Below are 144,179 nucleotides of genomic sequence, written 5' to 3'. Positions count from 1 at the left end.
AGGTGCGTGTGTGCTCATGGATAGGCATGTCCGTGTGTGTAATTGTGTGTATGATGAGTGTTTTTTGTGATTATAGTATGAAATGTTGTGAGTTGTGATACTGTGTTATAGATATGAGAGGGAGTGGGTATGAAGTTTTGAGTATGTTGGATTAGGTGAGGCTCACCAGAAGGAAGGGAACAAGAGAGAAAAAAAAAAGGAGTGGGGTGGGAGTGGAGCTTGGTACGAGGGGTATTTGTCTATGGGAATTGAGGAGCAAGGTGAAAGAGCCAGTTATTTCCTCTGACTGCTCCGGCCCCCAGCATGGCCGAGGAGCAAGCTGACCCAGGGGGTGGGGGCACAGGGCTTCCGAGGGGGGAGGAGTGGGAGTGCGTCCAAGGGCGCATCGTGCCAGAACCACCCCACTCCCCACTTTGTGCTCTCTTTTCAAATGGACCACTCCACACTGCATTGCTAACTACAGTATTAAAGTAGTAAATCTGTATTACATAAATACATTAAATTAGTGTTGAAAATTGGCTGTAAATTAACAACAATTGCTTACAGTTTGACTTTTGACCCAACAAAAGTACAAAAGTAAAAGTAACAATAAACACAGGTGCAGCTGATAAAGGGCAGGTATACTCCACATCAGTGGTGCAATGTAACTAAGTACATTTACTCCAGTACTGTACGTCAGTCCAAATGTTGAGGTACTTGTACTTTCCCTGAGTCTTTTCTCTTCATGCCACTTTCTACTTCTACTCCGCTACATTTCAGAGAGAAATATTGTACTTTTTACTCCACTACATTCATCTGTTACAGCTTTAGTTACTAGTTACTTTACACATTAAGATTTCTGCACACGGGTGCCTGGATAGCCCCGTTGGTAGAGCGGGCGCCCATACAGAGGTTTACTCCTCGACGCAGCAGGCCCGGGTTCGACTCCGTCCTGTGGCCCTTACCTGCATGTCATTCCCCCCTTTCTCTCCCCTTTCATTTCTTCAGCTGTCCTGTCAATAAAGGCCTAAAAATGCCCAAAGAATAATATTTAAAAAAAAAGATTTCTGCACACAAAACACATGCAGTTTATAAAATCTGATGTTTTATTATATGATTATAATAATTAGACAATTAAAACACACAACTGTTTGGATCATTTACACTTTCTACAATGGGAGGGGAGACAGATAGAGACAGAAAGAAAAATAGAAAGAAAGGAGAGACAAAAAGAAAGGAAAGAGACGGAAAGAAAGGCAGAAAGGAAAGAAAGAGACACAACTGTTTGGATCGTTTCCAGTTTCTAAAATGGGAGGATTTTTCTTTACCTTTAACACTTTAACTACATTTTCCTGACGGTACTTCCAGACTTTTACTGAAGTAACATTTTCAATGCAGGACTTGTACTTATAACAGAGTATTTTTACAGTGTGGTATTAGTACAGTTTGTTACTGTGTTGATAGATTTCTCTGTAAATGAGAATAAAGAGTTGCTTTTTCTCCCTGTTCCTCCTGTGTGGACCAGTTAGGATAAAACAGTAATATAACAGTACAGGTCAGAATAAACAGAGGCATTGCCAGATAGTACCATCAAACAAGTCCTAATATGTCCTGAGCATAGTTAATGTGTTTAGATGGAAGATTTTTACATTGCATTATATTATTTAGCAGAGGCTGTTATCCAAAGCGACTTCCAATGAAGTGCTTTCAACCTTGAAGGTGCAAACTCCAGACAACAAGTAGTAAGTGCAAGATTTGTTATGTCTGTATTAGTCCTATACACGGCTCAGTGAACAATGAGCACACTTCAACTGTAATTACTGCCCTTCATGTAACAGCCGGCTCTCAAGCTTGGATAGGGACTAAATTAATTTATTGGTTCACCAACTCCACAAAATGTAGTCAAAATCAATTTAGTGCTCAGAAATTGCAATTGATCAATACAAAATATAACATTTAGCAACTCAGATCCCCATGAAGCTTTGATACTGTACCATTTGTTCCGATTCATGGGAGATACTGTTTAATGCCAACAAAATAATGATCATTTTAAAATGTTGAGGTTTTAAAATGTTACCAGTGTTGTATAAAGTACTAGAAAGCAATACTTGAGTAAAAGTACAAGTATTGTACTAGAACAAGACTTTGGTAAAAGTGAAAGTTACCTTTTAGAATATTACTTAAGTAAAAGTCTTAAAGTGCCCATATTATGAAAAAAACACTTTTTCTGGTATTTGGGGTGTTCTTTTGTGTCTCTGGTGCTTCCACACACATACAAACTTTGAAAAAAATCCATCCATGCTGTTTTGAGTGAGATACGGCTTCTGAATGTGTCCTGCCTTCAGTCTCCTGGTGAGCTGTTCAAAATCGGCTCGGACTGTGACGTCACAATCCGAAATGAGCTGGCTAACCGCAACCGTTAGCTCGTAGCGTTAGCATTAGCATGCTAACGCTAATGCTAACACTAGCATGGTACCTCGTTCTCAATAGCAAAGCACTGCTACAACACACACAAATTCACCATAATCTACAAAAGAACTACTTACATGTGCGCCCTCATTTAGAAGTCTCCCAGCTAATCCTGCCTTGTAACTGACTGAAGTTGGAGCCTGTCTTTTACTTCTATGGAGCTAGCTAGCTGACATGATCTACATCTGAGCTACTGAGCATGTGCGAGTGCAATCAAAGATAGTACAGAAGAAGAAGAAGAAAAGAGGTCTCACTCTGTAGCTAAAACAGAAACCAGGTGAAAAGAGGATCTGCAGCAGTGAGAGAGAGCTGTGCAGTACAACAAAAATATGGTGTTTTTTGAAAATTAAACCATGTAAACCTATTCTGGTACAACCTTAAAATACAATTATGAACCTGAAAATGAGTATAATATGGGCGCTTTAAAGTATCTGATATATACTGTTCTTAAGTATCAAAAGTAATTTTCTGATATTTAATGTACTTAAGTATTTGAAGTAAAAGTAAAAGTTTTTTTTTTTTAAAAGCAAGCAGTTAGAACTTTTATTGTGACTTTCTTATAGTAAAGCATAAAGCATATTCAGGGTTCCCATATCTTCTTAATCTCACTCATCAAATCAAAATCACATTCTTTTCTAGGACTTTTCAGGCACAATTATCTTAAGTTCAAAGAACAAACAGCATATTTTTAGAGCTGACATCAATGTACAGAAACATTTCTTGCAACACGGGTGTATGACGTTATCTTCACCACTACCCTGTTCAGCGAGTTCACCACTATTGTCGGGGTGGTCGCAGGGCTCAACATAAAAAAAAATCCCCACTGGCCAGTAGATCAGAGTTTTGCTGGCCCCTTCTACATTTTTACTGGCCCTGAAAGAAATATCATAGGTGTGATTGGAAAAGGACAAAAAAGCAGGAAAATATACGCCGCACCTATGCTTTAGAAAATGGTTCTAACCCAGCTAGCCACTGCCACTGGATGTTGTGCCATTAGCAGCAAAGCTAGACCAGGGGTCATCAACTACATTTTTCCAAGGGCCAGAATTTTTTTAAGCAGACACTCCAGGGGCCGGACTTTCAAATAAAGAAAATAAAATTATACCTAATACGCATCATCTTGTTTGATATTTTCACTTTCTTACTAAATTAATGCTACATTTTTTACATTAGTAAGCAAACCCCTAAAAACATGGAAATCCATAATGATAACTAGATAGGCTACTTAACTAGAAAATGATCTCAGATTAGTCCTGTATGCCTAATTTGAAATAAGACAATTCTGTTGCTAAATAATACAACCGGCAACATCGTTGCCAACTTTATGCTTAGCACAGGAAAAAATGGCAAAAACATCAATAAAAGTGACAAAAACTTCAGGAAAAGTGACAAAAACATGGGAAAAGCTTAAAAAAAAGGTAAAAAAAGTGCAGAAAAATATTGACAGAAACTTCGAAAAAAAACTGACAAAAGTGTCGAAAAAGACGACCAAAACGTTGGATTTTTTTACATTTTGACCCATAAAAACTAAAAGGTTTCATGGTCAATGGGGAAGACAACACAAGGGTCATTATGTGAATGGACATGTTTGTATTTTCTAATACTTTACTATGTTTCCACCATCAGGGGGATTCTTGATTCCATATTTCATCATGCTAATACTGGAGGGAATCCCCTTATTCTACTTGGAGCTTGCCATTGGTCAGAAGATGAGGCTTGGCAGCATCGGGGCGTGGACTGCCATCAGCCCTTATCTGGGAGGAGTCGGTAAGTGCTGGCTAAATTAACTGACGGTAATAATAATAATGATACCTTTTATTCATGGACTCCTTTCATATCACTCAATGACACCTTACAGTTAAAACTAGCAAAAACACAGTTAAAAAGGAAAATATAATTAAAACAAACACATTTAAAAATTAAGATAGAAAAAGCAATATATCCATTAATTCGATGGAGAGTGGAGTTATGTGGGATTGGCCTTTCGGAATAGGTGAGTTTGGAGGGTGGTTTTAAAGGTCCCAATGCATGAAAATTTCACTTTATGAGGTTTTTTAACATTAATATGCGTTCCCCCGGCCTGCCTATGGTCCCCCAGTGGTTAGAAATGAAATGAAAGCTCAGATGGGCCGATCTGGAATCTTCTCCTTATGAGGTCATAAGGAGCAAGGTTACCTCCCCTTTCTCTGCTTTGCCCACCCAGAGAATTTGGCCCACCCATGAGAGAGAGACATCATGGCAAAATGGCACATACTAAGGAAAGCTCAGTGTGGGACTGGCTCTAGTGGCTGTAATTCTGCACCAAGGCTGAATTTAGTTAAAGAAACAGTATTAGGGGACCACTAAGGTCTATATATAAGAGACTTCAGATACAGTATTAGGGGACCACTACGGTCTATATAAAAGAGACTTCAGATACAGTATTAGGGGACCACTAAGGTCTATATAAAAGAGACTTCAGATACAGTATTAGGGGACCACTAAGGTCTATATAAAAGAGACTTCAGATACAGTATTAGGGGACCACTAAGGCCTATATAAAAGAGACTTCAGATACAGTATTAGGGGACCACTAAGGTCTATATAAAAGAGACTTCAGATACAGTATTAGGGGACCACTAAGGTCTATATAAAAGAGACTTCAGATACAGTATTAGGGGACCACTAAGGTCTATATAAAAGAGACTTCAGATACAGTATTAAGGGACCACTAAGGTCTATATAAAAGAGACTTCAGATAGAGTATTAGGGGACCACTAAGGTCTATATAAAAGAGACTTCAGATACAGTATTAGGGGACCACTAAGGCCTATATAAAAGAGACTTCAGATACAGTATTAGGGGACCACTATGGCCTATATAAAAGAGACTTCAGATACAGTATTAGGGGACCACTAAGGTCTATATAAAAGAGACTTCAGATACAGTATTAGGGGACCACTAAGGCCTATATAAAAGAGAACTTCAGATACAGTATTAGGGGACCACTAAGGTCTATATAAAAGAGACTTCAGATACAGTATTAGGGGACCACTAAGGCCTATATAAAAGAGACTTCAGATACAGTATTAGGGGACCACTAAGGTCTATATAAAAGAGACTTCAGATACAGTATTAGGGGACCACTAAGGTCTATATAAAAGAGACTTCAGCTACAGTATTAGGGAACCACTAAGGCCTATATAAAAGAGACTTCAGATACAGTATTAGGGGACCACTAAGGCCTATATAAAAGAGACTTCAGATACAGTATTAGGGGACCACTAAGGTCTATATAAAAGCATCCAAAGAGCACCATGTCATGGGACCTTTAAAGGTACGGATGGATAGTGGGAGAGAGTCTTAAAGGCGAGGAGCAGAATGGCTGAAGGCTCTAAACTAAATTATGTCTCGATGCAGAAAGGTCAATAATCGGAAATTTAGAAAACATTTGAGAGACGTATTGCTTTTGAACGTTGTTGAGCAAACCAAAACTCTGGCGACTCTTGACCTTTTTAGGCCCAGCTCATGGGACGTGGTTTCTACGTCACAGAGCTTTGACTCCATTCATGACTCACATGGATAGAATAGAATAGAATGCCTTTTATTGTCATTGCACACAACAACGAAATTCAATTGATATTCCCCTGGTGGTGACACATAGTATGACAAGACAACATAGTAAAACATTAATTAAGACTAAGCAATTAAACCTAAGCAATATGAACACAGTAATAAATAAATAAGTAAATACATTATAATAATTGATAAGTAGCTAAAAGAAGACATAGTCCATAAAGTGCAGTGCAGTCCATATGGGTCATGAGTTGAGTGTTTTATGGCACTATGGATAAAAACTATTCAAAAGTCTGGAAGTGCGACCCTGGAAAGATCTGTAACGCCTTCCAGGTGGCAGCAGAGTGAAGAGGTTGTGGCCTGGGTGGGAACAGTCCTTAATTATGGTTTTTGCCCGCTGCAGGCGTGATATACAGTACGTCAGTGAGTGAGGGGAGCTGTGTGTGAATTATGTTTTGTGCTGATTTCCTGACTCTGTACAGCACCTTTTGGACAAACTGGCCTTAAAGAAGTATGGGTTAATGGGTGGTTGTTGAATTTGTAAAATGGGAAACACATTGTCCCTTGATTTTTATGTATAATTCTCTCGTTTTAGGTCTTGCTAGTGTCGTGACATCTCTGTATCTGTGTCTCTATTACAACGTCATCAATGCCTGGAGTTTCTGGTACCTCTTTCATTCATTTCAAGTGAGCTGCTAATTAACAAACTGCTGTCGTTTTTTTTCAGTAGCCGATACTATACAGTGTACATACAAAATGTTGGATGTCGTTCGGACACTAAGGTAACACGCCTCTACTGTTCTGCGTTCCCTCCCGTGGCAGTCAGTGCTGCCCTGGGCAGACTGCCCCATCAACTCCAACAGGACAGGATTCTTAGAGGAGTGTGAAACGGCGACATCGACCCAGTACTTCTTCTACAGGCAAACACTGGACATCTCTTCTTCTATTGAAGAGAATGGAGGCATTCATACAGGACAGGCACTGTGCCTCCTGCTCGCCTGGGGGATCACCTACATGTTCATTGTCCGAGGAGTAAAGTCAACTGGAAAGGTAAGAGAGCTCCGAGTCCCTCAAACTGCAAATATTGGGAGCATACGCACTGTCAGGTATTCCTCTCTGTACATGTCGGGTCTAGTCTGCCAATCACAGCTGACAACTTTTAAGAGACACTTAAAAAAAATGGAAAAATACTCTAATGTTGAACAGGAATAAATCGAAACAACAATCACGGTCAATTTTTGTGTATTTATTTTATTTTGTCTTATTTGTATTGAAAACCGTACATATATTCTTTGTATCAAACTTAAATTTATGCAGTTTATTTTTGCCCCTCACACAGCCATCCTAAGGATTTATGTGGGATTCTGCATTAGAGTAATAATTATACTAAGACATTTAGTTTATAGAAATGATTTTGATCTTCTGTTTGATTTAGTAAATGGAAGAGTAGGCATGTTCATGTTGGCAGTATCAACTGATACATTACATTAATGTTAGCTAACCACAGTCAACAGGTAGTTTAGTAAAAAGCACCTACTGTATGAGCACTTTTATCTAAAATGATGAAATCTCAACTTTCTCTAATTCGCTTCAATGATAATAACATCATTGACAGAAGGATACTTAAAATTACTGTTAGAACTAGAATAAAACTATATACACACTTATACACATTGCTTGTTTGTAATTGCCTGTGCACACTCTTGACGAAGGGCGTTCTGTGGCGATAAAAATATCAAATTGGAGTGCTTTCCTACACTGGAAACACAGATGAGAATAATTGAAGTTTCTCTGTCATGTTTTGTTAAAAACCATATTCAATTCAAAATCACATTAGTTGTTTGTAATAATCAGCTTAAGTATGCAGTGCACAGATCATATTAAGCATATATAAATTGTTATGCACTGAAGCTTGGGGGGGGGGGGGTCCTCATGCCAAGAGGAATTTGGTTATGCATATTGGAAATCTGTAATGTCTCCTTAGTGAGATTTTCCATGCAGAATATAATATGGAAATTACAATCTGTGTATTGTCTGTTTTATTGGAACAAATGTGTTCTCACTCTCAATAATGTGTTTATTGTTCTTAAAAGCAAACTGTCATAAAAGAAAAAAATATTTAAATGAACAAGTTCTTTCTTTAGTATTGATAAGTAGAGCCTAATGTTTTTATATTTTTTTATATTTTGACATGACTCCAAAAAAATCTGTAATAATAACTGTAAACTGCATCAATTTACCGCTCTGTGTTAAAGGAGAACTCCGGGCAATTTTTACGTTAATCTTGATCGCTATATGTATATGAGTACTGTCGATAGCAAAAAAAACGAGCCGAATCGGTGCTAGCAACACGGAGCTGCTGCAGCTAATGCCGAGAGCTCCCACTCAGCTAAAACGGCAGTTATGGGGGCATAAGATAAAGAGTGTCTTTGTGCCTCCTAACAGACACAAAATGCAATTAAAATGTCTGTGCAACATGAACAGGGCCCTTACATGACAACAAGATGCATTTAGCAACTTAGCCATTTAAATTCACCTACCCTCTTAGCTGCTAGTTGCCGTCTGGGATGAGTGAGTGTGTTCAGCCAGGCCGAATTGCGTGGTAGTTTCCTTAGCCAGGCTAGCAGCCCCGACCGGGCATCCTTCTACTTCCTCCCCGCCTCCCTCGCCTGCCGCTGCCCACAACAATCCACAGGCGCCCGCTGGTCTGGTGGATGTCCTCCAGAGGACAGTTCATGCTTTCACGGCGAAATATTGAAGTTTATTCCCCCCTCAAAAATAGGTAATCGACAGTACTCATATACATATAGCGATCAAGATTAACGTAAAAATTGCCCGGAGTTCTCCTTTAAGTTTCACCTTGTGGAAAAACTTAAACGGTTTAAGGCAACGGGTTTCCACGCACATTTCTAGCAAAGTCAACTAATTCAGCATAACAGTGTAGTAACTTCATTACACATTTGTTAGCCGTATGAAAGGTCTTTTGTCATGCAATCACAGGAACTAACAGTTTACATATTTTCGTAGTCCTGCAGTCCCATCACGCTCACTTTTTTTTTTTGGCCAGACTTGGAGGGGTGATAATGGGGATCTGAAAAAGTTGTCCAACATGCCGCCCCCTGACATGCCTGAACTCAGATCCTAGTCTATATCCACAATCTTCCACATCCGGGGATAGCTCCATTGCTGCTGGAAGTTGCCGCATATCGCTTCTTTTCGGCCAGATGTCCGTCACCTTCCGCTTTCTTTGTGTTGGCGTTCTAAACTCCGGTGGATTTCTGAGGACTATGGTTAACTGCTCCTCAGATCTCTGCAGGGTAAATCCAGACAGCTAGCTAGACTATCTGTCCAATCAGAGTTTTCTGTTGCACGACTAAAACTACTTTTGAACGTACACATGTTCCACCAAAACAAGTTCCTTCCTGAGGCTATTTTGCAGAGGCACCGTGGCTCTGTCCGGCGCTTAGCACCGCCCAAGACGATTGTGATTGGTTTAAAAAAATGCCAATAAACCAGAGCACGTTTTTCTCCCATCCAGGAATGCTAGGTGGACTAGCTAGACCTTCCTCTGCAGCACTGGAGCTAGGTCTGGCATAGCGAGACTACTTTGACCCTAACTTTGTGTTTGGCTCCATCTGTAGGTGGTGTACTTCACATCCACATTTCCATATGTAGTGCTCTTCATCTACCTGATCCGGGGCGTCACTCTTCACGGTGCCATCAATGGAGTCATATACATGTTCACACCCAAGGTACGGTTGTGTTGGAATTGGGGCAATAGGCTTACAGACATACTGTACATGGATGCTTTGCATTACAGCCGAAACGCTACGAAACAAACTGCTGGCACACTGCATGTGTGTGTGTGTGTGTGTGTGCGTGTGTGTGTGTGTGTGTGTGTGTGTGTGTGTGTGTGTGTGTGTGTGTGTGTGTGTGTGTGTGTGTGTGTGTGTGTGTGTGTGTGTGTGTGTGCCTGCGTTTGTCTGCTTCCAGATGGAACAGCTTGCCAACCCCACTACCTGGATCAATGCAGCCACTCAGATCTTTTTCTCTCTGGGTTTGGGTTTCGGGACACTCATAGCTTTTGCCAGCTACAACCAGTACAACAACAACTTTGAGCGCCAGGCCATCGTTGTTTCCCTCATCAACAGTGGAACCTCCATCTTTGCCAGCATCGTCACCTTTGCTATCTATGGGTTCAAGGCCACTGTCAACTACGAGAACTGCCTGGAGAGGTGTGTGTTTTCTGCTATATATAAATATATACAGTACAGGCCAAAAGTTTGGACACACCTTCTCATTCAATGTGTTTCTTTATTTTCATGACTATTTACATTGTATATTCTCACTGAAGGCATCAAAACTATGAATGAACACATATGGAATTATGTACTTAACAAAAAAGTGTGAAATAACTGAAAACATGTCTTATATTTTAGATTCTTCAAAGTAGCCACCCTTTGCTTTTTTATTAATAAGGGAAAAAATTCGAAATAGTTTGGCATGTGTATGCTTAATTGTCTGTGTATGTGGTATCTATGGATATATATGTGTGGTGTGTGTGTGTGTGTGTGTGTGTGTGTGTGTGTGTGTGTGTGTGTGTGTGTGTGTGTGTGTGTGTGTGTGTGTGTGTGTGTGTGTGTGTGTGTGTGTGTGTGTGTGTGAGGTTGGTTTAAAAAAAAAAACACACTACGCTAAAAAAACAAGTGTTCCTGCAACAGGACAGACCTCTCTTACCTCACTGGACTGCCCTCAGACCTTGTTTCTGCATTATTATTATTTTCTTATGTAGATCACTTGCATGAAGTAATTGCTAGCTGCAGGTGGATGTCAGATGGAAATTATGGCAGAAGGTGTTTTTACAAAAACAGGATTAATAGGGTGTCATAGGAACACAAAGGAAGGAGATTGAGACAATGAAAGAGATCAGCAAATATATTGTATATCACAACATAGATTATTAAGGCGGCCACTGGTGTAGCAAACTAAAAAGGGAGGTAGATGCAATAAAAATCAGACATAAGGAAGGAAAAGAATGGGTTAGGGTTAGTGTATGTATGTGTGTGGGTTGAAAGTGCAAGTGAAGAGTATAGGGATCTGTAGGAGCATGTTAGGCATAACAGATTAAGATTGAAGGAAGTTTATGAGTGGCGACCATGTTTTATCAAAGTTTTTCTGTAGTTCTGTACTGTTGTGTGGATGTAGTTGTTCTTGAGGAGAAACTCTGTCATCCGTCGAGCCAGGACACTGAAGAAGACTTTTCCCTCCTCGCTGAGCACAGGATGAGTCTGAACTTCTCCAGGTTAATCAAGTTCTCCTGCTTGGGAATCCAGATGTCCCCAGTGTGTCTTCACAGTTCCCCCTGTACCAAATGACCCGCAACATATTCCAGAGCTTAAAGGAGCTTCAGGCAGCCCTAGTACACCTTGTGGAGTCCTCCGCTGGGTCCTTGGGCAGTCCTGGGGCTCTGGCTGCACTGACTCCTGGACTTCCTTCCAGTTGCGCTTACTCACACAACCTCCATTGTGAGAGGTGGTGGCTCTGTAAGGGCTCTGTGGGGCCCCAGCTTTTGTTCTCTTGCCCGATCACTCAGGATGATGCAGAGGAAGTGGTCAATCTCTTCTTTTGAGCATGCGAGGCGGCCGCTGTGTTCCTGTCCTAAAAGTCGTTGAACAGGTTAGCTATAAAGACTGCTGCTTCCTGTCTCTCTCTCCCGTCTCCTGTTCCATTCTGCTCTGCACATGGTCATGAAGGTGTTCCGGAGTTCTGTCAGCGGTGGTCTTTCCTCCTCTGTTGCTGCCTTGAACTGCCATGCGAGGGTCAGAAGGTCACAATCAGGCCCCCAGGAAGTGTACCCAGCCTTGAAGCTAATTGAAAATAGCGGCTAAACAGTGGAATTGCAACCGCCGTGTCCATCACGTGATGCCATAGGGCACAAAAAGACTTTTTCCCATAGACCAACATGGCGGAACAGACGTTTGTAAATCAGTGGATCATTTTTTTTTCTCGAGCATCCCACTCCCTCGCAAAATGACTCGTTTCACTATCAGAATTTGATCCATTCAGTCCAATAACATTTAGAAAGTCTAGAAGAGCTGCACAATTAAATAATTTAATCCCCATTAAATCCCCATTCCCCAGCCGGCGGAGGTCTCTAGTGTGCCTGCTCTATGGGCTGCACAGTGAGGAAGCAGCGCCGATCATCCGAGTCATTTTAAAGAAAGGAAGGTGAACTTTTTTGGCTTCATGCGCCACTGAGCAACTCTCATAAGAATGAACAAGGCTCTGCCTCCAACGCTGGATCCAGGTCTGATTATACATCCGTGGTCACGATGCTTACTGAGATCTGGTGGTCTTCACCTCTCCAACACCAAACTTCTCTCAGCGTAACTCACAATGATTGTAGACACTGTCTGAAGCCATCTGTCAGCGTCTCCTTTGTCTGATGCTTCGATAATTCTGCTTGCATCCTCATCAAACATTCTCTCTGATGGCTGGCTGGAGGCCACTTGATCCGGCACTGTTGAACTACTTTGTTTGGACTTTCTGGTGCTTGAAGGTTCTGGGACTGTGGGGTGACTCGGACCTGGCTCCTTCTGCGTCTCACCAGGAGTGGATCCTGTGTGCTGCTTCTGGCCTGTTGGATTTTAAAACTTTGTCGTCCTTAGGTCCATCCTTTTGGGGTACTCCTTCTCCCCCTCTCTCAGGTTTGTCTGTAGCTTCCTTGGGTTCTTCTCCACAGAAGATGCAGGTTGGGCTGCTACCCCTTCCTGTTCCGGTTGCTGTCTTTCCGAGCTGTCAACTATCTCTCCGGCAGTCACTAGTCTTTTCTAAGTGGTCACCACCCAACTCAACAGTTGCATGATTCAAAGATACATCCTAAGATAATAAATATAGCCAAAAAGCGTACTGTATTTCAATCTATCCAAAGACACTGAGACTTGTGCATAATATTTTTGAATTACGAAGAACTCTAGATTTACAATTGCTGACATTTTAGGGTTCATTTATTTAGACCAAATAAACTTGTATGTTTAACTTTTTTTATTTTCAACACAGTCTGTTAGTATGTTTAAATCCTCTCCAGAACAAAATAAATACTTGTCGGCTTAAAGCTAGCAGGTACACATTGAGTTAAGAAATTTTTGGCATATTGTTTACTTCTAAATGTGCACTACTAGCCAAGGATGATATATAGGCATCATTGGTAGGGTTGATGTGATGCGGAACTATACTGTGCTGGTGCTTAAAGGTGCAGTAGGTAAGACTTATAAAACTAACTTTCTGTCATATTTGCTGAAACTGACCCTATGTTCCAGTAGAACTACATGAAGCAGGTAATAAAAAAAAAATCTGGCTCCTCCTACAGCCTGTAGTGCGATTTGCAAAAATCCACCGCTCCTTGTTCAGATGCACCAATCAGGGCCAGGGGGGGGTGTCTAACTGCGTGTCAATCACTGCTCATACACACGCATTAATTCTCCCTTGTGGGGGGAGGGGCTTAGGAGACCGTTTTGGGCTTTAGCAGAAAGGGGGGAGGGACTGAGAAGTTGTCGATGTTCCAATGTTTTGGCTTAAGATCTTTGCAATCCTACCTACTGCACCTTTAATTATCTGGGTTAAGACAGTGTAGTCCTCATGTAACGTTCCTGTTTTTCCCTCTTCCAGGACACGATTACTGCTGCTGAACACCTTTAGTCTAGCAGAGGACAGCATCACCGTGGACAGTCTCTCTGGCTGGATTGACAGGCTGAACACAACGTACCCAGAGCAGTTTGCTGAACTCGCCAACAAACTGGAAGACTGTAACCTGGAAACAGAACTAGACACTGTATGTTCCACATCATTACAGTCTAATATGTATAATTTTTCATAGAATGAGAATGTGAGAAAATACAATTGCTTCACATGGGTTTTTGGGAGACACAAAACATAAAAAAAAAAAAAAATAGATATGAACAGTACATTAAATAATTCTAAAGTGCATCCTGTTTATTGGAGAAAATTCAGTACCTCCGCTGGGCTTTTAGTTGGGATTCGAAGACAGAGAGTTACAAACAGATATGGCCTTAGACATAGTACACCTAATCAAAACTGGGCAGTGCAACCCACCCCAAAAACCTATTATATTTCCTTTACATAAATAAAGACATCTGCGCCATAACTTGATGCAGAAATGGCACAAATTGTTGCAGAAAAAAATCACCAGAATGCAGAAAATGATGTATTTGACGTAAAGAAATTCAATTTTGCTCAAAAGTGGAGATCTCAACCTCCCGCAATGTTGAACCCAAAGTTACGCCCTTGGACTTAGATGAAGAAGCATCTCGGTAAACTAGACAAGACTAAACCTAAACAATAACTTTGCAATCAAGCCCCTAGCCATAGAATTTTGTTGCAATCTGCTAAAAAAGGCTTGGTAATAAATGTATTTAATACACTTACAAATTACCTGTTAAAACCAGTACCTGTTCTCTGAAGCCCAACTGGGACAAAGCCCAAAGCAAGCACAGTCCACTCCGGTCATTAACAGTTTGCCTCTCTCTGTGGTCTGTGTCAGGCGGTGGAGGGGACGGGCCTGGCCTTCATCGTGTACAGCGAAGCCATAAAGAACATGCCACTGTCCCAGCTGTGGTCAGTGCTCTACTTCTTCATGCTCCTGCTGTTGGGAATGGGCAGCATGCTGGGGAACGTCACGGCCATCATCACCCCGCTGCGAGACTTCAAGCTGGTGTCCAACATGAGCAACGAGCTGCTCAACGGTGAGATCCAGGCCCATGTCGAGGGATAAGGTTGCTGCCATCAGCCTGTGTTGCTGGTTATATAGTTCCAATAAGCTAATGTTATATGGGTGCCGTTCAGTGGTGTAGAAGTACTTGGATCATTTACTAAAGTTAATATACTAATTCCACAGTGTAGAAATACTCTGTTACAAGTAAAACAAATCCTGCAATCAAAATGCTAATTACTGTAAGTAAAAGCACAAAAGTACCAACATCAAAATAAACTTAAAGGTGCCCTGCCACACGTATTTCATTACTTTGTGGTAATGTCTGAAGTTCTACCATGGACATGGAAAAAATGCCTTGGTTACCTTATTTCAAGCCATTCTAGCGTGGTATAGAAAGCCTACAGGAAGACTCAGCTCGATTTCTGCCAGTTCTCATTAATATTCAACAACATACTTTCCACCGCTGGTGCTGTTCATGCTGATAAAGTGTGCTGTTTACCCACTGCAGTAAAGAGAAGCAGGAGACCTATCTCTCCACAGTACAGTATAGTCTGCTGAGCTCCCAGTTTAACCAGCACTGGTTTAAAGCAATCTGACATTTTGGAGAGAAAAAAAAGTCTACATCATATAACCAGGGCACAGTAATATCAACAAATAGCTACATTTGTGTCTGGGCTGTGGTGGATGCAGAGTGAGAGCACAATGTTCAAAAAAACTTAAAAGACGTGAGGAAAAAAGAATGTGAAACAATGAATGTGTGTGTGTGTGTGTGTGTGTGTGTGTGTGTGTGTGTGTGTGTGTGTGTGTGTGTGTGTGTGTGTGTGTGTGTGTGTGTGTGTGTGTGTGTGTGTGTTGTGTTTCCCCCTCAGGGAATTACTGGTTCACCATGTTCAACGACTACGGCGCCAATTTCTCCCTGCTGTTCATCGTCCTCATCGAGGTCATATCTGTCAGTTACATCTACGGAATCAAAAGGTTGGTGGACGTGTGTGTGTGTGGGTCCGCCTTCAGTTCAGCTTTGCTCAACTAGTGGTGCCACATGTGGGGAGCGCAAAATAATCCAAATACATGAAAAAATGCAAAATAAAACCTAATCTACTCTTTTTAGGTTTGAAAAAGACATAGAAGACATGCTGGGTTATCGTCCCAACTGGTACTGGAAGATCACATGGGTCTTGATCAGTCCTCTTCTCCTCATCACCCTCTTCATCGTCTACATTGTCAACTACATCCAGGGAGGGACGCCCACCTACCAGGCATGGAACAAAGAGCTGGTGAGCTGTGGCTTTCTTTTTCTCCATCACGGACAGTGGTGTAGTCTAATGTATTGTAGTGGGTATACTGTGCTGTATATATATATATATATATATATATATATATATATATATATAATATTGGCCAGAATCTTCCTTTTTATTGGGGGGGGAGGGGGTGGGTGTCCTCCCCCAGGGAAGTTTTGAGCATCAACGACTTCATTTCCTGTATTCGGATACGCTTTTATGCACCAATTTACGGTGGAAATACCTTCATTTAGCCTACTTGAAGAAGAAAAACACAGATGACAATTCAAAATATATAAAAAATATAATGGAAAATATGTTGTTGTGTCATTGGGCATTTTTAAGTGGGTATATGGAAATCCTGGAGCTTTCTTAGTGGGTATACTGTGTATACCTGCGTATCACGTAGACTACACCACTGATTATCTATTATCTGTAGGTCTTATACATTCAGGCTGGTGCAAATGTGTGCACAGGGTTCAAAATGATCTACTAGCCAAATGCTGGTTCACTAGCAAGGGCCACACCATCAACCAGATACAGTATGTTTTGAACAATTTCATAATGAAAGATGATTGGAATGCAAGACGTAAAGTCGCTTGTAGTCATCGGTTGACGTTGACTGCGTTGTGGGGAGGCTTCGGTAAGGAATCTGCCGTATCACCGGGTACGATGGATCCCTTTAGGACCTAAAGAGGAGGAGAAAAAAGAGGAACAGAAAGAGGGTGGAAGGAAGGGGTGCAGAATGCGAGAGCGAATGAGAGGAGAGGGCTAAGTGGGTATTTATAGGAATACCGGAAGAGGCCTGTTTGAGGTGTGGCCCTGCTCCTGAAACTATGCTAGGTAGCGTCAATAAAATATGCAAGTGGCTATTAGATGTGCTTTACTCACCACCAGCCAAAAAAACAATAGTAAGCTATACTCAATAGATTACTATTGTTTTTTTTGGCTGAGTTTGACTCAGGCTGGTCAAATTTGAACATTCAGGGTGCCCGGATAGCCCAGTTGGCAGAGCGGGCGCCCATATATAGAGATTTACTCCTCGACGCAGCGGGCTTGGGTTTGACTCCGACCTGCTACCCTTTGCTGCATGTCATTCTCTCCTTTCATGTTTTTGGCTGTCCTGTCGAATAAAGGCCAAAAAATGCCCCAAAGAATAATCCCCCCCCCCCCAGGGTTTAGGATCACTGCTGTGTTTAGATTGCAGTTTAGGCAGTCCAAGGAGGACCATATTGGCTCGGATACAAAGTATAATGCTAATGTTGTCTTTTTAACCTTTGGCTTTGTTAGCCTTTTCTAGGAACATGATATGATAACACCAAAATGTCTAAGTGGGAACCAAAAGCAGAAGATGTTTTACTCCGACTATAACCTATTCAATAAGCCAAAGCTACTTTATGTGAGTAACAATATGCATGAGAAATATGCTTGTTTGCATCAGCTGACTGTGACTGGCGAGAGGCTGTGGTCAGACAAGACTCTTTCTTAACACGGACCATAAGAGCATTAGGTCAGTGTTACGTAACGTTACACAACCCAAAGTCCCCCCAGGCTGTATTATTTGTGTGAGCTAACCTAGCTGAAGGTAAAAGAGGACAATGTTGAATTTGGAAATGGACAAGAGAATGCCCATAAGAGGCACTGTAAGAAAAACATCATCTGCTGTTTGTTTAAAAGACATATACAGTAACTTGGTAAAGGACTAAGTTAGTGAGTTGAGTCAGTAGCCGTGTGTGTGTGTGTGTGTGTGTGTGTGTGTGTGTGTGTGTGTGTGTGTGTGTGTGTGTGTGTGTGTGTGTGTGTGTGTGTGTGCGCGTGTGTGTGTGTGTGTGTGTGTGTGTGTGTGTTCTTGTTTAACTATATTCGTGGGGTCCAAAAACTGGGAGTCCAGTATACTTGTGGGGTCCCGACAGCTTTGTGGGGCCAAAACACTGGACCCCACAAGTTTAAAGGGCTGTTTGAGGGTTAAGACTTGGTTTTAGGATTAGGGATAGAATTAGGTTATGGTTAGGGTGGGGGTTAAGGTTAGGCATTTAGTTGTGATGGTTAAGGTTGGGGCTAGGGAATGCATTATGTCAATGACGGCTCCCCACAAAGATTGTGTGTGTGTGTGTGTGTGTGTGTGTGTGTGTGTGTGTGTGTGTGTGTGTGTGTGTGTGTGTGTGTGTGTGTGTGTGTGTGTGTGTGTGTGTGTGTGTCTTCACTAACAGGTGGTCTGCACTGCAGTGGCTTTGCGGATGAATGTTTGATATACTGCTTACATATGAGAGTGTTTAGACATACAGGAGCAGGGGCCATTTACATCACTGGCAAAATTCAAGCTGAAACCGATGAATGTTTGCTATTCGGCCAACATGCCTGAAGACGTGATAACTGTCCCTGTTGTCTCCTCAGGGTAGGTCAGTGGTGACGGAGTATCCTGTCTTTGCTCAAGTGTTCATCGGGCTGCTGCTGGTGTCGTCGGTCAGCTGTGTTCCCCTCACAGCTCTGTATGTCTACTGCAGGCAGAGGAAAGATGGAGGGCTTCACAGGAGCCAGCCGACTGTCAGCACACTTTCTACTCAGTGACCGGACGGCCATGCAGCTTCCTGCCTACAGACCTCCACATCTCTGTCAGCAGCTGAACACAGCAACACCGCATCAGTTATTTGTGGCTGGTAATTACAGGTGAATGTATCACTGCACAACGTCTCTCAGTATTAAAGTCAGACTTCCCATTAAAACCCTGAACACTGAGAGAGATTCAAGTAGTTTAAAGTTAACCGTGCAACCGCAGATAGTTTGTTTAGTTGCTAAACATTAAGAGCAAATGTAATTCAGTACTTTAGATTCTAGTTGACTAAATTGTCATAATAATAATCAATCAATTTGTATTTGTCACATGGAATATGTTGAATGTATGAAAATATGCAGCTTATGTAGTGTTTGAGTATGTATATATATCTGTTTTTCCTATGAAGTCATTTTAAGAACTAGTTTCATATCTGTCGTGAAAGGGCTGCCCTCTGCTGTGAGACCTTATCTGTAAGAGATGTATGTTACACAGAGAGCACAGGGAAGTCACATGTATTAACCAGTAATAGTTATGCTGTGGCATATATCAATATAATATTTTTAAATATTTTGCTTTACACACCCTCAAATATGTAAAACGTGTACATACTGTAGATACTTCTGACATCTAATGATCTAATGATGGAATACTGGTGAATTATGTGATTGGCTGAATGAGATGTTAGTAACTACCACAGACAAAGAGCTGACATTAAAACTAGTTGATGTAAATTAAAACCAATTAAAAAGTGCCAAAGGATCAAAAGTGTCAATAACATGTAACATCTCATTAGTAGTATTCTAATCATGTTCTTATCTTCTACCCTTTTATTTTATTTTCATGCTGAATATCAGATAAATAAATCTTTTATTAAAGCAAAAAATGTGCTGATTATTACTGTAATAATGGAGTGCGTGTGTGTGTGTGCACGTGCGTGTGTGTGTGTGCACGTGCGTGTGTGTGTATGTGTGTGTTTATTTAATCAGGTAAGAACCATTGAGATCAAGATCTCAAATTTTCAGAGACCTGAGTACCTAAAAGGATAAAACAACAGTTTAAAATGTACAATATCAATTGTGATAATAACAATAATATGATCAATAATTTAAAAGTTTAAAACGCTCACAGCTAAAATCAATCAGGACTTTGATAGGATCCTAAAATGACTCAGAGTATCCAAATAGTGAGTGAAGAATGAACAGTAGCCGGGTCCGTGTGCGTGTAGGCTGAGTCCTTGGCAGCGGGCCGGGTTTAAGTCCCACCCGCTGCCCCTTGCTGCATGTCGCCCTCCCCTCTATCTCCACTTTACTATCTTCAGCTGTCCTGTCAATACATAAACCCATAAAAGCCCAAAGAAATAATCTAAAAAAAAAAAAGAAAAAATGAATAGTAGCCACCTTTTAGTTTAAATGCTTACTCTCACAGACTTCTTGAAATGTCTAACCCTTGTATGAAGACTAGTGCTGTCAAACGATTAAAATATTTAATCGCGATTAATCGCATTAATGTCATAGTTAACTCGCAATTAATCGCACATTTTTTCATTTCATTTTAAGGCTCTTATCAACATGGAAAAGTGGATCGGCTTGCTTTGTGCTTTTGTTGCCTGGCTTTGACAAGGGGGGGCGGAGAATTGGCATCAGCAGTGCGCTTGTCCATCAAGTGGTATTTCAGACTGGACGTGCTGCGATGATAGCTCAGTTCACAACAACAAAACCCACAGATCACTTTGGTCTTATCAATGGAACCATTTGGCAACTTTTTAAAAGTAAACTTTCCATTTAGAATCTTATTGACATCCATTTCGGCGTCTCACGCTCGCCATCCACTCAAAACCTAACGTTAGCCCTACTACTCTTTGGCCGGCTCGCGAGCCCAAACAAGTGTGTGCGGCGTGCCTGTTGTTTAGTTTCCGGTCTAGCTAGATCCGGTGTGGTGTTGTAGTTTTTCTAACGTTAACTAGTTGTTGCAACAGCATGTGAAAAAAAGGACAAAGTTTGCTAGGCCAAAAAGAACGTTAATCTCGCGATAAATTTTTTTTAAATGGGTTTGCATTAACGCCGTTAATAACGCGTTTAACTGGCCGCACTAATGAAGACATTTGGACACAGTATTTGATTGTGAATGTTGTGAAATTCCTGGCTGCTGTAGCTCAGCAGCAGCTCTCTCTCTCCCTGCTCTCTGAGGATAATCTGAGCTGGCATTTTAAGCTCCACATTGTTTGTTTCCACATCATCTGACCCCCATCCCATTTAATAAGACAGAAACTAAATCACAGTAGAAACAATAATAAAATATTTTACGCGATTAAGCAAATTACCACCACAGTGGATTAATAGCACACTAAATGACATGCATTCAAAGGTTTATGTAATTTTAAGTACATGAGTATTCCCAGGGCGTTCAGGGTGTAGTTACCCTTTAACCCTTCTGTTGTCCTCGGGTCAAATTAGTCCCATTTTCAAAAGGTTTCTTTATGTCAGAAAAACTAAACTAAAACGCACAACTAAAATCGACAAAACATCGGAAAAAAATACAAAAGAAATGGAAAAAAGCTTTAAAACCACAGAGAAACGAGACAAAAAACGTTGAAAAAAGTGACAAAAACATTGGGAAAAAATCAACAATAGTGTTGAAAAAGTTGACCATTAGTGTTGGAAAAATAGTTTTAATTTTAAATTTCGACCCAGAAAAACAAAAAAGTTGCACAGTCAACAGGAAGACAACACAAGGGTTAAGATGGTGATTCTCAGAGACAGGTTGAGTTATCACTTTTTTGATGCGGCTAGGCTAACAGGTTGCCTTTACAATCTGATCACCAGTCCTCACAACTCAGCTGGGGGGGGTTTACATGCACATCATGTAATAGGTTAATGATAAACTGTGTTTTTATAGCACTTTTTTAATAATGTCACAAAGTCTATAAGAAAATGAAATCACAACAGACCCATAAAACAATATAACTAATAAAGCAGTGAATACAGATAGAAAGGAAAAACAGGCTCCCTGCAGTACCTGTCACACAGTCCTGCCAGAAATCCACACTGCTTTTATAGACACTGCATCACAAAGATACAATCTGTTCAATTGCGTGGAAACCATTGGCGATTTTAGACCCTTTTTAAGCGGGGCTCAAGCCCCCGTAAATTTCATCTCTGCCCCCCTAAAAATGATAATAATAAAAAACTAAACATTTCCATTTTTCTTTTCTAAACCAATTGTAGTGCTTCAAGTTAGAGTTTGCAAACTTGTCTGTTAGTGACCAAGGACAAAGAATTACAGGTTCAAAGGGCTTGAAACAGGTTTACTATCTGGTGTGGCTGTCTCCGATGCTATGCACCTGTAACCCAGTAGTAGTAGTATGTTCCCTGTATACAGCAGTAGTAGTAGTATGTTCCCTGTATACAGCAGTAGTAGTAGTAGTATGTTCCCTGTGTACAGTAGTAAATGGACTGTTTTATATAGCGCTTTTCTAGTCTTAACGACTACTCAAAGCACTTTAACATAGTACAGGAACCATTCACCATTCACCATTCACACAAGGTGCCACCTGCTCATCAGATAAACATTCACACACATTTACACTCCGATAGCACAGCATCAGAGGCAACTCGGGGTTCAGTGTCTTGTCCAAGGACACTTCGGCGTGGAACTGCAGGGCCAGGGATCGAACCACCAACCTTCCGATTGGCAGGCGACATCTCTAATCGTAGTAGTTACTACTCTGGTAGTAACCCAGTCAAGGAAAGAGTTAACAGAAACGTAGTGTTGGCCAATCGGAGGTGGTTGTGCCAGACCTTTGGCTGAGTCTCTATCTGATCTGTCAGAGGGAGAGCAGGAGTTCAGTTGTGAAGTTTAACGTTGGTAGTCCCCAGAGAACAAGTTGGTCATTTCTGGGCGCAGATTAGAACCCAAATTGTAACATAAGCAACTAAAATTGCTGCATGTCAGAACATTTTGTCAAATTGACCGTTATCACTGTGACTTATAAAATGTCAGGTTTAGTTCCATCCAACGCTGTCTCACGGCAGTTCGTGAAATGGTCACGCTTTTTTTAAATGTATTGATTTGTGTACCGGACACGATTATGTCGTTTTTTTTTCGTGAAATGGTCACGATTTTACGCTTTTTTTAATCATTGATTCATGTACCGGACATGATTATGCCGTTTTTTTTAGAACGGGGAAAAGACACGTCACACGCCGGGACATGACCCGCGGTCTCTGGGTGCTCAGCACAGAATGGGAAGAATGTATACGGAGGTTGGGTTTAGGAAAAGAAGAACGGAGAAAGGACATGCCACACACCAACACGACCCACGGTCTCTGGGGGACACGCAACAACAACGGGACGGTTGTGTTTAGGGAAAGAAGAACGGGGAAAGGAACCGTCAACCGTCAACAACGGGGTATTGAAAAGCCACACGCGGGACGCGATCCCCGGTCTCCAGGGGTGAAAGTCTTGTGTTGTTTGACCCGTCCACCACCCCGACCAACCTCCCTACGCGGCTTTTCGGCTTTTCATACTACTCCCTACCGTAGTCGTGCTGTGATCACGAAATATGCTTCCCATTTAAATACATTACATTAAAATTCGTGCTCACCACACGAAAAAAACAACATAACCGTGTCCTGTTCACGAATCAATAGATTAAATAACGTGACCATTTCACGAACTGCCGTGAGACTGGGTTGTTCCATCATAGTGTCAAAAAACGTCAGCTGACGTTGTTGTTCAGTAGATAAATCAGGAATTGTAGGTTAATGGAATTACCAATTTGGCAGTGGGGGTTTTGCATGACACTGTATCCCTGTCACGTTCTCCTGAGGGGCTGAGCCCCCCTAAAGGTCTGATCCTAGAATCGCCCCTGGTGGAAACACTTGATGTAGTTCTGTCTGTGAGCTTCAACCGAGCTTTAATAAAGCACCATACAGCTGTGTTTCTGTTTGAGCGCAAATCGTATTCCCGTTACATTAGTGAAGAAACAAACGGCACATTCCAATCCTGTCTTAAGTTCCTTTGTTTCAGCGCTGACATTGTAAAGGCTCTGTGGTCGAGTGACCAGCTCACTGATGAAGCTACTGGAGCTGTGCATTTTGGTGGAAAGAAGTGGAAGGAAGCATTTGTTGGTAACTCTTAAGATTACAGTACATACACTGTAACAAACTGCTGTAATGTCTACAGTAACAGCAACTTCTTGTTCTGTCCTTTTACAAAGTTTAACCTCAGTCCCCTGGTCCTTTTATTCTGAAGAAAACACACAGATGCACCCAATGGTTCATTTGAATACCCCCACATTATAAAGGAACAGTTTGGTAATAAGCTCATTTTGAAATAAAATCACATTGGATTGATTAAGTGATGCAGAAGTCTTCTCATCACTCCATCTTCCCTGAAACCTCCAGGTGGTTTTTGCTCAGACTGTACTCTGTAATAATAGAAAAGCTCCCCAGTAGTTCAGTAATAACTACAGTATAAAAGATCCTGAACTGTTCCCCCCTTATTCCATAACTTCCCATCCTGTTCCCCAGTATAGAAGTATCAGTACATACTTTACTGGAACACAGAAAACTGTATTATAAACTGTATAAACTGTATTGTAAGAAATATTTTTGACTTTGAGCAGTCAGTGGAAACAGACTGACTTCTGTTGAACTAACTGGACAGCCTGCAGGGAAAGAGCAGACTGTGTTGTCCTCTTGTGGAGGCAAAGAAAGGGACATTGTGTCCACACACACACACACACACACACACACACACACACACACAGAGAACTGAACATGTACTGAACTACATGAATATAAAATGTGTAAACTTCATTATGGAAGCCATTAGGCATCGCATATCTGCCTGAAACATGATGAACAGCAAAACCAACCTGGACATAATGGAACTTTATAGATCATTACTGAGTTGATAAGTTTATTCATGAAATCAATCTTTATTATTATTATTATTATTAAAGGTGCAGTAGATAAGACTTATAAAACTAACTTTCTGTCATATTTGCTGAAACTGACCCTATGTTATGTATGTAGTGCGATTTTCAAAATCCACAGCTCCCTGTTCAGATGGACCAATCAAGGCCGGGGGGTGTGTCAATCACTGCTCATGCACACACATTCATTCTCCCTTGTGGGGGGAGGGGCTTAGGAGACCGTTTTGGGCTTTAGCAGAAAGGGGTGAGGGACTGAGAAGTTGTTGATGTAAAAAATATGTGGCTAAGTCCTGGATCTTCGCTATCCTACCTACAGCACACAAAATGAACGTTTCACCGTTTTTTTTAGTTTTTTTAAAGATTAGTTTAATTATTGACATTATTGACAGGACATCTGAAGAAATGAAACGGGGGAGAGAGGAGGGGAATGACATGCAGCAAATGGCTGCAGGTCAGAGTTGAACCCTGGCCCGCCACGTCGAAGAATAAACCTCTATATATAGGCGCCCGCTCTACCAACTGAGCTATCCGGGCGCACAATGTTTGACAGTTTTTAATGGAAACAGAATACAAACTTAGTAACAATTTTAGTAACTGCAGCAACACCTCCATAAATGAACTCAACATAATCTTACTTTTTCATTTACAGTTACATTTATTATTGACTTAGTAGGGCTGTGAATCTTCACTGGCCTCACGATTCAATTGGATTACGATTATCCTGTCAGGTTTTCGATACGATTCGATATTCCCATGCATCACGATGCACCACCTCCTCAAATGTATTATATATTGCTACACATGGTTTTCATCAACAAATTCAAGCAGTCAGATATATATGAACTCCCCTTTTTATTGGATCTGATCTTACAAAAAAAAGACACTTCCTGAATGTGGCGGAGTCTGAACTCAGCAGACAGCAGACTGAAAATCAATAAGAAACATCAGTAGACAATAATCGATTATGGTCTGTCACTGCATCGATGCAGAATCGTCCACGTTGGTACCACGATGCAATGATACATTTCAACACCCCTATGACTTAGTCCATCTCAGTGTTTCCTAAACGGGTTGCATTAAGGTCTATTGGCTAAAAAGATGAATGTGATATTTCTGTTCACCATTCTCAAGTTTCATCAAAGTTTAGACGGACTAGACTCTAAATGCCCAGACTGGTCTCTCAAAACATAAAAACTAAACATCTGAATAATGATCATAATAGTGAATGATTTGACTAAATTGGTGCATGATGGAGTAACAACAATTTCAATTTCAACTTTCAGTATCAATTCATAACAAGAGTTATCTCAAGACACTTTACAGATAGAGTAGGTCTAGACCACACTCTATAATTTACAAAGACCCAACAATTCCAGTGATTCCCACATCAGGAGCCACAGCAGTGATGCATTTCTCAGATTCCCTGCACTGTAAGAAAACAAATCCGTAGAAAAACGGATGATGTCCTGGCAGAAAATGACCGGTACCTTTTCCGTTAAGTTTACAGACATTCCTGTTAATCCAAAAACAGAAAATTCTGTCAATTTACAGCACATCCTCTGTAGCTTTAACGGACATTTCTGTTGATACAAAATTCTGAAAAACCCCTGTGAAAAATGAGAATTCCTTCATATTAACACAGTACATTAGTCCGTATTCTACGGACTTTTCTAACAGTGTGGATGGACAGTCTGTCCGACAGACACAATGGGCTTTCTGTGAACAATATTTAACTTCTTATCTATCACAAACTGCTGACAGGTGTAACTACTGATTAAACATCTGGAGCAAACAATAGGTGAGAGAAAACAAAAGTTTAGAGTTGAAAACGATCCGGCTGTGAAGAAAATATGGATTTTGTCTCCATCTTGTGGCGTTTTCTGGAAGTGAAATGTGTCCATGCAATCCCACAGTGATACATTACTGTACACATATTCTGTTCAAATCTACTCAAAATAAAACACAAAAGTAAAAGCAGGAGCTACTATCTTTATATAATAAATGGATCAAATTAAAACAATGATTAACAACATTGTTTCTGTAATCATCTCAAACAAATACAATCACTTCTCTTTTTTATCGCACTAAAATCATCTCAACATAGACAATCATTTCTCTTTTTTTATTGCACTATTTGCATTAACGCTGTACATTTCATATTTATATATTATTACTGTATATTGTTTTTATTATATATGTTTAAAGTATTGATAATATATGTTTTTTATTGTTTGTATACCTGAAGTGGTAACGAAAATAATTTCCCCCTGGGATTATTAAAGTATTTGTGATTCTGATTCTGATTCTGATTTACAGTAAATTGCATAAAAGCCACTTTGCATAATTCATTTCAGACAGTAGAGACGGCACAAGCAAGAACAAAAGAACAAAAGAACAAATAATCAATCAGCTCTTTAAATTAAAGGTGCACTATGAGTTCCTGCATGGTTTCAGCGCAATTTCATTTTTTGTCTCAAATCTTAACATCTCTCCTTGATCCGCTATAGCTGCCTGCCCCCTGAACACACCATGAAAAAGCCCGGTCTCGGGAGACAACACAGGGGCCGTAAACGTCAAACAAACACTAGGGGCACAGGCTGTGCACCAAAACACAACAAACCACGGTTCCAGCCAATCACCGACAAGATGGTTGGGGGAGGGGATGCTTTTAGAGCAGAAGCCTTAATTTCAGTGAAAAAGACGCACTAACCCCCACCCCCTCCCCCAACCATCTTGTTATTGGCTGGAACGTGGATTGTTGTGTTTTGGTGCACAGCCTGTGCCCCTAGTGTTTGTTTGACGTTTACAGCCCCTGTGTTGTCTCCTGAGACCAGGCTTTTTCACGGTGTGTTCAGGGGGCAGGTAGCTAGCGGATCAAGGAGCGATGCCTACGATTTTGAGACAAAAATGAAATCACGCTGAAACCATGCAGGAACTCATAGTGCACCTTTAAAACATCATCAAACTGAAATGAGTCAGCAGAAGATCCAGAAATCTGATGCTGTCTGATGATGATAAAGTTAACAAAGTGTTATATGTTATATTGAGGTCTGATTAAACACACGATGCTGATAACCCGGAGAATATGTTGAACATTTGAAACTGATTTGTACCTGTATGAATCATCACCTGATGATGTCATGCAGTGTCAGTGTTGGGTGCATATTATATTTTCTGGGTGAACCCAACTTTGTCTACACCTTTAAACCTTACAGATATCACCCGTTTCTACGATAATTCAGGAAATGGTGCTCTTGAGTGTCTAATTAATTTCATCATTCTGTATTCCAAATTATATATTCACAAGCAGACATTTTCTAATTGATCTCCTAATTTTGCAGCTTTTCTCATAGAATTTAAATCTCACTTAGTCAGTCACTTAGAACGTTGGATAACAAAAAAAAGTATTAAAATTGTGGCAACTGTAGAGCTTTTTTTCCCTGAAACCTCTGACTAATTGGTAAATTTATGTTTTCACGTACCTCTTTTTATTTATTTTTTTCTCTATGTAATGATTATCGTTTGTATTGCTTCGTATGTTTTTTTATTTTTATCTTCACAAATTTGTACACTTGACGTTCATGTGCTACTGTTTACCTGATTCTCTGTATACTGCATTTTGTCAATAATTAAAAAAAATAATATATATATATATTTTCTGGGTGAACTGTCTCGATTATCCCGATGCGTTTGAAACAGACAGTGAAGTCTGAACTAACGTGAACATGTCTGAACATCACACAGAAATCTCACTTTGACAGATTTTGATGTCGTCAGTTTGGGCATCGCCAGCCGGTCCGATGCTGAGATATGGGAAGAGTTTCTCAGTGAAAGTGTCTCTGTGAGTGTAGATGTGAGTCATGTCTTTAGAGTCGTAGAAGGACACCTCCCCCCCCTCATAGTCCAGCTGGACTCTGATCCTCTGGAGTCTCTTCTTCAATGGAACAGTCTTACCAACTCCGTTAGTGTATTTCCCATCACCGTGCCTTAAACACCAGATTCCATATTCTGGTGAAGCAAATCGCTCTCCCTTCCTGTCAGCTGACTCTTTAGCTAAACCCAAGATCCAGAGAGGATAATCTCCCACCTCCAGCTCCCAGCTGTGTTTCCCTGAGCCGAAGCCCTCAGAGCCCAGGACAGAGACATAGTTGCTGTTTCTCTCTGGATTGTCCGGAAGCTTCTGGATTGTGTCTCCACATCTCACACTGGTCAGATCATCAGACAGATAGAGGCTGCCGTTTGCAGTGTTTGGGTCCAGTATGACGGGACTGAAGTGGACCCTGTCCCTCATCTTCTCCCAGACTCTGAAGGACAGGTTGCCCAGATGTTTGGCCACATCTGTCAGGGCACCTGGGACCAGCCGTGGATCTGACGCCGAGCACTGGACTCTTTCGGCACGCTGTCTTTCTGCAGGTCTGCTTCCACAGCGGCGATGCTGTCTGTCAGAGAGGAGATCTGCTCCTGAATCCTCTTCATCTCTCTGCTCACATACTTCCCCCTCTGCCCCTCTTCCTCCCTCAGAGCTGCCAGTCTGGCCTCCTCTTCCTCTTTCAGGAACCGGTGCAGCTTGTTGAACTCGGCTCTGATCTACCTCTCTGTGGACAGCAGCTGCTTCTTGGCGAGTTGAATCACTTCGTCGTAGGCGTCCTCCACGCGTCTGTGTTTGTCCCTCCTGTCCTGCAGAGACTCTAAGTCGGATCGCAGCTGCCCCTTCAGATCTCTGACTGCTTCTTCCAAAGGAACCAGCCTGTGGCCGACACGGTGGGGAAAGTCACAGACAGGACACACCGCTCTATCTTCATCCTTACAGAACAATTGAGGCTCTTCCGGATGTTTACTATACACGCCACCACCTCCGCCTTCTTCTCTCCTTTTTCTGCCTCAGATGGTCCAGATGTCTGTCTCCCAGAAAAGGAGTCAGCCAGCTCCTTCAGCGTATAGTTCACCGGAGGATGTTCTTTTGAGGATTTTCTTTTATAGATGGGACAGTTTTTGTTTTGAGCTTGTTCCCAGAATGTGTGCAGGCAGCTTGAACAGAAGCTGTGGCTGCAGCCCAGAGACACCGGATCTCTGAAGGTCTCTGAACACACATGGCAGTTCAGGAAGCTTTCAACGAGAGCTCTCTCCGCCATTTGTCTTCGTATCGAAATCGTCGTTCAAAAGCAAGGCTCACTTAGTTACTGTCACTTCTCCTTCTAATCTTCCAGCCGTGTGTTTTCCAGCAGAGATCTCACACCCTGTAATGGCGTCTCAGCTCTTTAGATGCACATATTCTACTTTTACCCTTATTCTGAAATAGACGATATTCTGACTAAGCTGTTTCCATGGCTAATGAAAGTGAATACTCCACTAATATTCCCGTTTACATGTAGTCGTGCAAAACAGGATTTTTTTCAAAGTTTTCCAGCGGTGGAGGACTTGATGGAGTGTGTGAACTCAGCCTCCCTCTTTCATTCCTTCAGCCGGCTTCTAGAAAAAGGTTGGCTCATATCCCAAAACCTGTTGATATCCGAGTCTTTGATAATGTTTAAAAGTAGCCGTGTTTCTCCTTCTTATCGGGTCTGCAGCCCTGCAAACTGTTGGCTGGTTGGTTTGTGTACAGTAACCATAGCAACACACAGAGCTGACCATAAGCCGTAAAGAGACAAGAGGCCATAAACTGCGGTAAAAACCCTTGTAACCCTTGAGACACATATTGTGAATGTGCTGTATATGTATACATGTCCAAAGAATGCCTCTAAAACCTGAATACCAGATTATCCCACGTGACTTAATCAGAAAATGCTATAGTCGGAAAAAAGGCCTTATTCTGAATATGCTGCTTACATCCCTGCTGTGTTTTTTTTCTTTTTCTTTTGTATATGTATATGTTCAGTTCATGGAAAAAAGTGGTTCTATACATAGCTGGAACTGAAATGTATGTATTGAATACCAGAACCCCAATAACAATGCTATTGTCTATGGTTTACATGACCTGTATCAAATTCATAAACGCATAGAATCGTACTCAGTGTCTAGATCTACGTTATTTTCCACTCACCTCTGTCACCAGGTGAGTTAACAGCAGGATATGTTGCAATGTTATCTAGTCACCAGCAGATGGTGTCAACATTCAACAGGCTGACTGACACTAAACCAGTCTAACAGCATTTTTACTGTTCAGCCAACAGGATCATGTTGTAACGCATGTGCCAAATTCAAGGCCCGCGGGCCAAATCCAGCCCCTAACAAGACTTTGATCCAGCCCGCATATCAATTTAGGATCCCAATAAATGTTGGCCCACCTAGTTTTTGTCGCTTTTTCAACATTTTGCCGCTTAAAAAAAAGTGTCACTTTTGCCCACATTTTTTTCTGATGCTTTTGGCTCTTCTTAACGTTTTTGTTGCTTTGTTTGAACTTTTTCAGCGTTTTTTTAATGATGGCTAAGGAACTTCTTTGCTGACTTTTTTAGGAATTTATGTTGACCAAACTGTAATTCAGAATACTGTATAAGACAGGAAATAATACAGTCAAAGATATTTGACTTTTCTCCTAAATAAAAGTGCCTAAAAGCATGTCAATAAACTCTACATGTCTGGCCCTTGACGTGATTTTTAGTTTCCAGTGTGGCCCGTAGTGAAATTTAGTTTGACGCCCCGATCTAACACATCAATATGACATGATCATTTCATCCAGTTGGACTGGAGCACCTTGGCAGTGCCCAGGAGGTGAGCACCTCTCCAGCTGCCAGTCCACACTCCGTACTTTGGTCCGTAAAAATGTACATTTTATTTGTTTTACTTCCGCCACAAAACTGCCAAATAATAAATGATTAAACTAACCCTGGTTAAGATAATATTTGGTATCATTATGAATGTATAATGATGACTGGATACTGTAGTTTTCCTATAAAACAATGATAACTTTCTTAGTAAAGCCAGGCTTGTCTGTACGGTGCAACATTAGATTTTCTGTCATTGAAAATATAATATCATCAACCAGGACTGGAACTTCACCATTTTAGGATCAAAACCACTTGGCCTTTGGTGTTGTCAATGTTTTTAGGACACAAAGACCAAATGCAGCAAGATCATCTGATGAGTTAAGTCCACAGAGACAATCATGAGGATTTTATGTAAATACATAGTAGAACGGTTTAGGGGTGAGGGGCTGTTCATTTTACAAAATAATGCATTCATATTTATATATTTGTACACACTCTCCTCAGAGTTCACTCAGTCACAGCTTTGTGGACATTTGAGCATCATCTCCCAGTTTATTAATAATAATAATAATAACAATATTAATAAGTGAGATGTTACCATGATGATGGCTTACAGAAACCTGATGAATCAGTGGTGTGGGTGTTATAAATATCCACAGCTGTGTGTAATGTCAGCTGTTCTGGCATAGCTGGAGAATATGGAGAGGCATTTCATTCAAAGCCCCGCCCCCAGACCGCACACCACCTATCAGGTAGCCCCCCACCCCCACCAGTGCTGACGATGAAGAGCCTGAGGCAGAGCTCAGAGAGAGAACTTCAACTACCAGTCGTGTAGCAAAATCTGCCAAGAAAAATCATAAAAGCAAACATCAAACTGGCGGACTAGGATGAAAGGGTGAACAGAATATTGATCTAGCAGTGACTTTGTCTTATTAAATATTTTATTAGTTTCAGAATCATAATTCATTCAGATTAAGGCATTCCAGTTGTGAAGAGAAAGGAGCCGTGGTCAGGACTCGTCACTTCTTCTGTACCAAAGGGAGAATTCTTAACAGTCAAATGGTGAATGCCCCACATTCTCTTAAATCACTCAAACGCTCCACGGGGTTCCTGCAGGAGGCCCATCCACAAAGAAGCAGAAATCTACAGAGATGCATTCAGGTGCACCTCATCAAGCTGCTGCAGGATAACTGCCAATTACACCACTTAACACAGCAGAACAGAAAACAATAATGTTAACATTTTACATATATTATTATATTATACACATTAGGAATGTCAGCGATACCACAACATTAACAGGCAGAATCTGAAATGTATTATCCATGCATCTCCGTCTGAAATCAAACCCAGTTCTTGTTTAGATCTGATTGTACAGTTGACTGATGTCTGTTACTGACCAGTATGCTGAAACTACATCCAAGGTGAAAAACTTGGCCTGTACTGTATGTATGTGTGCATATATATATATATATATATATATATATATATATATATATATATATATATATATATATAAGTACAGGCCAAAAGTTTGGACACACCTTCTCATTCAATGAGTTTCCTTTATTTTCATGACTATTTACATTGTAGATTCTCACTGAAGGCATCAAAACTATGAATGAACACATATGGAATTATGTACCTAACAAAAAAGTGTGAAATAACTGAAAACATGTCTTATATTTTAGATTCCTCAAAATAGCCACCCTTTGCTTTTTTGATAGCGCTGCAAACCCTTGGTGTTCTCTGAATGAGCTTCATGAGTTAGTCACCTGAAATATTAGTGGAATATTTTCCCTTATTAATGGGGTTGGGACCATCAGTTGTGTTGTGCAGAAGTGAGGTTGATACACAGCAGACAGCCCTATTGGATAACTGTTAGAATTCATATTATGGCAAGAACCAATCAGCTAAGTAAAGAGAAACGAGTGGCCATCATTACTTTAACAAATGAAGGTCAGTCAGTCTGGAAAATTGCAAAAACTTTGAATGTGTCCCCAAGTGCAGTCGCAAAAACCATCAAGCTCTACAACGAAACTGGCTCACATGAGGACCGCCCCAGGAAAGGAAGACCAAGAGTCACCTCCGCTGCTGAGGATAAGTTCATCCGAGTCACCAGCGTCAGAAATCGCAAGTTAACAGCAGCTCAGATTAGAGACCAGATGAATGCCACACAGAGTTCTAGCAGCAGACACATCTCTAGAACAACTGTTAAGAGGAGACTGCGCGAATCAGGCCTCCATGGTCAAGTAGCTGCTAGGAAACCACTGCTAAGGAGAGGCAACAAGCATAAGAGATTTGTTTGGGCCAAGAAACACAAAGAATGGACATTAGACCAGTGGAAATCTGTGCTTTGGTCTGATGAGTCCAAATTTGAGCTCTTTGGTTCCAACCGCCGTGTCTTTGTGCGATGCAGAAAAGGTGAACGGATGGATTCTACATGCCTGGTTCCCACCGTGAAGCATGGAGGAGGAGGTGTGATGGTGCTTTGCTGGTGACACTGTTGGAGATTTATTCAAAATTGAAGGTATACTGCAACCAGCATGGCTACAACAGCATCCTGCAGCGACATGCCATCCCATCCGGTTTGTGTTTAGTTGGACCATCATTTATTTTTCAACAGGACAATGACCCCAAACACACCTCCAGGCTGTGTAAGGGCTATTTGACCAAGAAGGAGAGTGATGGAGTGCTGCGCCAGATGACCTGGCCTCCACAGTCACCGGACCTGAACCCAATCGAGATGGTTTGGGGTGAGCTGGACCGCAGAGTGAAGGCAAAAGGGCCAACAAGTGCTAAGCATCTCTGGGAACTCCTTCAAGACTGTTGGAAAACCATTTCAGGTGACTACCTCTTGAAGCTCATCAAGAGAATGCCAAGAGTGTGCAAAGCAGTAATCAGAGCAAAGGGTGGCTACTTTGAGGAATCTAAAATATGACATGTTTTCAGTTATTTCACACTCTTTTGTTAAGTACATAATTCCATATGTGTTCATTCATAGTTTTGATGCCTTCAGTGAGAATCTACAATGTAAATAGCCATGAAAATAAAGGAAACGCATTGAATGAGAAGGTGTGTCCAAACTTTTGGTCTGTACTAATATATATATATATATATATATATATATATATATATATATATATATATATATATATATATATATATATATATATATATATGAGCCCTAAGGACTCACAGACATAATTGATCTCAGGTACTAAGTGAGTGAGGCCACATGGGCTCAGATAGGTAGAAATGGGATCGGGACAGCACTCCACCAGATCACATGTTACCTTGGCGACGTTTAATAACAAAGATGTTGCTGACACTTGCCGGTTTGGGAATTTTCATTTTAAGTTTGTTGCTTTCCACACGGCCAAGGCCCAGGAGACGGCTACCTGATTCCAAACTCCTGTTTTACAAGCTGGACAACAGGTTGGTCCGTTCCGTGGTTGTGTGTCGTGCTGTTGTTTACCTTCGTAATTTCCGGTATTCCCTATCGTCTACGCGGTAAACATCACAACGCTTTCAACTGTGGGTAATTCCCCTTGGTGAAGTCTGCATCGATGCAGACTCACGGAAAGGGCTCGGTAAGTGTGTACTCAAACCCTCACGCCCTTTGAAATTCCACATTGGGACAACACTAAGCCCTTACGAATTTCGCAAGAACACGCACCAAAGTCCTTGAGTCTGTGAGTCCGGATTTAGGGATTGGGCCATAGTGTCTTTGACATCCCATAACGTGTAAATATGTTAACAATACTGTTTAATGTTATGTTTGTTCCCGCTCACGGATGACTCATTTGAGAGCAGGAATGAAGCGAGTATAGAGACTGTTCATGGGAAATAAAAACGTTGGAATGACTCCTACATTACCAGTGGTAATGACACACAGCGGCCACACGTAGTGCTGAACACTAACAGGAACAAAGCTGCCGTCTACAGTCTTATTAACATTCTGCTGTGACATTTGATCCGATCAAGCTCACGGGATGATTAGGGACTGATGACACTGATGGTGATCACAACCACGTGTTAACCCTTGTGTTGTCCTTCGGGTCCCAGTGACCCGAAGGACAACACAAGGGTTATGTACTTCCGTTTACTTTGTTGAGAATTGCTCTCTAAACAAGGGTTAATACAGCACCTTAGTTCTTGTTTGTACAGCATTTTGGTCAGCTTAAACTGTTTAAATGTGTTCTAGAAATAAACTTTACTTACTTACTTTACAAGAAACAGGGTTTAGAGAGCAATTCTCAACAAAGTAAAGGGAAGTACATCATCCTTGTGTTGTCCTTCGGGTCACTGGGACCCGAAGGACCACACAAGGGTTAAATATATACCTGACTTTATGAAGTAATAAAGAGCGCTTAAATGCTCCATTCAGACTACAGCTGCCAAGATTCATCCATAAGATATCAACTATTAAAGGTCCCATGACATGCTGCTCTTTGGATGCTTTTATATAGACCTTAGTGGTCCCCTAATACTGTATCTGAAGTCTCTTTTATATAGAATCAGCACTTTTGAGAGTTTTTAATGACATATTTTTAGCTACTGACTCTGGTGACTGTGTTATCCTTGTGCTTTTAGATTTAACTGCTGAATTTGACACAGTGGATCATGAAATATTGATCTCACGTTTGAAGCAGTGGGTGGGCATCAGTGGCATAGCACTGGAGTGGTTCAGGTCCTACTTGGCTGATCGAACGTTCTGTGTCAGCCTTGGTGACTTGTGTATCCTCCACTGCTCCTCTCTCGTGTGGGGTCCCACAGGGCTCAGTTCTTGGCCCCCTCCTTTTCTCTCTCCATTTACTCCCACTTGGCTCCATACTTAGGAAGCACGGCATTTCATTCCATTGTTATGCAGATGACAGTTAGATTTATGTGCCTCTTAAAAAGAAAGATGCATACTCTGTCAGTTTGCTACTCAAGTGTCTTGACGACATAAAGGCCTGGATGGCTCTGAACTTTTTAAATTTTAATGATGATAAGACTGAGGTGATGGTTTTTGGTGCCACCACTGGGACCCCCCCTGTAGATCTGGGTTCCTTGGGACGGTATATTAAACCTAGCATCAAAAACCTAGGGGTTAAAATGGACTCAGAGCTTAAGTTGAGCAGTCAGATCAAGGCTGTTTTCAAATCAAGCTTTTTTCAACTTGAGGCAGCTAGCCAAAGGAAAGCCAATACTGTCAAGAAAAGATTTTGAGACGGTAATCCACGCCTTTGTTACCACTCGGCTGGATTACTGTAATGCACTTTAAGGGGGGGTAAGTGGGTCCTCAATCACCCGTCTACAGATGGTACAGAATGCTGCTGCACGTCTTTTAACTGGCACACGTAAACATGAGCACATTTCCCCCATCTTAGCCTCACTCCACTGGCTGCCTATTCAATTTAGGATCCATTTTAAAATTCTTTTATTCGCTTTTAAAGCCTTCAATGGTCTTGCCCTGCCCTACCTCTCGGAGCTTCTATGCCCTTATATCCCCACTCGCTCGCTCAGGTCAGAGGATGTGCTGCTCCTGAGTGTGCCTCAAACTAAGCGGAAGCTCAGAGGAGACCGTGCCTTTGCTGTGGCGGCTCCTAAATTATGGAATGATCTGCCTCTGCACGTTAAACAGGCCTGTTCTGTGTCTGTTTTTAAATCCCGTCTTAAAACCCATCTCTTCTCTGTGGCCTTTGACACCTAGTATGATGTTGACTTGTTGGGCTTTTTTTTTTTATTTGGATTGCTTGTTTTTCATTGCGTAACTAATATTTTGTATTCATGTTATATTGTTATGTATTTTATTTATGATGTTTGATTTATTTTTCTGTACAGCACTTTGTTCAACTTTGGTTGTTTTAAAGCACTTAAAGTGATGGTTCAGAGTAATTTCACCCTAGGGTCCTTTGCACCATGAGCTCGAGCCAAACACCCCCCCAGAAGCTTTTTTCGCCTGGGTCGAACCTTGGGAGAGTTAGCGTAGAGTAGCGTTATCAGCTGAATAGCTTAGCGCATGGGCTAATGGATCCAGTGATGTATCTCGTAAATGACCCCACTAATAATGCCCGAAATGATACCAAACTTCTACACTAGTACAAATAGGATATGTACTCATAAAACGATGGATTGGAAAGTTTGTAAGTACACCAGAAGTTTATGAACACTTGCCTGCTCTCTTCTGCTCTCTGCTGCTGCTGCTGCTACCTGCAGTTAGACGAGTGCTTAGGGCCGTCTACAAATCACAACACCGAAAAGAGATGCAACAAAAATATTTATTAATTTAATGATTAAATAAGGTAATGTCTCCAAACTTACCTCAATTATAACTTGTCTCCTGCTAGTTATACTACAGCACTTACTTAAAAAAAAAATTAAATTAATAAATATTTTTGTTGCATCTCTTTTAGATGTTGTAATTTGTAGACGTGCCCTAAGCGCGACAGGCTATGCAGGCAGCAGCAACAGCAACACTAGCAGAAGAGAGCAGGCAAGTGTTCATAAACTTCTGGTGCTACTAACACTTCCAATCCATCGTCCTATGAGTGCATAACCTGTTTGTACTAGTTTAGAAGTTTGGTATCATTTTGGGCATTATAGTGGGGTCATTTTAAGATACGTCACTGAATCCGTTAGCGCCGCTAAGCTATAAACCGCATTACTTCCTCCAGCCCTCTCCCAATGTTCGACCCAGGTGAAAAAAGCTTCTGGGGGGGGGGGTGTTTGGCTCGAGGTCATGGTGCAAAGGACCCTAGGGTGAAATTACTCCGAACCATCACTTTAACAAATAAAGTTGGATTGGATTTATATAGACCTTAGTGGTCCACTAATAATGTATCTGAAGTCTCTTTTATATAGACCTTAGTGGTCCCCTAATACTGTATCTGAAGTCTCTTTCATATAGGCCTTAGTGGTCCCCTAATACTGTATCTGAAGTCTCTTTCCCAAAATTCAGCCTTGGTGCAGAATTACAGCCACTAGAGCCAGTCCCACAATGAGCTTTCCTTAGGATGTGACATTTCTGTGTCTGTAGCTTTAAATGCTATTGAGGAGGAGATAGGGGGGGCAAGGTGGAGGTTAGGGGTGTGCCCTTGACCAACTGCCACTTTGCTTGTTTGAAAGCCATGATGTCTATCTCTCTCTCATGGGTGGGCCAACTTCTCTGGGCGGGCAAAGCAGAGAAAGGTCACCATTTCTAGCCACTGGGGGACCATAGGCAGGCTGGGGGAACTCATATTAATGTTAAAAAAAAAACTCATAAAAGTGAAATGTTCATGCCATGGGACCTTTAAATGAATCTCCAACTATTTTGATAATCCATTAATCAGTCATATTTATGAGAAAAACAGTCAAAACGTGTGTGATGTCAGCTTGTTAAATGTGTATATGTTCTAGTTTCTTGTCTCCTCTGTGACAGGAAACTGAACATCTTTGAATTGTGGACAAAACGAGACGCCAATGACACGCTGGCTGTGTGATGTACGGACCGCCTGATTGGCCGTCACGGCAGTCTCTCAGGCAGTGTTTCCCCCCAGGACAGAGCAGCTGGACAAGGATGAACACAAATCAGCAAAACGATAAGAGACAAAAAGGCAAATTAACGGTACATACAATAATGAACACACAGCTGTGCTGTGACATCACAGCAGATGTTGTGAATGGGATCCCGATGCAGCGGGACAAACGGCGTTCCTCTGACATCAGGAAGCATCACATCCAGTGAGAACAAACTCCAGAGGTCCAGTGGACAGACAGTCCTGTCCACATGCCAGAAGCTGCAGTGTGGACAGCAGCAGGCCCGTGCACTCCCAGTCTCTGTCTTTCCACCGCCGTGGTGCACGAGGCCGGCCCTGCTCCCCCCCCTACCCCACCCCCCCTCCACTCCACCCTGTGCTAGTAAAGGCTCCAGGCCCCCCCCTGCCGCCGCTGCTGCTGCTGCCGGGGGGAGAGTGATGAAGAGCCAGAGGATGAGGCGGTGAGCTCGCCGGGGCCGAGCTGCTTTCCACACACACACATTCAGTCCAGCTTCTCCTTCTGCACCAGCCGCGGGGCGTCCACAAAGTCCAGTCCGTTGAAGAGGATGAGGCCGCCCGTCACCACGCTGGCTGATCCCCAGAAGAGAACGTAGGCCAGAGTCTCAGTCCACGTGTCACCTGTGTGGGGACAAAGCAGGTCAAACCGAGGCACTGAAGACATAATAAAACTCTTTTTGCATCCTTCGTCAACATATTGGAGGCAAGTAGTCTCGCATTGCCAGACCTACCTCCACTGTGCTGCGGAGGAAGGACGCAATAGGACGTGATAACGGTGCCGCTGCAAAATAGCCTCGGGAAGGAACTTGTTTTGGTGGAACATGTGTACGTTCAAAACAAGTTTTAGTCGTGCAACAGAAAACTCATATTGGACAGATAGTCTAGCTAGCTGTCTGGATCTGAGGAGCAGTTAACCATAGTCCTCAGAAATCCACCGGAGTTTAGAACGCCAACACAAAGAAAGAGGAAGGGGACGGACATCCGGCCGAAAAAGAGGGACATCCGGCGGAACTGGAGCAATCCTCTAACTGAATTGTCGTCAATATAGACTATGGGGGAACTAACAAACACGGTAAATAGTGCATACATTTTTTTTTTCACAATACATAATATATAATACCAACTAAAGGTCCCGTGGCATGAACATCTCACGTTATGAGGTTTTTTAACATTAATATGAGTTCCCCCAGCCTGCCTATGGTCCCCCAGTGGCTAGAAATGGTGATAGGTGTAAACCGAGCCCTGGGTATCCTGCTCTGCCTTTGAGAAAATGAAAGCTCAGATGGACCAATCTGGAATCTTCTCCTTATGAGGTCACAAGAAGAAAGGTTACCTCCCCTTTCTCTGCTTTGCCCTCCTAGAGAAAGAGAGAGACATCATGGCTTGCAAAGTGGCAGTTGGTCAAGGCCACACCCCCACCCTCCACCTTGCCCCCCTCTCTCCTCAATAGCATTTAAAGTTACAGACACAGAAATGGCACATCTTAAGGAAAGCTCATTGTGGGACTGGCTCTAGTGGCTGTAATTCTGCATCGAGGCTGATTTTCGGGAAAGAGACTTCAGATACAGTATTAGGGGACCACTAAGGTCTATATAAAAGAGACTTCAGATAAAGTATTAGGGGACCACTAAGGTCTATATAAAAGAGACTTCAGATACAGTATTAGGGGACCACTAAGGTCTATATAAAAGAGACTTCAGATACAGTATTAGGGGACCACTAAGGTCTATATAAAAGAGACTTCAGATACAGTATTAGGGGACCACTAAGGCCTATGTAAAAGAGACTTCAGATACAGTATTAGGGGACCACTAAGGTCTATATAAAAGAGACTTCAGATACAGTATTAGGGGACCACTAAGGTCTATATAAAAGAGACTTCAGATACAGTATTAGGGGACCACTAAGGCCTATATAAAAGAGACTTCAGATACAGTATTAGGGGACCACTAAGGCCTATATAAAAGAGACTTCAGATACAGTATTAGGGGACCACTAAGGCCTATATAAAAGCATCCAAAAAGCAGCATGACGTAGGACCTTTAAGATAAATCGCCACTGTTCATCATATCCCCAACCGGCACCGTCAGACACCGCCTACCAAGAGCCTGGGTCTGTCCAAGGTTTCTTCCCAAGAGGGAGTTTTTCCTCGCCACTGTCGCACTGCTTGCTCGAATTACTGTAATTGTTGGGGCTTTGTAAATTATAGAGTGTGGTCTAGACCTACTCCATCTGTAAAATGTCTCGAGATAACTCGTGTTATGATTTGATACTATAAATAAAACTGAATTGAATTAAATAAACCCCGACGTTGTGGGTGTGCAGGTATGAAAATGGAGTGTATTGCAGTTTGTCTTACCAGCCATGAGCAGGCAGATGATGCACATGGAGAATGCTACCACCATGACGATAGGCAACTGGGGAAGGAAAAGAGTCCGATTAGAGACACCGGACACAGAAAGACCTATCAATGGATCGTCCTGAGCCCTTCTTACCGTCAGAAACTTCCAGTCTTTGGGATCACGCAGTGGGGTGGTCCAAACAGCTTCGTCCACAGCGTAGTTGCCCAGGAACAGATCGATGGAGTCCTGCAGTAAACACACACCAACTGGTTCCTACTGGTTCAACGCTCACTCTTCTCTAAACCTAACCCTGACATGAACTATTACTGGGTTCAGCCTGTTTAGTTGCGTAAAGCTTCAGGTTATCTTCAAATGTATTTCATTCATTAATATCTTTATCTTTTTTTGTGTCAGAACTCATTATACCTCTTGGACACCTGGACAATTCTCCTAAATATTACACTGTAACTGAAGATGCCCCTCAAACTTTATATTCTCATTCTATTAGTACACCTGTGAATAAGAGTGTAAGGATACACTGATCTGGATCGATATCGATTAAATGATCAACAATCCAATAACATTGATTCAAACAGAAAATATCGATACATATTATCTTCAAGATGCTTCTTTATTTTTAAATTCCAACTTTATATTTGTTCTTTTTTTTATTGAAAAGACATACGTCATTAAATGTCTGAAGAGCTCAATAATAAAAATATTAAATCATATTTTAGTTGCTTTTTCTGAGTTGATAAAATTTAAACTAATTGTGTTAAATGTGCATTAATGATATTGTCTCTTATCGATCTCAGGCCCCTGAATCAAATCCAAATAGTATCGTGGCAGACTTTAAAATATCGATACATATCATCCGTTTTAGGATGTGCCTTTATTTTGAAATCCCCACTTTATATTTATTCTTTTTATTGAAAAGAATAGTTTGTTTTTCCCCTGGAAGAGCTCAGAAATGACACGAGTTGATATAAATGAAACTAATTGTGTTAAATAAACAATGTTATTGTCTCATATCGATCAAAGGCCCCTGAATTGAATCCAACTTGTATCGTGGCAGACTTGAAGAAATCAGAAAATATTGTATCGCTGTCCAAATAATCATTATAATAATGTTTTGTGATGAAAACTTGTGATTTACAGCCCTCAGTGTGAAACCCTAATCACTACTCCACAGTGGGGGACCCACCTGTCTGAAGCCATCAGAGAAGTTGTTCTTGTAATATCGGATCATGGAGTTCCAGCCGTCCATCAGCAGCCCCCACTGAGTCCTCTTCCCCGTCCTGAGAGAGCACCATAAAGCATCATATCATAAAGAGGATGAGCTGTCCTCTGACATCACCATCTACACCATCTGATCGGATAGTCCTTTTTTCCCGGCAGACATGTTGACATGTCATAGTAGGAAAAGCACAGGTGCATTCAGAACCATTGATGATGGCTGCATTCCACTTAGGAGAGGTCCTGGTATTGGGCATGCTGACTCACTGAAGCCCCGTTTACACGAAGGGAAGACGCAGATATTTTCCTGCAGTTTGGCCTCTCATTTACACAAAAATCCAGTTTTTATCACAGAAAACGATTATTTCTAAAAACTCCAGCCAAAGTGAAGATTTTGGAAAACTTGTTTGCACGTTTGCATGTAAACTGAGACAAACGGAGGTTTAGGCAGCCGAGAGAGAGAAAGAGGACGCGATTGGTTGCTGTTGTTGCTATTGTCGGGATTCTGATTGGCTAACGTGGGCTTGAGCTTCTCGTTGCACTGCCACCTACAGGTTTGGCATGCTCTCGATGGCATTGATGGCATATATGCACGGGTACATATAAAGGAACACTTTTCTGAAAACGGAGAGGTTGAAGTTTACGTTTATGAAAATAGCCGGCCACGTGTAAACGTAGCATTAAATAGCTTACTGGGACACTTGATGGAATTGAGCCATCGTTGAGGTTATCAATTTCAGCTGTGCTTTTCCTACTATGACAAGTCAACATGTCTGCTGTGAAAAAGGTCCATAGAGCCTCTCCACCTGGGACAGCTTTCTTTCTTTTAGAATGCTCATAATGTGAGACAGAAATCACCTGGGTTAGAAACACTGACTAGTGATCTCTGTAAACCTGCTTTAATTGTAACTCTAACACATAGTACAGTCCAAACCAAGAACGATAACTATAACCATAACTTTAATGATGTGACCATCCACACTGCTGAACCATAAACAGTGGCGTCATGCTCGCACTGCACGCTCCAGCTGATAATAGTACATACACTAATACAGCAGACTTTGCAACTTAAAATTACAGGAATGCCTTTCTTCATCTTGTTGTCACGTAAGGGCCCTGTTCATTCGTGACATTTTAATTGCATTTTGTGTCTGTTAAGAGGCACAAAGGCACTCTTTAGAACATGCCCCCACAACTGGCAATTTAGCTAACTGGGAGCTCTGGCCATTGGCTGCAGCAACTCCAGTTTGCTAGCACCGATTTTGGTCATTTTCTTTTTTCCTATCGACAGTAAACATAGAAACATCTAGCGGAAAAGATTCAGGTAGAAATCGGCCGAAATTCTCCTTTAAGCTGGTTTCTGTTTCAGGTGAAAATCCCTCAGGGTCAGATTAAATGGCAGTGTAGATGTGAGACAGAACACTGGACTGCTAATGAAACAGACATCTAATGTGACAGAACAAATCAACATTAGCTTTGGACAGGTCAGGGTTTATCAGGATCCATATTATATACTATATTCATATCGTAGCTCATTTTATAGAAACAAGGAAATGTTTTGTTAAAATGCATTGCTGTGGATCAAGTGTTGTGGGGAAGGACAGATGGAACGAATGGACAAACATCTCCTCCTTGCTCTGATCCTTGTCATCAGCATGTGTTCAGCTGGATGTTCAGGCGTCTGCTGTGTGGACACTGACCTGGTGAAGTCCGTCTTCAAGGCCCCAGTGCCAGCATACTGCTTGGCGCAGGCGTCAGCGTTGTCTGCCCAGGCTGCATGGGAGCAAACACATCACAGTGACACCTACGAGTGGAAAACGTAGGCGGGCCAGGTGATTAGTTCAAAAGGAAAGCACTGAGGGTGAGCCTACCGTTCTTGTACATCTTCACAAAGTCGGTCTGCTCCTCAATCTGCTGGCCCGTGTGGAGGACTCCCATTCTCTGCAGGAACACACACACACTTGAAAAAAAATTCACTTTTGAAATCATGCGTCAAAGGCTAAACTTCTGTTTTAATCTGCTGTTTATGCAAACTCAGCACTTCCTCCGCATTGACCTGTTGTAGTGATACATTCAGTGTAATGTCATCCTCACCCTCTTTTGGTCTGAATCGCTTTTTTAACAAGAGGATACCGTCACTCATTGTTTCCAATCCGTTTATTTTTACGTGGAGTTAAAGTACTTTGACAACTCCTGAGAAGCAGGGCACAGTCCCTCCCTTTGCTCGAAAGCTTTTAAAGGGTACCTTCAGTTTTATTCAACCCGTTTTTGTGTCTCAGTGACTGATGGAAACAATACCACCTGAAGAAGAAGGGGAAACTACATGTTTTTCACTCTGTTGTTATTTTTTTTATTACACACAGGCCCCAAATGCACATACATGCACAAACAGGACCTATTACTAGGGTTGGGCATCGTTTGGATTTTAACGATTCTGATTCCAATTCTGATTCTTCCTTTCGATTCCGGTTCTTATCGATTCTCGATTCCGATTCTTTAAGGGGTGGAGTTGAAACGGGTCACATGCCTATTTTCACAAATAAGTTTTATTTTGATTCAGTGGTGGGTTGTAGTTTTACAGTGCTTTATCAATGTAAAATAAAGCCACGCTTGAGCACTGCTTACTGTGCTCCAAGGCTGCAACACAACAGGCGCCTGGCCGCTTCGGAAACCAAAACTTTGGCATGTTAAATTTGGAACGCGTGATCAGATTTCAAACCAAATCCTCCAGACGACTCATATTCTGACTAGAAGCTGAGTATGACGACGTCAGGCTATGAACTGGCAGCTCTCAGTCCACTCTACTGCCACCCCCGCACATTCTGGTAAAACTACAAGGATCTTACTCTTTAACAAAAAGCTCTACCTCTGTAGGGATCCTTTCCATAATGTTAACACTTAGAATAATAACCCGAGTCTGTCAGCGGCAAAAACAGAACTTTTAGTGGATGCTAACTGACGACGCACATTTAACCATTAATGTTACATAGCAGCTTGTTTCGTCTTGCTTAATACTACTATTTCAAAGATTGTTGTTCCAATCAGTCACTTACACAAAAACACGGGAACATCGGGTCCAGGTTGAAGGAAACCGAAGTTACCCTTTAAAAAGAATAACAAGTGGTCAAATGTTGCGATCGTTATATCTAGTAAGTGCATAACGGTCGTGCACGATTTGAGACAACACTAGCCTGTCCAAATGTACGCACAACACAAGTGAGTACATAGTGTACTACATTATTCTCATTTTCATTGAAAAATATATATATATATATATATATATATATATATATATATATATATAAAAATTATTGAAGTGTGATTTTTTTGCGAGGATCTGTACCAAACAAAGATTTTTTTTCTTTAGCCTGTAGGATATGATGTTTTAGGCCTGGACGTCTCTGCAGCACCACAACACTTTATTTTAGAATGGTTTGACACACGTTTTGCCTTTAACAAATATTAGGCCCCCCCCCCTGTGATTTGGCTATTGCACTAGTTCATATTGCGATTTCGGTACAATTGCGATAAATTGTGCAGCCCTAAGTGTAACCCACAGAAATTCAAGCTGCACATCTCTATGTTCAGTTGTTCTGATTATTGCGTCCACCCTCTGTTTGACGGTGGGGTCGTACCCGTAGCTGGGACTGCAGCGAGCGCTGGGCCAGCATGCTCTGGATGACATTGGTCCGGTCCAGGCAGTCCATGCAGTTGCTACGGAACACCCCCTCCTGGTTCAGCAGCACCTTCCCGTCCGCATCCACCAGGAAGTATCTGAACACACACACACACACAAACACACACACACAGACACATACACACACCCCATTACTTCTGATGCACAGCACACAGGTAGCCACCTACTGTACTGTATAACAGGGAGAAGCTCACTGACCCAAACTCATCCTGCATTTCAGCGACCATGTCCAGTAAGATCTGCAGCCGGTGCCACCTCATCCGACTGCACTCCTTATGGAAGTCAAAGGCTATGTACCTGCAGAAGAGCATCACCAAGGAATAGAATGACCTGTGTACGGCTGCAACTAACCATTATATTAGCGTCATGGTGGATTCATTTGTGGATTATTTTCTGGATGAATGGATTAGTTGTTTGGTCTCTAAAATGTGGATCAGTGTTTCCCAAAGCCCAAAGATGACGTCCTCAAATGTCTTGTTTAGTCCACAACTCAAAGATATTTGGTTTAGTGTCCCAGAGGAGAGAAGAAACTACAACATATTCACATTTAACAAGCTGACATCACAAGTTTGTCTGTTTTTTCATTAAAAAAAAAAATTATTCAAAACCGCTCTGCGCCGGCCGTTCCACAGATTTCGTACGGGGGAGCGCTGCACTCAAAGTGCTCGATGGTGTTTTAAGCCCCCAACGTCGACTTCAAGGCAGCGCTGCCACCGTCGACTTCAAGGCACCTAACCATTGCCTAATCCTAGTGCCTTCCAGGCAGCGCTGCCTGGAAGATGACGTCGGGGGCTTAAAACCCCAAACACCGCTCAAAGTTCAAATTATTTAAACTTTGACCTAGTTGCCACTGACCTTTCGAAAGCGCAACTAATGAGATAACAGCATGTCGTTACCTAGCAACAGGGAAATAGTTTCCTTTGCCACCCTTGATGACGTTTACCTGCTCTCTGCGCTTTGCCCTGCGCCCTACCTTGCGGTGCTCACAGAGCAAACCGCGTATCATGTGTAGGCGGCTTAACCGATTACTCAATTAACGAATAGCTGCCGATTGATTTAATAGTTGACAACTAATCCATTCATCTTTGCAGCTCTAGACCTGTGTTGTAAATATGAAGAACCCAGCCACGTGTGAGTGTAGAACAATTTGGTGGAAATCTTACTTGATCATGCCATTACCCAGGTTGGTCACCATCTTGTCAAACGCCAGCTCCAGTGGCTTCTCGGAGCCCTTCTGGTTGATCTGTGGGGAAAACATGACAGGAACCTCAGAGTTTCTATCAAACAAGCATGCAAACAAACATAAAAGGAGTATTTGTCACTGTCGTGGTATTATTTCCTTTGACTGTCATATCATGGATTTAAAAATAAAATCAACATGTAGCTGGCACGTTGACTTCATAAAGTGAAAGTAATACAGGTGATGGGATCAACAGATCTCACCAAGTTCAAAATGACTTGTCTTCCGTAGAGAATAATCTGCGAGTCAAAGTGTCTCTGGAACCCGTCCAGCTGGAGAGACAGACAGAGAGAAGACGAACGGATGAGAGATGAACTGAACACAGTGGGCCTTGCTCGGTCTGATGCTAATGTAAAGACATCTTACGTGGTTCACGGTTTTGTTGATCTGGGGTTTGGGCTTGTACTTGAGATTGGGCCTTTGGGACCAGTAGAAGGGGATGGAGCCTCGAGTCTACGAGGACAAATGACATCATGCATAAACACGCCATCACCCTGCTTTCTCCTGTCAGACAGCTGCCAGAGTCACACGCTCATGTCAACGTGGACATGAGCACTGGGGACTCAACTGTGGGCAGGGTTAATTCAATGTCAAAGTAGTTTTAGAGGAATATAAACACAAACTGAAGACATGTTTCAATTGTTGTAACAGTAATAGTGAGGGTTGATGTCGTGCAGGATTTACAGTTCATGGCGACATGAAAGGAGAAATCCGGCGCAAAATGACCTAGGGGTTAATGTGTACCTAGTCGACCGTTCTCTGGGAATTGTTTTCATGCTAATCGAATGTGAATGTGAATGTGAATTGAATGCCGTGCTTGAGCTATGTTAGTGGTTACTGGTTGCACAGCGTTCGACGTTCGACTGGTCATGCCTGTTTCCCCAAGATGGCGCCCACCTGTATACGTGAACGGTACGGGCTTTCTAAACTATCTTTTTATAAACAGTCTGTACACTTACAAAGTTCTCAATGCTTCGGTTTACATGTAGGGGCCCTCATTCTGCTACCGTGAAAGTGTGGTGCTATTTTGAGCCTTGTTACTGGTGTAGAAATGGAGATTTCTTTTTACTTTACCCTCTGCCCCGATGACTAGCGCTATAAGCTAATTAGCGGTTTGCGCTAAAACTGGTCACAATCGATTAGCATGAAAACCTATCCCAGAGAACGGTCGAACTCGGTATCCATGCGTTATTAACCCCTAGGTTCATTTTGCCTCGGATTTCTCCTTTAACAAAATATTGACGTGCTTTGAGGTGGAGAAAAATGTTTGCTTGTTTGTATGAATGCACCAATCACCAAGGCAAAGTCCATGTAGTTCCACTACTGTGGCAATAAACTCCCTTCTGATTCTGATTGAATGATCATTCAATCCTTCTTATGGCAGACGTCACTGTATCTCTGCTGTAGCATTATCAGAATCAGAAAGGAGTTTATTGCCACAGTAGTTACCCTACGTTGAATTTGCCTTGGTGATTGGGGCAGACATACACAAACAAAAAATAAACAATCAATACAGAAACAGATCTATACCAAATATCTGTTTAAGTAGTAATACTGCTTTGGCTCACCTGAACAAAGGAAGCCTTGGCACTGTTGAACTGAACGATCTGCTCCGTTTCCACGTAGTTAGCAGGATGGCCTTCTGAATCAATGCCTGCACGCAAACACGCAGAGCGCTGCTTTAGACGATTCTCTTTTAGTTAATGTCCACTGGGTGGCTGCACAGCTGATTTGAGCTGGAGCAGGTAATATGAAAATCACTTGAATGAAACGTATATGTAACGATGAATTTCGTTAGCAACTGATGCTGTCTTTCTGTACATACAGTAGAACTTAGTTTGTCTTGCCATAAATGAGCTGCAGATGTGTTTCAATATGTCTGTAAAACGCAGAACAATTACACTATGTTGGAAATGTGTGTGCTGAGGAGGGCTGGGTACCAGACCTCCATACTTTTTAGGCACCGACTGAATTGCCTACATAGTATCAAGTATGTAAAAAGACCTCGTCGTTCAATACCAAAGTTCAATTTCCCACGAAGTCGCTAAAATGATTTACGTAGGCAGGTAGACGGCGTTACAGTCACACATTCTGACAGGTCACAGATTTTGGTGTAACGCCTGTTAGTGTATCCAGCCGGGTAAAAGGTAGCAGGAGATTTCTTTATGTAGGCCTATTTGTATTTTAATTTCATTTTAAGAGTTATCTGTGTAGGTATGGCTGATACTGGGGCAGATTATGTTGGCTGCTACAATATTTTCTGCATTCTGGTGAAAGTTTCTGCAACAATTTGTGCCTTTTCTGCATCAATTTATGGTGCAAATGTTTTTATTTATGCAAGGGGAATTATAAGAGCGGGCAGTAGCGTTACCTCGGACATAGTAGCGGACGCCGGCTCTGAAACAGCTCCTCCTGGAGATAATGGTCCACTCAAACACCTTTCCATTGATGCAGCTGGACTTCATGGTGATGACTAGTCAACAGATGTGTTAAGGAACTGACATGGAATAGTAAGGAGGCGGTGCATATGCGTACTCAAAAACAACTCATATACACAAGCATACCTGAGGGCTGCTGATTTAAATTGGCCATGATGTGTTTTTGTTGGATCTTCATTACTATATATAGTCACCCTGATCTAGCAACACATTTAACAGCAGGAAGCCAGGGAGACAATTCAGAAATCATAAATCTAAAGATAATAAAGTGGACACACCTCAGATAGCACGGCGAGATGGGCCCAACATGAAAGATCATTCACTAAAACAGAACTGTGGCAGTGAGACAACGAGAGGAAAGGATACAGCCATGGACAACAGGAAACACAAACCTGTGTAACTGGAAGGAGAGAGCCATGTTAGATCAAATGCTGCCATTTATTAATTATTCTGGGCACAATTTGTGTGGAATTAAACTTACCCATGTAACCACTGAATAGAAGATGTACTCACAGAATCAGGGTTACACATATACGGTCCATACAAACATGAAGCTCTCTTTCACAGCATTATTTTATTGTCTCACTATCAGTTCTGGGGGCTGACAAGGGTGGCCAGTGCCCCCGTAATATTAATATGGCAAATATTTTCATACATTTTTAACCCCACCTTTGTACCCAAAGAAGGCCTATTGTTTACAGTATGTGCAGTGATAAATAAAGGTTAACACTGAATGAGTATTCTTGTGTTTTTTGTTATATGTATATTATTGTGTATTATTAGTATTTTGTATAACCAAACCTATGGAGGGTTGGTGGGATGTAGAACTTTTGCTTAACATATTTGTTAACCCTAAAATCACATGTGGCCCCAGCCTGGCCCCTTCATTGGAAATGGTCTAGAGCCGCCACTGCTCACTATGGGTACAGATGCTGTACTGGACATGTGAAAGTTGCAACTGTACATTTCAGTTGTTACTACAATACACACACAATAACAGAAAATATTTTTTTTTCCTTTCGATATGTTTATTTGTATATCTATATCCGGTCACAGGTGGTCACTCGAGACCCATGGGGAGACCCATTCTGCTGCCAGGTGTGAACAGACATACACCTGGGATCGGATCACCACTGAAACCATGTTAACGCCATGTCTGATCTCAGGCTTTTCAATTCAATTCAATTCAGTTTTATTTATAATGTCAAATCCTAACAGGAGTTATCTCAAGAGACTTTACAGATAGAGTAGGTCTAGACCACACTCTATCACTAACAAAGACCCAACAATTCCCTCCCCCAAGAGCCAGCATTTGGTGCGACAGTTGCGAGGAAAAAACGTGTTTTTACACAGCAGAAAGCTCAGACAGAACCGGACTCTTGGTGGGCGGCCATCTGTTGCTTTCTTTTTTAACAGTTTTATTAGGCATCGTTTGTCAAAATGTTCCCAACAGGACTAATAAAAAAAAATATTTCCAGAACCTCTGCTGAAAGAAATATAAAACATCTTTATATCTATGATAATGACAGCAGAGAGAGATTCTACAATAGAATGGTAGAAAACTCTTTGTACATGGGCAGCACAGACTTCTGTTGTTTAGTTGGGTGTTAATGAGTTGCCTAAAATAATGGAAACTAGGTTTCAAAGGCCCAATCTTTGCTCCACTTCTAACCAGAAGGAAACTAAATAAACGCTGTGAAAGAGAACATTGGATGTGTCTTACCTCCGGCTGTGCAATGAATTCCCTCAACAGGTGGCCATTCCAGACGAAACGCTGATCTGCCTGCAACAGGGACAGGTAGCACATGTTAATACGACGCCAAACACTCCTGGAGACGAGGCTGACTGCTAAATAAAAACAGAATACAAGGGGGTTTGACTTACACGTACAATCCTGGAATTGCTTGTGTGTCATTTGATGGATAACAACATTTCTGATTGGGTTTTGATTCACACAAAGAGACTGGCCTGCATGTGGTGTATCAGGAACTAGAGCCCGACCAATAAAGGATTTTTATGTGTAACAAAACATAAACAGATTTCCCTAACATTAGTTATTTGTAGTTATTTATGAGTCCTCACTAAAATAATATGATAATGCAGTTTAAAAATAAACAGAACAGAGGAACATCAAAATATATTATAAGTTCTGATGAATAAAATGTATAAAAATACAAACTTAAGATATGAAACTTAAAGTCCTTTAAACAAAAAGACAATAACAACAACAAAAATCAAAGAGTGTAGCCAACAGGGAGGTTGTAGAGCGCCCTCTGGTGGACAGACTATGCAACGCCAACACTCATAACATGGTTGAAGGGTGTTTCGTCCGTTTTATTTTTTTAAATATTCATATATCGGCCATTATAAATGCCGATACGATAGTTTGGAAAATGCCTAATATCGGCCGGCCGATATATCGGTCGGGCTCTATCAGGAATATCTTACCCTCTCCAGGAGGCTCATCTCCTGGAACTCGGGGCTGGTGTTGGCCAGGCGCTGTAGGGTGTGGGTCAGGTCGTAGTCTGTTGCAAAGTAGAAGCCGTCTGTGTGAAGCACATTGTTGATCATGGACAGGAAGGTCTTGTTGTCTTGCATCTGAAACGAGACACAAATCCGGCAGCAGAGGTGAGAGATCCAGGCTCGATGGTGTTTTAAGCCCCCAACGTCTCCTTCCAGGCAGCGCTGTGACCGTTGACTCCAAGGCACCTAACCATAACCATAACAATTGCCTAATCCTTGTGCCTTCCAGGCAGCCTCTCTTCAATTGTTATTGTATATTTCTTGTAAATTTGTAAATTCTATTGTATTGTTATACTGTATACTTAAAGCGTAACTCTCGCCAAAATGCAACCTAGGGTCTTTTTGTGAATGTACCCGAGTCAAACTTTCGTTTAAAAGCATATTTAGGACGGAAGCGCCACTTTTAAGATTTACCGTATTTTCGTTTTTCAGTCAAATGTCCTTTTGAATGGGAGTGCTAGGGGCACTTTTATGCTAGCCTCAAAAGAGCTATTTTTAAAACACTAAGAAGGCTCGACACAACATGAAACTTTGCCCGAAGTATCACCAGGGGCTCTACACCTTAATGAAAGCGTTGACAACATTGTTTGTATACCCAGAGTTTACTAAAAAGAAAGGTTTTGAACAACTGTCCATCTAAATTTACAGGGTAGATGGACAATGGGCCCTGGACCACACCTACCAAAAATTATACATTTTTTTGCCTTTAACTCCCACATTATACATTGCACATTAAAAAACCTTATATCCCCGTGTTACTTGAATCAAGCTGAATCACATGATGTAGGCCACGCCCATTTTGGCTTAAAATATTTTTCGCAATATCGCACAATGCACAAAACCAACTTTTTCGAACTCCTCCTAGGCCGTGTGACGGATCAGCACGAAACCTGGTAGGTAGCATCTCCAGATGGACCTGACCAAAAGTTACTCAAAGAATTTTGCTATGTTAAAGTATGCTAGCTACCACACACATATAACATATCTCGGCCAAATTAAATGTTATCAGCAATGAACTTGAGATCATTGTTCAACATCCCACTACGATGCTCTGTACCAAATTTGGTCAAGATTGGCCTTTAGGGGGCGCTATAAGTTTATTTGTTTTGGCCAATAACTCAATGCATTTAAATGGGAAATTTGCAATTGCAATATCTCTGCCACAGTAAAATCAATCAACACGAAACTTGTGATGCTCGTTTTGCATGCCGCTCTGTACCAAATTTGGCGAAGATCGGCCATTAGGGGGGCGCTATAATCAATGTAGACGTGTTTTGGCTCCTTTAACTCAATCACTGTTAATGGCATATTTGCAATGGGAATGTACCACAGACCTTACAGCTCACACTTCTCAATATTTACTGATATTTACCTCCTACCGGACTTTTTGGTTTTTACTTTCGTGTGCTCCCCTGGTTTTCTATAATAAATAAACTTCTTAACCCACCTGACAAAATTTCTACAACCTTCAGAGTGGACAAATGCAACTATTTTCTTTCACTTTTTCAATCCAAAAATCAACACTATTCATAGGCACTGATACTGTGGGTGCACCCACGGAAAATACTGAGCACCCACGTGTGCCAGACTGCCAGAAGGCTACATTCATTTCCAATTAAACATTGCAGTTGGTGCTAAGTGGAGAGTCTGTCATAGTGTGATTGGTTATGTCGGTGGCATTGATTCTTCATTTCCCACAAAGCTGATCGTGGTTACGTGTCAGTTAAACTTTTCATCTCCAATCCCATCTGTATTAGTGAGAAGTGGCTCTGTCCTGAGTTGAAAGCCTACTTTACACTCCTTCCAGAAAAAGAGATTTTTTTGTGATTGTTGCGGGCAAAAATCCTTGATTATGCGGCACGTTTTCTTAAAAAAATGCGATGGAATATGCGGAATATTTATGCAATTTTATGCAATGAAATTGCGGGAACTTTTTGATGATGGTTTGATGGAAAACAGAAAAAAAAGTGATTCCCTCAACACCCTGCTTTTTTTTTAAACTTTATTTCAAAAAATAGTTTACAGATATTTAGTTATCGCAATACTTAAACAAATAAGATACAAAAATATATACAAATAATATAATATGAAAGTAAAAATAAAAGTAATAGTCTAAACAGAGGGAAATAAAAGATACAAAAGAGACAGATTCAAAAATCGTTAATAATATAGACATCAGAAACAAACAAAGAAATCTGAGTAGACATCAGATATTAAGATAGCTTTCTTATTGGATACCAGCTTAAGAGACTCAAAGTACATAACATACATCCTCCAACACCTGCTTTTTGATGATGTTCACGTTGCGTAATTACGTCACTTCATAACGCTCCCACGGCAACAGGGGAAAATGGCTGCTCTTGTGTGAAGTAAACGCAACTTTTTTTTAACTTTCTGCTAAGATGTGACTTTATGCAATGAAAATGCGGGGATTATGAAATCATGCAAGCCCCGCATATTTTGCGTGGAGATCGGCAATTTATGCGGCAAAGTGCAGCATATTTGAAAAAAATATGCTGCACTTTGTGATTGCATGTGATTGCAGTAGACAATCACATGGGGGGCCGCATTTTTTTTCAAAAAGTAACTACATTTACATACTGTGAATCGTTTTTGTTTTTTTTAACCAAGAATCAATTTTAAATCGAAAATCAATTTTGAATCGAATCTTGAGCCTGAAAAATAAATATCGAATCGTGACATTTTCTGAATCGTGCACCCCTAGTGTGTATATGGGACAGCGACTCCACCAGGGGAGCTCCCTGACCCAGAGGTGTTAGATACAGACTTTGCCTATCCCGTGTGAATGAGCCGCATGAAACGCAGACATGGGGGTGATTTCTAAATCACATGAGGTCCCCTGGTAATACTAGTCCTGTGAGAGACTTCATCATCCAGCCACATGTACAGCCCGGAGCCGTGGGATTAGGGTTGCACGACATGGACAAAATGTGATATTGCGATATCGATTAGGAACACTGCGGTATCGATATTCATTTCGGTATTTTTAAACCTATGTAAAATTACAAACGTTATGGGAAAACGCATCAAAATACTGTAGATTCACAACAATATAGTGCACACCGAGACTTATGTAGTGCGGATGGACCGCAGGTCAGTCGTGGATGAAAAATATTCATTATTTCCGACTCCAAACTCTGCCTCATATAAACACTGTTTATAAAGTTGCGGGATAGCTACCGGTGGGAAATAGATGCGGGATGGGATTACTTTTGGCCACTAAAGTTTCCTCTTCAATCTCTGTTATTTCGTCTTCTCCCTGAGCAACACTCATTCTCTTTACTTTTGTGTTCTTTTTGCTCAACTGACTCCCTTCGCTCTCTCTTTAGGTCCTTTTTCTTTCCCTCTGATTTGCTCCATTTTTTTTGTCTCGATCCATTTCGTCACTTATATATATTTCGATATAATATTGCGCAACGTGATATTGCGATAACGATATTAAGTCAATATATCATGCACCCCTACGTGGGATCCTACCTGGTTGTCTGTCAGATGTAGGATTGTCTTCTTATAGGAGATGATGTCAAAGTCCAGAGCCTTCCACACCGCATGGCCCAGCAAATCTCCCACCTTCTTCTTCTTCGTGATGACGACCACGTACATGCCTAACACACGCAGGGGGGCGGAAATGAAGCGGACGCTGCTGATCTCCCGCCTCGCTAACAGCTGATAGTTGCCAAATGTTCTTCCTGCAGCACGGTCTGAACTTACCTGCCACCAGACGGATGGTCCCCATCAGTCCACAGATTGGCCGGCTGTCAGCAGACGCAGGGACGTCCCTCTTCACTGAGGACCAAAGCATGGACACAACAATGGTTAGTGAATGATCATTTTTTTAACATTTATGACTCTCTGAATGACTATGTTGATTATCTATCCTCCTGACAAACTCTGATCACAAGTTATCAGAGAATGAAGGGACGCCTTAAAACAGCCTTTTCACTATGAGCTGCAAGTAATATGAGACAGAGAAAAGACAGCAAAGTCCCCATAAATGTAAAACTAGGACATGTTTGGCATTTGAACTTACAAAAGGACTAACACACCTGATTGATCGAAACAGAGGCCTAACAGATAATGTTCTCCCTGAAGTTAACCCAGCCGACCTACTGCGTATATACAGTTGCGCTTATAAGATTGGCATGGGGTACTTTCCATAAAATCATCTCTCAATGCAAAATCAAACCAGCAATTAGGCTAACCGACATAAAACCATGCCAATCTCTAGGTATGGTGAAGGGTATGTGATGATATGGGGCTATTTTAATTCCAAAGGCCAAGGGAACTTTAACAGGATGCATAGTAGCCTATCCTGGATCCATGAAATAACTGGCCTTTAAAAATAAAAATCTGCCTTCCTCTATGGGAATTTAACATAGGGGTGTACTTACTTATGCCCCCTGTATTTTAAGGAAGAACATCTATTTATGTACGATACATTATTCATTCACAAAGAAAACTGGTGTCCTTAAAGGTCGGATTTTTCCTCATTTTTTTAATTAAGGCATCAAGATCTTCCAAAAGATTATTTTTTTATTCCTCTTTTCAGTCAACTTTAGCATGGGTTCATAAACTTATGAGCACAATTGTATATACTGTATATATATACACACACACACACACACACACATGTATGAGCCTCTCCATGGGCTCTTTTCATGCAGCGGAGATGATTATAACTTAGGCTACAGTCTCTTTGTCTGTGATCAGTGTGCTGGAGCTCAACGTGGTCACCTGAACAACCTGTGCTGCTCACCTGTGAGAGTCATCTCCGTGGAAACCCTGTCGATGGCCAGGACGTCCTCAGATCCGTCATCGCAAGCCTCGATGTAGAACTTCTCTGGTGTGGTGCGCCTATAGGGACACACACAGCGCGCGCGCGCACGCACACACACACACACACACACACACACACACACACACACACACACACACACACACACACACACACACACACACACACACACACACACACAGGTTTAAAACCCCACAAACATCCTCATCATCATCTTAAGCAGCCCTTTGTGTAACAACGCCACTACTACAGTCCAATGCGGCCAGAGACAGCTAGAGGCGGAGAGCACAGAGAGCTGACCGGACACAGCTGTTAGCTCACTAGGCTAAAGCACGGACACAGCTGTTAGCTCACTAGGCTAAAGCACGGACACAGCTGTTAGCTCACTAGGCTAAAGCACGGACACAGCTGTTAGCTCACTAGGCTAAAGCACGGACACAGCTGTTAGCTCACTAGGCTAAAGCACCGCACTGTTAGAGCTGCTCAGAGCTAGCTCCAGCCGACTGTGCTCCCGGCTAGCTCAGCACTCCATGTTCCATTCAGTGGGGTTATTAATGTCCGCAGACTAACCTAGAGGAGACCTGACTATGTGTGTGTGTGTGTGTGTGTGTGTGTGTGTCAGATGTAACGTTAGCACTGGCTGCAGTGACACGGTGCGTGCCGTCTGTGTGCGCGCAGCGGGGCTGTCTGTCTCTGTCTCTGTCTCTGTCTCTCTGAGTCCGGCTGGACGTGAAGTCCTCGCGGACTGTGCTCGCATCTTCAGGCGGTACGAACAGGAAATGAAGCCACGCGAACATGATGTGAATTGATCCACAGCACTTACAGGTTGAAACTCTGATAGGTGCTCGCCATCTTTCCTCCCGTTTGACCTCAGTGACGTGTCAGACAGCGACCGACACACCGGCGGGCTGCTACTTCCGCCATCCGCTGAGAGAGAGAGACGGGACGCCAGATGGCGCTGCTGCCGTGCGCACCCTGACGTCATGTTTCATGGTTACTATTCAGATCCTTTCAGTAAACTACTAATACCACACTGTAAAAAAAATAAAATAAAAAATACTCTGTTACATGTAAGAGCCCTGCATTGAAAATGTTACTCAAAATTCATATTTTAGAAACTGGAAAACGATCCAAACAGTTGTGTGTTTAATGGTCTAATCATTTCAGCTGGACTTGTAGGTCGTTATATTGTTGGCTAGTTTACTTTACAATAAAACATCAGATTTTGTCAACTACATGTGTTTTGTGTGCAGAAATCTTAACGTGTAAAGTAACTAGTAACTAAAGCTGTCAGGTGAATGTAGTGGAGTAAAAAGTAGGTACAATATTTCTCTCTGAAATGTAGCGGAGTAGAAGTAGAAAGTGGCATGAAAAGAAAAGACTCAAGTACCATTAAAATTTGGACATTCCACTCCTGGACACTGAGTGGAAGAATGAGAACATTATATGATAAAGAGGGGTTTATCCACTCAGGGTTAAAGACACATAGTCACATTGGTGATGTGTGACTGACTGAGCACCAACAGTCCATTATTCCACAATAAAATGCCTATATCCATCCCCATCACTGACTGGCAGCCCTCTCTGTGAGGCACTCATACTGTAGATACATCATACGCACTGTAACATTTCTAGAAAAAGATGTCTGGACTCAGACCATAATAAGGTTTACTTAGTGTAGATTCAAAGCAGGGGTCAGCAACAAAGAAAAGCAGACCACAGGAGGGGAGCAGACATGCACGGACCATAAACAGACAGGATCCTAGGCGAACAGAGTTTTTAGCAATACCTTCATGTGAAAGACTCCATTAGGGCGCAAGCTGATTTGAACAACTTTATATACTGTTGGCAAGGATAACCAACTGGGCAAAGTAAGAAACCTGTGGGTTAACTGAGTGCAAATAATTTGATTAATTAGACTCATATATTTTGAAATTATGAATGAATGAATCTGTACATTTTTACATCACCACTATGTACTGTAGGCTAGATACACACAAATGTCAATACCAGAGGTGCATATACAAAGATAATATATGTCAAAATATAAAATAAATAGCAAGCAGAAAATATGATACGCATTCAAATCAAATCAATGCATCATGGGTACATGAGAAATTTATCAAACACAAAATCAGTCTTAACTGCCTTCTTTTTTAATGTATCTAATAGTGTTACCACACAGTTCTTGATTAAAGTATTAAAGTGTCTGCCCAATATCAAGTATAAATCTCTCTTAATGTCTTTGCTGAAAATACTATGTTATGCAAGATTGTAAAGGACGTTGTTGTTATTAAGACAGCATTTGTCTCCAACTATCCAAATGTCCTGCCAATTAATTTCTCCATAAAGTGAAGCCCAAACAATCTTCTTGAGGGCAGACTTACATCTTTTATGTAATTCCTGATGGGTTTATTTGAGCATTTATTCTTGGTAGTGTATCTCCAAGGAATATACCACTATTAAATGGATTGATTATTAATTAACGATTTGATCAATGAACCCCTAAGAAGATGTAGGGAGCCATCACCTTATCGTGGTGGAGAGGTTTGTGTGTCCCTATGAACCTGAGGGCTGTGTTGTCTGGAGCTTTGTGCTCCTGGTAGGGTCTCCCAAGGTAAAGTGGTCTCAGGTGAGGGGCCAGACAAGAATGGTTCAAAAACCCTATGAGTGACCGAGGAAGAGGTAGAGTGACCCTGCCCGGAGGAAGCCCGGGGCCCCCGTCTGGAGCCAGGCCCAGATGGAGGGCTCGTCAGCGAGTGTCTGGTGGCCGGGTTTGCCACGGAGCCCGGCTGGGCACAGCCCGAAAAAGCTATGTGGCACCTATCTCTCCATCCCATGGGCCCACCACCTGTGGGAGGAACCGCTGGGGTTGGGTGCGCTGCCACACGGGTGGCAGTGAAGGTCAGGGGCCTTGACGGACCAGACCCAGGCAGCAGACGCTGACTCTGGGGACGTGGAATGTCACCTTTCTGTGGGTGAAGGAGCCGGAACTGGTGCGGGAGGTGGAGCGCTACCGGTTAGATCTGGTGGGGCTTATCTCTACGCACAGTCTCAGTTCTGGAATCATACTCCTGGATAGGGGTTGGACTCTTTTCTTCTCCGGAGTTGCCCAGGGTGAGCAACAACTACAACTACTCCAACGGAGCGCTGCTACGTTGGAGTTTACCCCGGTGGACCAGAGGGTCACCTCCCTACGCCTGCGGGTTGTGGGGGGGAAAACTCTGACTGTTGTTTGTGCATATGCACCAAACAAGAGTTCGGAGTATTCGGCCTTCTTGGAGACCTTGAGTGGAGTCCTGCATGGGGCTCCAGTGGGGGACTCCATAGTTCTGCTGGGGGACTTCAACGCACACGTGGGCAATGATGGAGACACATGGAGAGGCGTGATTGGGAGGAACGGCCTCCCTGATCTAAACCAGAGTGGTTGTTTGTTGTTGGACTTCTGTGCTAGTCATGGATTGTCTATAACGAACACCATGTTCGGACACAGGGATGCTCATAAGTGACTTGGTACCAGAGCACCCTAGGCCAAAGGTCAATGATCAATTTTATAATCGTTTCATCTGATCTGAGGCCGTATGTTTTGGACACTCGGGTGAAGAGAGGGGCGGAGCTGTCAACCGATCACCATCTGGTGGTGAGTTGGGTCAGGGGGTGGGGGAAGACTCTGCAGACCTGGTAAGCCCAAACGGGTAGTGCGGGTAAATTGGCAACGTCTGGAGGAGGCCCCTGTCCGACAGACTTTCAACTCACACCTCTGGCAGAGCTTTTCGTGCATCCCTGTGGAGGCTGGGGGCATTGAACCCGAGTGGACAATGTTCAAAGTTTCCATTGCTGAAGCTGTGGCGAGGAGCTGTGGTCTTAGGTGCCTCAAGGGGCGGTAACCCACGAACACCGTGGTGGACACCGGTGGTCAGGGAAGCCGTCCAACTGAAGAAGGAGTCTTTCCGGGATATGTTATCCCAAGAGGACTCCGGAGGCAGTTGCAGGGTACCGAAGGGCTGCAGCCTCTGCCGTGAAAGAGGCAAAGCAGCGGGTGTGGGAGAAGTTTGGAGAAAACATGGAGAAGGACTTTCGGTCAGCACCAAGGTGCTTCTGGAAAACCGTTCACCACCTCAGGAGGCAGAAGCGGGGAACCATCCAAGCTGTGTACAGTAAAGATGGGACACTGTTGACCTCAACTGAGGAGGTAATAGGGTGGTGGAAGGAGCACTTTGAGGAACTCCTGAATCCGACTAATATGCCCTCTATGTTAAAGGCAGAGCTGGAGGATGATGGGGGATTGTTGTCAATTTCCCAGGCGGAAGTCACTGATGTAGTCAAACAACTCCACAGTGGCAAAGCCCCTGGGATTGATGAGATCTGTCCAGAAATGCTCAAGGCTCTGGGTGTGGAGGGGCTGTCTTGGTTGACACGCCTCTTCAACATTGCGTGGAAGTCTGGGACAGTGCCAAAGGAGTGGCAGACCGGGGTGGTGGTTCCCCTTTTCAAAAAGGGGGACCAGAGTGTGTGTGCCAATTACAGGGGTATCACACTTCTCAGCCTCCCTGGTAAAGTCTACTCCAAGGTGCTGGAAAGGAGGGTTCAGACAATAGTTGAACCTCAGATTGAAGAGGAACAATGTGGATTCCGTCCTGGTTGTGGAACAATGGACCAGATCTTCTCTCTCGCAAGGATCCTGAAGGGAGCCTGGGAGTATGCCCATCCGGTCTACGTGTGTTTTGTGGATTTGGTCGCCCGGGAGATACTGTGGGAGGTGCTGCAGGAGTATGGGGTGAGGGGGTCTCTTCTCAGGGCCATCCAATCTCTGTACGACCAAAGTGAGAGCTGTGTCCGGGTTCTCAGCAGTAAGTCGGACTCGTTTCAGGTGAGGGTTGGCCTTCGCCAGGGCTGCACTTTGTCACCAATCCTGTTTGTAATATTTATGGACAGGATATCAAGGTGTAGTCGGGGTGGGGATGGGTTGCAGTTCGGTGGGATGGGGATCTCATCGCTGCTCTTTGCAGATGATGTGGTCGTGATGGCATCATCGGCCTGCAACCTTCAGCACTCACTGGATCGGTTCGCAGCCGAGTGTGAAGCGGCTGGGATGAGGATCAGCACCTCTAAATCTGAGGCCATGGTTCTCAGCAGGAAACCGATGGAGTGCCTACTCCAGGTAGGGAATGAGTCCTTACCCCAAGGGAAGGAGTTCAAATATCTTGGGGTCTTGTTCGCGAGTGAGGGGACAATGGAGCGGGAGATTGGTCGGAGAATCGGTGCAGCGGGTGCGGTACTACATTCAATTTATCACACCGTTGTGACGAAAAGAGAGTGGAGCCAGAAGGCAAAGCTCTCGATCTACCGGTCAGTTTTCGTTCCTACCCTCACCTATGGCCATGAAGGCTGGGTCATGACCGAAAGAACGAGATCCAGGGTACAAGTGGCCGAAATGGGTTTCCTCAGGAGGGTGGCTGCCGTCTCCCTTAGAGATAGGGTGAGAAGCTCAGTCATCCGTGAGGAGCTTGGAGTAGAGCCGCTGCTCCTTCGCATCGAAAGGAGCCAGTTGAGGTGGTTTGGGCATCTGGTAAGGATGCCCCTTGGGCGCCTCCCTAGGGAGGTATTCCAGGCACGTCCAGCTGGGAGGAGGCCTCGGGGAAGACCCAGGACTAGGTGGAGGGATTATATCTCCAACCTGGCCTGGGAATGCTTCGGGATCCCCCAGTCAGAGCTGGTTAATGTGGCTCGGGAATGGGAAGTTTGGGGTCCCCTGCTGGAGCTGCTCCCCCCGCGACCCAACACCGGATAAGCGGACAAAGATGGAATATCAAGTACCAATATCAAGTCTAAATCTCTCTAATGTCTTTGCTGAATATACTATGTTATGTAAGATTGTAAAGGAAGTTGTTGTTATTAAGACAGCATTTGTCTCCAACTAGCCAAATGTCCTGCCAATTAATTTCTCCATAAAGTGAAGCCCAAACAATCTTCTTGAGGGCAGAGTTACATCTTTTATGTAATTCCTGATGGATTTATTTGAGCATTTATTCTTGGTAGTGTATCTCCAAGGAATATACCACAATTAAATGGATCAATTATTAATTAATGATTTGATCAATGAACACCTAAGAAGCTGCAGCACACTAAACTATACTCTTTACACTACTTTTTTTTTTTGTGAATGAATGCATTAATACATTTGACTTGTTGGCTTCATTTATGAAAGGCACACTTACTCCACGCCAGCTGGTGGCGCTAATGTGTAATAAAACATGAGTGACTGACCAGTAGAAGAAGAGGGCGGGAGCTGCACGTGTGGTCACCACAGTGCGCGTGTCTGTTCACAGAGAGCTACAGCCGAGGAGAAGTACCGGAGTTCCGCTGCAGTGTCCGTTTAACGCCGTACATCAGATACCATGAGACCAGGTACGGTAGAAATGGCAGTGTTAAAGTAACGCTGTAGACTAATGTATATAGATATGTTTAATTAGTGTTAGTAAATATTTCCGCGGTGTGTTTGAGGTTAAAGGGGTTGATGTGTGCTCGGCCTACACCGCCATGCTGCTCCGTTTACTTCACGGTAAACCGCTCTTACACCGGAGAGAAAAGTGCCGCCAAGGGAGTGGACGCTTTCTCCGTTAATGTTGGCGAAATGTACCGTTACGTTAACGACTGGAGCTTCCGTATAACGTTGACGGTAACGAGTAATAAGAGTCCAGCAGCTGCAGCTCCCACAGCGCTAAACACACACGTGCTCCAGTCTCCGTCAGAACTAAAGTTGGCCACGAGCCCTCCGACGTCACGTTAACCAGCAACATGTTTTATTTATCGTTAATACGTATAGCTAAGCAATAAGTTGTTTACGGGGCAAAATCTGAGCTGTTAAATTACGCTGCTTTTTCTACTTTTTGCCACGAGGCTAACGTTAGCTTCAGCTAGCATTAGCCCGGGTAGGAACCACCTCGTGTGTTTGTATTTACGGTAGGTCGGTGTTCACACCGTCAAAGTTCAACGAGGGGAGATGTAGCGGGGCTTTAAAATAAGTCAACCTGATGTTACATAGGACTTTGTATCACATGTGTGCTGTGAACAATACATATGAGTTACCGCAGAAATACAATTTTTAAAATGATATAATGCTCGAGCAGCTTTGGTTTCATGCGGTGTCGTAGTTAAATAAAGGCTGCGTAACCCCTGGCCTCGTTATTTCGGTATATAGCTACGTCCTTTTGAACGTAGCTAAACAAGCCCACTTTATTTAAATACAAAATCATTGCTGCTATTCAGAATCCCCCCGTAATGTCCGCCTTCCTCCTGGGTCAGTTTTAAAGCTACTCTAGGACCACGATGCTCCATTTCATGTTGTTCCACACAGCAGACACTACAGTTGGTGCTTGTCCCGTTTAAAAAATGAAGCCAGTTAAAGGGAGGACAAACATGCTAGCTACCAAACATGGATGTAAACAGTGTATGTTTCAAAAGCTTAATAAAATGGGCTTTGCAAAGGAAATCCATTATTTCCCAAGGATATAAACAATATGCCCACATGGTGTGCTTTGAACACATCAGTTACTGCAGGGGCATGCGCAGCCAGCAACCTTTTTTATGTATTCAATTTTTTTTACCACAACAAGCTGTCCTTGTTTCACTCAGCAGCAGCTGGTGGGTGGGGGGGGAAGAGCATCTCTGTGTTGAAATAAAAAGCAGTATCTTTCTACAGCGTTGCATGGATTTAGTTCCTCGACTTGCTGCATGTAATTGTAATCAGGGTTTTTCTGACTCAGAATGGACCTTTGGGGGGAGAACTACCCAAGACAGTAAGCATGATAGGTCCACGTACAGGAAAGACCTATATATAAATCTGCATTTATTTATTTCTGACTATTTTATATAAATTATGCTTAAACTACAATTAAACGGTTTAAAATACCGTTAAAATCACTGGGAGAGTCTGCTTCAGGCTGACTCTGGACGGTAAAACTGAGATTATCTCTCATATTCAAGTTTATGTTCTGACTTTCAATGGTTGTTTAACAAATTGCTTTAATCCATATTCGGAGAGGATTTTAATTGCTATTTTTATTAATTATTATCATTGTGGGGAAAACCCTGTAATAACTCTTTGCTGCAACTGCATCATGTAAGTGAGGACACAGCAGCCCAAACTGAGTGTGTGGACCTAATCGGTGTGGTCCCCACATTCATTTGACTTTCAAAGAGGTGCATAGCAGCTCCTATGTTAGCTACATGTGCAGGCCCTGCTGGTATTCCTTAACCTACTATCTGTGTTTGTTTTCCAGGATTCAGTCCTCGGGGAGGATTTGGTGACCGAGGAGGGAGAGGGCGGGGAGGAAGAGGAGGATTTGGTGACCGGGGAGGACGAGGAGGATTCGGTGACCGGGGAGGACGAGGAGGATTCAGGGGAGGAAGAGGTGAGATCATGCACATTATTTTAGTTGGATTACAGAACAAAAGATGTATTTTTTTTTTATTTAAAGGGTATTTTCTTTTTTTTTCAAACTGGACCCTATTTCCCCAGCATTGGTGCCTTAGGGGACTAATGTTAAGAACAATCTTTTAAATTGGTCTAGTACGGAGCTACAACGCTTTAAATGGTAGCCGTGAACCGGGCTGCAATAACATGGGGCAAATGCATCAATTTGCGTCTACTAAAGGTGCTGTTTTGTGTCTGACAACATTATGGCAAGGATCCCTACAGAGATCTTTTTTGTTTTGTTTGAGTAAGATCGTTTTTGTTTAACATAAAACGGCCCGAATTCACATCACCAAATCTACCAGACTCTATGTAAATAATCAGTACTTTTAGCGTGCATACACATAGCCTATTTTCACATGTGAAGGGTAAATTAAGGATTTATTTTAACAGCGTCTCTGTAGGGATCCTTTCCATAAGGTTGTCAGACACTTAAAATAATAATCGGAGCCTGTCAGCGACAAAAACAGCACTTTTCGTGGACACTAACTGAAGGTGCGCAGTTGTCCAAAAACTTGACCAATTTCAAAGATTCTTGCTCACACAAGTCACTTATGTGAACCAGACACCAATGCATGAGTAAGTAGGGTCTAGGTTTAAATAAAAAAAATCCAAGTTACCCTTTTAAGAACGCATGCATTAACACATTGAACCCAAATACTGACTGAGCTACGGAAAATAAATGAATCGTTATAAATGCAGCACATTTTAAAAATAACCTCCGTTAAAAGCAGAAGTGCGTTTGTATTACCAGGGCACAGATGTTTCTTCTGTTTACCTGAATAGCTCTATTGGTGTGTTTTTCAGGTGGATTCAGGTCTCCAGAAGGTGGAGGATTTCGGGGCCGGGGTGGCGGCAGAGGCACCCCGAGAGGAAGGGGGGGCAGAGGAGGCTTTGGAGCGGGGAGGAAAGTTGTGGTGGAGCCGCACAGACATGAAGGTTTTTATAAATACTGTTATATGTTATAACTATCTGCTGAAACCCGGTTGCTGCTTGGGTCAGAGGTTTAGCAATTGTTCGTTCTACCATGGTTTACGTAGTTCTGCACTTGTAAAAGTGATGTAGCAGTGTAAAACTCATCTTTCTACAGTACCAGTCTAAAGTTTGGACACACTTTCTAATTAATTTGAATGGGAAAGCATGTTCAAACTTTTGACTGGTACTATATATGTGTCTGACTAGATTTGCTAGTGTCTGTAGATTCTGACTGGTTGTGTGTGTCCCCTCAGGAGTGTTCATCTGCAGAGGAAAGGAGGATGCTCTGGTGACCAAGAACATGGTGGTGGGAGAGTCTGTGTACGGAGAGAAGAGAATGAGTGTGGAGGTGAGATTGTAGTAAACAGTGATCGCACAGTGTAGGTACCACATCAATCTTGCATTAAGATTATAAGTGCTGCTGTGGCCGGGTTGGCTCAGTGGGTAGAGCAGGCGCACATAAATGTAGAAGTTTATGCCTCGACGCAGAGGCCAGTCCATGGTTCGACTCCGACCTGTGACGATTTCCTTCATGTCTTCTCCCTCTCTCACCTGTCCTGTCCATTTAAAGGTGTAACAAAAGATTATAAGTGCTGACCTTTACTGCATTGCATTGAAAACTATTAAGTTAAATTTTTTATTATCTTTCCGTCACATATAAGAACATCTCTGCATCAGTGTTGTGAAATCAGCAGCTATGCGCTCTAGTGCTATGGCCAGGCTTTGTTAAATTCCAATTTGCTGTTTTCTTACACTCTGTCTGTTAGGAGGGAGAGATTAAGATTGAATACAGAGCCTGGAATCCATTCCGCTCCAAACTGGCAGCAGCCATCTTGGGAGGAGTAGACCAGATCCATATAAAGCCCGGAGCAAAGGTCATGTACCTGGGAGCTGCCTCTGGCACCACAGTGTCCCATGTTTCTGACATTGTTGGACCGGTGAGTACAATCAATCAAAATTTATTTATATACCACTATACAACAACCAGCAACTATCCAAAGTGCTTAACATGTCATACAATAGAAAGAATGACCAAAGAAAACCGTAAAATCAGAAAAGGTTACAAAGAAACAAAAGAATGAAATTGTCACACACTGCTATGTATTAAAGGCCAGATGAAACGGATGAGTTTTAAGTTTGGACCTAAAAAGAGCTACATCTGTAATACATAGTACTACACACTGTTGGTGGCCCTCCAAAGGTTTCAATTGTCTTGAGTTTTTCCGACACAACCATCTACAAGCTGCGGCCTCAGAAAACACCATGTATTCCCTTTCCAACAAACAGTCCCAGGAACTTTAAACTGTAATTACACAATATCAATTTAATTTTTGAAATGATTAAAGCTCAGAATGGCCCAACAATGTGGTTCTAAAAACTTTCTGATAGTTTAATCCTAAAACGATTGACATGCCAATAACTTAACATGTAAATACAGGCATTGAAAGCTGAGCAAGAATAGTGATGGGTTCAGTTATAAAATAACTAATCAATCGGTCCACATGAGAAACCCACCCTGAATTAAACGGGAGATAAATTGATAGGCACAGTTAATGTTGCATTAAGCAGAGCCTTGCATGAATGAAACCATGACAAGTAAACCTGTGTCTGTGTTACAGGAAGGGCTGGTCTACGCTGTGGAGTTTTCCCATCGATCGGGCCGTGACCTTCTCAATGTGGCAAAGAAACGCACCAACATCATTCCAATTATCGAAGATGCCCGCCACCCGCACAAATACCGCATGCTGGTTGGTAGGTAGTTCTGATCCACAGCAGGAGACTTAGCAGATTGGTCATGGTTCTGTCCTGAACAAACATCTGATCTCTACAAGATTATCAAATGATCTACATAATGCACACTTGAACTTATTGATAATTTGACATGATTGCCATGTAGCTTGATGGATCTGCTGATTGTTGAAAATGGACTGGAAGAAGCATAATGCATTCGCCAGGCTCATCTCAAACATTAATAAATGTGTAAACGGATGCTTTGTGTGCGGACATTAACGCCTTGTCCCTTTCTAGGCATGGTGGATGTGATTTTTGCTGATGTTGCCCAGCCTGACCAGACGAGGATTGTTGCTTTGAACGCTCACAACTTCCTGAAAAACGGAGGACACTTTGTTATCTCCATCAAGGTACGCTAATGCCGCCTCGAACATATGAAGCACTAACTCCAGTTATTGTGTTGGTTACTGGCTATGTGACGGTGAAGTCCAGAGATAATTTATAAAAGACTGGGGGTCTGGACTGATCAAAAAGCCCAAAATATTTCTAAATGCTTTTTGATCATCAGATTGGAATCATACTCGAAGGACTGAATTGAACTAGGGGACAAAAAAAACTGTTTGATATGTTGCTGCTTTGTGTAAAATTTCATGTACAGGACAGTGTTTACTCTGACCTCTTGAGCTGCATGTTCAGTGTATGGTCAGCTGTTAGACTCTAAAGTGTCTCCCTCTGTCTCGTTTACTTCAGGCTAACTGTATAGACTCGACTGCGGCTCCAGAGGCTGTGTTTGCCTCAGAAGTGAAGAAGATGAGTTCTGAGAACATGAAACCACAGGAGCAGCTCACACTAGAGCCCTACGAGAGAGACCACGCTGTGGTGGTGGGCATCTACAGGTATGCCAACATCACACTGCATTCCGCTCCAATCACGATAGTCCTTAAAGTTTCAACAGCAAAATGAGTTTCAAAAGCAATCAGTGACGGGTAGGGGTGTAGCGGTACGCAGAAGTCACGTTCGGTTCAGATATCGCGGTTCGGAAAAGAAACAAAAATGCAGTTTTTTTAATTTTATTGTGCATGTTTCAGGCTGTACCACCTAGTGTCATACAGTCTCTCCCCTGAGCTAGCTGCAACAGCCTGAAGTATGTAAAGTAAGATGTAAACAATAAGTACCCCACATCATCTCCAGACTCCATCTGTAACTTGTAACAATAAGACAATCAGCTATAAAACTGAAAATACAGCATCTCTTATTTATGAAAGTGCAAATTACATAGAATAATCACAAAACAAAATTCTACTTGGGTGAGAGATAAAGCCTCTTTTTCTTTTCTACTTTACCCTAGGGTTATTCCAGCCCACATCATTTGTGATGGTCCATTCCTAAAATAGTTATCTAATCTATCTATATGTATATTGACTGAAAAAGGAGCCTTGGTAATATATTGCCGGTAACAGCTACCATTGTGTTTTATTTTTTTTTACATTTGGACTAATTTGCCTCATGTTAAGTTTCTCAGATGTGGTAGAGATGTTAACGGGGATGTGTAAAGGCAGTAAATTGCAGCAGTCTCTCTGGTTGAGAACGTTGCATTACAGCTTGAGTTGAATATGGCGCCTCTTTTAACTACAGCGCCGTCTGGTGGTGATTTAAAAAGTTACACTAGGACTGACCACATAGGAGAAACATGATATCAAACCACTAATTTAAATTTATAGTGTAGCAGCAAAGTGCGATTAGAGCACTCAACCTGTGCTGTTAGCTGAGTCTCACCCAATGTGTATGTAAATGTCGTGCAGCACAGTCCATTGTTGCATGACCCTTGCAGGGTTTCAATAGGTCTGCATATAGTAAAAATAGTTGGTTCAAGATAATAATGTAGTACACACTATCTTTCTTGACAAATGTATATTCAAAACTCTTGGAGACAGCCACATCTGGCTGATGTTTTGACTGTCGTTAGATTTGTTTTTTTTTTGTGTGTGTTTTTTTTTTTTTTTTTTTTTTTTTTTTTTTTTGTTGTTTTTGTTTTTGAAATTTTCAGTTTTTGTTACTGCAAGGGGGCCACCAAATAGTTTTTTGAAAGTTTTTTTCAAAAATGAAAATGTCTTTAACATGAAGACATTAGCAAATATAATTTGTGAGGTGGAAGAAACCCATTGATAGGCTTACTGGAAATCACAGAGTTCATACTAAGGATTCACTGTCACATGGATTTATAACATAACTTAGTATTCTATGCCCTAAAAACGTATGTATAAAGACTTTAGGCCACCGACACGTTATTGTAGGCCCAGTTTAATATGCAACTTCATTTTATACAATATGTTGGGGGGTCCCTGCTCTGTCTCTCTGTTAAGGGGTCCTTGGCTTAAAAAACATTGAAGACTCCTGACTTTGAGGGTTAAACTGTGAGCACACCTAGACTGGGGTGGATGTTTACAACAGACAGTTTAGGTAATCATTTTACCATTCACCTTTTGTGTTCTCTTTCAAATAACTTTGACTTACTCTGGGTTTGTGAAGTATCCACCACATTAGTTCTACAGTGTAGGTAACCCAGGTTGTGAGTATAGGGACCTGTGTGGGATTACAATTAAAAGGCACAGAGTTGCACATTAATATGGTGAATTTGGAATAAGTAAACAGACAGGAAGAAATGTCATGGTGCTGCTCCAGAGCTCCATGATGTTTCCCCCTTCCTACTAATGTTCCCAGAGTTGAGTTATGGTGACAGGTTGACCCATTCATCCAGACCCTCCCAAACTGCTGCAGTCAGCTCTCCACATATAGTGCCTGCTCTTTTTCATATATACGTGTAGTAATGTGCCCTTTTCCTTCTCTCCTCAGACCTCCACCTAAACAGAAGAAATGAGGTATTGGCGGAGGCTCAGGGAAACGGATTACCATTTTCACCACCATCTACTTTTTATACTCTGTGTTGTCCTTTGCCCTCCTCTACACCGCCGCCTGCCTATCATGCCATGAAAGCATCACGAGCAATCGGCGTCAAATTTGGCTGGGTTTCCTAGTCCCCTGACACTTAACTGACCAAGCATCCTGCTAATCTATCACTGGTAAGGTTGGGAGCACGTTACATGACGTTTGGGGCAATTTCAGCCACAGGTCGTCATCTGAGTGGATTGCCAGATTGGAGCAAATCATGTTAGAAGTACAAGGTTTATAATATGTAAAGGTGCACATCTGGTTGGACCGACCTTATTTCACATCGGTTATGCACAAGTGATGCGTATCAACTGTAAGAGTGAAACAACAGGGGTCCAGGGTTGTGTAGCGTGTCCCCAGCCTTAGGTGAGTTGTGAGGGAATTTTATGAATTCATTTGCCACCTTCTACCCTGAGTATTTTCAACAGATATGATTATGCAGTTATGAAAGTTTGAACTACTACTATATGGTTTGATTTTTAGCTCCAGTGAGGTTTTTTGTTTGGTCAGTACTTTCATTTCAGTATTTTATTGCTCATCTGTGCTTCTCATCCTTTCTTACTTAATGTCTTTTTCTTTTTTTCATGACGTGTATTTGCTCTTCTGTTTACTGCCTTATCAGGCTGCTTCTGATTCCAGGTAGCACAATCCCATATTGGTAGGGAGATCCCTATTACCCACATACCACACCTCAGAAGGCTAGTTATTTTAGTATATAAGTTATCTGTCAGAACTTATGTATGGTCAAATATACTGTCTTAATGTTGTGTGTACTTATTGCACAATACCCACACTTTGTAGGTAAGGAACCCTTGATGCTGATCTGTTTAGTGGTGAGGAGGTAAACTTGACCTTGTGTGTACAGACAAATATAGATGGTGACTTTTTCACTGACTTGCTCTTGTGTTGGCAAAGTGTAAAGCAGAATTTATGCTTGGAAGTTTGTTTTTGACATTAACTGTCAACTTTGTTTTAATAAAATGTTTATGATTGTTTCTGATGGCTCATAATCTTTGACTAAATAACACTGTATAGCTACCAACATAAGTGGGAAATGTACCTCTACACAATGTTAACTAAACATTCATTACAACAATTTCTTGGTTTTAAAACTGTACTGAAGGTCCTCCTGTTAGAGCAGTCTTTTCCAAAAGTGACAGTCTATTCCGGTCCTTAGTGGCCCGTTGATAGTGCAGCATCTCCAGCTGCCAGCGGACTGTCGGTACAACCAACTCCGATGGTGTGGGGTACGCTGTCGGTGTGTTGGCTTGGCAGTTGAACGTTCAAATTATATATGCGTCCCATACACCGTTAACTGCCAGTTCGCGTCAAACTGAGCCTGGAAAGAGCCTTCAACGTGAGCTCGGGTAGGGTTTTTATTTTATTTTTTTTAAACAGGGAAAAGACAAACTTTCGGCGATTACTCGTGTCGGTCTGTGGTGGACTGTTATGGCAGCCATTTTGTGGTAAATGTATCAGGAGCGCGCTGGGCCGTGCTCGCCTGGTGTCGGGAGTGCGCTCTCAATGCAGCCCCTCTCCTTTGACCGATGTTAACATCACGGAGGGGCTGACAGCCAGCAGAGAGCTAGCTGTAGCTGTGCCTACCTGCTACAATACATTTTAGTTCTTAATATCGCCGTCATAGCTGCCTGTACTGTCCAGCGGACAATCGGCTGGCCGTTGCCCGCCAAGCAGCCTGCAGTGTGCGGACTGTCTTCCTCCAAATTACGATGGCAGTGTTTAATTAGACAGCTAGCATGCTAGCTAATGGCTAGCTCATGTTAGCTTAATTAATAAAAAAAAAAAAGAAAAAAAAAAGCTGACTGGCGTGTTAGTCCAACTGCCTACGCTGCAGTTGTATGGTAGCATCTTATATATGTGAGAATACATTTGTAACAAGTAACTGAAGTTTTCAGAGTAGAAATAGGAGTCCGTGGTGGAGGCGGCGGGCTGCCCTCCTCCCCTCAGGCACGGCTAGCTGTGTCCATCGACACCCCGCTTTCTGAGCTCCGGAGAAACACCACATTTTACTGGAAACTAATCTCACCGGGATTGTATCTGCAAATCATCATTCTACAACCAGTTATTTGGATTTCTGCTGTGGAAGAGGGACGACTGACCCGGGGGAGGAGGCTCGGTTCGTGTGGACGGAGGGAGATAGGGGTTCCGAACATGGCTGCTACGCGGAACTTCTCGGTTCGACACACCGCCTGAGGTAAGACACAGCCGGTCGGCGTTTTTATTTTATTTTATATTCATGTATGAATGGGACCAGTTGGTTCTTGTATCTAATGCGTGTGTTAGAGGCACAGTGACGGTCAATCAGGGCTTGGTAGCATCATGTTATTCGCCCCTGTCACCCGGCCTCGTGTCCCCATTCCTCCGCCGCTGCTGCTGCTGCTTTCAGGTGGCTAATGGGGCAAAAGGCAGGCTTTTGGGGGGAAATAGGTAGGTTAACGGCGGTGCTGGACAATGGGTCGTGTTAGACAATTTAAGGCTTGGCTACAGTAGCGGAGACGTGCATCATTATGATGGACTACATACCGTTACTCCGTTTTCTAGCATGATATGTCCTCTAAGTCTATCGTTAGGGTTATCCGCCCCCCTGCCCTCCTAGGTTTACCTTGTGACTGTGTCTAACAGCTACCCATCTGGCGAGTCCATAAAGAGGCGAACGATTGATGCGATGTGTGTGTCTGTATGTATAGGTGTGTGCGTGTGTGTGTCTGGGCAAGCTTCAGTAGCAGTGGTATCGCGACCTGCCCTGACTGAGTTAACGCACGACACCACCGAGAAAGGCAGAGGATGCCGGGTGGATTTGAGCAGAGTTGGGGGGGGGGGGATGATTGAATGGATGTGTTGCTGTTGCCATCCTCAAGTGTACAGTATGTGGTTAGATTCTGCTGTGGCGTGTGGATGGGCGATGGATTTGAGCTATCGAAGCAGCCAGCCAGCAACCCCCGACTGTCCTCTGCAGATCTGCAGCAGCAATAATTTGCTAACGTACAGCAGCTAACGGCAAAGCTAGCCGCTAGCTTAGCTACCGCATCAGCCCCAGCCCCTACCCTGCCCTGGAGTAGAGGGACACAGGCAGTCAGTTGCCGGGAGATGGCAGCTCCCAGGAAAAGAACAGGGCTATGATGAGAGCAGTGGTGATGCACAGCTGGGAGACATCTTGACATCTCCTCTGTCTGTGGTCCTCTTTCTGCGGGTGCTCAGCAAAATATGTCGTGATCTGAAATCTTTTAATACAAGAAGATTGAATCACTAGTATGCATTACTGTTTAGTCATTTGTCATCTTCCATCAAAAAGGCCATACATAGGCCATCATGGAAATTCTAGATGGGAGAAAGGGACACATTTCCTCAGGTTGAAGCTTCTGTCAGAAGTGTCTTACATACACTATATATATCCTGTGGAATTTGACTGGTAATCCAGCCAGTTGCAGTTCCATTGAGCTACACAGGATAGACACATTTCTTAATTAGCACGAAAACTAGAGAGAGACTGGAATAAGTCTGAATGTTTGCTGGATGTTGGTTCAGTAGAACTCCCTTCACAGTATCAGTTCAGCACCATATCTTGCAAAGTTGTAGTGTAACACCATTTTATACTTTGCAATACTGCAAAGTAAAGAAATGAGACTTAACGTCAAGTCCGATCTGGTCAGTCTAATGGCAGCCTGGGTGCACAGTGAGCGTGGAGCATCTAGGAGTGGCTCTGATCAGCGCCAGACTTCCAGTGTTCTCCCTCGCTCCGAGATAACGCTCCATCCCACTGACACAATGTTAAGTACATTTTTGACTTGCTTTGACTGCTGGAGCGGTTTTGCCGTCTGTGTCTTTTGGCCTCAAACAGCCAATGGACTTGTTCCCTGACTCAGACCGTGTGTGACAGCTTTGACACGCCAATTTCAATTTTTCTTTGGACTCTGACAGACTTATTTCAAAACTTAACCTGGAACTCTGGTGTCCCTTACTTTGCTCTTCAGCCTCGACTTCCCCTCGTGGCTCTGTTCCTTTCTGCTCCTGTCCCTCTACAGCCTGGGCTTCTCAAGCTGAAACTTTTTCAACTTGAGTGGATGTTCCTTCAGCTGCTGCTGCTTAAAGTGGATCTGATTCACATCTGTCCACTGACCTGACGGTGCAGTCATGCCCCCTCTTAATATTGATCATTTCGTATAATGCAAACTAATGGCAGCATTCACCCTATTTCATCTGGAAATTGTGGTTTGTGGCTGACTAAGATGTGTAAAGAATGTCAGTAAAACCAAGTTCAGACATTTGGTCTTTATCATAATACATAAATGAATACACAAACAATACATTTAAAGTAATACAACGCCCACAGTTCATCCAAACACTCCCTCTAGATCGGGGGTCTTCAAAGTTTTTGAGGCCAAGGACCCTTAGCGGAAAAAGAGACTGAGCAGGGGACCCCCTACTACATATATTGTAAAAAATTAAGTTGCATATAATAACGTGTGGGGTGGCCTAAAGCCTTTATACATGACTTCTTTGTATAGAATACTAAACTATTCTAACACGTACATGTGTCATTAGTATGAGAAAAAAAGAGATTTTAACTGTCGGGTTCGGTTACTGCTCTGTTGGACGCGGGCAGGGCAAAATTTTTCTTCAAAGATTAACAATAATTTGGTGGGCCCCCCTGTATTGACTCTGAGGACCCCCTAGGGGTTCCGGACCCCCTGTTGAAGATCCCTGCTCTAGATGTCAGAAGTGGCTATGAAAAGTTAGCATTTTTCAGTGTGTTAACAAAGTTCTGTAAAATGTGTACTCATTACATTTTTGTAACATCTACTGCTGATAATGATAATGTTAAACCTTCATACAACTCATTTTAAAAGGATAACATTATCAAATGAATAAGGAAAATTAAAGCTGCATCAAATGACTACATAGTATGAACCTCCAGGCTAAATGATGTGAATACATGCAATGTATAATCCCAGAATAGTCTGATCCAACTGACTGTGTATTAACCTATCAGCCAAGGCTTGCTCTGCGTTTGGGCTGAAACCATCATATTTGATGTTTTATTCATCTACTGATTGGCTTTATTAGCCTAAAAGTTTGTTTCTATAATAAAAAATCCTAAAGCAACAGTTAATGGATTGATGAACAAAAATAGGGTATAGGGCAGTTGTTTTATTTCTACATTCATTTATTTAGCTAGTTTTATGTTTGGCAAAAATCTGAATGTTCGCCTCATGGTACTGATCCATTTGACCGTGCGCCGCTTCTGTTGCGCCGCGCTCCACTCTATTCCTATGGGTGACGTCAGGCGACTTCAACGCGCCTGCAAAGCATTCCGGGAAAGCGGCGCTGCATTGGAAAAAACGCTTATGCAAATGATCCGTTGAACGCAACACGACTATCCGGTAGAAGTAGACGAAAATCTTTCAAACTGATCTTTGTCGATCTGAAATGAAGACAGATTCAGCAACCGCGTGGCCTATTTCTCGCTTAAAATGTTTTCAGAAACACGTTTCGGTGGACTATTTTTGTAAAATACGAGATCGTATTCTCTACGAGCCGCCATGACACTGTGTTGAAATTCTCGAGTAGCCAGACCCACCTCACACGTTCGTCCAATCAGCTGCTGATTTATTTTTTTTTTTAAATGTGTTGATTTTTATTTAAAAGTTACTGTCTCCAGACAAGTACAAATCCGAAAACAGAGTGACTGAAAGAGGATGGGATAATGGACAACAACTTAGAGTAGGGCTGGGCAATATATCGATATTATATCAATATCGTGATATGAGACTAGATATCGTCTTAGATTTTGGATATCGTAATATGGCTATAAGTGTTGTAGGCTGCATTACAGTAAAGCAATGTCATTTTCTGAACTTACCAGACTGTTGTAACTGTTCTGTTATTTGCCTTTACCCACTTAGTCATTATATCCCCATTACTGATGATTATTTATCAAAGATCTCATAGTGTAAATATTTTGTGAAAGCACCAATAGACAACCCTACAATATCGTTGCAGTATCGATATCGAGGTATTTGTCAAAAATATCGTGATATTTGATTTTCTCCATATCACCCAGCCCTAACTTAAGAGTTTAGGCAAGAGTGCAGAAAAAAAAAAAACACAAAAATGGGCAAAAGGAGAAAAAAAAATAATGCATAAAATAATTAGGCAAAACACATATATGCTGTTCATCTACTTTATCACATGACATCTGACCACCTCATGTTTCATGTTCTCAGAAGCCAGTTATCCACCTTTAAACATGACTGCGCCTCTGACATGGAAGATTACTAGGAGAGAAGGGGACTTTCACAAGCAGGTTTAAGGCTTAAGCATGGAATGACTACAAAATAAAAACCTCAGTAGGCAAAACATTTCATTAAAACGGGTGTGTGACAAATATGTCAAAATCTAAGCGTTGTCTAGCTGCTTTATCTAGGAAGTGATTATCAAACTCTGAGTCGCAAACTCACATTTATATGTATATTTCTTTTAAATCGCATGGAAATGTACATAAAAAAATGGTTGCATCGATAATCGGTTTAGAATCAAATCGTTGGCCACTGAATCGAATCGTGAGCCACCCCTACTATTAATGCAGACATAGCTACATTATTTAGTGTTGCTGTGGAACAGTGTGGGACAAGACACCTGTCAAAGTTATCTATGATTGGAGCCACTATCGCTCTGATGAAATGTAAGTAGTGGAACAATAAAACCCAACAGAAATGTTTTGATGGGCTTATTTATTGTAGCTCCAACAGGTCTTCGAATCAATCAACACAAGTCACTTTTTAATACTCTTTTGGCAGAGTAAAATGACACACGTTAAAAAAAAAAAAATCTTTCCAGGACAGCGAGCTCAAATTGCGCCAACTGTCGGCCAGTGTGTTTAGTGGCAGTCCAGTACCGATAGATTGAGTCACGTCGTTCGTTTTGCTGCCATAAAGTCAGGTGACGTTGGATCATAACCCGGAAATAAAACAAATCGGGGAATAGGCTGCTCTGACGATCGAGACAAAAAGTAAGGAGTTGTTGCGTTCTGAAATTCAAAAAGGGTAATTGGTTACATTTGTAGTCACTGCCCAAAATAGTGGAATTACTGTGATGCCAACGTTGCTCCCAACACTGCTCGTTAGGACCATTGGCTTTGCTGTGGGACATAGCAGCTCTGCTCTTTTCCCCCGAATGTTATATATATATATATATATATATATATATATATATATATATATATATATATATATATATATATATATATATATATATATATATAAATATAAGAGTTTCTGTCAGGCAAGGTGGGCTGCCTCTGATTGAATCTGCTGCTGGAGAGTGGAGACCTTTTAAAGTGCCCATATTGTGCTCATTTTCAGGTCCATAATTGTATTTAGAGGTTGTACCAGAATAGGTTTACATGGTTTAATTTTCAAAAAACACCATATTTATGTTGTACTGCACATTGCTGCAGCTCCTCTTTTCACCCTGTGTGTTGAGCTCTCTGTTTTAGCTACAGAGTGAGGCATCTCACTTCTGTTCCATCTTTGTTGGGAGTCGCACATGCTCAGTACCTAGGTAAGGACTACTAGCCAGTCAGAAGCAGAGTATGAGGGCGTGCCACGCTAGCAGCTAGGCGAGCATTATAACGTGTGTTACAAAGTGACCCACGTTTGTCTCTGAAGTAGAGTCTGGACTACAATAGAGCTGTTTGGAGCAGTTTGGGAACAGTGTTTTCTGGTGGAGATGGTAAGTCCCTTTGGGGGGGACTTTGGGCTTTTTCACTTTGTAAACCTATAATGTGCACAAAAAAGATATATAACACTATAAAGGAAAGGGAAAAAGCCAGACAGCATAATATGAGCACTTTAAAAAATCTGAAAGTCTTAAAGGCTAACACTTACATGACACAGCTGTACACTGTACCAGATTGAGCCAACATTAGTTTCACAGATAGGCTCAATCGGGACTTTAAGCATTCAAACCATGAAGCAGCTTCTGTCTCCATTGACCTTTATTTGGATATCTTAACTGCATCAGCCAGACCACATCTGGCATCACCAGGTATAAGCCAGGTATAAATGACACCTGTACCGTTTGGCGCCACTCTTAAGTAAAACAAGTTTCAAAGTAACCTAACTCTGCCTCTTCCTGCTATCGCAAGCTGCCCGCCATAATGATACTGAGATAGTGACAGTACTGATTAATAGCAGGTGTAAATGCAATTAGATGGCATCATCCAGATACACAGGTCACAGGTGGAAATGTGGTCTAAATAAATTACTATATATATATATATATATATATTTAGGGCTGGACGATATGGAGAAAATCAAATATCACGATATTTTTGACCAAATACCTCGATATCGATACCGCAACGATATTGTAGTGTTGACTATTGGTGCTTTCACAAAATATTTACACTATGAGATCTTTGATAAATAATCATCCGTAATGTGGATATAATGACTAAGTGGGTAAAGGCAAATAATAGAACAGTTACAACAGTCTGGTAAGTTAAGAAAATGATATAACTTTACTGTAATGCAGCCTTTAAAACCAGGAAAAGTCAACACTTATGACATATTACTATATCCAAAATCTAAGACTATATCTAGTCTCATATCACGATATTGATATAATATTGATATATTGCCCAGCCCTACTCTAAGTTGTTGTCCATTATCCCATCCTCTTTCAGTCACTCTGTTTTCGGATTTGTACTTGTCTGGAGACAGTAACTTTTAAATAAAAATCAACACATTTAAAAAAAAAAAAAACTAACTTATCAGAATCGCACATCGAATCGTTCTAGAGAATCGTGATGCATCTAAGAATTGATTATTTTTCCCACCTCTAATTAAAATCTCAAAATTAAAGACGATATCTAGTCTCATATCACGATATCGATATAATATTGATATATTGCCCAGCTATATATATATAATACTACTAAATGATGTGCTGAAACTGTTCATAGAACAACTCCAATCTAGTGTATACATAAAGTATTTATGGACCTTGTAAACGCAGGCTTCTCATTTTAAAATATCAGATCAGATGTAGCTGATTTATATGTTAATACTGTAATTTGGCTAAAATGAAGAGTTTGGCTCTGGTTATTGAGCTCTCTGCAGCTGCTGTCTGTATTCAGCCTAAAGATTGTGAGTGAAAAGACACTGTCATCGCACCAATGCCGCCGTACGGCTGCCAGTGTGTCTTTGTGGTCCAACAGAACGCACACGTCTAGAGCAACGATCATCGGATCACATCACGTCGGTTTAAGAAGCTCGCAACGTTGGAACGTCATCGACTCCATAGTTGTGAATCAGGACCTTTTTTGGAGCATGTAGCTTGTGAAGCACAGTAGGCTACAGCCGTTATGTAAATGTGTCCCATTCAGTTAACATGGCATCATATACCGTGCTGCTCATCTCATTTGCAGGTTGTAGGTATGTCCAAACTACAGCGTTTCTGCCTTCTTCGCCAACAAAAGGAGATTGGAAAAAGGATACAGATTTGATACTGGATTTTATTTCAGTAAAATGCTTTTAAATCCTATCCTCCGTCCAAGCATGTTAAAACTCCTAGAGCACAAGTAGCCGGGTTGTAGTTAGCCTAGGGCTGGGCGATATGGCCTAAAAATAAAATCCCCGATTTTTTTCAAAAAAAATCTGATTTAAGATTTAAATCGATTTTTTTCTCCCTCTACTTAAAATCAATCTGCAGATGACAAAGAAAATGTTCAAAACAAGTTTTATTTTGTTTTGACTCATACACACACACACACACACACACACACACACACACACACACACATGGGGCATGTATACCATTATGATTATTCATGCCAATTTTGTGGAAATATAAATTCGTTTGAGGTTTTTCTTTTTGGGGGGGGCTATATATTCAACAACAACAAAACGGATGCGTGAGATAAAGCTGTTTTCACACATACAGGTAATTCACTTCTCGTTCCTCGCTAAAAGTTCAAATCATTTTAACGTTATTGCGCAAACTTGCCCCTATTTTCACCTGTTGCTGCGTAACGTACGTTAACATCCCGTGGTCTCTTGAATGTAGCATACCTGTAGCAAGCTCCTTCATAGCGATGAAAACAAATGTCGAAGCGGAGCTCCGTGATACACAGCGGCGATTGCAAGTTGTTTAAGCCGCTACAGACCTCCGTCACAGCTCGGTTGTATCAGCGGCGTTTAGTAGATGTGTTGAGCCGCAAAAGAGTTCCTCAACACCGGCTCTGGTGCCCCGCATGGTGCTCCTTCAGGTCAGGACAGTGCACCGCGAGCGGCCGGTCATTTCGGCGGAGATTACAGATAAGTAAGTAATGAAACGACTGGTTAAGAAAATAATGAATGTTAGTCCCTGTTGCTGCCATGTTGTTTGTGTATCTATGGCAAACGCGCTGGGGGAGGGATGAGCCCGTTCGGAGCTACGGGAGCCAAGAGGGCAGCGTCGGCAGTTGTTAAGGAGAAAATCATTTAAACAAATCTACGTTAACTACACATTCGAGTTAATCGATAAAATTGATTTATCGCCCAGCCCTAAGTTAGCCTACTCTTTAAGAGGAGAATCCAACTGTTGCACTCGTGCAACTTTTGTAGCCAGCTGCAAACCCCTGGGTTACCCCTAACCCTGCTTCAGGATATTTATTAGTGCATTTTTAGTATAAAACAATCATAGTTTTTTAGTTTAAGTGGGTTATGTCTTTATGTTTGCATTAAAACAACAAAATGACAATAGAATCTGTGAGACAATATGAATTAGTTAATTGTTAGGGATTCTACCATACGGGTAACACCATGGCACTGATCCATTTCATATCTCTGGGTGGATTAGGCCATTGTGAGCAACGTTGCAAATCAATGAGCAAGACTGCTTCATGGCAATATTGGATTTATATGATTTTTGCATGGATGTGATGATTAAGCTTGTTGGATTAGCCAAAACAGACTACCCTGTCTGGTTATTTGACACAGTCAGTGTTTCTAAATGGAGTCCCCAGACATGTTACAACATCACAACATATACTGATGTTGTGATACCAAAACGACATACACCAGGATTGAATTACGTTCTATCTGCTGTCATTAGTAGGGGTGTAAAAAAAATCAATACACTTGAGTATCGCCATATTTTATTTTGCAATACTGTATCGATTTTAAAAAGGCAATTTTATTTTTAGTTTATGTGCAAAAATATTCATGTAAGACAGTGGTTTATGTTGTGTTTAAACCCCCTACCGCTAGATGGCTATGCTGGGACGCACCACTGGTGTCCTTGCCTAACAGTGCCTAACAGTGCCTGACTTTTTGCTAGAAGCTAACAACATAGCTATGGCTGAACTTTGGCCTACTTTAGCATATCAACATTAGCTCACTAAGAACCTGGGAACCACAATCCCAAACTGGCAGTTTGATTTTCTGTGTACTGAATTGTTTACCTAAGGTAATTCTCTTTCCTTGTCTTAAAGTATATATGATAGGGATGTACTGTAATGTGATTTGAGAAGGGAGAAAACTTTTTAAAAAGCATTTTTATTAGACAGGACAGCTGTAGATAGGAAATGGTGAGAGGGGGGGAATGACATGCAGCAGAGGGCCACAGGTTGGAATCAAACCCGCGGCCGCTGCGGCAAGGACTGAACCTTGGTACATGGGGCGCAGCGCTGAACCAGGTGAGCTAGCCAGGCGCCCCCAGAAGGCAGCTAACTCTTGGCCTGATACAGCCATGCCTTTTTATTCTCTAACACAATTAGTTTCCATGGCGCACGCGCGCGCACACACACACACACACACACACACACACACACACACACACACGCACACAGTTTAATGGGAGAGCTTTGTAGGGAGGATTGGGTGTTTGAGCGTAGGCTCGCAGTTCCCTCCTCCTGTGCAGGCACGTCACCTCAGAGAGCGGACCCACACCTGGCACTTTCTCCAGGCGTGCGCACGCTTTGCTGTGGGGTTGGTGTGGAAAGAACTGGACAGAAAAGGCCGCAGTGGCACCATGACATGCCACGGATGTAACTGAACCGCAGCAGCGTTCCAGCCATCCACAGTGTCTAATGAGGATATTAAACATCATTATACATGCTGTTCAATATGGCCCAAGAGTTTGGTCTCCAGACTTGCCTTTTTAAAAACTGTGAAAAATCACCTTTTCTGGGATTTGGGGTGTTCTTTTGTGTCTCTGGTGCTTCCACACGCATACAAACGTGGAAAAAAAAAACATCCATGCTGTTTTGAGTGAGATACGGTTTCTGAATGTGTCCTGCCTTCAGTCTCCGGGTGAGCTTTCTACGTCACTAGCTGAAACGAGGTGGCTAACCGTAGCATGCTAGCTCATTCTCAATGGCAAAACGCTGCTACAACACACACTCGTTCACCATAATCTACAAAAGAAATACTGACATGTCCCTCGTCTGCAGGTGTTCCACGCAAAGTTGGAAGTGCGCCCTCGTTTAGAAGAAGTCTCCCGGCTAATCCTGCCTTGTACAGGCCGAAGTTGGAGAAACCGCTAGCCAGCTGATGTGAGCCTTACCTAGCTACTGAGCATGTGCGAATCCCAACAAAGATGGTACAGAAGAAGGAGGTCTCACTCTGTAGCTAAAATAGAGACCTGAACACACACAGTGTGAAAAGAGGAGCTGCAGCAATATGCAGTACAACAAAAAATATGGTGTTTATATGTAAACCTATTCTGGTACAACCTCAAAATACAATTATGAACCTGAAAATGAGCATAATATGGGCGCTTTAAGCAATCGGAACCCCCCAAACTACTGAAATAAAAGACACAACATGTTTCTTTCCTAAAGCAGAGGTTTTCAAACGGTGGGCGTGCCTCCATAGGTGGGTGTGGGAGAGTTGGAGGGGGGCGGATGTGGAGGGACAGACGTGAGACAGAGATACTGCGTGAGGTGAAAGGTCAGGTGCATGCTGGTCCTCGGAAGACAAAGGGAAGATAGTTATTGGAGCTAGGCCGGCTTATCTACACTGTCAGCAGTGGCTCTTTTAGATTGCTCAAATCTGGCCAAATAGACAAGATGCACATAGGGCTTTGAAGTCAAATGAATGTAACTAAAAGACTTTTCTCATATCTAATGACTGTAGTTGGACTTCTTAAACAAGTTTTCTCTTTAAGCTCTTTGAGTGTTAGTTATATATTATCTGCTCTAACTTTTCCAATGTCTTACACACAGATATGGTAATAATAACGGTCCACAATAATGTGAAAAAGAGACGCAAAACTACCACAAAGGGACACAAACCGACTACAAAGAGACGCCGAATTACCGCAGAGGGGCAAAACGACCCCAAGGAAAACAAAAAAATGACCAAAAAGAGACACAGGGAAAACACTGCGCTATATTTAGTGTCACTTACGCTTCATTATAATTAATTCATCCAACTCGAATGTCCGTCACAATTGAACGTCTCAAAATCTGCTTAGAAATCATAGAATAAGTTGTGAGGAACTCTGAAGTATCTCAGTAATCCAGTGATAGTTGTCTGTACATCCATGGGTTCAAAAGGAGCTGCTGATAGGTAAACTGGAATAGATTTAATAGCTAACAGCTACTTGACTGACTCCTTGGTAACATTAGGATTCCTGGTTAGATCCCCCCAAATAATGGAAACCCTAGTTCCAAAATTTAGAGCATTTGAATTGCTTTTACAGTAGGGCTGGCCAATATATCGATATTGTATTGATATCGTGATATGAGAATGGATATCGTCTTAGATTTTGGATATCGTGATATGACACAAGTGTTATCTGTCCCTGGTTTTAAATGGCTGGATTATAGTAAAGTGGTGTCATTTTCTGAACTTACCAGACTGTTCTAGCTTTTCTATTATTTGCCTATACCCACTTAGCTATTTATATTCTTATTCTTTTTCTTTATTTATAAAGGACAACACACATTAATCAACATTTCTGTAAATGTGCCAGTGTTAGCCAGCCGGCTAATTTTCAACTGTATATATCCACATTAGTGATGATTATTTACCAAAAATCTCGTGTAAATATGTTTTTGTAAGCACTAATTGTCAACCCTACAATATCGCCGCAATATCGATATCAAGGTATTTGGTCAACGATATCGTGATATTAGTTTTTTTTCCATATCTCTCAACTCTATTTTAAAGTAACGTCGTCATTGTCTTTGAATCTGGTTCCATGCAGCAGACTGCCCAACTTTGTACGCTACCAACACAGCGCTTTAGGATAAATCTATCTGTTCTTCCTCTCCATCGCTGGCTTTCTCCGACACATTAGAGTAACGAACGCTTGTCATTTGTTGATGCAGTTTAGGGAGAAATTAGGCGCGCTTGTTTTGACTCAACAGATCTCTACAGCCCTACAGTAGCGACAAAATGCCTGAGGGTACTACTGCAACAGTTGGTTGTATTGCTAAAGAATTCAACTCTTGATTTGTAAGAGACAGTCAGCGTTATTTTGTTTCTGAAAAGTTGTATGGTCATGCTTTAATGTGATGCAGGCTAGGCCTAAATTGTGACACCACCTCGTAGAGCGTTGACAGTGCCAGCCAGGTCAGCCACTATCACCATGTTGACTAGATAAAGCCATTTGTGGAACTTTTGTTTGAAACAGGACAAAATTACAACGTTGACCGAGCAAAACGCACAAAAGTGTCTCTGCGCCCAATGAGGAGAGGGGTTCCATTTCATGAACTGCAACCTTTTTTTATTGAGGAAAATAAAAAAACACTATGCAGCGTCTGTGTAGTTCAGCAGCTTCGTTTTTGACTGTGAGCAAAGAAGAAAAAGACGGAGGCTAAAGAGGTGAACAGGTGATGCCTTTCCCTGTGTTCAGTGGACATGAGGGGGCTGCGGAGGGCGCCCCCCAGCGGTGGGCTACCTGCGTGCCCCGCCCACAGCACACCTGGAACCGCACCTGATGGCAGCGCCAACTGCAACACGACACAAGACACAGGCACAGCCTGCTGTGGGACCGATGGCAGATATCTGAACGCAAGGGGTCTGCTCGCTGTCTTTATGTAGGCTGCATTCAGTCAAGAAAGATTTGGAGGACTCACCCATAACGGACATGGGAGTGTCCCAGAAGTACTCCATTAAGGCTTTTGGGTGCCGTTCCGTTTAGCCCCGCTGTTCCGAGCCAGGCCGTGATACATATACGTTTCCACTACAGTCTCACAGCAGTGTGCGTGTGCTACAAAATCTGAATCTTCATTCAGAGATTTTTGACTTTCAGCCTCTGGGATCAGTTGGTGACTGCTCAAAGACAAATTTATGGCATCAATGTTAATGAAAATGGAGAAAGAGTCAAACTGTTGGCACAAGCCAAGAGTTTTCCGAGATGAATTATGGGAGAAACAGTGGGTTGCACAAAGTTTTTTTTTTTTTTTTTTTTTTTTTTTATGTGGAATGATAGTTTTTTTTAATCAGTGAGTGTGTGATTATCTCCCCATTTTTTTTTTTATATTTTTTTTATACTGTGTATATATGTGTGTAAAAGTGAACACGTTTTGTCTTTCTTGTCTTAAAAACACAGCCCTTTATTTGTGTTGATTACATTGTCACCCAAGCATTGCCGTAGAGATGCGTTGCATCCAAAACCGATTTGAAGAACATGCACATTGTTATCCCACAATCACGAGTCAAAGGAGGAAACTGCTTTGTGGCAGGTTGCAAATGTGGACAATGTGACAGTAGGAGACGCGGCGGCAGATATGGTTTGTATGTGCAGCTATTTGTTCGCGCTCGACCGTTATGGTTTTTTTTCATTGGCCGATGCTGATATTTAGAGAGCAGGGCGGCTGCTTTATAATGCCTACATAATGTTGTTGGTTTTGCATCGGATACAAAACAATTTAATAATAATAATGACAAATGTAACACAAAATCGCTGAACTTAAATGAACATGTATTTAACACCGTTACCGTCTGCATTGTCTCTCTCTAGTCTGTGTTTAAACGTCGGCTGTAACTCGCAGCACAGTTTTACAAAAACTCAAAAGAAAAATGTTTTCAAAAAACGTTCAGTTGTTGAGAATTTTAATTAGATGAACCCTAAAAGGCTTAAAGGAACACGCCGACTTACTGGGACTTTAGCTTATTCATCATAACCCCCAGAGTTATGCCGCGTTCTATTTACCTCGGAACTGGGAAGCCGGAACTGGGAATGACGTCATACCCGAGTTGAATGCGTTCTGTTTAAAAGTCAGATTTTCATTGTTTTCATTAGCTCTAGCCCGGTTAGCTATTGTTACGCCGTTTTTTGTGCATGCAAACAGCGTAACAACATGTTCACAGATAGAAGTTGGGCATGCCTGTGTGAACGACTGATTTAGTGACACAAATAAGACAGAAGTGCTTATAACTTTATGTTACTGCAGCTTTCACAGCTGTCGATATAGGCGGCAGCCACGTTGGATTTTGAACTGGGGCTACTGCGAGGTTGTCCGAGTTCCGAGCTCGTAAATCCGAGGTCAGGGGGCGTGTTTCTGACTTTGACCTCGTTAAAACCGAGTTCCGAGGTAAATAGATCGCGGCATTTGATAAGTCGATACGTATCCTTCTCATCTCCGTGCGTGTTGTAACTCTGTCTGACGGCCCCACCGGTTAGCTTAGCCTAGCACAGATCCAGGAGGTAACCGGCTCCAACTAGGCTACTGCTCCCAACAAGTGACAAAATAACGCCAACATGTTCCTGACCAATCGGCTATCCTAACCTTAACCAATCGGCTATCCTAACCTTAACCACTCGAGGTCGATGCCTAACCCCAACCAATCAAACTGCTTCGTAGGGCGTGGCCATAGTAGGATTCGTAAATAAGCAGGCAGGATGGGAGGGGGGGTGGGATGATTTCTTGGAGCTACCAACCAAACTATAAAAATATAACTATAAAATATATCCAAAATAACCTTACAATCCCAGTAAGGAGGCGAATATCTGAGAAAAAAACAGAACACAAGAAAACAGAGAAACGAGGAATAACTTCTTGACATAAAGTAAGACAACGAGCTGACACCAGACAAGTATAAGAGCGCCAACTTCTACACGAGGAGTTATTTTTAACAGATCTATGGAGCTATGCTCCCAACAAGTGACAAAATAACAAGTGACAAAATAACGCCAACATGTTCCTGTTTACATGTTGTGTATAAATAACAAGGTCACATGAGACACAGCCGTCTTCTAACCGTATACAAACTGGGAACTATATTCTCAGAAAGGCAAAGCACTGCTGCTTCTGCTACTTGGGCGGAGTGATATGCTAGCAGCACCTTGAAGCCCTGTGGTGAGGAGCAATTACTAGATAGTAAAAGCATAGTGACCGTGTTTTTTGTACACGCTGTGACTATACAAATCACAACATGTAAACAGGAACGTGTTGGCGTTATTTTGTCACTTGTTGGGAGCAGTAGGCTAGTCGGAGCCGGTTACCTCCAGGATCTGTGCTAGGCTTAGCTAGCGCTGGGGGCGTCAGACAGAGTTACAACACGCACGGAGATGAGAAGGGTACGTATGGACTCGTCTAATTCTGGGGGTTACGGTGAAAAAGCTAAAGTCCCAATAAGTCGGCGTGTTCCTTTAACAGTCACAGCAGGTCTGTTTTTGGTTTGAATCCCTGCGAAAGCAGTTGAAGTGTCGGAGCAGTTGAGAGCATCAGTCGCAGACTGAACAGAAACCGCCCGAAATCTTGGAGCGTGATCTTTAGTCCGTTGTCATTGTCTCCATGAAAAACTGAGCAAACTCTCCTGAGGAAACTGACATGTCCCGTCGGGAAATTGTGTTTTAATGATTCGACGATGACGCGTGAATAAACTGAAACTAAACTAAAGATGCGGTTGAAAGCACTGGAAATAAAAAGCTAGTTAGTGGAGTTAAGATATTCTTTGTTTACTTTTTGTTTGTGAGAATCCTTTTGTGCAGAGACCTGCTCTTAAAGGACAGTTCCGGCGCAAAATGAACCTAGGGGTTAATAACGTGTCCCGAGTTGGACCGTTCTCTGGGATTTGTTTTCATGCTAATCGAATGTGACCAGTTTTAGCGCAAACCGCTAATTAGCTTATAACGCTAGTCATCGGGGCACGGGTAAAGTAAAAAGAAATCTCTATTTCTATACCACTAACAAGGCTCAAAATAGCTCCACACTTCCACGGTAGCATAACGAGGGTCCCTACATGTAAACCGAAGCATCAAGAACTTTGTAAGTGTACAGACAGTTTATTAAAAAGATAGTTTAGAAAGACAGTACCGTTCACGTATACAGGCAGGCGCCATCTTGGAGAAAAAAGTCACGACCAGTTGAACGCTGTGCAACCAGTAACCGGTAACATAGCTCAAGCACGGCGTTCGTCGTTCGACCGATTTGCGCCTGAATTGTCCTTTTTAATTCCGACCAATACACGTCTTATCCTAACCATTAATCTAAACGTATTAGAAGTCAGATCAAAATCACTTAACATCATGATGAAGGCAGCTGAGGTGAAATTAAATTGGGGGGCCTCAAATGTGTGCCGAGTTAGACCAAATGTCTCCAGTCAACCAGTGTGAAGTATAGCACCAGTCGTCCCTGTTGGAGACAGACACAGTAATGTCATAGATTTCACATCCACTTTCTGGTCAAGCCTCTGAGCTCGTCTGGCTTTATTCTCCCTTCAGGTCTGTCAGTCAGTCTCTCTCTCTCTCTCTCTCTCTCTCTCTCTCTCTCTCTCTCTCTCTCTCTCTCTCTCTCTCTCTCTCTCTCTCTGGATGTGTGGTGGTAATTTGGGCGAGGGGTTGTTTCATGTGACCCTTCCACCTGTCCTTACTGGGACTCTATTTCTGGGCCTCACGCTGAACCTGACCATGTCTCGCCTGGCAACAGTGCCTGTATAGTGTGAGTGTGAGTGTGTGTGTGTGTGTGTGTGTGTGTGTGTGTGTGTGTGTGTGTGTGTGTGTGTGCGTGTGAGTGCGCGCGTGTTATTCCAGTCTTGACTACAGCTGGACCAAAGCTGTGTATAGACTCATATGGACCGGCTGTAACAGCAGAACGGTGACCCAACTGAACCCTTTTGCTATAACAGGGATGCGGCAAATGTTGGCACCAGGTTCCTGTTTGAATGAACTGGAGATGCACAGTGTTTCTGTCATCATGTGCTGTGTGTTGAGTGAGAAGAGTTGAACTACGTACGCCTAAAACTCATCAACAATCAAGAGCATGACTTCCTTCTCAGTCAAAGAGGTGTACCTGTTGTGGTGGGTCTGCCTGTGTATCCCCTCTACAAACACTCCAAATTGTTGCTAAAATTACATACATTTATTTACTAAAATATTTAGGTGTAAAAACAGCACCACACTTTCTTTGGGTCTTTCAGCCAAGCTGGATCATTCCAGTCCTGACTACAGTTATGCTTGTAACAATTATTACATAACATAATTGTCTCATTGTCCATTTTGTTTTTTAACGTAATTGCGGTATCTTTGTTTCGCCACAATTAATTGCTAGCATTAGCTAAGGTCTTAAGGGGTATGACTGTAGATGGTAATTGTTGATTTTGTTTAGATATGCCAAATTGAAATCATATAAGTGATTATTGGCCGGACTGTTGAGCTAAAGCTATGCTAGTTGTTGGCAATTGACCCTATACACGTTCATAGCAACAAAAATAACAAGGGGGTGGGGGAATACAGTTAGAGAAACTGTTTTATGATGATAATAATAATAATAATAAAGAGGCGTGGTTTACTTCATAGGCTGTGTACCTGTGTTATTACATTATCTGGGTCACATAACCAAAAGATGCCTCCTTTTAAATTTGACTAAAAGTGACAATTATATTGTTAATTGCAATTATTTCTGAGACCATCAATCGTGCAGCAACCTTTGGAATTGTTACAGCTCTAGGTACAGTTGAAGTGTGATGTCTGGCTCCCAGGATGTACAGTGGTGGGATGGAGCCTGTCATCCGCCGCGTCCCTCCCCCCTCCCGCATTCTCCGCTAACTGTTTAGCAAAGGCACCGACATTGCAGCCGAGGCTTAGCGCCGACCAGGACGCTCGCGAGTGGTTTAAAAAAAAAAAAATCCAAACAAGCCCGAGTGTTTCCCCCCCCCTGTGCCAGTAGATAGGTAGCCTGGCTCCGCCCTCCTACGTACTTCCGCTCAATTTTCATTTCCCTTCAGTACTCCGTCTGGGTTTTTGGTATAGTCTTGGGTTTTCTCCGGCCAAATATTTGGCGGTCCAATCAGCGCACAGAGGGAGTGGCTTAGAACGATGACATTGAGGACGTGCGCTAGAAAGATGCGAGTGAAGCCATTTGGTCCGTTGTGGCAATGCCGCCGAATATCCAGAAGTTAAAGCCCGAGCGAGAACAATCTTTGCAACACGGTGGCCATGATGTCATGGCCCTTCTCCCCACGGGGTTCGGGAAAAGTTAGATTTTGCAGCTCGCTCTGTTAGTGGTGAAGGAGTTGGCTAAGGCTAACGCTAGCGATGCTAATGCTAAATATAAGCCGATAGTTGTTGGTCTCCCCTCTTGTTGCACATGCGCATGACACACGTCACCACCAAACGTTGCGATTGGTTGTGGCAGATCCAGAGTGGCTCTGGGCAGATCCAATAGTTAGGCCAGGCTAGTAGCTAGGCGCTGTAGTCAGTAATGTAAGACCAGATTGGTGTTGCCCGTTTGTGGTGAGGAAGTGGTGGCGTTGGATGGGGCTTTGGTTCTTGTCCATCTGGCGAAAAAAGCAAAAGACTTTGGACTTGCATAGCTAGTTTGTACGGGTGTGCAAAATAAATTGATTCACATTCGTATCGCGATTCAAGCTCTACCGATTCATAATCGATTCACAGAATTCCGAAATTCATTCTCATTTAAATTCTTCTTTTTTTTTTTTTATTGTATGTCTACTGCAATCACATGGGAAAAGTAACTACATTTACATACTGTGAATCGTTTTTTGGGAATCGAGAATCGTTTTTGAATCAAAAATCGATTTATGAATCGAATCTAGAGCCTAAAAATCGATATTGAATCGTGACATTTTCCGAATCGTGCACCCCTACTAGTTTAATTATTTTTTGGGCTTTTCTGCCTTTATTTGACAGGACAGGCAGGTGCGGGGGGGGGGACACATGCAGGAAATCGTCACAGGTCGGATTAAAACCCTGGCCCTCTGCGTCCAGGAATAAACCTCCCAAGTATATGTGCGCCTGCTCTACCACTGAGCCAACCCGGCGTAACTTTTTGATATTAATGAACGTCCGTTACATTCCATCCATTGCCTAATGAGTTGCTACAAAGCTAATTAAGACTATCAGCTCCACACAACTCTCTCTGGATTTCTCAGTACGACTATGTTCAGAAGATTGTGGCGTCCGGCGACTTTCCCGCGCAGAAACTCAAGTGAAGATAGTTTCCTCTTCTGAAGAGTCCATCATGTTTTTTTAATCCATCGTGTCCTCCTTGGCTACTAGCAACTGTGTGGAGGAAGGGAGGAGGGGTGGTGCGCGGTCACGGGATGCTCGTATCATGTGTCATTACTTAGTTAGGTTATGAGGGTTATCCCCTTTTTTGATCATATTCGGGATATGATGTTTACATGGCACAGAGAAATCAGGTTATTCATATCTCAGGGCGCATCCACCTCTCTCTGTCTCTCTCTCTCTGTCTCTCTCTCTCTCTCTCTTACAAAACGCTTCAGTAAAATAAGTTCATGATCTGGTCATCTGGTGATATGATAAAAGTACGCTAGGAGCACACTCTCATACACATTAAATATTATAAGAACAGCTGATTCCTGGCGTAGTAAACCTCTCCGGCGGGCGAGCGGTTCTTGTGCGTACTATGATATAGAATCCTGCCGGCGCCACCGACACTCAACATGGAACAGTACACCTGCACCACCAAAGCAGTGTCAGATATTGGCGTACAAAATGTCGGTCATTAGCGGTTGTCATATCGGAGATGGTGGATGGATGACGGCAAGCACGTCTCTACAGCTTCCTGTGGTAGGACAGGAAGGCTTGCAGACTGGCCCCCAGAGAGACTCCCAGTTATCAGTACAACACTTATGATATATCATCAAGGTGTACATGGAATTGACATGTTATTTTCTATTGTATACAGTTGTTATTGTAATGTTTGTCTGAAAAATAAGTAAATACCTACTTCTTGCCAGTAGAAGCCAACACAACCTTATTAAAATACATTACTTTTTATGGAAACTTGCAACATTCCTTTTAGGGATGTTAATAATAACCTCTAATGTTGACCGGTTAATACTATGTGTTAAACGGTTATTTTTTTTTTTTTAAATTATGGTAGGTTATTGGAGAGCTTAAATTTAAGTATTTTTTTCTTTCTGCTAAATTCGTGCGCACATGCCACTATATTCAGAATGATCTTATAATTTGGCGCATGCCAATTCTTATACCGCTTTTGGCGTGTTACCAAGACGCATAATCGCTTTTTAGCGTGTTTATCAACGCCGTTCGGCCGCCACTGACCTACATTACGTACAAATTTTCACCGTAGCGAGTAGTATGAAATGACACTTTTTTTTAAAAGTTTCTTTCCTAAACCCAACCGTTGGTCACCGTCGTGTTTTTTGTCGTTTTTTTTGTTACTAAAGCCTTTCTCAATGTTCTTTTCCTAAACCCAAACACCGACGCAACGTGGTGTGTATGTTTACATTCGCTGTATACAGCGTAGACATACACGTGGAAAGCTCAAAATGCGTACAGATAACACGCCATTTGGCTTTAGGAAAGTGGTGTGTATGTTAGGGTTGTCATCGTCCATCGTGATGCCACGCCCCCCACCCTGTCAAACACACTCATCCTAGTCGCGGGCGCTGGACGGGAAATTGACAAGTGCGTCGGTCTTAAACTAGCAAAGACACAAAGACGAGACATGGGGCTCCTTAAGTGGAAGCTACTTTTTCCCCCTTTACGTGCAACCTATTTGTGAAAAAGACCAATCGCTTTGAGCAGACTGGATTGGCTGTAGTGATACATTCTCTCTCTCTCTCACTGTCAGCTGTAGCTCGCTCTACCTTCTAGTAACGTTGGACGCAGCGGTATCGAGTGAGAGAGAAAAGCGTTAACGTGGAACGCTATCACACTTTCCTTTCTCCCCTCATTGGACTAAGTTTGTCGACACTACTGTGTGCGTGCATCAATAAGTAAGTCTGAGGTCCTGTAGGTACGGGACGATGTTATGCAGGATTTATGAATGTACGTTAGCAACAGGAGGCTAATTCACGAGGGTGCTATTTTATGTGTGAGCTAATATTGCGCATCTGTTCATGTGCGCTGCAAGAGTTATGTTTCTGTTTATTGAATGCGTTATTCAGTGCAAACATAACCGAGAATGTAGTTTAATCTCAGTCATGATGGTATATTAGGTTATTACTGTCGTTACGCAGATCACGGACATCTGATTGATTTTACTGCACCGTATTTAAGTGAAAGTAGGTCACGTTGTAAAACCTACCAGCAGGGCACCATTTACAGAGGGCATTTACATGTATGTCTAATCGTTTCTATGTTAACTGTTGGCCCATAGTAGTAGAAAACGATATCATCGTCCATCACGATGTTTTACTGTAAACATCAACAACTGCGTCAATTTAGGGGACATCGCCCAACCCTAGTGTATGTTTACGCAAAGTCATGATGCCATGTTGCTATATTGATGAGGATTGGCAGGTCGAATCGGCCGTCCTTCTATGGAGTAACGTTATGCCAGGCAGACACACAGCTGAAAACCTCACAAGCTAAACTAGCGGTGGAGACTTGGGGGGGCGCGACTGCATTTGTCCACGACAATGAACGCAACATCGTGGCTGCATGGCCGGTAAAAGTCCGAAGCTGTCCGCGGGAAAGTCTCCACCTAAACTCATGTCAGTCGGGTGAACTGGGACTCAGCTTGTGGGTTAACGGTTAATGATTGGTAAATAAAATCATGTTTATAGAAATGTTAACAGTAACTATGTTTCTGGAATAGAGTCACTGTATGTGCAACCTTTTTTTGGGGGCTTTTTTCTCCCCTTTATTTCAGAGTGACAGTGGATAGACAGGAAAGGTGGGAGAGAGATGGGGGATGACACGCAGCAAAGGGCCGCAGGTCGGATTCGAACCCGCAGCCCCTGCAAAGGACTCAGCCTACATGGGGCGCACGCTCTTACTGGGTGAGCTAGAGGCTGCCCCGTGTATGTGCAACCTTGATACATTCATGTACCTCATCCTGCAGATGTTTCACATTTTGAAAAAAAAAGAAAGGAATTACACATTTGCCTGTTTATAATAACCACGCCCTCCACTGGCTGTGGTGTACATGTATGGGTACATATGTTATTGTATCTATGGGGTGGATAAAACTGAGGGTATGGAGAAAATAGAAATCTATAAATACTGAGATGTGTATGATATTGTGCAACACCAATACAATCATCCAAAATGCCTGAACATGTAAGGGCTGGGGGCCCATATACACGTAATCTTAAAACATTCCAATGGCCTGCATACTTTTGAAGTACGAAGAGTAAATACTGTGGTTTTGACTCAATTGATTTCCTACCATAACATTTTTCATGTTTCTCAAATAGTCCAAAATGACAGTACACTCATTGGTTATGACTCTAATACTAGGTAAAAGTATGCATTCAAAATTGTACTAAAGTAACAGTACGCATACATTATCATCAGAATGTGAACACTTTGTTTATCTTATATTTCTTTATTATGTGAAGCACTTTGTATATGAAGTGTGCAATGCAAATAAACTTGCTTTTAAAAGTAAAGACATTTTGTATTATTGACTTATTATTGCATTAACATGTAAGCAGCATTTGATTGTATGCATGTTACTGTACATACTGTAAATATTGTATATACTCTTGGGTAATTTAATTTACTGGATAGCAGTGAGTCATCATGCTTAATATATGCTTATTATTAAAGGTTCTCAATTTTTTTTATTTTCAACCACAAACTGGAACTGTAATGGGTTGGGGAATGTATGAAAGGAATTAGTTCTTATGTGAAAACGGTGACGTTTTGGAAAGCTTCATAAATTTTGTATGCAGCCACCCACAATTGTGACACCTGGAAAGTGTTTGTGTGTGTTTTATTGTCTCCCCTAAGAGTTAAAAAGGTTTAAATATCCTTTTGAAATGTAGCAAAAAAAGTGCCAGTGCCTCAAGATTGATGTACACAGTATATAGTACTTGAGTACATGTACTTAGTTACATTCTCCCACTGGGTAGTGGCAGGCATTTGAAAAACGTGTTCATCATGAGTATGGACTAAGTCTGGTCTGAATTGGTCAGACATTGTAACACTTGCCCTTCCAGTTTGGACCAGTTTTTTTTTCCAGCACTGTGCTTCACTGTAGACCGCCTCCTGCCTGCTTTGATCCAGCCACTTATATACGTTTTTCTACATACCAATGTTAATAAAAAACGGAATTACAAAAATATGCCATTCTCAAAGGAACATGCAACCTGAGAACTCATTGCTGTAGGATCCTGAAATAAGGTCATGGGGAGTTAAGGTTGAGAAACTGTAACCTACAGTTGAAAACGGAATAGTTTTGGTCTGAAATCCAGAATCCCTCTTAATCTCTTATCTAAACAGTCTTCAGTTGATGAACAGGGGGCTGTGAAGCTACAAAGGAGGGTCATATGAGCGGGTCACTCGTACAATGTAACGTTTCTGACTGAGCTGACTAATAACTTATATTAGCTACTATAGACTTTAGCTACATTGTTAATATAACTGTTTAAGTAACATATATTAGGAGGCTATGTTTTTTCTAAGTGTATTCACTCAGTTACCGCGTTGTTTTTTTCTTGAAATTTAGTGTTTCAGTAAATCATATCAATATTTTGAATTAAAGTAATGGCAAACGGATTGTTCATTATCCTACAGGCTAGCTAGCTTATTGTTAGCTCACGATGGCATTTGTGTGTGTGTGCGTGCTTTGTCAGCAGCGTTCCCGCAGGCTTTAACCCAGTCTTATATTTGATTCCTCTTTGCCTGTGTCATTCCTGCTTCGTTTTTGTTTTTGTCTCTCTGGCACCGCCAAGTGAGAAGGGTATCTCCGAGTGTGAAGTGCTCCCTCCTCCTCCTCCTCCTCCTCCACTCCTCCTCCTCCTCGCCGAAAAGCACCCTGCAGTAGCAGCATGGTAATTCTGCTCCTCTATCTTTCCTCTGCATCATGTTTACCTAGCAACAAGCATCACCCGCGGCTGGCCATCCCATTGGTCATTTGAAAACGCACCGGGGACCAATGGCAGGGCTGTTGCCATGGTACAGTGTATAGTTGCCGGGTGGAATTTTTGCTGCAAGGCACGTGAGCGTTGGAGTCTGCTTGCCTCCTCGCGCTGCCGTTGTAATCTCCGCTGTCTGGTCGTTAGTACAGCTGAACGTGATTTGGTGGAAGCTTGTCAGTAATTCTGCGAAGGGGAAATTCTAATCAGTGATATAGACACACAGACACACAGCGATGCATTTCCCAACCATCAACAGAGAGAGCGAGAAACGGCTGCATCTCATTCCACAGCCTGTTTAAGTCGCTGCTGAGAAGCAGCAATGTGCTGTATCACTACACAGCTTATAATGAGGTTTACAAGTTTAGTGTTTTAAATCAATGAACATATATATATATATATATATATATATATATATATATATATATATATATATATATAAATAAAATACTAAGCTGCTCAGAGTGAGTTGAACTGCTATTAAAAAAAGGTAAAGAGAAATACATTTAGATACTGATATTTATGTTCAGAGCTTTAAACACATGGAGTGCTTATTCATTGTATGCACCAATGTGCGCGTATTTATTACTGCAAATTACAGCTGCCCATAGTATATAATTTTTTTAGAATTATAATATAATTTAAATCCCAAGTTTAACCTTTGTCGTTAGAACTTTTGGAATATAAATTCCAGTAAATGATTTGAAATCATTTCTGTTGTGCTGTGAAGCTGGTGATTACAGCAGGGCATTAAGTCAACATGTATATTAGCTTATAAATACATTTTGATAGGTGCCAAAATATTAGTCCAATTGATTTGTACACTAGATATATAAATGTTGCGTTATTCTTTCCACCATGGGGATTTTATTTTATTTCAGTGCTAGTTCTTTGTCTGTTTGAAAGAAAGTACTTGATTTTTTTTTTTAAGGGCCTGTGGTGGGTAACAGTTAATATAATCATTTTAGGGAAAAAAACTCCTTATAATGAACAGAGAAACTTCAGATCAGTTGTGTAGGTCAGCTGTGGTGTAAGTTTGTACTACGTAAATGTCCTGTCATCCCAACACAAGAACAAGAGTCAGTACACACGCACGCGCGCGCACACACACACACACACACACACACACACACACACACACACACACACACACACACACACACACACACACACACACACACACACACACACACACACACACACGTTCACCTGTTGCTCGTCTGTCTGTAATTGTGGAGCTGAGATAATTGTGGGGTTTGCATGGCATGAGAGAAGAAATGCAGTACGACCCATGTTTTTTCCTCACTGTAATAAGACACGTTCATAGCCACCTTCTTGCTTCTTGTTGGTTGGGTAGCTGATGGCATGTATTCCCATGCAGAAAGATACTTGACAAAATCAAAATGAGTGTGCATGTACAGGTGAAATGGACTGTTTATGGCCTAAAAAAATGTGTCAAATTCTCTTCAATCCCTGCAAAGTCTGCACGGACTCAGTTCTAGATCAGTTGGCACAGCTTTTTTTTTTTGCTACACCTTAAAACACCTTTTCCAGCGACTGGTCAGGAGTGTCGCTTTGTAGGTTTTGATGTGTTCTTTGAACCACATATTTCCTGTGTATTTCCTTTGTTTATGTTGCATTCACTGCGTGCATTCCCTGTGTTACGTTGATGAAAAGGTAAAAGGGCCAACATGATCTTTTTCATTTTCTTATTTGCACCTTTTAGTCATGAAATCAACAGTTTTGACCAAAGTCAAAATGTTACATGATGTAGCTGGCAATGCTAAATGGTAGGGCTGGGCGATACGGAGAAAATCAAATATCACAATATTCTTGACAAATATTGCACTATTGGTGCTTTAACAAAATGGTATTTACACAATGAGATTTTTGATAAATAATCACCAGAAATTATTTAATGACTTAGTGGGTAAAAGTAAATAATAGAACAACTAGAACAGTCTGGTAAGTTCAGAAAATGACATCACTGTAATGCAGCCTGTAAAACCAGGAAAATATACTTACCTTACTTACCATATTACGATATCCAAAATCTAAGACGATATCTAGTCTCATATCGCGATATCGAAATAACATCGATATATTGTCCAGCCCTACTAAATGGCCATAAAGTCCATTATGTAAAAATACTAGTAACAAGATGATTCCTATTGTGTTCATGTACAGTCAAGGTGAAAAAGGCCAGTGCCTAATGCTGCTATATTTTTCTGCACACACTTTAAGATAAATGGGATGATCAGTACATTTAATTAGATGGGAAGAAGTATTGGTAATGAAGTTCAGCATGTATAGAAACTATGCAACATTATGTTTGGGCCTGAATCAACTAAACAGTCACTGAGTTATCCAAAAAGGGGCTCTACATAACAACAACTAGGCTACACAAAGCACAGAAAACACTGAAATCTAGCATTTTTTGATTTCTCAGGAAAGAAATGGCAACAAGTAAATTTTTCTGTGACTGTTCATGGTAATACGAGTGGAGATGTGATGGATTGTTGTTGTGTCTACTAGCTGTAATTGCATTGAATGTATAGCACACGTTACCTTTGTTTGGATGGCTTTCACTATCTCCTACTCACTCTCATAGCAGCTTACAAAGTCCAACTTCTGGTGTGGATGGACAGACCTCGAGATCCCATCACTTTGCACCCAGCGCTGTCTTTAAACCTTTCAACACAGAATAAGTTCAATTTTGGTTTGGATCATAGTGGAGCCTCGAGGGGGGGAAAGGACAGTCACTAAAATCATGGCACTATCTGTCGTCTTCCTATGGAACTGTGTGTGTGTGTGGCGTGCTTTACATTACCCTGGCTCCCACTCAGACAGACCTGGACACTCTGAGCCAGGCATTAGGCCTTTTTGAAGCAGACCACCTGTAGAGATACATGTGCATGTGATTACCATGTTAGCGTGCATCGCTGCTGTGCCGTATTGCTCTATAATGTTATGTTACTTTCTGCTTGTTTATGACTTATCTCTTTTAATGCAAGCCCTATAATTATAGCATGTTATTAGGCTTATGCTATCTTATTTTAGCTGTGACTGGTCAGCTGTTTTTCTGTGTGTGTGTGTGTGTGTGTGTGTGTGTGTGAGAGAGCAGGGATTTGAACCATGGGTTCTGGATCTTGAGTAGATTACCAAGGAAAGCTGCAGGAACCAGAGTCAAAGGGACATCGCAAAGCCAGAATGCAGTAACTACACTTTTTGAGCTTTGCCTCGGAAGTTTGCTCAGTTTTTTTTTTTTTTTGCAAACTATACCGATACTTGTTGTACAACGTGTTGTTGTTATTGCAGCTTGCCATGATTGGGCTTCATGTACAGTATCAGCCAATTATGACTGACATACTGAGTCTGATGTGCATAAGTACAGGATTATCAGTGGAGACCTTACCTTTTGTACAGTAGAGTAGTAAGCAAGCTTCAGTGGACTTTGTTTATGACATATTACTGACTTGATTAATGTGCACAGGCTAAATACAAAGATCACATTCAAAAGAACTCCAGTGACACCCATTTGTCAGTGCAGGGTACATTTTCCTTTAAGGAGCTGAGAGCCGGTTTCTGTGCGCCGAGCTGTTCCCAGGCAGCATTGTGCCTGATTTAGCCGGAATGCCCGGATAGCAACAAAAAAAAAAATAGTAGGTATGTTTTGGGGAGGGGGGACGGGGCCCCTCCGGGGCGCGCCCCCCCCCCCGCCCCCCCCCCCCCGGCGGGCGGCCCCCTTTTCCCCGGGCTTTTTTTCCCTTTTTTTTTTTTCCCCCCCCCCCTTCCCCCTCCCTCTTTCCATTTCTACCTGACATCTTCAAACTATTTCCGCGTCATTCCTGCCTCGCGCCGTTTGAGAGCCACTGGGAAACTAAGCCGAGGGCCCCTCCCACAGACCCGTCCGCTACCCAATTACAGCCGAGGATGGGACTTTATGTAGCCAATTGCATAGCAGCTGCCGCCGCGTCGGGTAGCAACAGAGCCCATAGAGGGTGCGTGCTGCTGAGGGAGAGAGAGAGAGAGAGAGAGAGAGGGTAGAGGCTGCCTTTACCCGAGTACAGAGAAGTTCAAACATTTTGAAACACTGAATGAACAGAATGAGCCTTTGTGTGTAACATGGTGGCGAGAATCAAACCTAGTTGTCCACTCATGATGTGTTTATGTATGTGTTTACACTTGGCTATTAATAAAGCTGATTTCTGATTATGAGTGCAAGGTCTGTAATATTTGCCTGAGTCACATATTAGGTTATAAAACGGCCATAATCAACGTTGGTGTGTGCTGTGTGAAACTGGGTCCACTCTAAACTAGTTTATTATTTATTACTAGTTATTTAATGAGCTATAAGGGCACCCTGTGCATAAAGGCGTTTATCTTTACCATTCATTTAGAAACATTGCACAATGCGCTTGGTGTACGCACACCGTAATATATTTTTTCAGATCCTAAACTGTATTTAATTTACAAATAAAGCTATTTTCTTTTGTAAACCTTTTGAAAATATTGCCAATGTGTTTCAGAATGTGATTCTGTCAAGTTTAGAATAGTAATACCTATTAAAGGAAGTGGTTATACGTATGTTACAGAGCTTTATCCATACAAACTAGATAACGTGTTTAAGTAAAGGTTGTCTATGTATGAGTGACTATAAAGTTCCAGTATGTATATCCCGCTGTTACTATAAATGGCCAGGACAGCAGAGGTCTGCTTGGAACAGTCTACTGTGGTCCGAGGGAAGGTTACTGTCCTGCTAACTCCCTCACTCCGTTTGTCAGTGACTTTCCATAAAACCAGTCGGCACGCGAGTGATGGTTAATGTGAAATCCCCGGTGAAATGTCCCCAATGTGGCGTTTTCGCCCTGCGTGTGCATGTGAACGGTGTTAACCAGTCGTATGTGAAGCTGCGCCAGACTGACCAGCTCCGACCCCCGCCCGCCAGCGGCTTGGTACGGTCCCTATCGCAGGGTGGGGGGAAGCTGTGTGGGAGAGGAGCACAGATTCCGTCTAACGGAGAAGCACGGAAAGGGAAACGGGCGAGAAACATGAGTCGAAATCGCCCTTGCGAAGGTTTTCACCTTGAAGGAATACAAATTCTCCCCCGATTCTAAGAAGGACGAGTAGAGGAGGACATTGTTGTCAGAAAGAGAGCGGAAGCAGACGGAAGAAGAGGCGCGTCAAGAAGCGACCAAAGGCGTCTGACAGCCAGCTCAGGAACTTTACCGGATTTTGGTTTCTTTAATAGTTTACTTTGAGACAACTCTCGACGTTTGGCTTCGTTGATGTTCAGACGTTGTCTGTGATTGTATTTCAGTGGGCTTACCTCAGAGGCGGACCTTCTCTCCCCCCCCTCCCCGGACCGAGTTGTGCTTTGGTAAACAGAAGACACCGTCGCAGTTTGGAAGTACAATGCAGGCCGTCAGCGGCTTGATCTGTGCATGTATTCACCGCGGGGACACATTTGGCGTCTAACCCCCAGATACTGGATCTAAACTTTTGTTTCCCAGCTTCACTTCCATACAAAGGAACGAGTTCCCGTCGGCCCGTGAGTGTGGATATATACAGTTAGGAGGGACTTTCTCTGGAACTGCACCGTAAATCAACACGTTGCAGCGGGATTGCTTTGTTTACATGCGTTTGTGCAACAGAGACATCCTGTGTAGTGTATGGGGATTACATTGTTGGCTTATTTTTATTTTTTTAAAGGGGCTCCTTTTCACCCTGGCAGAGGCCAGCCACCTTCTGCTGTAGGCGGCTGAAGGGGAGCTGAGTGACCGCAACACACACTGTGGAGCTCTGGCTGTGCAGTCCCTGTGACATTGCTGTGTGTGTGTGTGTGTGTGTGTGTGTGTATGTTTGTGTGTGTGTGTCACTGGATTAATCCGAGTGGTAACATCACTCCACACTGCCCTACTCTGTCCAGTGACGAGTCCCCCAGAAAGCGCCGGTAATTGGAGCTATTTTTAGAGTAAGGGATGGGGTAAAAGCGGGCAGCTGGAAACCCAACTCCCCCTCCACTCCTCCACCTCCTTCTCTGCCACCTGCTATATCACACTACCTCGCTCTGCCCACCCCGGCTGGCAGTATGCTGGGCGAGCCTGGTTAGCACAGACTTTACTTGCGGCTAATTAGTGTGTTTTGCAAGTGGTCTGGAAGAACAACACACACATTGGATGAACTTGTTCTGCGGACTAATATGAGATCTGTTGGAACCATAAATTGACCTGGGAATACTACCTGCACTGTATTCTACTTTTTTTTTTTTGGGGGGGGGGGTTGCACTGGTCACACCAACCAACTGTACTGGTTTACTACTAAGATGTCTGAACAAATATTAGCTGTGTACTTATGGTTCAACCTGCCCGGGACTAAGTGAACCTATCATAAGCAAGTAGAGTGTATGCGTTTAGCCCTTGGACATTTAGCTCAAACTCTTACTCAGAGTAGCCACTCGTTAACATACTGTAGTAGAAGAAAGGCCTACTTTTGACTACTTTAAAGTATCAGTCACCAGCGATCTGGAGCGGTACAAACCTCCAGCACACAGAAAGAATGCATGAAACTGCCGAAACCAACGAAACAAAAAGCTAACCTGACTAACCAAATATTCTATTTCCCCCCCAAACCCACAGAGCAACAGAATATATATGTAGAATGAGAGATCTATATCTATAGTGTAACTCCACAGAAGATTACATCCTTTATATTTTTTACTTCAGAGAGACAAGCTGCCTGTACACCAGTTGGTTGCCTTAGAAACCACAGTCACAAAAAAAAAAAGAAGAGAGAAAAGAAACAAGCCAGAGAAGACGGTGCCTTTTGATTGGTCGGTTGGTTTCCCACCATTTCAAGATTTGTTGATTTTTAGTTGGATGTAAACTGTTTTGAAGTGAACTCTGGGATTGAAAACGCCGCGCCTCATGACAGACTAAACCCCCACAAGCTCCGCCCACCTGCCAATAAAGTGTTTGTGATTGGCCGCGTTTTCCCTGCCGGATTGAACAATTACCGAGCATTTCCATGGTGATCACGTCATCAACCGCGGAGGACAAGACCGTGCCCCCTTGCAGGATGGTCCAAACAGAACCCTGGATCAGCTCTGCCCTGCTGTGCAAGAACAAGAGTCAGTACACACACACACACACACACACACACACACACACACACACAATTTCACTGATAGAAATGGTGTAAACTCTCTTCCTTACTTCACAGTATAGCCACAAGTCTACTGCATAGTAGTCTCTGTGTTGATGCTGTTGTACTAATACTATTGCACTGTAAATCTCTTCCATGAGTCTGTCAGTAATCTAAAGAGGTTTGATGTGTTTTAGTTAATATGTGATGGAGTTTGTGTGAGTGTGTGTCACTACAATAACGTGTTGCAGTGTGCCAGCACGCGTCGGAAGTTTGTAATGCACGTGTGGGACAGTCTGGCCTTCCGTGGACATTGTTTGAGCCTGAACCTGGATGATCAGCGTCCAGGTGTGTGTGTGTGAACAGACTCCCGCTCCGTGCCTGAGCCGAGGGGACGGGATGGAAGGATGCTGTGCGTCTGTCTGTTTGACCGTGATCACATGCAGCTTTACCGCTACACACATGTTGGGTGGGACTGCTTTCAGTTACACTATTAATCTGTGGTCCAAACTTTGTCAAAAAAAAAAAAAAAACGCACAACTTTGCTTTGAAGTGGAGTGAATTCCCAGAACAACTAGTTTTTATTAGTGGCGCAACAGGTAGTCAGTGCTGGCTCTGCCTACATGTGCATTGACTGTCGAGGTCCTTCCATAGTCAGCGGTGCTCGGGGCAGACACTGAAGAAGCCTGCTCGCTCCACAACATTACTAAAACAAAGTTTACACACAATATATATTTGACTGACTCTGAGCACAGAAAGAGAGAGAACTTGAAACGGAGCTTGTATGTGACCTTTCTCCGTCATTTTCTGCTCGGCACCTGTTCTTTATATCAGGACTATTTACATGTTAGGATTAAAGACTTTGGAGAGGCCTGAATTAGTTGCAACTGCTGTTTCAAACACTCTGTGCAGTGCTTTACCTTGTTTTTTTTGTTTTGTTTTTTTTATGTTTTCAGCCTCACTTGCACTTTGATTTTATTTTTTATTCAGTGAAAGATGCAGCACAGCTAGCGAGTCTCCTCAGAGCAAGAAGGTCCTGGGTTCAAATCCACAGACGGTAGAATGGACGCAAATAATACTGAATTGTTAAGTTAGCGCACACGCGCGTGTGTGTGTGCGTGTGCTGAGGAATGTAGTAAATATTGACTTATATTTGTAATCTTTGTTGGGGACTTCAGTTATTATTGCGAATATTGCAGCATTATTTACTTCCATGTGTATACAGTGAGTGAAAGGAATCCAGGTGGTGACCTAATTCTTACACCAGGGTTTGCTGTATAACACTTTTGTCAGTGACAAGTACACATTTTTTTTTCTTTCTCATCTGACAGATTATACATTGTCTATAACAATAAAGTGAGTCTAGCTGCGTGCGTGTGTACACACACTTGATGTATTGTTCCACTCTACACGCTGTATTGTGCCGGATCTTCTCCACTTGACTGGACTTTATTGTTACGTGAAGCCATGTCAGTGTTGATGGTTTATGCCAGCGTGTTTTGGGAATGAAGGCACATGCAAATGTGGAAAATGTAAACATGAAATGATGCCAAGTTTATAGATGTGCTCAATGGTCCATCTGTATATGTTTCTTGCAGTGGTTTACAGAATCGGAGTTCAGAGGCTCGCCGCGTCCTCGCTACCAGTGGAAGACCCATCTGTGTCGTTTTGACTGTTTGCATCAAAATGCTTTCATTTTTATGAAAGAAGGTTTCTAGTGGCCCGTGCACGTCTGATGTCATTCATTAAAAGCTTGCTAGTCAAAGTTGGTGATTCTCAACAACTTGCAGTGCTCAGTCGGTGGTCCTGGGCTGCAAAGTTCCTTTGCGACACCCCTGTGTCCTTATTGGTGGCAGTGCATGTACACAATCATGTAGCTAATTGACAGCCGTTGGGGGCGCCTCTGTGGCTTAGAGAAACCCACCATGAGCCACTACGTCCCAGGTTCTAATCCTGGACAGAAACTTTTTCCCTGTATGTAGCTAAATGAAGTGGAGTATTCATTGCTCGCTTTCTGTTGATTATTCTATAACAGTTGTGTCAGACGAAACCATATTTGAGGTCAAAATCCTCCCATCGTAAGACAAACAAATAACATACCTAATTCAGGTTAACAGCGTGTTTTTATGAAAGTCCACTGTGATTTCCGTTTTAACGCCACAACACAACGCATTGTACGTTTTTCCCTTAAAGGACAATTCTGGGGCAAAATGAACCTAGGGGTTAATAACACGTGTACCGAGTCGACCGTTCTCTGGGATCTGTTTTCATCCTAATCGAATGCGTCTCTAGCTTTAAACAAGCTACAGCAAAACCGGTGGTTAGCTGCTAACGCTAGCTTTCACAGCAGATGGTAAATCGCTATTTTATACCACTAACAAGGCTCAAAATAGCGCCACACTTCCACGGTAGCATAATGAGGGTCCCTACATGTAAACCGAAGCATTGAGAACTTTCCAAGTGTACAGACTGTTTATTAAAAAGATAGTTTAGAAAGACCGTACCGTTCATGTTTACATGCGGGCGCCATCTTGGGAAAACAGTCACGAGCAGTTGAATCTCGAACGCTGCGTTTGAGCTATGTTACCGGTTACTGGTTGCACTGCGTTCGTCGTAATAAACTGTCTGTACACGTACAAAGTTCTCAATGCTTCGGTTTACATGTAGGGACCCTCATCATGCTACCGTTGAAGTGTGGTGCTATTTTGAGCCTTGTTAGTGGTATAGAAATAGTGTTTTACCATCTGCCCCAAAAGCTAGCGTTAGCAGCTAACCACCGGTTTTGCGGTAGCTTGTTTAAAGCTAGAGACGCTTTCAATTAGCATGAAAACAGATCCCAGAGAACGGTCGACTTGGTACACACGGTCGACTCGGTACACACACACACACACACACACACACATATATATTAGTGCTGTCAGTTTAACGCGTTATTAACGGCTTTAATGCAAACCCATTTTAACGGCGTAAAATTTTTTATCGCGAGATTAACATTCTTTTTGGTCCAGCAAACTTTGTAGTTTTTTCACATGCTGTTGCAACAACTAGTAACGTTAGAAAAACTACAACATCACACCGGATCTAGCTAGACCGGAAACAAAACAACATGCACACTGCACACACTTGTTTGCACTTGCTTGCGAGCTGGCCAAAGAGTAGTACATACCTGCAAACTAGTCGCTTTTTGATGAAAATCGCCGTTTTGAATGGGGTCCGAGACCCGATGCTAATACGGCACCGGTGCCTTAAAGTGATGGTTCGGAGTAATTTCACCCTAGGGTCCTTTGCACCATGACCTCGAGCCAAACACTCCCCCAGAAGCTTTTTTCACCTGGGTCTAACATTGGGAGAGTTAGCGTAGAGTAGCGTTATCAGCTGAATAGCTTAGCGCAGGGGCTAATGGATCCGAAGTGTCTCTTAACATTACCCCACTAATAACGCCCGAAATGATACCAAACGTCTACACTAGTACAAATAGGTTATGCACTCATAAAACGATGGATTGTAAACTTTGTAAGTACACCAGAAGTTTATGAACACTTGCCTGCTGGCTTCTGCTCTCTGTTGCTGCTGCTGTTACTACCGGGCAGTAAGAGTGCTTAGGGCCGTCTACAAATTAGTACACCGAAAAGAGATGCAACAAAAATATTTATTAATTTAATGATTAAATAAGGTAATGTCTCCAAACTTACCTCAATTATAACTTGTCTCCTGCTAGTTATACTACAGCACTTACTTTAAAAAAATAAGTTAAATTAATAAATATTTTTGTTGCATCTCTTTTCGGTGTTGTAATTTGTAGATGTCCCTAAGCACTCGTCTTTAACAGCAACAACAACAGCAGAGAGGAGAAGCCAGCAGGCAAGTGTTATTTACATAAACTTCTGGTGCTACTACAAACTTTACAATCCATCGCGTTATATAAATAAATATATGTACTACTGTAGACGCTTTGGTATCATTTCGGCATTATTAGTGGGGTAATGTTAGAAGTACCGGATCCATTAGCCCCCCCGCTAACGTATTCAGCTCATAACGCTACTCGCTAACTCTCTCAATGTTAAATCCAGGTAAAACGTTAGCCTACCGTTAGCTAGCAGCTGGATTAAACACGGTTAAAATGTTTACAGCTAAACGGTGTAAAGTGTGTCTGTATTTCACTGGAGAGGACTCCAACACCGGACTGTAGCTGCCGTTGTCTGAAAAACACAGTCATGATGTCATGTTGCTCGCCTCGCCAGCCTCGTGGTGCATTCACTGTAATTGTAAAATACCCTTTTCCCATCCAGTGGTTGTTTTCACCGTTTTGTGAAACTTTGTTTTATATTTTTGAACATACAGAACAGACAAATACAATTGAACAAGGTGCTCCTTTTTAAATATATATATATATATATATATATTTCGGTTCAGGCACCATTTTACAAGTATCGTATCATGTTGATAAGAGCATTAAAATGAGAAAATATAATGGGACAAAAAGAAATCAAGGGACATTTAAAATAGATAAAAATTTGCAATTAATTGCGAGTTGACTGACATTGCGATTAATCGCGATTAAATATTTTAATCGTTTGACTGCACTAATATATATATATATATATATATGCTATTAACTCCTAGGTTCATTTTGCGCCGGAATTGTCCTTTAAGCAAAGTCTGCAGAGGTGCGGACTCATGGAAAGTGTTCATAAAAAGTGCTGTGACAGAGCCTTCAAACGGTTGTCCCACCGATTTCCCCAGTGGTACACCCCCTCCCCCCACAAATATCAAGCAACATGAGCGACTGTGCCTATTCCATGTATCTAACGCATTGGCAAGTGCTGGTGCGTCTGCCCTCAGGACAGGATATGCTACAAGTGAAGTGAAGTGAAACAATACTACTAAACAGGGAGCTCGGTTTACAGATCAGCGGCGATCAGCGAAGCTGACATTGTGTCAGAAAGCTCCTGTAATGACGAGGTCATCGTGATGCACTGACACTGACTCCAGCATCTTCAGTAGGACAGAGTTTGGTCATAGGTCTTCCTCGCCTCGTCCGTAGCATTGACCAACAGGTTGTGTGTCAGCCCTTTCCCACTGTAGCTGCCATTGTGCTTGCATCATCTTGTGTAGGGATCAACCAATTATCGGCCTTGGCCGATTAATCGGGGCCGATATTTGGCAATTTGCAATCTGTACCCCTGTGTTATTTGACTGATAACCAATAAAGTTAATTCACTATAAAGTGCGCTACGTTTGGCTCCGCTACAGCTCTGTAAGCAGTCCGCAACACCTGCAAACCAACTGTTAGCACGTTAAAACTTCAGGAAGCTATTTTATTTTTGTATTTTTTTATTTATTTATTCGTTTTATTAAATAACTACTTAATGCATTTAAGCAAACTTTTGTGTTGGAGTTTGTAGCATACCAAAATGTTAATTTTGACTTTAAAGATTTTAATTTTCACTGTAAATGCATATCATTTCCAAATATCGGTTATCGGTTTCATTAACTACTAATAATGGCATTGGCCCGGAAAACCCAGTATCGCGCGAGCCCTAATCTTGTGTGACAGGGACGGTTGTTGTTCTCAGTTTGAAAGAAGGCTTTTGAAGGGACAGACAGATGAGGATCTGGTGAAACCAGCCACAGCCATATGAACTAATCTACATCTTTGTGCGAGTTGCATTTTTCATCTGGACAGACCGTTATGTGCGTAACTAGCTTGTCATGTTCAATTTTCTAAGCACAAACAGACTTTTGAAAAAACAGAAAAATGGGTTCCAATATCCAATTTTTTATTTTTTTCCGCCTTGACAAATTAATTATTTTTTATCTTTAAACAGTTTTTCCAATTTTCTGTTTTTATTCAGAGGATCAGAAACTGAGAAAATTACAAAATTGCGTCTGGGCTCCAATTATTCAATACTGCAGTGGTATTCTCTCCCTCGTTCCGCCTAGCGCCCCACACCCCCCACACACACACACACACACACACACACACACACACACTCGAAACCATCAGTTGCAAGCACCTCTGACCCCAAAGTCTATCAGTTTATTTTTTGGTCCATATGCAGTTAATGACCTGGATATTCCGCAAAGTAGAGGGAGAGAATATTATTGCAGCATTGAAAAATTGGAGCTCAGAAGCAATTTTGTAATTTTCTCAATTTCTGATCCTCTGAATAAAAAACTGAAAATTGGGAAAACAGGTTAAAGATCCAAATTTTTTAATTTGTCATGGTGAAAAAAAAAAAAGAAAAATTTGGATATTTGAACCCATTTTTCTGTTTTTCTAAATGTCCGTTTGTGCTTAGAAAATTGAACTGATAAGCGTTACACTGACCGTCATGCTAGTGATTGTCTTTTCTGGCTTGAATTTTTCTAGCATGAGATCAGTCTGTTTCAATGTGCTGATTGCAGATCAAGACCTCAGTTCTTTTCATTGACTCTCATAGCTTTACAAACAGCACTCACAATGGATTATTTTAACTCTTAGTTTTTTAACTTTCACTGGAATTCGTAGGCCTTTTCTTTGCGTCTTGGCCTCCACACAAACGGTGTAAAAAGTCACTGTAAACGGTGCTTTTGGAATGCTCTCGCCACGGTGATGGCTTTTAAAGCTGCATTGTGTACGAATTTCTCCCATCTAGCGTAGGTGAAATTGTATATGACAACCAACTGAATATTACTTTCTAGCCCCTCCCCATTCCGAGCGCATTTCAACTCCTACGGTGGCCGAACCCGAAATGAGCGCTTAGTATCTCCATTGTTTACACGCAGCTGTTCTAGCCACTCCAGTTGGTCTTGTTGCTTTGCCTGGCGCGTTGTCGTTTTAATTCTCTTTTTCGCTTCCCTGGCGAGTAATCCCCTTTGGCATTCGGTGCGCCGCCACTGGAGTGTAAAATCGCGAATCGCGGAGGTATGTCCCTCTTTGGCTAAGGTATTTTAAAGATGGAGGCGCAACATGGTATTCTTAATGATTCTGAATGGCAGATTCTACACTTTGATTAGTTTTTATTTATTTTTTGCTAAGAATCTACTCAAAAAATGACACAATGTAGGTTTAAAAATACAAGGGGAAAAAACCAAGTGTATGTCTTGTGACGTCAGAGTGTGCATTGTTATCTCCCTTTTGTGAGGCGTCACAAATAAGCCGCCATTTCTTGCAATGGTGGACGTGGCCAAAATAGTACTGGTAACAGGCTGCTAGCAGGACTTTTTACATGTTTACACATTAAATGTACAGTTACTCTTCCATTGTGTTGAGGCTCAGAGGCGTCAGAATGCTAAGCAGGTCACTGCCATGTAATGCAACACTGCCACTCCGGTCTCGGACGACACCGTCGGCCTTCTAGTTGGTGGGTAGCCTTCCGGGAACCACTTTTTTTTTTTTTTTTTGGCCAACATCTTCTTCTTCTTTGTGCAACTTGGGCCACCTGTTGGCTTGGCATGCTCTTGAAAGAGCTCCAGTTGTGTTTTTGCGGTTTTTAAAAATAGCCGTGTACGTGTGGACTAGGCCTTGGTGATAGTTCTGAAACACTGGATGAATACAGGCCCTGATAGCTTTTTGTCTGGTTGTACTTTGTCACCAGGGCTAAACTATATAACAATTTAGTATGCAATATTTTTTAAAGATATTTTTTTGGGGCATTTTACGCCTTTAATTCCACAGGACAGCTGAAGACGTGAAAGGGGAGAGAGAGGTGGAATGACATGCAGCAAAGGGCCACAGGTCGGAGTCGAACCCACGGCCTCTGCGTCGAGGAGCAAACCTCTATATATATGCACCTGCTCTACCAACTGAGCTAACCCAGCCACTAGCTCTACCAACTGAGCTAACCCAGCCACTAGCTCTACCAACTGAGCTAACCCAGCCACTAGTATGCAATTTAAAAATAAAAGTTCCTTTATCTTTCTCCTTCCTTCCTTATCTTCTTCCTCATCTGTATTATTGTTTTTGAAAAAGAAATATGAATCTTACTGATCTCCTGTCAGTCACAGTATTGTAACAAACTAAAGTGCAAACTGACTGTGGCTGTACCTCTCTAAAATACTGAGATAACTCAAATCCTCATTCCAAAATATAAAAGTCCTATAGTCCTAACATGCTTTCTTTCTCTGCACGCTGTGATTTAGGCCTACTTGTCAGTCAAAAAACTTTAGCTTGTGAAGAGCTCAACTTCCAGGCTTTTAATCAGAGCTAAGAGGTGTGGACCCCCCCCCCCTCCCCGGGGTAGCTCACCTTGGTTGAGCACGTGCCCCACGTACCAAGTCCTTACCGCAGCGACCGTGGGTTCGATTCTGACCTGCGGCCCTTTTGTTGCATGTCCTTCCCCCTCTTTCTCCCCTTTCCTGTGACTGTCTTAAGCTCTCCTGACAATAAAAGCCTAAAAATAGAGGTGTAACCACATCACCAGCATCTTACACTGGTTTCTTGTATACAGCAGGATGGGTTCCAACATCTTATTGATTAGGTGTAAGGCGTCATGCTCTGGTCCCTTGCTATATTTCAGACCCCGTATGAGCCTGTGCAGAGGTTACCATCTGTTTTAGAGTCTAGGAAGTAGCCTAGCCTAGCCTAGCCTTTTGTCTTCAGGGCCCAGAGTGCTCTGGATGCACCTGCCCCGGGAAATACGAATATAGATTTATCAGAGAGAGTATCTTTAATTGACTTGATGTTTTATATCAGCTTTGTATTATTGCCTTCTTGTGAAACCCTTTGAAGAGTTCTGTATAAATACAGATCATCTGTGCTGATCGGTCTTCGTATAGCATCATCATCAGTAGGGGTGTAAGAAAAAAATCGATACACTTGAGTATCGCCATATTTTATTTTGCAATACTGTATAGATTTTTAAAAAGGCAATATCGATTTTTATTTTATTTTTTATTTTTTTTAAACATAAAAAAATATTCATGTTAAACAGTGGTTCAAGTTTATGTTGTGTTTAAACCCCCTACCGCTAGATGGCTATGCGGAGACTAGGGTTGGGCATCGAGAACCGATTCCTACTTGGAATCGTTTCAAAAATTACGATTCCATCGGAATCGTTTCTTTATTGGAATCGTTTAGAGGATTTGGTTTCAAATCCGATCATCACTTCCCAATTTAACATGCGGAAGTTTTGGTTTCCGTAGCGGCCAGGCGCATGTTGTGTTTGAGCCTTGGAGCACAGTAAGCGGCGCTCTAGTCTGGCTTTATTTTATGTTGAAAAAGCTGTAAAACTGCAACCCACCATTGAATCAAAATAAAACTTTCCTCTTATTTGTGAAATAAGCATGTGACCCGTTTCAACTCCACCCCTCAAAGAATTGGAATCGAGAATCGATAAGAACCAGAATCGAAAGGAAGAATTGGAATTGGAATCAGAATCGTTAAAATCCAAACGATGCCCAACCCTGGCTGAGACACACCACTAGTGTCCTTGCCTAACAGTACCTAACAGTGCCTAGCAGTGCCTGTCTTTTTGCTAAAAGCTAACAACGTAGCTATGGCTGAACTTTGGCCTACTTCAGCATATCAACATTAGCTCACTAAGAACCTGGGAACCACAATCCCCAACTGGCAGTTTGATTTTCTGTGTACTGAATTGTTTACCTAAAGTAAACTTCTTTGACTTTCATGAACATCACATCATTTTTTAAATATTAGTTTTTCTAAAATTATACTTAAAAAAAATCCCAATATATCGCCTTACGCACAGTATAGAAATATATTGCAATATATTGAATCGTGACCTAGGGCTGGGCGATATGGAGAAAATCCAATATCACGATATTTTTGACCAAATACCTCGATATCGATACCGCAACAATATTGTAGTTTTGACTATTGGTGCTTTCACTAAATATTTAAACAATGAGATTTTTGATAAATAATCATCAGTAATGTGGATATAATGACTAAGTGGGTAAAGGCAAATAATAGAACAGTTACAACAGTCTGGTAAGCTCAGGACATGACATCACTTTACTGTAATGCAGCCTTTAATACCAGGAAAAGACAGCACTTATGTCGTATTACGATATTCAAAATCTAAGACGGTATCTAGTTTCATATCACGATATCGATGTATTGCCCAGCTCTATCGTGACCCATGTATCGTGATATGCTTCGTATCGCCAGATTCTTGCCAATACACAGTCCTAATCATCGGGTGGCCAGGGTTGAACATTCAGTTGCCAGGCAATATTCAGCCATGTTCTCTCCCGTGCGGTTTTGACTCATTGTTGGATGTTTGCTACTGTGATGGTGTGTGCTTATTGCGGTCTATTAGTGGCTGTAGTACACTGCGTGGTTATTCCTTTTTCCATGTGCTCTGCTGCCACCTTGTTCTGTTGCTGCACTGCTGGGACTACAGTTACGTTTTTGTCCAGCTGGTCCTGGGAGAACGTCTTCTTTGTGTTGAAGACAGGCAGGCGAGTATAGTCCAGTGATGTTCTACCGTAGGTGCTGTGACTGGGATCTGTGCCCTATCTGGTCAGTAGACGGATGGTTGTCTGAACCTATGGTAATAACTGGTTCATGTGTCTGCATGCTTACCATTTAAGATTTGATTTGAACCCTGATGACCCAGTGTGTGCCGTGCGCAGACAGCCTCCCACGTTTCTACACAGAAGAAGTTTCAGCAGTATTTTTTCAGTCTCGGCGGTCTCACACGCGTCTGACAGAACGGATACACTCCTATTCTAATCAATACAGCTGTCTACACAGGCGGCGTAACGCCTCGACTTTTACTCGCACTATACATGCATGAACATGATCCGAAGCATATTTTTTACACTTCAAGTCTACTTTCTTCGGCGTAAAACTACAGTGACTCAGGATCTTGAATCACCCTGTAGGGGTTTAATCGCAATAGTTCCCCACTCGCTCTACATTATCTAGCTTATTACACAGCTACTTACTAAAGAAATCAATCATTTGGCCCAAAATATTTATTGATTTTAAAAAAATGGTCCTCCAGAGTCTATGATCAGGACTGCATCTACAGCAACAGTCTGCTATTCAGAAATAACAGACCTTAGAATGCTGTAATTGACCAATCAGAATTGAGTATTCAAGAAAGCCGTGTAATAAAAAGAGCTATGGACGCTGCATAGGGTGCAACAAACATTGTTGAGCCATGAAAAATTCACAATATACACGGGGGGACACACACACACAAACCCCAATAACACACACACACACATACACACACACACACGTGAATAACGTGTTGTTGCCTAGCAATGTTGACGGTGTCCTCTGGAGAGAGTTACAACCATCACAGTGGGTTTGTTTTTGTACTCACCTTGTCTGAACAACATTCGGTGAGTTTTGAGCACCGCAAAGTCCTCTTCAGTCTGCTCTAGGTTCATCTTTTCATCATCCTCGAAGCACCGTATAACCAGTCCACTCACACTCTCTGTCCCACTGCGCTCCTCCACCTCACTGAAGGTGAAAGTTCCTCAGTCGACGTAGAAGTCACCGCTGGAGGATACACCATTAACTGTTTAGCATGTTAGCTCGACCCAGCGCGTGCACCTGTTGGTCACCCAACATTGTGTGTGTGTGTGTGTGTGTGTGTGTGTGTGTGTGTGTGTGTGTGTGTGTGTGTGTGTGTGTGTGTGTGTGTGTGTGTGTGTGTGTGTGTGATTTGGGTTACTTTGCATCCCTCCTGCAGACACACCGCAGCTTCTGTTCTGCTGCTGATTTATCTCCTTTCTTCAGCTCCATTCTCACACAGTTTATCAGGACTGTGACTCTGAAACAGAAGTGACTTGAAACGTAGTGAAAATACATGAGATAAAAGTAATGTTAAGTAAAATTATTGATTAAAACAAATTACTTAAAGTATTCAAAAAAAAGACCTGTTAAGAGTAAAGAGAGTCTCCACCATTGGCCTGAACACATCTGAAGCTGCTGCTGCTCCCATGTAAACACAATGTTAGCCTTACTCCCCTTTATCCAACAATGTGTTCATGTCTGTTTATATGACTGCTCTTATTCTGTATATTTATATACACTAGAACAGGCCAGTTTGGGCCGTGGCAGGGTCGAAGCTCAGGAACAGTATGTGACGGTGCTGCTTACAGTCATCTCACTGTGCTGATTACTTCAGACTGTTGCACATTGTATTATTTTGATTGGCTCCAATAAACTACACTTGTTTAAGTTATACACATACACACACACACACACACACACACACACACACACACACACGATCAGATATCACTGTGTTTAGCCAGAGACGTCCAAGCCTCTTTAGGAGACTAGCAGCAGGTCCTGAGTGGATTGATTCCAACAGGAGAAGTGAATGTGAACACAGATTATGAGCGATTCTTTCGCCCCATGGTCACCAAAGTAAATATTGGAGCCATTCTTCACGAGCCACATATCTCCAGAACATTCTGACACTAAAATGGCAATTTTCAGACGGACACATCAGCGGAAAATTAACAATGTTCGCAACCTATTTGTGTCTCGGGAACAAACTCTCGCGAGATCTGGCAACATGGATAAGCTAACGTCAAATCAAAACAAATTTTCCTAATGCTAAATATGGCTTTTAGCAGTGTAAATATGTAATGTTGGCAAAGGAGACCACGCCCATTTAGATCACAGGAAGTGTGTACCGTTTCATATCATTGGTGCAGTGTGCTTGGATCTTTGATTTGACTTTGTAAGCGGTCCTGCTGTTAAGTCTGAACTTTTAGACCTATGTTCCATGTCCCTGTTTACCAAGGACTGTCCCACAGAGTGTGTTGACAGTGGGCACTAGTAGCCTGTTTCTTCATGCCCCTGTATACACGATTCTACAGTACTCTGGTTGATGATCATGTGTGTGCAGCTGTCTTTTGGAGTTCTGCAGGTAACATATCCAGGTTTCTGAAATTCTGAAATGTGCAGTGCAACACATAACCAGGATACTCCAAAAACCTTATCATAGCCAGGATACCCATGTGCATGTGAGAACACTCACTGACATAGAAATGACCACAACTAAATATTTCTCCATTCAACACATTGTTTAGGTGGCTTATGGTATTGTTAGTCTGTGAGAATCTGGAATCTTCTCCTTATGAGGTCATAAGGAGCGAGGTTACCTCCCCTTTCTCTGCTTTGCCCGCCCAGAGAATTTGGCCCACCCATGAGAGAGAGAGACATCATGGCTTTCAAACGAGCAAAATGGCAGTTGGTCAAGGCCACCTCTCCCCTCTCTCTCCTCCTCAATAGCTACAGACACAGAAATGTCACATCCTAGGGAAAGCTCATTGTGGGACTGGCTCTAGTGGCTGTAATTCTGCACCAAGGCTGAATTTGGGGAAAGAGACTTCAGATACAGTATTACGGGACCACTAAGGTCTATATAAAAGAGACTTCAGATACAGTATTAGGGGACCACTAAGGTCTATATAAAAGATATTTCAGATACAGTATTAGGGGACCACTAAGGTCTATATAAAAGATATTTCAGATACAGTATTAGGGGACCACTAAGGTCTATATAAAAGATACTTCAGATACAGTATTAGGGGACCACTAAGGTCTATATAAAAGATACTTCAGATACAGTATTAGGGGACCACTAAGGCCTATATAAAAGCATCCAAAGAGCACCATGTCATGGGACCTTTTTAAAGTTATAATCCCAATTTCAGCAACCTCGGAGCAAAGTATATCCTCTCAGCAACACAGTTTGATTAACCTGTAATACACTCTTAGCACTGTTTTGTTTTATTGGACTTGTTTTCACTCGATCTCGAAACTCCTCAGACCTGGACTTGTCTCTGACTTAAGTATTGACTAGAGTCGTGTTGAAACAGATTTGTGTGTTACACACTTGTAGTAAAGAGACCCTTCTTTCGAGGCATTGTTGCACAACTGTTGGTTCACTCTGACGGACTCTGGTACAAGCCCAAGTTGGCTCAGTGTTGTTTTTCATCACCTAGCCACTTGTTGTGAGCAGGAAGCGTTAGTTTGTAGCTGTATGGCTACAGTGTCGCTGTGCTTCCTGGAGAGACTCCTCGCTGTCACCCTAAATATTGTTACATCATTGTGCATCGACACAATGCCGATGGAGAGACAAAACGGTGGGCAGGAGAAGAACCAATGAGACCTACTGAGCAGGCATCTGATTGAAGTCAGGAAGGATTGGGAGTGAGGGATGGGAGATGGACGAATAGAAGAGAGAGAATCAGATTCCGAGGTAGTTCCGAGGTAGAGGGGTTTGAGAAAGCAGGAAGGATGATGAAGGAAAGGGGGAGGAGAGAGCGGCTGGTAGGGTAGGTTGGGTTGCTAGGGGAGAGTATGTCAGACTGCTGCTGCTGAGAGCCAGCCTGCGATTGGAAGCTACTTGCTTAGCAGGAGAGAGGCGGAAGAGGAGAGGGAGAAGTAGCTAATGAGTATTGTAGGCTGGTTGCTGAGACAGCACTGGGTTTATTTATAGAGTGCTGGCCAGCCAGCCCTTAGATACCAACAGCGAATCAGCTGACAGAGAAAGAGGGGGCACCGACCAATGGCAGCGCAGGAAGGGGGATGCCAGATTGAGGAAGTGCTGTGAGTGCCTCTCAGTCTCTTAAAGAGACGGTGCAGATTTCTCAGTACTAGGCAGATATTCTCTCTCTCTCTCTCTCTCTCTCTCTCTCTCTCTCTCCCTCTCTCTCTCTCCCTCTCTCTCTCGCAGTGTCAGATCTGTAAGCAGGCCAGGACCCAGAGCACCACGACAGGCCCAGGGACGCTGATTGGATTACTTTCTCTACCTTATTATCACACAACACAACTGCACAAGTACACACAAGCTGTTCAACGCTGCTGAGGGGGTTTTTAACTTCACAAATAGAACCTCATCTAGCCACAGAGCTCTATTTAAAATCTCAGGGAGCCTTTTTGGAAAAAGACGTTGAGTACAGAATAGGAGAACGGTCTACACAGTGCATGCTAGATAACAGTGCTGAGGAACCTATAATTACAAAAGTTATTCTTGCATGTTCACCGAAAATGGCTGCCCTGAATTATAGTGATATATAAATAGACCTAATTCTGCAGCCATGAAATCTTTCTCTGACTTTGACTGGTGTAGAGAGCAGCAGTGGTGTTCTCAGAGCACAGGAGCTCAGCATTACAAACCGGGGGATCCCTGTTTATGTAAAGCTCTGGTTGGCCATCTCATGGCCTTTTCCCAGACACCAGTATAGCCCTGTTAGTTGGCTCTGACCTGCAGTATTGTCAACCTATCCATGCTGGACCAATCTGTGTCTAAACTGATTGGCTCAACACCTGGTCGTGCAAGTGAATAGAGAAAAAAACCAGCCTTTCTAAAAGCCTGGTCATGTTGAGCTCTCTAGTAACTTTACTTTCATCTAATTGAATTGATAAGCTTTTTTTCTGTTTTCTGATGTGCTCTTATCCTACTCCTCATGCAAACTGGATTTCCTGCGGCTTCACAATAAAAGCTTTACACACATATCGATTCTATACTGGGATGATATTTCTGCCTTCAGCTGGTTGGAGACATTTGTTTTACATAAGTAGGTCCGACATTGATTCTTGGCGCTGATATCGAGTTTGGGAAGTTACACAAATGACTCGGAAGTTACCATTGTAAGAGTTTTACAGACGTCAACAGGGATTAATGTGCACATGCACATTTTGAGGTTCTTTTCCACATGAATTTGTGTAAAAGGGCGGGGGAGAAGCAAGGTGATATATCCACGTTTTGCTTTTGTTTGGTCTTTGATTTTTTGTGTGTGGCTTTTTTGAAAACTTCCTCTGCGGAGGCTATCGGTGAGTTCACAAATCAAGCTTCAGATCCGGAACCTAAAACTCTAGACCAGCAGAAGCTCAACACCCATGCATAGCAAATAACGGGTTTAAGCTGTTGGTTAGCTACATCAATGTTGAGATCAGTTCTCCCCAATGAACATAGGTGTATAATAGTGCCATTCTACACAGTAGAACCTATATTGTAGGGCAGTCCATATTACGAGACTGCACTCTATATTACCAGAATATTTTATCTATTCAGTCATTAACTATTTGACAGTGCGTTAGTGTGCCTGCCTATTGATATTCCCAAAATCTTTCACATAGCTGGTATCTTTTTTTTTTCTTTGTGTAATGAGCTGGTCATGGTATTCCATTTTGTTGTTGATATTTCTCACCTGACCGAAGAGAGACCCCACACTGTAAAGCGCTTTTACAGTACTGCGCTGGTTGCCTATTTGAAGAGAGCCCGTCAAATACTAGGAACAGCCATCAGTCCTCAGTCCAGCAGCTGAGCCACTTCCTGTCCCGTGTAAATCCGGCCATCATCTCTCATGCAGTAAGCCGAGCTGTATTCTTACCCGCACGTGTCCTGTGTTGGGAGCTAGCTCACTTGCTATGCTCAGCCTGGCTGACAAGACCAGAATAATATAACAATAACTTGAGTCCAACCGTTAGCTTAGCATCCGCTCACCTGCTCTTGAGCAACGACGATCACAAGAACTACCCGGTGTGCACGCAACAGCCATTTTCCACCAGCATTTGTTGCAACTGATGCGGCACACTGATTGGTTATTACAGATCGGCGCCGTGATTGGCTACAGGTAATATCTCTTTGGTGGGTGTGTAGGTGTCTTGACAGGATGAGACTGACTGATGCAAAACTCAACAGTCATTATATTGTTGCGCTGACCCCCCTGCTGGAGCTTGTGGAGGGTGTCCGGCCGTGTCGGCCCATATCTCAGCCTGTTGAGCATGCATCACAAGAAGTCGGCAAAGAGCTCTTTGGCTGTTGTGAATCACTGATTCACTAATGTAGTGCAGATGTTTTGACCTCAGCAATTGTTCTTTTAACTCCATTAGGTAAAACGCCACAAGTTGACCCGGCCAGAGCAAAGCAAAAAGTTTGCAGTGCCAGCTGTAATTTTATCATCAAATGATGAAGTATTAAATTCCAGGGATATGACAAAACCGCTTCATCAGAGTCATAGTGGCATGGAAATGGTTGGCTAGTTTATTCTGCTCGGACAGGTGCAGATTGTTCTTTTTATTTGGTGAGCCAGCTGGCAGTATGCAGTTTTCTATGTAGCGTGTTCAAGTGCAACTTTTTTACTTTGGCACAATGTTCATCTTTACAGTTTTTAATATGCCCCCCAGTAGGGCTGCATGATGAATTGAAATTCCATCATGATCTTGATTCAGGCCTCTCTGCGATCTCTTATTTTACGTTACAACGATTCTGCCATGTTTGTACACCTATTTGTGTACCTAATTTCTCCCTAAACTGCATCAACAAATGACAAGCGTGCATTACTCCATGTGACAAAGTGTGCACAGGAAGAGGGGCAGGACACCGATGTGAAGAAAATCTAACTTGGGTGAGACAGTGGAGTAAAGACAAGGAGAGAAAGCTTCCAAGGAACAGAAAGCCAGCGATGGAGAGGAAGAACAGATAGATTTATCCTAAAGCGCTGTGTTGGTAGCATACAAAGTTGGGCAGTCTGCTGCGTGGAACCAGATTCAAAGACAATGATTCATGAAGATACTTTGAAAGCAAAAGTAGCCGCACAATGTCGTACACCAATTGAAACGTAACCAAAGGGCCAGCAAAACTTGAGCAGAAAATCTCTTATCATCTAACCACTCTCAACATCCAACATCCACAGCAGAGAGAGATTGATGGGCTAAGGTTAGCTGAAGATATGCCTCTATTCAACACTACTGCTTTACTAGACAAACTCTTCAGCATGACGTATCAGCATAGACTGAACATAATGGACGTCCCCCAAGAGAGAAGTAGGCTCATTTTCTCATAGACTTCTAAAGAAACAGACTTCTGTTTTGGAGCCAGTGGAGTCTCCCCCTGCTGGACGTCAGAGAGAACGCAGCTTTAAGGAGCTTCAGCTTTGGCTTCACTTCTCAGACCTGGAAACTTTGTTCATTATTTTTACAGTCTCAGTGTATCAGCCGCTTTAAGCTGATCGCAGGTATATATATATATATATATATATATATATCAGTAGCGTATAGGTTAATACGTTGGCTAATAGTAACAGGAGATGTCAGTACAGAAATGTCAAAGGTATGTTTGAGTTTATTTAGAAACGGTGTGTCACTGTGCATGTTTATTTTTATACTGTCAAACATCCTGCTCGGTACATATCACATAGCAGCTCTTTAGTGAGCACATTTAAGAGACCCTGATCAGACTTGTTTATGTTGATAAGTTAGTATAAGCCTCACCAATCCTGCATCGGTTGGCCTCTAGCTTGAAATAAATCGGTCGGGCTCACTTGCATATAAACTGCAAAGAGTGTGTTTAATATGTTTGATGTGTTTTGGGAGCTTGGTAAGGAAAGACCTCCGAACGGTCCTGTTTCTTCAGTTGGATATGTGTAGTAGATAGAACAGTATGAAGATAATAATCAGTTACTGTGGTTTCTGATCAGCAGCAGCCATGTTGTCCCATTGATGGAGGCTGAGAAACGGATTAGATTGTTGGGGTATCCCTCTCTAATCATCTCTCTCTCTCTCTCTCTCTCTCTCTCTCTCTCTCTCTCTCTCTCTCTCTCTCTCTCTCTTTCTCTCTCTCTCTCCAGGTGTAAGCAGCTCAGGATGTCCGCCCACCTCCTCCTCCTCCTCCTCCTCCTCCTCCTCCTCCACTGCCCAGGGCTTCTCCCTCGCTGAGCCAGCCATGACCAGCCAGCACACACATACACACCCCTCCTTCAGCTCCATCCACTCCATGGCCGAGCAGCAGCAGGTAACACACACACACACACACACACACACACACACACACACACACACACACACACACACACACACCTTTGGCACAGGACCTGATTGATTCGTCACCTGTTTCACCTGTTTCACCTGTTGGTTGTCATAGCAGCACTGCAACGCAAGAGGGATACATTCTTTCATTATTTTTTTGATACAGATTTAAAACAATGACAAGCTACTGTGAAAGTCGTATTCCTGCAGTCACCGTGATAAAGAGGGATCGCAGTGGGCAGAAGGTTTTTATATCACAGGGTTTCCGCGGGGTCTTAAAAAATCTAAAATTTCAAAATCCAAATTTTAGGCCTTAAGAGTTCTTAAATTTGCTGAAGTATTGTGTTCTAGGTCTTCAATACTTTGAAACAGGTCTTAATTTTCCTACGTCCATGCAACTCTACCTATAATGCTCTTTTTTTATTCTGTGTGTTAAGACTACAAATGAGACCATCATACTACTTATATTGCAGCCAATCAGCTTTCTTGTTATTGGCGCGAGTCTCATTCAGGATTGTTCCACAGACATAAAAACTGATTTTATTCTTCAGCTATGGGGAAGTGCAAGTTTAGCGATTCTTGGCTTGAAAAAACAGAATTTAGGGCTTAATTGATGTTATGTTAAATTTCATTCATAATGGTCTTAAAAAGGTCTTAAAAAGTCTTAATTTTGACTTGGTGAAACCTGCAGAAACCCTGATATCTAGTCCTACTGGTACAGGGTTGTTTTTTTTTGTCCATTTTAAGTCTTAGGTGCAGCACCGGAGCCCCTAAGCTGAATGAAGGTTGAATGCGACAAAAAAGAAACGGCAAAAACTTTTCTCAGATCTAATGATTGTAGTTGGACTTCTTTAGCAAGCTTTCTCTTTAAGTTTTTTTTAGTGTTCTCTATTATCTATTTTAGACTCAGATATGGTGATAATAATGGTCCAAAATGATGTCAAATTGCATATGTTTTTTACTGAAAACCCCAATTTCTAGCACCAATCTTAGCAAACAATCTTTTAAAGCTCTCAGGGATAACACAAGCCACCAAGCTGACCAAATACATACGTCGTGGCTCTCGGCTACATCCGATCCTACCAGCCTGCACGCCACAGGCTGCTGCTATCCACTGTCCACTTTGTGTCACCTCATCACGCAGCTAAAAAGAGCTGCTTGTAGCTTCAAATCAAGGGAATGTGTAAGCAATCGCTTGCGACAGGCCGTGGTATGTTGTGATGATAACACAGCTGAAGGGCGTTGTTCGGCACGTGCCGAGGCGGTTGCATTGGAACCAAGGTAACGTTAGCCTACGCTTGCAGCTAGCCTTTTGCTAAGGCTAAAGAGTTAGTTTGGATTCACCAAAATCACTCAACAACACAAACTAACTAAATCGACGGAGGCAGCGGTAGAGCAGCAACTCCCGCATTCTGCCAGATATAATCACTGTTTTTGGAAAGGGATTCTGGTGGCTTTGAAGAGAGCAGAGAGAACGGCTTCAGTCGAAAATATTCTAAATATAGCGTACACTTAAAGGGATACTTTTGCTGATTTGAAACCAGCTGTGTGTCTCGGCAGTGTGTGCAGATCAACGGCTTCCCTGCGTAGCACCATCTGTCAGTTCGTTAGTCTAACGTTTGTTCTCAGGCGCAGAGTTGTGTAAAGCAACTTAAAAATCATAGTCGTCGTTTATGGTTATCACGGCTATGACGCAATCAATATAACAGGTTTTGGTAACTAATATCATAAATGTTGTTTATTGTCCCAGACCAGACAATCCGACTCTGCAGCTGATGTTGATCGATGCGTTTCTCTTCACTGACCTGTCTGCTCTCTGGCAATGAATATGTGTCGAAGTCAGGGAACACAGATACCAGTAAATAAATTCAGGCAAGGTGGAAAAGTTGAATCATCGTAACCTTTGCTTGCAGCCGTCCTCCCTCTCCTCACCGCTGCCACCTAGCTTGGCAGCATGAGAGCACTGTAGAGAAATAAAAGCATGTAAAGCGTGAGGAATTGGCCATTCAGATCTCAGTTACAGTGCATTTCATGTTCTTTAAGAAATACACTTTATTTATTTTAAACCAATGAAAAAAAGAATCAGTACTGTACGCCCTTTAGAAAAGTGCAGTGATTGCTCAGCTAGGCCTGCACAATATGTGGGTTTTTTGTATCGTCATTGCGAAACCAACTGGCGCAATAAACACATCGCGAAAGGCTGCGACATATCGCAAAAGTATGGCTGGTTGGTATAGGTTTTTTTTTTTTACGTTCAAAAATATTCATGTAAGACAGTGGTTTATGTTGTGTTTAAACCCCCTAACGCTAGATGGCTATGCTGAGACGCACCACTAGTGTCCTTGCCTAACAGTGCCTAACAGTGCCTGACTTTTTGCTAGAAGCTTACAACATAGCTATGGCTGAACTTTGGCCTACTTTAGCATATCAACATTAGCTCACTAAGAACCTGGGAACCACAATCCCAAACTGGCAGTTTGATTTTCTGTGTACTGAATTGTTTACCTAAAAGTAACTGACTTTTATGAATATATCGCCTTACACACAGTATTGCAATATATTGCAAGATATTGAATCGTGACCCATGTATCGTGATATGTATCGCCAATGCACAGCCCTTAGTGTTATTAGTGATGATTCTCTCCGACCAATCAGTAGTCTGCAGGTTTTCACGTCACCTTTTGGTATTGCCTCAGCTCGCTTGGAACCTCAGGGGGGCGATGCTAAAAAAAAAAGTACAGGTAGCGGGGACCATTTTTTTTCGTAATGGAAAACCAAAAAAAGGCGAGTAGAGTCGAGGCGTGTCGAGCAGGTACCATGTAATGGGAAAAACGGCAAAAGATAATCCACGGGTCATGGGAATCGGCTAATCCCGTTAACATGTGATCTGTGGATCTGGGACAGGCTGATGACAGTGTTCCCCCAGGTGTTCTGTGGGAGGGGCTGCAGGAGTGCTGAGCGCCGGATTATGTTGATATGCATTCTGAACAGAAGCTGTCTTCAGGTTATTTGGGCTGAATCAAGAATAGCATTTGACTTCAGCTCTTCTCTTTGGGACACACTGCACAGTTAGGGCTCGATTCCAATATTCGACTATTCAGATATTTGTCTGTTGGGTAGGTATTTAGATTTTCAATTTTCCTCGATTTTTGTTTTGTTTTTCCTTCAATACTGTAATAAAGTTGAGACCGATTCAACTTTTGGCGAAAGCCAACCCTGTGTCAGGCCTCAGTAGTGGTGTGAGAGTCCTGTACAGGAAACGGGAAACATCACTGCCTTTATCTCTGCCGCAAGAAAGGTTTAAAACACCAAACACCAAACACAAGCCCTGAGTTTCCTCAGTGGAAAAAAAAACAGTAACTGTGAAATATAGTCTACTTGTGCTACATTGGGGTGTTAAAGAACACAACAGGATGACACACAAACGTTTGTCCTGAAATCTGTTTCAAATAGCCGAACTACATAATAGAGTACTCCAATTCTTGCTTTCTTCATACGTGTAAAGTCAACAGTACATAGTTTGTTAGTTAGTTAGTACATCCTTCCTAATGTTACTACTAGTGCTGTCAAACAATTAAAATATTTAATCGCGATTAATCGCATTAATGTCATAGTTAACTCGCAATTAATCACAATTAATCACACATTTTTATCTATTCTAAATGTCCCTTGATTTCTTTTTGTCCCATTATTTTTTTTTCTCATTTTAATGCTCTTATCAACATGGAAAAGTGGATCGGCTTGCTTTGTGCTTTTGTCGCCTGACTTTGACGAGGTGGGCGGAGAATTAGCATCAGCTGTGTGCCTGGCCATCAAGTGGTATTTCAGACTGGACGTGCTGCGATGATAGCTCAGTTCACAACAACAAAACCCACAGATCACTTTGGTCTTGTCAGTGGAACCATTTGGCATCTTTTTAGAAGTAAACTTTCCATTCAGAATCTTACTGGCATCCATTTCAGTAAGTATTCCAACGTTAGCCTACTACTCTTTGGCCGGCTCGCGAGCCCAAACAAGTGTGTGTGGCGTGCCTGTTGTTTAGTTTTTTGTTTAGCTAGATCCGGTGTGGTGTTGTAGTTTTTCTAAAGTTAACTAGTTGTTGCAACAGCATGAACTAAACTACAAAGTTTGCTAGGCCAAAAAGAACGTTAATCTCGCGATTAAAAAAAATTGACGCCGTTAAAATGGGTTTGCGTAAATGCCATTAATAACGTGTTTAACTGACAGCACTAGTTACTACTGAACATGGTCCAACTTAGCTCCAATTACACGTGAAGGAAAAATTAAGGAAATGCTGCCTTAACAAAGAAACAATGTTTAAATTACACAAATGTTACCTATTTATTGAACCAACAGTTAAATACAGTACGTCTATAACAGTTCACAGTAGCTGGGATTTCATCGATCATGTATCCCAGTATAATGTGGTGTATCATATCATTTTTTTTCGGTCAATGACCGGTAATTACCGGACAACGGAAACTCAGGCACAAACTCTGCTGGTGCAGAGGTGAACTGCATGATGGGAGTTTGAATGGATACACGTCTTTAATGTGCCAGCCCTGTTTAAAGCCTACACACCTATATGTCTGTGGCCAGGTACACACACACACACACACACACCGCCTTCTTGTTTGATGATTCTGATGTATGAAGTGTTGCTGTTCTCTGTAGGTGCTGTCTGATATGACCATACTCCAGCGGAGGATCCCCCCTAGTTTCAGAGACCCTGCCAGCGCCCCACTGAGGAAACTCTCTGTTGACCTCATCAAAACTTACAAGCACATCAATGAGGTATGACACATACACACACACACACACACACACACACACACACACACACAAAGCCCAGTTCAGACCAAAGGTGATACAAACCAAAGATAGGGCCGCAGGAAAGGGGCTGGTGATCGACTCGCGGCTCGCTTCTCCCGGACTCACAACCCCGCTGATGGTGCGGCAACAGCTGTTACAGCTGCTGGTGTAGAGTTCCCGCGGCGGTTTTTTTATAACGTAAGAGACGTCACCAGTTTCAACGGCCAATCAGCTCATAGCGAAGTCAGCTGGAAACGGCAGTGTGTTGGACGAAGCCTCAACGAGCAGCCGCAAGCAGCGGTGGTCAGGGCGCGCCAGAGAGTTGACCGAAGAGAGAGAGCGGTTAGAACAAAGCAGAGAGTCAGAGAAACAAAACGCTGTTACATTTCTAATAGAAGTATCTCGCTATCACGATCCTCATTCATATTTTAAGACGCTACAAATGATATCCAGCTACACGTTGGTTTCTATGCAGATGATACACCGTCTCATCTCATTGGTGGAAACTGGCAGCTTTCAGAACGCTGCAGACAGGAGACTCTCAAGGAGGTCTGAACTGGACTTTAGGCTGTTGCCGGGACAACCACCAAGGCTTTATTACTTTGGGGTTTGCTTTGGGGTGGAGGCAGGGGCGTATAGAAGCTGGGCAAAGTAAATCCTACTCCGTATCAGCATTTGTCTTCCTGAAGGAATCAGGTTTGTCTCAGCACTCTCAACTGAACTAACCAACTGAGCCCCGCTGTGTTTCCATTTCACAGGTGTACTATACTAAGAAGAAGCGACGGGCCCAGCAGGTCCCTCCAGAGGACAGCAGCACCAAGAAGGAGAGGAAAGTCTACAACGACGGCTATGACGACGACAACTACGACTACATTGTCAAAAATGGAGAAAAGTGGCTGGACCGCTATGAGATAGACTCGCTGATCGGGAAGGGCTCCTTTGGACAGGTACGGCCGACGATCTAAACCCACATTTATTGATAGTCTATTAAATCTCATCACTCCTACACCATCGCAGTTCCGTAAACTTTTATAGAGCTGCAACCTTTAGGCGACTAATCAATTAGTCGATGGACGGAAAAATCATCGCCAGCTGTTTTGATAATCGTAATTTTTCATGCAAAAATGGCAGAAAATATATACATTACATCATACCTCAAATATACATTACATCATATTAAACTGAATATCTTTGGGCTTTTGGACTGACAAAACAAGGCATTTGAAGACATCACCTTGGACTTTGAGAAACTGGGATGAACCTTTTTCACTATTTTCTGACATTTTATAGACCAGACGATTATTTATCGATAATGGAATTATTGGTTAGTTGCTGCCCTAAACTCCCAACAATTTAAGCTGTTGTCACCACTGGGACATTAAGAACCAACCCTCTCCGATGTCTTCTTCAGATGTAAAAAAATGGCAAATAAAACCAAGCATGTTTGCATAAATGGCACCAAATTGCAGTTAATTTGTTTGATGTGGCTCCTGCAGCCAGTAACAAGTCGGAGTGAGTTGCCGCCATGTACTTCACTCAACACATATCATATACGTGACGGGACAAAGTGAAAGCAACGTGCTGGCAGCCTGGGACATCAGGCTCCATTCCCTGTTAGGGCCGGGTGCCGAGTTCGATACTTTTTAGGCACCGACCGAATTGCCTCCGAAGTATCGAGTATCGAAAAATGCCTCGTCATTCAATCCCTAAGGAGTAAATCTCATCGGCGTCAGTGAGCCAATCAGCATGCAGCATGTTTCTACCAAGATCTAATAATGTCTGTGATTGGCTGTCTAACGTTACACATCGTAGAGACACGCAGGAAAAACGTTAGAGACTTACACAGAGACGGCTCACGAAGTAGATCAAAGATTAAAGGATTTGTGCCGTTATGTTGCAATTTCTTTTTGTTTTATAAAATTGGTATCCAAAAGAGTATCATTTAGGAACTGGTATCAAAGTCACGGTGTTGGTACCGGTATCGGAATTGTTTTTAACAATACACCCAGCCCTATTCCCTGTCCACTCTCAGCATATGTTCCTATCATGGCACGGGATAGCACAGTGTGTTGATGTGTGTCCACAGGTGGTGAAGGCCTACGACCACCATGAGCAGGAATGGGTTGCCATTAAGATCATCAAGAACAAAAAGGCATTTCTAAACCAGGCACAGATTGAACTACGCCTGCTGGAGCTCATGAACAAGCATGACACTGAGATGAAATATTACATAGGTAAGAAGGACAGCACACACACACACACACACACACACACTATACCACACTGGTTGTCTTCATACAGGGACACAGGTTTGTGCCGACCGTCATGAACGTATTGGGCAGATTGGTCAGACATAGAGAGACAGGACATGAAGTCATGGAGATGGCTCTGTCTGCATCAACATACTTAGTGGGATGACTAGAGATGCACCGATTACAACTTTCTAGGCCGATTCCGATTTCCATTGAGTTAGGCCAGCCGATACCGATTTTAGCCGATTCCGATTTTCTATCTTTTCTTTTAATAGAAATTTTTTCAACAGATAATGGATCACTATAAAATAGAACTATATAAATGATTCCTGTTGTGGGAAATTCACACCCATCTAAAGTGCAATGTTAGAACCATTTCCTTCTTTTCACATTCAATATCCAACTTAAAAAATGTGATTTTGGTTTTTGGTGTCGTCCCTCCACGCCCTACTTTTTCCTTGCAGGTGTTGCATGTTGCAAACGTGTTATCTTCTGCACACACGCTGAAGAATTTCCAAACAGCTGACATGTTGCAGGTTAACTCACGAGGTTCCCGACATGTGCGAGAATAGCGTGGACACTCGCTTCACACCGCGAGCGGCTACGAAAAAGAGACCGTGCTGTCGCGTGCGTGTCTGCGTGTGTCCTTGAGAACTGTAACTCGTATAACTTCTGTTGTCAGTTAATTGTAGCGTTGACCGGCATGAAATCGGCACACGTCAGACTGACCTGCCGGTCGCCGGTCATGGCCGAGCACGTGAAAACCGGCCAATTCCGGTCACCGGCCGGTTTATCAGTGCATCTATACATGTGAGCCATCTCCATGACAACTAAGAAACTTTCATCCACTGATGAAGACTGTAAGGTGCTATGGAAAGCTCCAGATTAAAGCGAGTAAGGGACCTTGAGCTGTTTAAAATGCTTTTTCTGTGAGGCAAACACACCCACTGTGAGAATAGGACATAAAAAAACCCAGAGGAAATGATTTTAATATTGTCCTGGCCGACCTGACTGTTGATCTCCTAACCTTCCTCTTTGTCTCCCATCTGTCTCCGTGTCTGTCTGTCTGTCTGTCGATCTGTCTCTGTGCAGTCCACCTGAAGCGTCACTTTATGTTTAGGAACCATCTCTGTTTGGTGTTTGAGTTGTTGAGCTACAACCTGTACGATCTGCTGAGGAACACCAACTTCAGAGGAGTGTCCCTCAACCTCACCAGGAAGTTTGCACAGCAGCTGTGTACAGGTGGGTGGGTGCATGCTAACGTGTGTGTGTGTGTGTGTGTGTGTGTGTGTGTGTGTGTGTGTGTGTGTGTGTGTGTGTGTGTGTGTGTGTGTCTGCAGCCTGTCGCTGTCTGCCCCCAAGTGGACGAAAAAAAAAAATCAGGAATGCAGCTTTAAAAAATCATTAAGGAAGGAAGAATACTGTAGGTCAAATGCCATTCAGTAAGACAAAGGACATAACTGAATAATTGTGTTTTTGCTGCTACCTAGAGCTGTAACAATTCCAAAATGTTGCTGTACAATTAATTCTCTCCGAAATAATTGGGATTAACAATATAATTGTCTCTTTCAGTCAAATTTAAAAATGTTATTACTTTTTCAAAGTTTTGAATGAATCCCAGCAGACATCTTTGGGTTACATGACATGTAATGTGACCCAGATAATGTAATAACACAGGTACACAGCCTATGAAGTAGACCAGGCCTCTTTATTATTATTATTATTATTATTATTATTATTATTATTATTATTATCATAAAACGGTTTGTCTAACTGTATCCCCCCCTGTTATTTTTGTTGCTATGAACGTATATAGGGTCAATTGCCAACAACTAGCATAGCTTTAGCTCAACAGTCTGACCAATAATCACTTATATGATTTCAATTTGGCATATCTAAACAAAATCAACAATTATCATCTACAGTCATACCTCTTAAGTCCTTTTATGCTCCACAAATCTGGAACACACTCCCAGAAAACTGCAGGTCCGCCGCAACTCTCAGCTCTTTTAAATCAAGGCTGAAGACCTTTCTTTTTGATGTTGCCTTTCTTTAAATAATTGTTCATTTCTTATACTGCACTGTAACTTTTATTCTCGTATTTTATCCGTTTTTAATTTTGTAATCTTTTGAACTGCTCTTTAATGTTTTATGTAAAGCACTTTGAATCACCCTGTTGCTGAAATGTGCTATACAAATAAAGCTGCCTTAGTTTGCCTTGCCTTAGCTAATGTTAGCAATTAATTGTGATAAAACAAAGAAACTGCAATTATGTAAAAAAAAAAAAAAAAATGGACAATGAGACAATTATGTAATAATTGTTACAGGCCTCCATATACATCATCTTAAAATAGGTTAGATGTAACTGTTGTACAGTCACAGTCAGCATCACATGGAGCTGGGGAAGAAGGTGGTCCTCATGATACAAATAAGAATGATGTCTTTTTTTTTTGTCCACAGCATTATTATTTCTGGCCACTCCAGAGCTGTCAATCATCCACTGCGACCTGAAACCAGAGAACATCCTGCTGTGCAACCCCAAGAGATCTGCCATCAAGATAGTCGACTTTGGGTCCTCCTGCCAGCTCGGACAGAGGGTGAGCAACACACCCACACACACACACACACACACACACACACACACGCACACACGTCTGTCAAAGTACATTCATTAGTTTACTTCATCTAAAACAATTCATTATAATTGCCCCAGTGAGTTTCATTATTAGGGTTTCGAAAATAGATGAATAAATGTGCCATACATATGTACTGGTTCACACTGAAACCAAACATTTATCAGGGGTTTTGTATGTAACGCATTTATAGACTCGCTGTAATCCAACATTTTGCATTCACGTCAGTTCAGTTCCTTTGGCAGCAATGTTTCGTGTGTCTGGAAAAAGTTAATGCAACTCTGCAAAAACAAAGAGAAGTCAGCTAAGGTTTTGTATGGAGCATGGGGGCAAGCCAGCCTCCGCAAAGCGTACCTCCTATGGAGCCATTTTGTTGCTATCAACCGTCATTAGCGTCCCATTGACTGCCATTGATTTTGGCGCCACTTTGACAGCAAACAACTTTACATCTGAAGTGTTTAAAGACTCTGTTTGTCCATTGTTTATTTCTAAAGAAACACGACAATGTATAAAAGGCTCCATTACCTTGTACCTCACGTTATGGCTCCGTAGCAGACGTTTTTGTAAAAATAGGCTAACGATTGTGGCAGTTTCGACTCCCATTAGTTTTAGTTTAATTACTAATGTTAACTAGCATTTTAGTGATCAATAATTAGCCTGTGCCCATGTTATCTCCTTACATATACCTACGCTCTCCGTCTCTGTAAGATTGGGAATGATTGAGATTTCTCTCGGCACAGCTACCAGAAGACTTCCAACTTTCAGACACGTTGCTCACGTCACATCTACGTCTTCAAGCTCAGTTGGAGGCTGCTCAGTAACGCTCAGCCAGCACCGGGAAAGTGCTTCTAATTGACCTCACTGGTCTCCGTGGAACTCGGCGTCACATTGTCCATTTCTTTAACTTTCTATGGTATGGAGGGGCTGATTTCCTGAATGGCAGTAACAAGACTGCTCTGTGAGGAGAACATGTCTCCTCACAGTGGACAGCTAGTGAAACAGCGGGCAACACACTGGCACAACTCAACTCGACTCAACCTTTACACGACGCGAGCTTCCGAGTTGTTAACGATGCAACCGTTTGCTCTACAGCAGGTCGGACATGAGCAGATGTACAGAAAAGCTTCAAGGTGTAATAAAAGTAATTCTTCTTCACTTCCTTCTGGTCGTCCTCTCAGATCTACCAGTACATCCAGAGCAGGTTTTACCGCTCTCCTGAGGTTCTGTTGGGGATGCCGTACGACCTGGCCATCGACATGTGGTCTCTGGGATGCATCCTGGTGGAGATGCACACAGGAGAGCCTCTCTTCAGCGGCTCCAATGAGGTAATAGCAACACCACCATACACTTATCAGTTCGGTAGGGCTGGGCCATGATTCAGTCAACATGTTGGCTGTAGCTGTGTACTTGTTCAGAAACTTAAAGGGTAAATACCGTTTTTTTTTTCAACCTGGACCCTATTTTCTTATGATTTTGTGTGTAAGTGACTGATAGGAACAACAATCTTTGAAACTGGTCCAGTATTGAGTTTGAACGCTGTAACCGTCAGCCACAGACCGGGCTGCAATGTGACCCTGTGGGACAAATGTGAATAGTCAATTTGGTCCACTAAAAGTTCAGTTTTTGACGCTCTAAAGGTCAGATTATTATTCTAAGTGTCTGTCAACATTATGGAAAGGATCCCTACAGAGATAGACCTTTTTAAAACCTCTTTAAGACCTTTCTGTTTAACCAGAAACAGCTCTGAGGTCACTAGTGCTAAACCCACCAGACTCCATTTAAAAAAAGCAATACTTTTCAACCAAAACTAGTGTTGTGATGGTTGGAAAAGTGGAAAGACAACCCAAAATGGCTTTTCGTAGCTCTATTTCGTTTCTGTCGACTTTGAATGAAGTGGTTCCTGCTTAATACTGGACCAATGTCAAAGAATTTTGTTCCCATCAGTCACTTAGACACAAAAACATAGGAAAATAGGGTCCAAGTTGAAAAACCGGTACTTACCCTTTAAGAGTTGGGTTGTGTGTTCTCTCATGAACAGATCTGACATGAGCTATAGTATAATTTTTTACTAAAGCCATGTCCCAGTTCAGGGGCTGCAGCCTTCGCAGCCATTTGGTCAAGTGTCTCAAAAGAGAGGAAAATAAATAAGAAACCTTCATGTGCACGTGAACATCTCTCGTCTCTCCTGTTAGCTCACAGCGCTCCGCTCAGTCACTTGTATAATCCCAGATGGGACAGTGATTTGCAGACGGGAGCGAGCGCAAGTGCAAATAAACAAAAAGACAACGATCAAAAAAGTACAAAAATGTTTCCTGTACATACAATATTCAGAACACACAATACAACAGCTGCGATCTCTAAAACTCTAAATTACATGCGCCAGTTAAGCTGAGTTATTGCTCCGGGAACAAAGGAGTTTACTCATTCACCAGTTCACGCAAGATGTTTAAATAGTGAGAGGGTTTGTACGAGGGATGCGCCGCTTGTGAAATTCTGGGCCGATGTTTAAAGCTACATTGTGTAGGAATTTCTCCCATCTGGCGGTGAAATTGTATATGACAACCAACTGAATATTACTTTCTAGCCCTTCCTCCTACGGTGGCCCAATCCGAAATTAGCTCTGTCCATTTTTTACATGCAGCTGTTCTAGCCACTCCAATATTAACTTGGGTCTTGTTGCTTTGCCTGTTGCGTTGTCGTTTTAATTCTCTTTATCGTGTCCCTGACGAGTAATCTCCGCCTTGCGTTCGTCGTGGTGCCAATAGGTGTAAGAGGGCGAAAGGCGGAGTTATGTCCCTCTTTGGCTAATGTATTTTAAAGATGGAAGCTTACGAGAATACTTTTTATACTGATTAGTTGGTGGAAGTAATTACACATGAATGAGCACATATTTGTGAAAGAACAAAGTTTTTTTTTTTGTTAAGAATCAACTAAAGAAATTACACAATGTAGGTTTAAAATAACAATTTGGCCGATTGCCGATACCGATGTTTTGTTGTTGTCCCCCCTCCCCCCCCCCGTGTGTAGGTTGACCAGATGAATAAGATAGTGGAGGTTCTGGGGGTCCCGCCCAGCCACATGCTGGATGCCGCTCCTAAAGCCAGGAAGTACTTTGACAAGCTGTCAGATGGCCTGTGGACAGTGAAGAAGAACAAGGACATCAAGAAGGTATTCACACGTTTCCTTTCAAACATTCCCCCTTGAGTCGGGTGTCGTGGCGGTCACATGATGCACATGAAACCAGCGGTGCATGTGAATGCTCTGTGTGTCTACATACTGTTGTTACATTCCCAAGGGAAAGTGAAAAGGTTACTAAAAGAAATGTGTAAATGTTTTAGTAGACAGGAGGGAAGGAAAAGAATAAGAAGTCTGTGGCCCATCGGGATGGTTGTTGTTGTGTGGATTTTAATTTGTGAGTTCCAAACCTCAGCAACGTGTTGAAACCTTAACAAATATACGCACAGTGTTAAGAACCACAAATATATGCATGATTTAGTCCCTCACTGCTTGTGTGTTGTGGTAATGGGAGTTAAGGGACGATCCTGAATACATATTTTCTGTATCTAAATGTGTGTGTGTGTGTGTGTGTGTGTGTGTGTGTGTGTGTGTGTGTGTGTGTGTGTGTGTGTGTGTGTGTGTGTGTGTGTGTGTGTGTGTGTGTGTGTTTTCCAGGAGTATAAGCCCCCAGCCACACGGCGTCTTCATGAGATTTTGGGTGTAGAGACTGGGGGCCCAGGGGGACGCAGGGCAGGGGAGCCAGGACACGCCCCCTGTGACTACCTGAAGTTTAAAGGTAAACCAACACTGTATTGATCTGCAGGGTTAGACATTGTTTAATATTTATATTTTACATGGATATAAACCCAGCCGGCAGTGATCAGTTCTACATAAATGATGACAGAAAGCCCCATAAATATCTGGAGTTTATCTACATAAAATATATATATATATATATATATATGACTTGGACTTTCATTGATCAAAAGAGGTGAAAAGTGGAACAGCACCTCAGGGGCTTAAAGCTTGGGCTTAGGCCGGTTACACACTGGCTGCGTGGCGTGAGCGTGGCGTTTCAGTTGCGTGTCAGCTGCGTGGATTTTTCTGTCTTTACACACCAGAAAGGTGTCTGACGCGGCGCTGCTGCTGCTAGCCTTGTCTGGACACATGTATGTTTCCCATTGATAAAATGAAATACCATGTTAAACATAAATATATACTGATCTGATTACAGCAAAGACAACGTCGGCAGTATTGACGGCAAAATAGGCTACAGAATATTTCGTTCTGTATTGACAGACATTAGAAAATAGATTTTTTTTTTTTAATTACATTTCTATCTGCATTTATATCAAAACCTAGAGACTTTAAAACATCAACATGTCATTTATTAATATGTATTCGTGTCTAAATGACATTTAAACATCTTTTCCTATTCTATTTTGCCTGGAAAATGCTATCTCTAGCAGGCACGCGTTTTCGGCGCGGTTCGAGCCGCGCCTCAGACGCACGTATCACGCAGGCAGTGTGTAAGCTCTAACCTGTTAACATGGGAGCTGAAATAAAAACGGACGCGCCACGCAGCTGACACGCTCGCGCGACGCATCCAGTGTGTAGCCGGCCTTAGCCTCTACATTCAAAGTCAAAAAACTGAGCGTGTTTCCGGGTTGCACCTGAGGAACCAAAGATTGGTTCCTATTTAAATATAAAGGGCAGAAATTGGCTCTTACGTAAACACTGAGAAGGACTTCCTGTCTGCAGGCTGCGTTTTAGAGCATCCATCAACGTCTCTAATGTCTGCGTAATGCACCCACGTGTGGGAGCTGTAAACGTAGAAGTATACGAGGGAGAAGAAGTAGAGCTGTTAGCTCGTAGGCTGTTACGTAGCGTGGCAGCAGGAGCAGCTCAACACCGTGGTTTATAATTGGTTCACACAGAGGCTGAACGCATCTCAAGTGTGTGGCGAAAGTACCAGCAGTGGCTGGCCTCTTTACACCGTAATGAGCCAAAACAGAACAGCTGTTAATTACGTGACAAGTAATTTGGTCAAATGCGTTACTACCATGCAGCTGAGCTCAGCAGCCAACGTACGGTAATGAACCGATCTAAATCCAGATCCTCGGGCCCCGGGGACTCTTCATCACCACGAATGTAGAAGCTGGCTCCCTATTTCTTCGTCATCATCATCATACTCATGGTCATATTTCTCTTCTTCCAGACCTGATCCTGCGCATGCTGGACTATGACCCGAAAAGCCGCATCACGCCATTCTACGCCCTGCAGCACAATTTCTTCAAGAAGACGACAGATGAAGGAACCAACACCAGTTCATCTACATCCACCTCTCCTGCCATGGACCACTCCCATTCAACCTCCACTACTAGCTCTGTCTCTAGCTCTGGTAAAGTACTCCCACTCGGACACTCTCTGTCTCTCCTTAGCTCTGTGGAATTGATCCATCCTCAGAAAGAATGAGCGGTGCATCCTCTCTACCCCCACAGATGATGCTCCAGTGTCACAGCTGGCACGAAAAGGGACAGATAGAGGGGAACATGTGTCAGTGACAGCCATGCTGTCCGGTCCAACAGCTGAGAGGGGGAGACAGGGCTTGAACTTCCTGCCTGAGAAGCCCAGCTGCTGCCTGTTGGCCAGAGCTGTGTTTGAAACCGTTCACAGTTCCATCACAGAAAATAGTTCCCTATAGAGTGCGTTCGCCATTCTGTAGTGGTGTTCGAATTCTCCACGGTTAATTTCATTCACTATATAGTGTCCACTATAAAATACCCACAATGTACAGCTAAACTGAGTGTACATATGGTGTAACCTACATTTTACTCCCGTGTACCACAATGCAACACGGCCGTGTTTTCCCGGAGGAGAAAAAGAAGCAGAAGGACCCGCGGAAACTAAAAAGGGAAAATGGAGCGGGCTTTGGTTTCTAAACACTGGAAATGTAACATGTAACATATATAATATACACCCTTTACTATCCTCCTGAGTGCTCGCTTTGTTTCAGGGACGTATTAGAACACGTGTCAAACTCAAGGCCTGCGGGCCAAATTCCGGCCCCTTGCAGATTAAGGCCCATACATCAATTTGGGTACACAATACATTTTGGCCCGCCTAGTTGTGCGCCAAACCAAAACACAGGAAAGTGTTTTTTAAACTGCCATTACCTGACATTCAAAGCAGACTGCGACTCAGAAATTCCCCCAGAAGCAGAGAGTTTTCATATTCAGGCTGTGAAACAGGTTGTTGTTGTTGTTGTTAAAACAATAGTATTTCTTGATTGCTAAATTCTATGATGACTAAGGAACTTGACACCCCTGTATTAGAACTAGTTGACTAGTAGCAGCCGTGTCAAGGCAAGCGGTCACCTGAGGAGGGCGCTGTGGTGACTCGCTGCTGCAGACGACAGCACGTCCACACCTGAAGAGGACTTGTGTTTATGGTGCTCAGGTGACCAACCAGTCGCAGACAAACGGCACGACAGATGTCCTATGTCACAGATGTTTCTGTCCAGTTTCTAGCTGTCTGAAAGTACTAATACTGCTCATGTCCAGCTATTACCTGGTGGCACAGAGGATAAAAATAAAAACAAAGTGCTGGTGGGTCCACATCAGGCCCCCAGGAAGTGCCCCAGGCTTTCAAGCCAATTTGACATAGTGGCCAAACAGTGGAATTCCACTGGCCCCAAAAGTCCCCCCCAGACTTACATTGTCAAAGCCGTGTCTGTAAATCAATGGAGACGTTTTTTTGAATGTCACAACCTCCGGGAAATGATAAATGACTCTTGTTCACCGTCAGAATCCGGATCAGGATCCATTCGGTCCGAGAACATGTAGAAAGTCTAGGAGAGCCGCACTGTTGCATCATTTAACCCCCATTCAAGTTAGCGGATCGCCTAACAGGAAGTAGTCGGCTCGGCCGACAGAGGTCTCTAGTGCACATGCTCTGTGGGCCGCACGGTGAGGAAGCAGCGCCATTCACCTGGGCCATTTTATATGAGAAACAGTGGTGGAAGAAGTATTTAGATTCTTTACTTCAGTAAAAGTACTAATATCACACAGTAAAAATACTGTTAAAACTAAAGTCCTACATTGAAAATGTTACTTCAGTAAAAGTCTGTAAGTACCATCAGGAAAATGTAGTTATTAAAGGTATTAAAGGTATTTTTAGAAAGTGTAAAGGATCCAAACAGTTGTGTGTTTAATGGTCTAATCATTTCAGCTGGACTTGTAGGTCGTTATATTGTTGGCTAGTTTACTTTATAATAAAACATCAGATTTGATAAACTCCATGTGTTTTGTGTGCAGAAATCTTAATGTGTAAAGTAACTAGTAACTAAAGCTGTAACAGATGAATGTAGTGGAGTAAAAAGTCCAATATTTCTCTCTGAAATGTAGCGGAGTAGAAGTAGAAAGTGGCATGAAGAGAACAGACTCAAGTAAAGTACTAGTACCTTTAACATTTGGACTGAAGTACAGTACTGGAGTAAATGTACTTAGTTACATTCCACCACTGACGAGGAAGTTGAACTTTTTTGGCTCGATGTGCGACTGAGCAACGCGGTTTTGCGGTGAGTTTTAATGGCGTCTCTTTTGTTTCCAGGTGGCTCCAGTGGTTCTTCCAATGACAACCGCAACTACCGCTACAGTAACCGCTACTACAACTCTGCTGTTACACATTCAGACTACGAGATGACCAGCCCTCAGGTACACACAGCGCTGCATCACTGACGCGCTTCACACACACACTCGCACACAGACACACACGTATCTCGGACGTGATATTCACATGGACAGAGAGTGATGAGCTGAACATCTACGGAGCTAGCAAACTAAAATAAACCCATTCTCTTGTGAATGTGTGTCATTAGAAAGGTGAAGATGTTTATGGTGTGTTTGGGAGGTCAGGGAGGTGAGCGCTGACATGGATTAGCATGAGCTTATGGTCTGAAACGGCATCCAGCCGCTGGAACCGCTGCAGCTCTTGTCTCTGCACTGTTTGGCCTTTTAAAGGCTGTGTTGTCCTAGATGACACAGATGCATGTTGGGACCTAACCTCCTGAGCACCGCTCCAAATGGAGTTCTGTTCTTGTCCCCCAAGCAGGCGGAGAACAGGGCTTCCTGATGTGAGGGAAATATGCTCTGACGCTGTTGAATATCACAATAACCACAATACCACTTGTGATAAATAAAACCTATTAAAGTGTGCTCAGTTCTGCTGCTTTCAATATAATGCTAAAATACTACTAGTTGCTTTCTGAATTAGAAGGAAAAAAGGAAATTATTTCTAGATATTAGGCATTTTCCAAACTACCGGTATCGACATTTATAATGGCCGATAAATGAATATTTAACTTGAACCATGTTCTGAGTGTTGGCGTTGCATAGTTTGTCCACCAGAGGGCGCTCTACAGCCTCCCTGTTGGTAACACTTTGATTTTTGTTGTTGTTATTGTCTTTTTATTCAAAGGACTTTAAGTTTCATATCTTAAGTTTGTATTTTTATACATTTTATTCATCAGAACTTTAATATATTTTGATGTTCTTTTGTGACCATAAATCAAACAAGTTTATTTTTAAACTGCCTTATCTTATTAGTTTAGTGAGGACTCAAAAATAACTACAAATAACTGATGTTAGGGAGATCTGTTTATGTTTTGTTGCGCGCTTCTGAATTTTGTTTTTAAATGTATATCGGCTGATATATATCGGAATATTGGATTTTTATCACCAAATATTTGTATCGGTATCGGCCTTAAAATCCTTTATCGGTCGGGCTCTAATTATTTCCAACATTGTTAATTTGGACAATTGAACATTGAACTGAAGAAGCACAATTTAAAAAAGAAAAAGAATGCTAGTTACATTTTTAAGTGCCGTTTTCTAACTTTGACGATGTGTGATATAAAGTTGATATCGCGATGACGATAAAAAAATGTATTTGTTGTGCAGCAGAAATGTTGCATTAGGCTCTTTCATGTCCCTGCATTCCTCAGACTGTGTGTGTGTGTGTGTGTGTGTGTGTGTGTGTCTGTCTGTCTGTCTGTCTGTCTGTCTGTGTGTGTGTGTCTGTCTGTCTGTGTGTGTGTCTGTCTGTGTGTGTGTCTGTCTGTCTGTCTGTCTGTCTGTCTGTCTGTCTGTCTGTCTGTCTGTCTGTCTGTCTGTCTGTCTGTCTGTGTGTGTGTCTGTGTGTCTGTGTGTTGTCTGTCTGTTTTTTTGTGTGTTTTTGTTGTGTGTGTGTGTGTGTGTGTGTGTGTGTGTGTGTGTGTGTGTGTGTGTGTGTGTGTGTGTGTGTGTGTGTGTGTGTGTGTGTGTGTGTGTGTCCTCACCAGGCTCCCTCCCAGCAGCAGATGAGGATGTGGCCCGGCAGTGAAGGTGGAGGTGGGGGTCAGGACCCAGCATACACCCAGTTGCTGCTCCACAAGCCGGCGGCCTCCCAACAACACCAGCGCCACTTCCTGGACCCGCCCCACCACCCCCACCCCACCTACTCCCACCACGGGAACGGCGGGCGTGGCCTGCGGCAGGGCGGACAGACGGGCATCGGTGGAGGGGGGGGCCAGCAGGGCTCCTCGCCCCAGATGAGTGACAGCATGGATGTGGGCGTGTCCCTAGGGCTGCACCACCTGGGGGCGGTGTCTTCCATGGAGGCCTCTCAGTTTGGCTCCGCCTCCCTGCCCCTCGCTTTGCCAATCGGACTGTCTGCCTTCCGGACTCGGACGGCCCCCACCGCCCCAGGGCCACAAGCCCCGCCCCCTGAGGACTACTACCCTGCCTCCAACAACAATAACCCGGCTGCGGGGGGCAGAGGGAGGCCGGACTCAGACGAGGGGCCCGCCAACTCTTGATAAAACCTGAACCATGCCCTAAAGCCATACAATTTTAACTACAACTACTACAACTACACACACACACAGCCAGAGTTCAGAGACAAAGAGGCAAACTTTGTGCTGAAGGAGTTTGTACTGCATGAGAGGAGGAGGAGCAGGAGGAGGAAGATGCTGGGAAAACTCTCCTTTTTATCTGCTTTTTAGTTTGTTGTCTTCTTTCGACGCGACTGTAATTGGAAAAGGAATGATTGTTGACAAGTTTGTTTTTATTAATATTATTATTATTATTGTTGTTTAATATTATTTGATTTTTTTTTTTTCTCTCTCTCGGGTTTGAGGAGTTGTGTGTTCTACTTGGTTGTTGTTTAAGCCTGGAGAGGAGGAGGAGGAGGACGAAGAGGAAAGAGAGAGGAGCCATGCTTTCCCATGTTTCTCCATGTGGTGGCTGGGACGCGTTTCATGCTCAACACCGGTCAGTTCTGACATCAGCGCATTCATATTCACGGTCCCTGGAGACGAGCAGTCTTAACACGCACACACACGTGCACACGTGCGCGGCACACACACACACACACACACACACACACACACACACACACAGTGCTGCATCAAGCAGACAGAAGCTGGTTTCAAAGGGAGAAAGCACCAACACGTGTGATTCAGGACTCATGGATTCTCTCTCGTCTGTGTTAAACTCACTTTTTCTTCGAGTTTGTGTCCTTCGCTCTGTCAGCGTACGGAGGGAGGGAGGTGGGGGGGGGGGGAGGCAGGACACTGACGCTCGTAGGGATCTCCTCCTCCTCCTCCTCCTCCAGCTCTCCCTCCCCTGCTTCCTTCTTCCTCTCCTCCTCCTCCTCCTCCTCCTCCTCCTGTGTTTCTCCTCCAGACAGCTCCTCCTCTCTGTGCTGCTAATCACCATGACAACTGGTCCGGATTGCTGCTAAAGATCCAACACAGATCAATAAAGAAATAAAAAGAAATAGAAACAGAAATAAAAAAAAATAAAAAAAAACTTTTTAACCCTTCTGCTTAAGAGAAAAGGATAAAGTAAGAACCACTGCATCTCAATGTATTTATTACTATTTAACAAGAAAAAACAAACTGAAAGTAACCCTTTTTTCTGCTCTTCTTTGTTTGGTTGCCTTCTTTCTGCAGGTGAGCTCTGATTGGCTATTGTAACAGTGACAGTAACTGGTGACATGGGAATGCCACCGGTTGTGGGGGCTGGGTGGAGGGGAGGGGTTTGGGGCAAAATAAAGTTGGATATATAATAAGAATAAAGAGTATACTTTTGCACACCAAAGTCAAACAAACATCAGATCTCCGCTTTTCT

General features: G+C 42.5%; 4 protein-coding genes and 1 pseudogene across 5 annotated transcripts in view; 3 read left to right on the top strand and 2 right to left on the bottom strand.

Annotated features, from left to right (window-relative positions):
- LOC120563056 (sodium- and chloride-dependent transporter XTRP3-like) overlaps positions 1-19,430 on the top strand; it is a 26,758-nt gene extending 7,328 nt beyond the window's left edge. The window contains exons 2-11 of the mRNA XM_039807063.1: positions 4,075-4,215; positions 6,599-6,690; positions 6,826-7,053; positions 9,645-9,755; positions 9,997-10,238; positions 13,672-13,834; positions 14,564-14,766; positions 15,554-15,709; positions 15,843-16,008; positions 18,409-19,430. Coding sequence (XP_039662997.1) covers positions 4,075-4,215; positions 6,599-6,690; positions 6,826-7,053; positions 9,645-9,755; positions 9,997-10,238; positions 13,672-13,834; positions 14,564-14,766; positions 15,554-15,709; positions 15,843-16,008; positions 18,409-18,582 — 1,676 coding nt within the window. The 3' untranslated portion in view covers positions 18,583-19,430. The remainder of the gene's footprint in view (positions 1-4,074; positions 4,216-6,598; positions 6,691-6,825; positions 7,054-9,644; positions 9,756-9,996; positions 10,239-13,671; positions 13,835-14,563; positions 14,767-15,553; positions 15,710-15,842; positions 16,009-18,408) is intronic.
- An 8,809-nt stretch (positions 19,431-28,239) lies between these two features.
- Positions 28,240-29,651, bottom strand: LOC120562719 (annotated as a pseudogene).
- Positions 29,652-39,093: 9,442 nt separating this feature from the next.
- On the bottom strand, positions 39,094-57,972 carry LOC120563115 (phosphatidylinositol-3-phosphatase SAC1-B). Its single transcript, XM_039807228.1, has 20 exons — positions 57,849-57,972; positions 56,987-57,084; positions 55,942-56,016; positions 55,708-55,835; positions 52,135-52,284; positions 51,410-51,469; positions 50,053-50,086; positions 49,620-49,721; positions 48,817-48,902; positions 47,615-47,701; positions 47,452-47,520; positions 47,172-47,251; positions 46,207-46,305; positions 45,947-46,085; positions 44,183-44,252; positions 44,012-44,084; positions 42,280-42,373; positions 41,229-41,321; positions 41,093-41,150; positions 39,094-39,354 (listed from the first exon to the last, which is right to left on the bottom strand). The coding sequence occupies exons 1-20, from the start codon at positions 57,875-57,877 to the stop codon at positions 39,218-39,220; spliced, it is 1,761 nt and encodes a 586-aa protein (XP_039663162.1). The 5' UTR covers positions 57,878-57,972; the 3' UTR covers positions 39,094-39,217.
- A 5,310-nt stretch (positions 57,973-63,282) lies between these two features.
- Positions 63,283-72,151, top strand: fbl (fibrillarin). Its single transcript, XM_039805063.1, has 9 exons — positions 63,283-63,433; positions 65,308-65,439; positions 66,309-66,440; positions 66,731-66,825; positions 67,244-67,414; positions 68,096-68,228; positions 68,505-68,617; positions 68,958-69,103; positions 71,061-72,151. Exons 1-9 carry the CDS (start codon positions 63,424-63,426, stop codon positions 71,083-71,085), a joined length of 957 nt encoding a protein of 318 aa, XP_039660997.1. The 5' UTR covers positions 63,283-63,423; the 3' UTR covers positions 71,086-72,151.
- Positions 72,152-72,672: 521 nt separating this feature from the next.
- dyrk1b (dual-specificity tyrosine-(Y)-phosphorylation regulated kinase 1B) lies at positions 72,673-143,957 on the top strand. Of its 2 annotated transcripts, none has more exons than XM_039805062.1 (13): positions 72,673-73,371; positions 123,137-123,300; positions 127,989-128,108; positions 128,885-129,073; positions 130,213-130,360; positions 131,471-131,620; positions 132,839-132,975; positions 134,190-134,336; positions 136,039-136,179; positions 136,684-136,804; positions 138,227-138,409; positions 140,620-140,723; positions 142,349-143,957. In XM_039805062.1, the coding sequence occupies exons 2-13, from the start codon at positions 123,232-123,234 to the stop codon at positions 142,862-142,864; spliced, it is 2,025 nt and encodes a 674-aa protein (XP_039660996.1). In that variant the 5' UTR covers positions 72,673-73,371; positions 123,137-123,231; the 3' UTR covers positions 142,865-143,957. The 2 variants fall into 2 exon arrangements, with proteins under 2 accessions (XP_039660996.1, XP_039660995.1); XM_039805061.1 differs by lacking the exon at positions 72,673-73,371 and adding an exon at positions 103,485-104,564.
- Positions 143,958-144,179: the final 222 nt, after the last annotated feature.

This window comes from Perca fluviatilis, chromosome 7 (assembly GCF_010015445.1).
Source record: "Perca fluviatilis chromosome 7, GENO_Pfluv_1.0, whole genome shotgun sequence".
Taxonomy (NCBI): Eukaryota; Metazoa; Chordata; class Actinopteri; order Perciformes; family Percidae; genus Perca; species Perca fluviatilis.
Note: the sequence above shows the minus strand (reverse complement) of the source record. Positions and strands in the feature narration are given on the sequence as shown.

Coding starts and splice junctions, on each gene's coding strand:
- LOC120563115 (XM_039807228.1), bottom strand. CDS start 57,877: ATGGCGAGCACCTATCAGAGTTTCAACCT. Junction 47,252..47,451: donor GACAAGTCATTTTGAACTTG/GTGAGATCTGTT, acceptor TTTTCCCCACAG/ATCAACCAGAAGGGCTCCGA. Junction 44,253..45,946: donor CGCTGCAGTCCCAGCTACGG/GTACGACCCCAC, acceptor GTGTTCCTGCAG/AGAATGGGAGTCCTCCACAC.
- fbl (XM_039805063.1), top strand. Junction 66,441..66,730: donor GGAGCCGCACAGACATGAAG/GTTTTTATAAAT, acceptor GTGTCCCCTCAG/GAGTGTTCATCTGCAGAGGA. Junction 68,618..68,957: donor ACTTTGTTATCTCCATCAAG/GTACGCTAATGC, acceptor CGTTTACTTCAG/GCTAACTGTATAGACTCGAC.
- dyrk1b (XM_039805061.1), top strand. CDS start 104,462: ATGGTGATCACGTCATCAACCGCGGAGGACAAGACCGTGCCCCCTTGC. Junction 136,805..138,226: donor TGACTACCTGAAGTTTAAAG/GTAAACCAACAC, acceptor CTCTTCTTCCAG/ACCTGATCCTGCGCATGCTG. Junction 140,724..142,348: donor ACGAGATGACCAGCCCTCAG/GTACACACAGCG, acceptor TGTCCTCACCAG/GCTCCCTCCCAGCAGCAGAT.